The sequence below is a fragment of the Onychomys torridus genome, chromosome 19 (assembly GCF_903995425.1).
Source record: "Onychomys torridus chromosome 19, mOncTor1.1, whole genome shotgun sequence".
In the NCBI taxonomy this organism is placed as follows: Eukaryota; Metazoa; Chordata; class Mammalia; order Rodentia; family Cricetidae; genus Onychomys; species Onychomys torridus.
Genome location: NC_050461.1, coordinates 16,041,368 through 16,185,546, shown reverse-complemented (window position 1 = coordinate 16,185,546; position 144,179 = coordinate 16,041,368). Strand labels below are relative to the sequence as shown.

At 42.7% G+C, this 144,179-nt stretch overlaps 2 protein-coding genes across 6 annotated transcripts; both read right to left on the bottom strand.

Annotated features, from left to right (window-relative positions):
- Window positions 1-10,863: 10,863 nt before the first annotated feature.
- Window positions 10,864-12,633, bottom strand: Calhm6 (calcium homeostasis modulator family member 6). The gene is made up of 2 exons (XM_036169053.1): window positions 11,990-12,633; window positions 10,864-11,366 (listed from the first exon to the last, which is right to left on the bottom strand). The coding sequence occupies exons 1-2, from the start codon at window positions 12,512-12,514 to the stop codon at window positions 10,944-10,946; spliced, it is 948 nt and encodes a 315-aa protein (XP_036024946.1). The 5' UTR covers window positions 12,515-12,633; the 3' UTR covers window positions 10,864-10,943.
- A 24,558-nt stretch (window positions 12,634-37,191) lies between these two features.
- Dse (dermatan sulfate epimerase) lies at window positions 37,192-98,790 on the bottom strand. Of its 5 annotated transcripts, none has more exons than XM_036169367.1 (6): window positions 98,699-98,790; window positions 73,828-74,296; window positions 47,357-47,610; window positions 44,147-44,386; window positions 41,411-41,618; window positions 37,192-39,480 (listed from the first exon to the last, which is right to left on the bottom strand). In XM_036169367.1, the coding sequence occupies exons 2-6, from the start codon at window positions 74,241-74,243 to the stop codon at window positions 37,722-37,724; spliced, it is 2,877 nt and encodes a 958-aa protein (XP_036025260.1). In that variant the 5' UTR covers window positions 74,244-74,296; window positions 98,699-98,790; the 3' UTR covers window positions 37,192-37,721. The 5 variants fall into 5 exon arrangements, with proteins under 5 accessions (XP_036025260.1, XP_036025261.1, XP_036025262.1 ...); XM_036169368.1 differs by lacking the exon at window positions 98,699-98,790 and adding an exon at window positions 97,604-97,768; XM_036169369.1 differs by lacking the exon at window positions 98,699-98,790 and adding an exon at window positions 82,552-82,582.
- Window positions 98,791-144,179: the final 45,389 nt, after the last annotated feature.

Here is a 144,179-nt window from a genome sequence, read left to right as displayed (position 1 = left end):
GGTGCAAAGGAGGGTCCCGGCTGATGCCCTAGAGTTTCCAGGGCAAATCCCTCCTTCTCTGTTACATAGAGGGAAGAAGGGACGGGTTAAGTCTGGAAGATGAAGCACTGGGGCCTGAAGAAGAGCCTGTTGGAGCCTCTGAAAAGGTTTAGTGACAGAATGGAGGAGGGGCTCATGTGGCGAGCCCTGAGCTGCCTCATATAAGGGGCGAGCAAGGAGAGAAAAAGAGAAACTGAGTGTAGTGACCCCCATAAGGTGGAAAGTGACACCTGGTATCAACCTCTGGCCTCCACACTCGTATGCATGAAATTCAAGCACATACATTTCCTCCAGCGTGCAGACTTCACACACATGCACACAAAAGAAACAGCCAACGACCAGTTTTGGTGAGAGAGAATGTAAAGACCAGATCTGGTGAGCCTTTGGTAAGAGTGTAAATGGTGCATCTGCTGGAGTCCATGCTGTGCTGGTCCATTAGCAAGTAAACAATGGAATTACCTGTTATCCATCGTTTTCACTGCTGGTCTTGAAATGACCTTGGTGTGCCCATGTTCATAGCCGCACTGTTGGTTATAGCCAAAATGTGGGATCAGTCCAAGTGTCCATCAATGGATGAATGTTAAAGGTGGCTGTTTTGATATATATGGACATATCTACAAGGAACTTTCGTTCAGCATGAAAGGAAGGACATTCTGACACATGCTAGCACATGGATGGACCCCAATGGTGTTAGAGAAAGATGCACCATGTGAATGAACTTAGAGCTATTGTAATATGTACTTAAAGATGAGCAAAATCATAAATCTCGTGGTATAGAAATTTTACCACAATGTAAATATTTAAAAGCAACATGTTAAGTATCCATAATAAAGAATCGATTAAACAAAAAGACATTTAAGGAATATTCTAAGTTTTTAATATATGGTCTTTATATGAATCACAGTTCAAATGACTGATACTTTCATGATGCAAAAATGCTGTCTGTGTTCTAGAATGTCAGAGAATTACTACTTCTCAGATGTAATGATGGTGGTGTGAGCTTTGGTATCTTTCTCCTTAAACATATACTATGTAAGTACACACACACACACACACACACACACACACACACACACACACACATATTCACAGATGAAATGATGTTGAAGACATGCCTGAAATAACCTAGCAGCAGAGGAAACAGTAGCACACAGATAAGGCAGACAATACACTGATGATTGTTGAAGCTGACATGTGGATACGGGGCTTGATTATACATGGGGTATGGGTTTATTGCTCCCATTATTATTGTTTTTTCCCTTTGTTTATTCTTGAATCTTCCCTTTGAAAGTCCTTGTTTAAAAACACTAAATAGTGTTTAGACATTTTAACAATGGTTAAATCTATGTTTATGGTGGGTTATATTGTTCTATTTTTTCTATGTTTACATAATAGCCACAGAGTTTAAAAGAAAATCCTTCACAAGAATGATCCCTCTACATCTGGCTTATCTGATAGCAGCTTCTCCACTGCTCCTCCATTGTCCACAGGGTGGTATTGGTTCCTTGTGTGACAAATGAAACCTCCCACTCCCTGCCTTTCTCTCTAGTTCTGTACCCAGTGGCACCGCAAGGCTGAGAGAAGTTGATTCCCAGATGCATAGTGCTGGCCTTACCTCCTTGACTTCTCACACGCTGTGAAATGCCCCTCCTTCTGGACAGCGCATAAACAAGCAAGCTTCTAAAAATGTGTTCTGTGCTTATGTTTTCATGCCTTCTATCATCGCCCTTCCCCTAATTCTTAGTCAACGTATGTCTTGCCTTACTTAATCCATGCCATGTGATGCTGCTGCTCCTTGAGGATGAACGGTCTGTGTCTCTGACATCCATTGCATCCATTGCATCACTGGTCTTTCCTGACCCCTAACTCGATGGCCATATAATGAGTACGCAGTCAACATTTTGTCAATACACTAGCTTGTGCTCTAAAGATTTTTGAGTGGCATTGTAAGAAGGAAGAAAATCCAGAACAAGGGGAAATCTAGTAAAGAACAGAATAGGTCTTCATACCTTAAATCCGTAGAGAAAACCACCACAACAACCCAACCCAACCCAACCCCCCCAACCCCCTCCCCGGCCTCCCCAGCTGGCTGGCTATAGAGTCACTAGAATTCAGCACACTGGGAGCTTCTCATCTGGAAGCAAACGGGGAATCTTAAACTGAGGCTAATGTCTGTCCTACAGAGACAACGACCACACCAGAAGGCCTCTGGAAGAACATTGGGCATTGTGGAAGATGTCAAGAAGTGATGGGAGCACTGGTATCCTTCCAGATTCTTCCATGACTTTCAGTGGGTGTTTTACAAATGACCCTGCTTCTTTCTTGTTTATTTACTCTTTAAAATGAATTCATGAAAATAGTTCAAGGACTAAGATAAGACTATAAGACTTCTTTCTCTCCGTTCCTGACCTCCAAGACTCCCACCCCCCTATGATTCCCTGTGTAGTATCAGTCCCTCTCCACTACTGTATCAAGCCAATTCTTCTGCTCTTTACAGTTTCTGAATGCCTGATACTCACATTTGTCTTTTGTTGGGATTTCTGTAGGAGGCACTATTTTGCAACTCCCAAAAGATGAGGTTTTTCTCCCACATAATCCCCACCTCAAACACACACACACACACACACACACACACACACACACACACACACACACACACGGAAAGTTGCTAGTCGTATCTCCTTTATTAGAGGAGGCTTTGAAGACCTTGCCATCTCTTTTACCTTTTCCTCCTCATTTCAATTGAGCTGTTCAGTCCAGCACACTCGTGAAGGAGGACACTGACGTCCACCTCTTTCAGGAGAGAATTTCAAGGACTTTGGAAATGTGTTTTAAAGCCACCACAAATGACCTAAATGAGATCTCCGTGCTTTCCCAACAAACATTGTTCTAACTTTGTTCCCATCTTAGGCAGGCCGGCTGTCTGGGCTGGGTTTATTGATAGAATGGTTTTGCCCTGTAATTCCTTTAAGATGTTTCTTTTCAACTATTATTTGTGGGACTTCCCCCTCTGTCTTCCACGGACCCCTGTGTTTCTTTGCTGCAACTCCTTGTCTTTCTTAGCATACTCTTTTTCTAGAAGACTGTGTACTCTGTTGGTGGCCAGGATGAACAGGAAATAATGCTAGTGAAAATACTATTGCCCACTTCCAGTTGCTTTTTGGAACACAGTGCTGTTCAAATCTTTATCCTCAGTCTGTTCTTTTTAATGGGTAAAACTGAGGACGTGGCCCATTGTTTCAGTGCCTTGAAGTTGTGCCGTGTTACACTTCCATCTGGGTGTGTATCCATCCACTGTGCTGACCATGTCCATACCTCTTCCCATTTGGAGAAAACTTGGGATTGATTTCCTTAATGACATCTTCTCCACCGTATAGGAATCCAGAAATCAAACTCAGATTGCCAGATTTGACAGCAAACACATTTCCTGCTAAGCCACCTAAATAGTCCAGCTATCTACTTATATTGAATAAAATAAGCAGCTTGGTAGATGCTGGAGATTATTTATTTCAACACAGATAAATATGAATCCCATATCATGTCATTTTTATTAAAATCTTTTCCTTTGGTCAGTCAAGTTAGAGAGTCTTCTGATACACTGCATAGAGAATAACGGAATCTAGGGAGGGGCTGGCATTCTAGACGCATGGTGAGGGGAAAACCAAACACGTGAGTGGATACATTTCAACTGAATTTCCATTTGGTTACTGTCTTGTCCCTACTTCCTATTGTCCTGCTGCTCCCCTTGGTTAGAAATCCTTTCTTAACACATCTAGAGATTGAAGTTCCTCCCTCTGCTAGGAAGTGAAGAAGCAGCTGCTCATCTGAGTGGAGTGGTGACAGGTGACAGGTGACAGTTTCTGAGGAAGATTTCAGTTAGAATGGCAGTCCAGCCCCATTGCCAGAGGCCAGGTGCTGTTCATCCTGAGCAGATTCACAGACGCCGTGGTGTAATCATGCAGCTCATGGCCCCACTCTGACTTGGGTTTCAGACTCCTCAGGTCTGCTGGGACAAAAAACACTTACTATGTGCTCTGCAGCATCCTCCAGGCCATGCTTCCTTTTCTTCTTTCATGTTCTCTGGCTATTTCATGCCGCCAGAAAAGCACCTTTTGCTTTTATTTTTGTCATGGCTGAACATATCCTTTCAAGCAACAATTTTATTTGGAAGCTCCTCTTTTGATGGCCTGTCACTGGGAGTGAGCATTTACTCTATTTGATCATTTATTAAGGCAGAGTTACCAGAAAGCCTGAGGTAACTTGTGGCCTGACTCCAAGATGGCAGGGACAGAGTGGGAGAGAGAAAGAACATCAATGTCAGATATCAAATTGGGACAGGCAAACTGAGGCTCTAGAATTTAAGAAAATAAAACTGTTTGAACAGCTTCACCATCAGCAAGGAGAAGGAGGCAACCACTAGCTGGGATGGGTGTGCCAATGAGCCTAGAGAGATTGTGGGAGCCTGCTAGTAAGATCGGCAGCAAGCAGGCAGAAAAGTTAAGAAGAAATGTGACCTCATTCAAGTCTGTCCTCTGAGCTTGCACATATTTAGGGAATAACAGTCGCCCTATCAGGAAGTCCTGGGCAGAGCTGGGAACCCAACAAGAAGTTAGAGTTGTTTTGATTTTTAAGAGGAAACACATATGGATTTGATTTTATGCACTTCCCTCTTTCTGAGTGCATCTGAGTATCTTTGAAGAAGCCTGGACAACACATGGTGACCCAGTAGCTGAGAGATGTCTTCTTCCCCTCTCCATGCTACCCACTCCATACCCTCCTCACCTCCACAAGTATCTGAGTACTCAACAGCTCCCTATCAACTGGCAGCTTTGCTGTGGCCTGAGGTGAGGGCTAGAATACATGCACAGAATACACACATGCATGCCAGAGAAGACTAGTGACTCTGTCCATGCAGCTAGAGGTGTGGCTGGTTTGGGGAGGAGCACCCACATCCCTGTAAATAACCCCTCACCTCTGCTCTGTACGGAAGCCCAATAAATTCATTGGTTCCTTGTGGTGAGCTGTAGTTAGAGTTTTCCTGCCTGGCCCACAGTCAGGACAAATCTCTCTTACCCGCCAGTCCCACAGTCGCTCAGACCCAACCAAGAAAGCACACAGAGACTTAATATTGCTTACAAACTGTATGGCCGTGGCAGGCTTCTTGTTATCTAGTTCTTATATCTTAAATTAACCCATTTCTGTTAATTCTCCTGGCAGCGGCTGGCAGTGTCTCCTCCCAGCCTTCCTGTTCCCAGCCTTCTCCTCTTCCTTGTCCCGCCTACCCTATCCTTCCTGCCTGGCTACTGGCCAATCAGCACTTTATTTATTTTAACCAATCAGAGCAACACATTTGACATACAGAACATCCCACAGCAGTGAGTTTTAGTTTTAGTGTGCCTCAGTTTGTCATTGTAACCTTAGGAAAAGGAGTAGATGTGGCTTACATCTTCGTTCTGGAAAGGAATTTTAGCAACACAGAGGGAGAGGACAGGGGAGGAGGGCAGGGGAATGGGGAAGGGAAGGGACAGGATAGAGAGAGGAGAGGAGGGGAAGAGAGGGGAGGAGAGAAGAGGGGAAGAAAGGAGAGAAGATAGGAGAAGAGAGGAGGGGAGAGGAGGAGAGGAGAAGGGAGGAGCGAGGAAGAGTCAGTCATAGGAGAAGAGAAGCTTTATCAGAATTAAGTTGGCAGCTAGACAAATTCAAAGAACTTCTGAATTCCATCTCATTAGGGGTTAAAATTATAGGCTCAAAATATTTGTGTGAGGCTCCTCTGGAGTCTGTCTGATTTTAGTCTTAGCCAGATGGACACCATAATGTTCACTAATTCTTACAATGGTCAGTTTTTTAATGTATTTTAGAGTTGTCCATAAGTTATCAAGAATGTCAGACATTCCTGGTCCCTAATTTTTATCCATCCATTTTTCAAAATTGCATTTATGGCTCGCAGCCTTGGCTGGATAGAGCAGTGTCTCCTCAGATAGGATGCAGGCTCCTTTCTACTTCCTGTAAAATTATATTACGTCCAGGTCAGTGTTCTCTCCGGCAGCACAACCTATTGTGTGTGCAAGTGTCATCTTAGCCTTGTAAGTTATCACCAAGGAGCTTACGGGTAAGGAGACCCATTGCGAATGTCAACCCTGTGCTGTTGGCTTCTCCAGAGTTGATAACAGCCTCATCAACGGCCCAGAAATGTCATCTCTTCGGCCGGCTTCCACTCTTCTGCAAGAGGCTTGTATATAGCTGTTACTATGACAGAATGCCTGACCGAAGCAAGTTAAGGAAGGGAAAGGTTGGTGTGGCTATCAGTCCAGCATGGTGGGGAACTTAGGCTTCAGGAACCTGAAGAAGCTGGTTACATCATATTCAGTTTTGGAAACTGAGTAGCAGTCTCTTCCTCAAATGGCAGGAGCTCAGCCTCTAGATTTGCTGCTATCAACAATCTGGGTCTCAGTCAAAGTGACAGAAGCAGAGGTGTCTTAGGAAGACTGCCAAGGTAGGCAGCTGATAAAATAAGCATCAGCTGTTGGTGCAGAGTGAAGAGACCTGCCTACCTTAACATTAGTGCAGCCATGACAGGCTGCAGACTAACAATACTGGAACTAGGCCTCATCATTACAATAACCAGGAAAAGCTACAAACTGTATCCTGAGGGAGACCAATCAGAATTAAGACAAACAAGTACTAGATGCTCCAAGGCATAAAGCATAGTTTACATCACTTGTATATAGGTTGCCAATTTCCTGGCAGCAACGTCAGTACCAATCCCTGTTTGACAAGACTTCTGTTACCTCACTCCTGCTCAAACAGGAATTCAACCTCTTCCTGAATCCAGAATTCCCTTACCCCCCATCCTTTACTCCTTAAAATCCCTGCCATAACTGAGCTCAGTGCTCTCCCTGATCCAACCACTGTGTCGGAATGGATGGGAAGCCCAAGCTTAAACTTGCAATAAAGGCTCTTTGCTTTTGCATATGAACTCAGACTCCTGGTGATCTCTGGGGGGCTCATGACTAGGTCATAACACAGAGACTGGCCCAAAGAGGATTTCTCTGTCTTTTGTCTTCTAGAGATTTACCACAAGCCACCTGGTAGATAAAATATAGGATATTTGAAAAAGGTTTTCCCAGATGTTGTTCAGCCAGAGGCACTTGGGACATGGTTGTACCATCAGGTGTTCCCTAGGGACTTGCAATGTTGATATTTTTAGCCATGGTTTGGGATGGAGAGTGACCATGTTTAATCTATGGTTTCTGAACTACATTATCTTGCCCAGCGCTCATCACAATGGAGAATTCTTTTGCAATAATATATATTTGTCTTTCAGCAAGTTTTAACTACACAATCTCTCTCCTTTGTCTCTCTTAAGATTAAAGTTTCAGGACAGCATAAAGCTAGGGTGATAATGAAGGTTCATCTGTTAAGCCAGCAAACACACAGCAAATCAGGACATGGGTCTTGAGTTCATGGTGTGGTCTGTTTGAAGGCAGGCCTTACCAGGAAGGTAAGGAAGGTCTCACCCATGACAAAGACCATGTCCTCACCAGGAAATAATCCTTTTGTGTCTTGGTCACACAATGTTTATTCAAAGTTCTCTTAGCTACCTTAGCTGCTGTGTTTCCGAATGAAATGTGGAGTATTGGCCCTTCCTGAGAAAATCTGGGTCTCTGCTCACAGAAGCACATGGCTAAGATGGGAACTATGAGAATTAGTAATGAAAATGGCCAAGGAGCCGCACTAAGCCACAGACTCCGCTTCTGGTTTTTCCTTCACTGCCCATGTGACCTTACATGTTCATCCTATCTAGCTTTCAAGTCCTCTGTCTTGAAAGTGAATAATGTGTTTTGTGGGTAGCCCACAAACTTGTCAAAAATGAACACTGATTACAGATATAAAACTGCTTTGTTGGTTGCATTTATCAATAACCATGCAGAACTCTGAATCTTTTCTAATTACACAGTTATCCCCAATTCCAAAGATCAAAAGTGCATAAGGATTTTTTCTTTTTCTTTTCTTTTTTTTTTTTTTAATTTTGTTTTCCCAGACAGAATCTCTCTGTGTAGTCCTGACTGTCCTAGAGCTTGCTCAGTAGACCAGGCTGGCCTCTAACTCAGAGATCAGGCTGCCTCTGCCTCCCAGGTGCTGAGATTAAAGGCGTGTGCCACCACCACCCAGCTAAGAAATTTTTTTTTCAATTTTCAACATCAATCTTAACTTCCAAAAGTAACTGAAAGGGTATGTGGCAGCACTGGTGTCTGGCACTGGATACTGCCCTGGTTTGGTCAGCACTGGATATCTCTGCAGAAGAGTCACGAGCCATGGTCACCAGAGTTAGAATGGGCTTTATTAGAGAGAAGAGGGGATGGGGCAGAGAGAGAGAGAGAGAGAGAGAGAGAGAGAGACAGACAGACAGACTGGGAGACGCAGAGAGAGACAGAGACAGAGAGACACAGATATATAGATATAGATATAGATATAGATATATAGAGAGAAACCAAGAGAGACCAAGAGAGTGTGCAGAGAGAGAGCATGGGGGTGCATGTCTGGCTTTTTGGCTGCTATGCTGATGATGCAATAAGGCACCAGATGAGACCCCTTAAAATAACCACATCTGATAATTTAGTGTTTATCGTTATGTATTTTATGAGCATGTGTGTGTTTGCGAATGAGTACATAAAATAAGAGAGCTTACACCAGTAACCCAAAGAATTGTGCAGTGTGGGGAGGTTACATTGTGTACAAGATAGAGATTAACATTTAAAAGGTCACAGTGTGATACTGGTATGAGGCTCCCTCTGTTACAAAGGCACATGTTACAAAGGAATGGGGTTTTATCTCATAGCTTTCTTCCACTACAATGTCTTTATCTTGAATATATTTTTCAAAACTTTCTGGAGTCTAGAAGAAAATGTGGAGCACAAGCCAAAACGATGGAGAATGAAACCCAGGACTGGAAACAGAACTAGACATGGAATGGTCTCAAAAACACGTCTTTTGGCGAGGGAAAAGGCCTGTCCTGCCAAGATGCTTGTTAAACGTGACCCTCCACAGCAGGATATCCACCCCTGTGTCGTGGAAAAAAAGGCGACAGACACGCACACAGAACTTGCCAGGGGCAGTTCATAATCTGATGAACGCTGGATTGTTTTACAGTTCAGAGATTTCACATTTTTAAAACTACAGGAAGCAGCCATGGATTTGGGGGATGGGCAGAAATGATGAGCTAGATCTTATATTTTTGGTTGTGAGCCTAGCCTTTAACGGCTGAGCCATCTCTCCAGCCCAACGACCTAGATCTTAAGAGTTTCAAGGAGCAGGAGTCTGTCTGCAGCTGCTTTCACAGAGTTTTCACTTCCTGCCCACCAACAAGCCAGCCCATCTATGTACAAACTGCACTCTTCCTGTTTTGATCAACTCAATTCAATTTCATTCCTCTCAGTTTCTACTTGGGAGACAGCATGATTTACCTCCACCCCCTCCACTTTGGCTAATAAGCTGTTATATATATATATATATATATATATATATATATATATATATATATATATATATATATATATATATATGCCGAATCTCAGTTCCAAGATGCTGCACAATTTGTCCCCTCCCGATGTCCCCAGGTGTCTTATAGCTCCAGCAGTGCTAACCCTCCCACCTCAGCCCTCTGCACACTGTGCCACCTGACCGAAATAAATGCTCTGCTCACCTGCTACTTTACATGCCAGCTTCTCACAGGTTCTCCCAAACCCCCTAAATCTCCTACTCCAAATCAGATCACAATTGTATGTTTTAATTATTTGGATGACATGGTTGTTATCTTGCTTCCCTGTTCTTTTGAAAATGCATGATGACTAGATGTGGGGGGGTGGGTCATAATACTATCCTGTCTCTCTTTGTAAAGAGCTATATTTTTATTTTATATGTATAGGTCTGTTGCTGCATGCATGTATGTACACCATAGTGGTACAGTGCCCAAAGAGGTCAGAAGGTGGCTTCAGATGCCCTGGAACTGAAGTTACAGATGATCATGAGCCAATAGATAGGTGCTGGGAGCTGAAGCTGAGTCCCTTCCCTACAAGAACTGCAAAAGCTCTTAGGCACTGAGCCACCCCTTCAGCCCTCAGCCTCTTTTTGGTATGTGTACTTTAAATTTACCATAGTGGAGAGTGTTTGAAAGTTTCCTCTGACCTTAAAAATGAATGCAGCACAGACTGGCAAATCTTTTTTGTTTGTTTTATTTTGTTTTGTTTGAGACAAAGACTCAAATCTGGTCTGGAACTTGGAGTGGCCTCAAATTCACAGAGTCCTGCTTGCCTCTGCCTCCTGAGTGCTAGGGTTAGAGGTATGTGCTATCACATTCAGCCTTTGACTTTAAAAACTCAAAGCATCATTGACTACAGTTTTCCTTTTCATGATTAGTTTTTATACAGTAACCATATTAGAGTCATAAATGCCATAGTACTTGAACAATCGCAGAAAGCCTGACTAGAAATAGTGTGCCCTCCAATATAGCACAAAGCAAGCTATAATGCCGTAAGTGTTAGATTCCTAATACTCTGTCTTTGGCAAACAACATCAAAGTCCCAACCTTGAAATGAACATCCGATAACCTAACAAAAATATCTGACATTCAGTTGTTCCTTCACCGATGGTTCTCATTTGACCCAAACCTAGAATAGAGATATAAGACTTTTAATCCAGATTGTCACTTTGACTAAATTATTTTCTCTCAGTTTTGTTTAACACTTAATACAAGAAAAAAATGTGAAACGTAGGTAACAGCTTCAGATCTAAAAGTCTCACAATGTGGAAAAAAGCAAGCAGCCATAAAACATGCTAATGTTTATTTAATTTTTTTTATGAAACAACAATTCAAAATGATCTTTTCTCCCTGTTCATTTGTAAGATCAGACACTATGAGTGTTGACCAACCTAGATTCATCTACAAAGCCAAGGACAGATTCAGGTGCATCTCCTTCGGCAGAGCTAAGACCCCCATCCGGCCCCTTTCTAGCAACGTACTTGTGCAGCATGCTGTAGAACTGGTTCTTGGAATTGAAAGTGTACAGTGCCGAGATGTGCTGCCACGCTTTACTGCTTGGGGTTTTGCATTCCTGCAGTTGACTGCACTCAAAGAAACACCTAACGTTCTCTTTTGCCAACTGGGTCGCATTCTCCGAAGCTTCTTTTTGAAGGATCTGCTTCTCCTTTTCCGTGTATAGTTCCCAGAATTGTAGCTGCAGATAACTAACCGGGGAGAAACATCGAGTGACAGACTTAACAGCCAGAAGTAACAGGATGACCACAGCAATCAGGACCCAGCCCAGCACCTACAGAAAACACAAGAGGACAGCAGCTTAGTGGCCTTTGACTTTAGAGAAAATGTAAAAGCCTGGGATAAAGTCTAAACTATTTACCAGTTTTGACGACGAACAAGTCATGTCTTAAGTCCTTTAGAATAAATAAGAAGTGTTAGTAACATCCCTCCACCCCACCCCCAATACATCAACACAACTAGAGTCTTGAAAAATCAACCAGAGTCCAAGTCATGTCAAGTGCGGAGCTCACACGTCACTCCCTTTGAACTGAAAACGCGTAGTTTCTGCGGATCTGGAGAAAGGAGCATCCATTCTAAAGAGCCTGGGGGCTTCCTAAGTCTGTGGACAGTGTGGGTGGTGGGTTTGGGTCTAGCAAGAGGGATTCTATTGTAAAAATGCTTCTAGTTTCCCCGGGATGTGCAACTTCACCGGGCCTGAGTATTTGCTGCACAGTGGAAGGGAACACTAAAGAATGATGCCTACGGTGCGCTTTTTCTGGCTCCCACAGCGCCAGCTACGGGATGAATGCCTCCTCCTTTCGCTGCTGTTTAAATATTCACTGTCGCTGGTCTAGAGAAAACCCACTGATTCCTTCCTCGCCTCTCTGCGCCTCCCCATCGCGCCGAGAGTCTGACCTGAGACTGAGCCTTGAGCTGACTCAGGATGTCCTGCATCCCCTCCTCCTGCACCTTGCAGGGAACCTGCGGTAGCTTGTCGACGCAGCTGTCGTCTCGGCCCTTGCACAGACGCTTGGCCATGGACGTGCTCCCGCTGACAGCACACTGGTAGAAGGAGCCCCCGAGCAGCGCTACCGCCACCCAGGTGATGGCTGGGACTGTGGCGGCCGCGGTGAGTTGCGCGCACACGAACGCGCTGTGCGACCAGGAGCTGGAACTGGTGCTCTGGCTCCTTGAGCAGCAACCGGTAAGCAGGCGCCAGGTGCGAGCGCTCAGCGCGTAGCCCAGGACGAAGAGCGCCAGCGCTGGCACCAGCAGGAACACCAGGCCATAGGGCAGGTTCCAGGTAGCGCTGCAGGGACACTGGAACACCACCGCCGAGAAGATCTTCTCCCCACCCGCTGTCAGCAGGGTCACCAAGCCATAGCCCAGGGCGCTGCGGTGCTTGCTCTGCAGGTCCAGCACTGCCTTGAACTTCTCCATGGGTTCTGCTCACCCTGGGCACTCCGCTGGGCCCAGAAACTCTGGTTACAGAAGCTCTGCTCTTTATATGTCAGGAGGGTTGAGTGAACCGTGTTTAGGACTTTGCACTCAACTTTGAAGCAACTTTAGAAAAAGGAAGACGGCTTCTCAGCCCTTTCTGGGTTTCACTTTTCTTTTTCAACCAAGCCAGCTCTAACACAGGCCAACAAATAACGCCCCTAAATCCTTGACCTCCCTGGACCCTCTCCACATCTGAAGACTGCAGGGAACAGAGGAAGCCCCCAAGCGAGAGAATATATTTTGATATGCGTAGCCTGTAGAGAACTCCTAGACCAATTAATTGGTCCATGGTAAATTGGCAAAGCCATTACCCATATGGGTCAGGGTCAAAGCTTTCCTTGGGAGTCCGAGTGTTCGTGTTTATTATCAACAGTTGATCAGTGCCTGAAAAGACTAGCAACACAGATTTCTCCTGGAAGTTTACAGGCTGTGAATGCTGGCCCGCAGAGATGGTTTTCCAGCCTAAATGCTCCTCCGTGCTGTACCTAACACACAACCTAAGGTTTGGGAAGAACCCCACCTGATCCCAGCTTCATTGCATGGGTGTCTGTGTGTCTGTCCTTTCTCCATTTCCTCGTGCCCTCTAGCCAGCCTTCCTGGATCCAAACTACAAAGGACAGAGCAGAAGACCGAAGCCCTGGTCACATTGCTCCCTCAATTCTGGAACTCTACCACAAGAGAACTGTTAACTCTGTTCCTTGTGTTCCTCAAACTCAACATGACCTCTTACAATGCAGCCAGCTGATGAAACAAGAAAGCCACTGAATTTCTCTCTAGTGTAGCAATGCAAATTCCTAAGCCAAAACCCAGTTACTAGAAACAGGCCATTTACAGGAAGCAGAAACACACTTTTTCATTTTTTTCTTCATAAGCTAAATCACAGCAAAACTGTGATAGAAGTTATGAAGTCAGGTTCTAGTTCTTCTGTATGGTGCCCCCAACCTCCAGTACGGGGGTGCCGGGTTAGTTCCTAATGACTCCTCTCTCTGTCTCTCTGTCTCTCTGTCTGTCTGTCTGTCTCTCTCTCCTCTCTCTGTTACACACACACACAAACACACACACACACACACACACACACACACACACACACACACACCCCGTCTCCCTCTGATATCTCCAAAGGCTGAATGTATTGTTAATTTACTTGTTAGTATAATGGGTAATTTTCACAGGTATACCATAAATCTGTCTGTGCCTCCAGGGATGTCAAATTATTACTTCGTGATCACAGATCATCAGCACAGAGAAGGGGATATGGCAACTCAGAAAATACCAAGAGGCTGAGCTTGGTGGTGCTAGCCTTTAATCACAGCACTGGGGAGGCAGAGGCAGAGGCTGGTGGACCTCTGTGAGTTCAAAGTCAGCCTGGTATACATCTGGAGTTCCTGGTCTACATCACTGGCTTCACAGTGAGCCTCTGTTTCAAAACAAAACAAGCAACAGCACCGACAAAACAGGAAACAGAACTCTAGTTGAACCCCAGGCTTTCAAGGTGAAACCACATCTCACATGCCCGCTGTCTTCACTCTGACATGACAGTTCTTCTGATATAATCAAAGCTGGAGCACTGAGCCCTACCAATTCACGGCTCCCAGATGAAGTGGAGGATGCTAGAAAGAACACAGCTTTGAACTCGGGTGTTCTGTCTCTGTGTTGCTTCTCTCTAAGACTGAGCACCCTCATTTGTCAGAGAGGAGGAGGAGGAGTGGCCGGCTCACGATACTGTGACAAGCTGAGCATATGAAAACTGCCTTTGGGGCATGCCCCGAAAGAGCAGTCAATCTGACAGGTGACGACTTACACTGCATCTCTAAGAATATCCATCAATTAACTTCACTGTGTCTTATTCAAGGCTTCAGATGTGTGCTCAGTTTGAGACCACAGCATGTGCAGGCACTTAACGACCATGCATGACCCCAAATAATTCATGCTGTCCTTAGTTGACCACAAGGAGGGCGACCACATAGTCTGAGCGGATGGTTCACAATCAGCTAGCTGCTAATTGCTACAAAGGGCATTTTTGAAACGGGTCAAGAAGCATTCTTTCCTTAGTCCACTTGCCTTCCTTAGCTGTACATACCCACTAGCACCAATGACTCTAACCTGGCACAAAAACTCTAGAGTGGTGTGACAAGAAGCCCTTCTCTCCTTGTCTGGTTAGAAGTAAGTCCAGACTGGGATTTTTCCTTTCCTGTGGCCTCACTAAGGCTAGCGACTGAATGTTTGAAGCTAATCGAGTCCTCTGTGACTCCCATATCTGTAGTCCTCTATCTCCTAACACATCTTCCTTCCCATGAGTCTTGGCTAATTTCCTTCTCAATTGCTAGGTGGGTCTTCACCTTTATCCCACTCATGTTTTGTTCCTTACTCACAATTTCTATGTTCCATTAAGAGAGAAACTTGCTGTGTTCACAACCTTCATGAGGATGGCTTTATTCAAGTTTTCCTTCACCAAACCCTAAAGAAAATGCAGTTTTCCAGCCTCTGATTAAGGCTTATTCTTACATTTCTGCCGTCCAAGTACTAACCAAGGCAAACCCAACTGCCGTCTGAAAGCATATTTCTCATGCCAAGAAGGGCCTTTTTCTGGGTACTTCTTATAATGACCAAACCTGAGATTTCCCAACACTCCATAATAGTATACCCTCTCTCAAAGCTCAAAGCCACTCAGAATATCCCCTTTGCTACCTCGACTCTACCCTCTACCATCTGTTTTCATTCTTCTATTTATTCAACTTTAATGGAGGTGGCAGGCAACTTTCTACTCTCTGGTTCTTGTCAATTAAAGATCTGATTTCGATTTTTCTTTTCCCACAGAAACTGTCTGTTTCCTTCTCCAACTAAATTAATTTGTTAACCAGTTCGTTCATTAGTTTGTCTCTGCAGTCAGTCATTCACTAACATGATTAATAAGCTTACAGGCTATGCTGGGCTCCTTCAGGAAACGGCCGATTCTGTTAGATACAACACAATCGAAAGGTCCCAGGCCATCCCTAAGAGTAAAGTGGACAGAACACAGAAAGTGAGGTACAAGTTCCAAAGACTACACGGAGGGAGAAAACGGAATCGCCGGGAGTGTTCCTGCAAATCCCGTGAGGATATATGGCAATTAATAGACAAGCAATGATCCTGGAGCACAAGGGAGCTTGGCTGTAAAGAAGACTAGAGCAAAGATGTTGATGGTGAGAACCAACATGGCGCATCATCAGGACAAAGCTGCAGGTGGAAGGTCAGGGTTAGGGCTTTAGAGACCAGAACATTCTGCCTGGGGACTCACCACAGCCTGAGTCATAACGACTTAGTTAGTGTTGGGTCAGCTTGTGTCTCTAAACACCACCCCCAGCTCCACTTCCACCCCCAGATTTGCTTCCTCTTTCTTCACAAATCACAGTTTCCCAGGCACTGATGATCATGTGAGATCCGCCATGTCTACAGCCTTGGAGGGTTCTGGTTCTGCCTGAAGTTTCTCCTGGAACATCTCTGGCTCAGTGAGTGGTTTTAATTCCAGGCCTTTTGAACGTAATCCATCCCTCTATACCCAGCAGTCTTCTAGAGAGTGTTGGTCAGAAATGAAACTCTCAGTGGAAGCAGACTCACATGAAAGAGCAACATTTAAAAGGACTTTGGAAAAAAATCTATGATGGGAACACATTTCTTCTCAGCAACAAGCCTAAGAGTCTCTTTAGCCAGTGGTTGTGTGTTTGATTTTCTTTGTATTTTGTTTCTCAACTCTTGTGAACAATGGACTGGGTTTCGAATGACCAGAATTTCCAAGAAAAGAAAGCAAGAAAACGTGAAAGAAACCACAGCACTGTGAATCTGAAAGCTGTTTGCAACTGTCTTGCAGGAAGCTGCTTCTCATGGTAGCCCACACCCTCAGGAGAGAGCTCAGCACGCTCCCACCTATGACTTAGAATATGTTTGCTATGAAACCCCTCAGGTTAAAGAGGGTGTCTTTATGCATGTTAAAGAACATGTGTTCATTTAATATATATGAAAATATGGAACAGATTTGAAGATGAAAAGAAACAGCTTTATTGAGATGGGGACATAATTCCTATTACATAGTTCATCTATTTAAAGTGTGTACTCCACCATTTTATGATATTCCCCAAACTTACCATTCCATCACTACCATTGATGTACAGCATTTTCATCACATGAAAGGGAAGTGCAGTGGCACTTCCTATCATTCCTGTTCTTCACATTCCTGAGACCTCTCGACAAGCACTTATCCATTGTCTTTCTCCATTGCCTATTCTGGATATTTTCTATCTTTCTAGCTTTAGTAGTGCATGTTATATTCAGCATCTCTTTATCATCTGCACCTCTGGGGATCACTCTTACTTCTTCTAAGGCATCAACAGCAACACAGGGAACCCTTTCCTGCCTCTATGGCTTTGGAAGTAAACCTTCCTCTGCCTGCTATTTTTCTCCCCACTGCTTCTTTCTCAACCCTTAATCTTTATCTCAAGGGTCACATCCCCAAAAGGAGTCCTTCTGTGTTAGACACATTAGGCTATGCAGTGTAACAACAATGACACCCAATCTTGGTGGCTTTGTGCATCCGTTTTTCATTTCCAAAACTTACACCGTATGATCCCTGACTTCCACACTACCTTGAAATTTAGCGTTTCTATTTCACTCAAAGTCTCCCCCATGCTCTGTATTAGTCAAGGTTCCCCAGTGTCCTGGTTTTCTTTGTTTTGTTTTGTTGGCTTGTTTTTCAGTTTGACACAAGGAAGAGTTAGCTGCGAAGAGGAACCGGAATTGAGCAAATGCCTCCACCAGATTTTCTGTGCCCGAATCTGTTAAGGCTGAGCAAATGCCTCCACCAGATTGCCAGTACAAGAATCTGTAGGGCTGAGCAAGCCACGGGGAGCAAAGGAGCATCACTCCTCCATGGGCTCTGATTCAGTTTCTGCCTTGAGGTTCCTGCCATAAAGTTCCCGATCTGACTTCTGTCAGTGAAAGAGTCTGACCTGAAAATTGTAAGCAGAAATAAGCCTGTCCCTTTCCGAATTGCTTTTGGTCACAGTGTTTCGTCACACAGTAGAAACCCTAAGGCTATCCGCAGAATGTAACCAATAGAATGAATTGTTCTTTAGTGGAGGACTTGGTTTCAAATATATTTTTGCTGCATCAGCTGTCAGCCCCTCCCCACAGCTACATTAATTCATGTGTTAACCAGTTCGATAATAGTGTGTGTGTGTGTGTGTGTGTGTGTGTGTGTGTGTGTCTGTGTGTGTGTGAATATAAGCTTATTAGATTGGCTTGCAGGCTCAGAGGCTGTTGGTTCCATCACAGCCAGCTGCAGAGTGGTGAGTCTACTCAGTTGGGGAAGTCTGAAAGCCTCTGCATAAGAGAGACCAAAAGAGGCAGCCCAGCCTGAGGCCAAAGACCTAAGAGCCCCCATCTCCAAAGAGCTTTGGGTGCGAACCTGGGTCCAAAGCTGAAGCATGTAAAACCTGGTGTTTATAGGCGTTAAGTGTTACAGCTCTCAGAAGAAATTTTTCCCCAATACAAGTGTTGCAGCTCTGAGGAGCGAGGTTTTCCTCTACGTAAGTGCAACATCTCTAAGGGAAAAGGTATTTTGGCAGTCAGGAGTAAAGAATGCCAAAGTCACACCACACAACAAATCTCACACAAGACATTATTGGGACAGACACCAGAGGGTGGTTGCCTCTGCTCAGGGGGAAGCAGCCGGAAACTGAGCAGGAAACTAACTTAAATAGTGTTTCTTGGGGGAGGAGTTTGCAAGGTGATTTCTAGGGTGGGATTAGTGAGATTTCAAGCCAAACCCAGGGGTTGGTGGGTTTTCAGGCTCAGGGATTGGTAGGATTTAGAGCTCAGGGATTGGTGGGTTTTCAGACTCAGGCATGGGTGGGATTTCAGGTTCAGGGATTGGTAGGTTTTCAGGCTCAGGGATTGGTGGGTTTTGGTAAGCTTTCAAACTCAGAAATGAGTTTGGACCTTTATTGAGGCCATCTGAGAGAACAGCTCCCACATTTTACCCCAGAGTACTCTTGAAGAGTGAGGGATAAGAGATTTAGATAGAATAGAGAGGTAGAGAAACAGATAGAAACACAGGATAGCCTCGGGAGGGCCTGGATCCTTATCCACCAGCCCCTTCTGTCTCTTCTAAAAGGGCTCTATATAGGAATGCCAAGGGGCGGAGCAAAAGACCTCCCCCAGCACAGCCAAGTGCAGACCCTTCCAATCACCTAGTAACCATGCACATGGTCAAGCAATCCTCTAATGCAGCCCTGCTGGGTGAAGCAAGCTCAGATCTCACTAGGAAACCTTTGTGGACCTCCACAGACCTTTTATCCTACACAAGCTGTAGCAGCAGCAGCAGTGCACTGCTCCAGAGGCATTGAGGTTACAAACTGACTAGGTTCCCTCTTCTGGCTCTTTTTTTTTTTCCAGGCTCCCAGCTTATTGAATGGATGCTTGGGACAGATATTCCTAATTCAGTTCACTTACCAACTTGCCAGTTTTTTGCCAGAAACACCCTCACAGATGTGCCCCAAAGTACTCCATACTAAGACACCTCTTAACCCAGCCATCTTGACAATTAACTGTGACAATCCCCCATGATTGCCATGGCAGGAAGGGTACTGGATGGTCTCCCGGTAGCCATGGAATGCTTCAGCACAGCCTGTGGTCCAGCTTACTGCAAGAGGACAAGGACATGCAATCCTCTCACTGGCCGGAGAAAAGAAGTGGCTGTGAGTGTTCATCCAGTTTCTGGTTCCTGTTTCACTCATTTCCTCCCCTAGACAACAATATCCAGACCGGTCACAGTGTGGTGCTCACAGCCCAGAATCTTCAGCTAGAGTGTGGTCACCCTGACATTAAATCACATCTTCATGCAGTCTTTCTTGGTTGATAGATCTGTAAATTGATGATAATAATAGATTAATCTGTTCTCTCCAAAAAGTATAGAGTGAGTAGATCTATGACATCCACAGGGAGTAATCCATCCTAAAAGGAGAAAATGGAAGGCGGGTGTAAGCACAGACTAACCTATGCAATTCTGAACTGATGCTTGAGCATACAAACATTTCTTGATTCTATGTATTCCAATTTCTTGAGGATTTTCTCCTCAGCTACACACTACACTTCTGGGCAACTGAGCAATTTTTTGGGTCCCTGTGTTATTTGTGTAAATGCTAAAGAAACTTATGTCCACTTGAGCTTATGATTTCTCAACTTTAAATCCTTCCTAAAATTACTGTCTTATCGCTTTGAATCCAGGCAAGTGTGCTTGCCAATGTTTGCCTTTGTTTTGGGAACGTTGTTTCTTAGATCTATTATATTCTTTTGCTTTCTGGACCCATATCACTCCCACAGCCATAACTGGTATCCTGAGCCTACATGGGTCTGTGATTCTCTGTGAAAAAGGCACACCTAATTTTATCTTTGTCCTGAGTGTTTATCCAATAGAATACTTTAATAATGTCAGTCCAGAAGTGCCTTGTTTATTGAGAGATGTTACCAATAGGTCTCGAGGCCACACCACACTTTTAATTTGACCTTATGTACAGTTATTTTAATGGGCTCTGCCTTTCAATGATGTGTTAATCTTTGTCCATGTTTGGAGTCTATAACACCTATAAGGATTTGTAATTTTGCAAAGCTCCAACTTCTGAAATAGCTCTGTTCCTTTCTTGTTTGTTTACAAATTAGCCAATTTCCTTTGAGCTTTATGTCACCTTGCCAGAACCTAACTGATAACAGCAACTACACTCTAGGAATGTTGTTTTCTTCTCTTTTCCACCAAAAGCCACATTCTCCTTAGTTACATAATCTTTGGTCTCATTTCACAACAAAAGTTAGTTTTGCTAATCACCCTAAAACATGATTATCAACTCTCTAGCCTCTCTGATCAATTTCTAGGATGTCTTATCACTAGCTGCCAAGATCCTGCAAAATATTATAGGGTTTTTATTAGGGAAGTGGCTTGCTCAGACACCAACACTGGTCAGACGCAGTCACAGGGTTCAGCTACCCACAAGGATAAGGGGAGATATGACCCATGTTTGAGACTTCACGGTATGAGTAAGATCAGGGAGTTTCAGCAGCACCTTTTCTGAGTCTCTCACAGACCTTGTCTCTTTTTAGCTCCATCTTTGTTTCCTTGTTATGGTGACAGTTTTGTCGAAGTTAATTTGATGTTTACTATTTTTTGTTAATCTCCCCAACTAGATTATAAACCCCATGAGGACGAAGATCAAGCTTGACTTAATTTGTTCCCTCCAGGGGCATCTAAAATACTGTTGAGGGCTGACAAACATGTGTGGGAACAGTTAGTAGATGATCGACAAAAGGGCAGGTTTAGACTTTCTCTTCTCTTTTTGCCATCAGAACCTGGCCTGTTTTCTTCAGCTCAAGCCCTGTCTGAGCATGCTACTTATCTCAGAGCTAAAGATACCTTGAAATGTCAACTCTGTGACCAACAGTGACAGCCTACCCTCAGAGGGACCGGGCAGCATTCAGAAGACAGAGCCCTGGGAAGGCCCCAGGTGCAGGTGAACAGCTACCTGCACACCCACACCCACTCACCTCCATCAGTCACCAGTGGGGGTTGGTGAAGCTTGAGGCATGGGCAGATCCAGGCATCTCCTACGACTTCCTCCTTCGAGCTTGCCTGCTTCTGTTTTGTTCACTCAGCACAAGCGTCTGCCCACTGGCTCCCCTGTTTTTCTATACTTCCCATAACTCAATCATCTAGAGACAGATATCCATTTTTCCTTGAGTTGTAGAAAGTGGCCAAAGAACAATAATTACTTTTTGTACTTTATTTCTAGATTTTTTTAAAAATAGGTTTTATTTCCTTTCCTGGAAGCAATGAACTGAGAGAGAAGAGGTTTTACTCACAGCTGAACCAGACTGTATGGGACTCTACTTTGGTAGTACCATGCACCTGCAGTACTTTCCTTATTAAGCTAATCCAAATTTGGCTACAGTGACTCTCTTCCTGGCTCCTTGATTATGGACCCAAGTCTCCATCCCGGCTCTCTGCCTCCTCCTACCATTAATGTTGCTACCCACCAAAGTTCAATCTTTACCTGATTAATATGCTGTTGGTTCCATCTCTAGCTATGTCAACTTGGACAAGCAAATGGCTCTCCCTGTGCCTGTATTTTCTCAACCATAAAATGAAAATGCATTTATCTGGCCCATTGGGTGGCACAGAGCAAATGAGTTGGTATAGGTAACATACTTGTAATAGTTCCGGCACATAGAAAATGTTCACATGTACTGCACCTTATCAATGCTCTTTACCATGGCTTAGACTATGTGTTAACATGGCCAAATCTTCTTCCCTACTCCTTCCTCTTCCAAAGTTCTACACTGTCGTTTCCAGTTGCTTAGTAGATATTTCCACTTACACATCCAGCAGTTCCCTCATACTTTCAATAGTATTCATATTACCATAAAACTTACTTCGTTTTCAGAATTTTCATGTCAGTTAAGGCTATTAGGTTTTCAATCTAGAAGACTTAGTTGCTGGTGGGTACCTCTCAGTTTTCTATGTAGTTTAATTCTGTCTCGGGACTACTCTTCAGATTGGATGTCTGCTCTTCAGATTGGATGTCTCCTTTCATTACCAGACTCTCATTACTTCACCCCACTGCAACTCACAATACCTAGTTCTAGCAACATTAACTTGTTGAGAAAATGACTATGAGTCACTGCTGGCAGAGCTGAAAAATGGTGGGAGAGTCTTTGGCAGTTTCTTACAAAACGGGTATACTCTTACCTTATTATCCAGTATTGTGTATGCCCGGCAGAAAAGCTGCACCCAGATGTCTATAGTGGCTACAATCATAATTTCTCAACACTGAAAACAACCAAGCTGTTCTTCAGCAAACAGAAAAATAGTTGTGGTGCATTCAGACAATGGAATATTATTCACTTCTTTCAAAAATGCTGTCAAGCTGGGCAGTGGTGGTGCACGCCTGTAATCCCAGCACTCAGGAGACAGAGGCAGGCGGATCTCTGTGAGTTCGAGGTCAGCCTGGGCTACAGAGTGAGTTCCAGGAAAGGCGCAAAGCTACACAGAGAAACACTATCTCAAAAAAAAAAAAAAAATGCTGTCAAGATATAAAAGACATGAAGAAACTCAATGCACTTAGTATCACTTAAGTGAAAGGAGCCGATTTGAACAGGCTACTCACAACATGGTACAGTTCTGTGACCCTCTGGAAAAGGCAAAACTGTGGAGATAGTAAAGTGATGAAGGGTGGAAGGAGAGTTGAACACGCAGTGTACAGAAAGGGATCTAGAGCTAACATTGATCTGATTCTGACCTAACACTGTAGCTTCTCTGGATGAGAGGGCTGGACCTGGAGCTCAGTGCTAGAGTTGATGTGTAGTGTGCACAAAGTTCCAGGTTCAAGCCTTAGCACAAAAGAGGGAGTGGGAAACAAAACAAAAAGAAGAAATGCAAAAGGAAATGATGAGGAATAAATAACTATTCTGGATGATACGACAAGGGTAAATACAGGGCATGACACGTTTCTCCAAACCTGTGGAACAAATGCATCTTTCTAGAGGGCGCTGTTGAAAATGGAGGCAATGTACCTGTGTGCCTCAGGGAGCACATGGGACATCCCATTACTGTCCTCTGAGTTTTCAGCGAACCTAAAATAGACTCTCTCTCTCTCTTTCTTTTAAACAGGGCATGTATAAGTTAGAGAAGGTTAGTCATATGTGAGCAGGATACAGAGTATGAAAGTGCATGACAGGATTATTTACAACTGTCAAACAAGGCTGCTTAAAATAATAATGGTAATATACATAAGAAGTAGTGAAGCTGGAGAGATGGCTCAGAGGTTAAAAGCACCAACTACTCTTCTGGAGGTCGTGAGTTCAATTCCCAGCAACCACATGGTGGCTCACAACCATCTGTAATGAGATCTGGTGCCCTCTTCTGTATACATAATAAATAAATAAATCTTTAAAAAATAAAAAAAAAATGTAGTGAGAAACTCAATAACAAATATCCAAACAACAGACAAGCTGCAAAGTATATAGTATTCAAACAACTGAGCACTTTACAGCAATGTAAATCAACAAATATTACTGTAGCAACAATTAACAAAGACAAATCTCTAAAATGTGATAATGAATGATAAAATTAAACCTCCAAAATACATTTAGTGTTATTTCATTTATAAACAGTTTTAAAAGTCTAAAAAAATCTATTTTTGAAATTGTGTATATTTTATATTGTATTATGATAAAAAACTATAAAGAAAAACAAAGGCAATGATTAAGAATCAAACCAGCACTCTTCATCCTTGGGGCCTGAATGACCATATGATTTGGAACAGTGCAGGGGTACTGGCATCGTAATATTTATAAACCACTGTGAAGATCACAGGAATGTTGACTTACATCTGTGCCTCATGTTCTAGCCTTAGTATTTGTCACAACTACAAATTTTATTGCTTAATTTGTAGGGCAAGAAAGAGAAAGCAAGCCAGTGGCCTTGTTTTCCAGTCAGAAACCCCCATGCTTTCAGCTGTCGGGGAACAAGCTCCCTATGCCCTACAGTGGCACAGAGGGTCTTCCCAGGCTGACATCTACACTCTACTTCAACCCAGGTACCTGGTTTCCCGCTTTACTCACCCCTTAGACTCCCCATTCTTCAACACCACCTTTTCTGTTTGTTTTCTTGCTGCTGTGGATGGTGTCACACTGTTCTTGGCTTGGCAAACTACCCTTTCCTTTAACACTCAGCCCAGCCCAGCCCATGCCTTCACTCAGGTCATCCTCCTGCTCCAAGACAGCAACACTTTCTTCGCTCTCTTGCCTTTTACTAATGAATAACAGGCCAACAGCTCTCACTGTGAACACTGCAATCCTTTTTCCTTGGTCTGTCTCTGATATTTTCTGGACGCTCCTAGAGCTCAGAACACTTCCCACTGGTCCTCTCCTATGGCAGCAGCAGGGGGGGTCTCTCTGCCCAGAGCCATCCTCTCACATAGGAAGGCTGTGGATGACCTTCATATGCTTATAGAGCCACCTCGGCCCATGCTGTCCATCTTGGTGAGAATTAAAATGAGGTCCTCCAAGGAGTGTAACACATGTTAAAAAACAGAGGGAGTTCGGGTGTTTTGTGCTTTTCATGCTGAGCTAGAGGGTGCTGATGCTAACATTAGATTTCCTCATCTAATCAAGAATCAGAATCAGATGTTTAGTAAGCAAAATATTTAGTAAGCAAACAAACAAACAAACAAAAAGAATGCAACCCTATTCTTTACAGCAACAAAGATAATGCTGGGTATTGTGTGAAACAACTCAGGCCAGGCTCACAAACATAAGCACAGATAGGAGGAAGCTGAAAAGCTGATCTTATGGAAGTTGATGGAAAAAGGGGACATAATGCACGCCAAATTGCAGTTAGCTAGGCAGGGTGAGCTCTGATGTCCTACACCACAGCAGACAGCTCTGATGTATATTCCACTCTATAGTTCTAAATGCTAGAAGAGAGGACCAGGTACTCCCAACACAAAGAAATCATAAATGCCCAAGATGCTGGAAATGCTTCTTGGTTAGACACCATTATCACACAGTGTATACATGCACAGCAATAGCAAATGTACAACTATCCTGTGTCAGTTAAAGAGATAAAACTTAAGAAGGATTAACAAATGGGACCTTTTGAAACTGAGAAGCTTTTGTAGGGCAAAGGACACAGTCAATAAGACATAACGACAGCCTACAGAATGGGAAAAGACCTTCACCAACCCCACATCTGACAGAGGGCTGATCTCCAGGATATATAGAGAACTCAAGAAACTAGACATCAAAATACCTAACAGTCCAATTTTAGGAGAATGAAGGCTAAGGAATCTGAAGAACACTGGACAAATGAGACATCTGAAGAAAAAGGACAAATCATCTAGAAAAAATGTCCCAAGAAAAAGAGTAAAATGGCCTATTGGTATATCATCAATAAAATTTCGTAAGTCTTCCTAAATGTTTGTTTCTGCTCTTCTCTAAAGAAAGTTAACACTATTGGTCTTCTTGTAGTCCCAGTTCAATTAAAATTTAAAGCTGACTTTGGAGTTGGAGAATGGCTCTCTCCTTTAAACTCAAGCATGATGTTAAAAAGAAAATGCAAACTCCCTGTATCATACCAGAAGAAAGAGCCATCTTCTGACATGGGACAGGAGAAAAACCAAATTAATTAAGGGAATGTTCTATTACTAATCTCAATTCTTTGATTCTATTCTGATTCTTTAGACTTTTCTTAAAGTATGAATTTTATATCAAAATTTACAAGATTAATATATATATTTAAACTTTGTTAAGATAGTAATGATTTTATAGAATACTAACTGATTCTAGAAAAAGGGCTTCAATTAGCTGCCTATACATGTCTTTGTGTTTGAGTCTCTTATCAGTTTTATGCAGGAAATCACAGCCAGGCTTAACATCAAATTTGAAGTCTCCAGGAAGAAGATGGGGCCCCAGAACAACAACAACTCCACGTGGACAATAATAAAATCACTAAGCTGACAAACATCAACTACAGATCAGCTTTGGACTACAAAGTGCTCAGAGCAATTCTGAGATGGCTAGCTGAGATGATCCAGTTTCAAAGACTACTTGAACAAGGACTTGAGATAAACCCTGAACTTTGGCATTATGCTCAGACTGGACAACAAAGGATATAGCTACCTTTCCTAGAATTTGACAAATTAACCCAAATTTTTTCTTTTCAGAATAAAGATACCTTTGCCCATATCCAGCAGAAAGCAATTTTAAGAACATGACGCCCACATTCCCAAAGAGGTAGTGTGGGGTTTTTTGGTCTTTTATGGGTTTTGGGTCTGGGATAATTTTCATTGTTTAGGAGGGTTAGTTAAAAGTTGTTGCTAAGAGTTAGGAAAAGGGCTAAGCAAAGGATATTAGATTTAAGGTTCTTGTTTAAAAAAAAGCCATATAGAATGGGGGTAGATTATTAAATCTACTTGGAAAAATAAAGAGAAGATATAGATACAAAATAGATAAAAAGATAGATTATTGAATCTGATTTTAAAAGACAATTACTAGTTTTAAATATTTTACATTGGATTGGATTTTTGTATATTGTATACAAATATATATATTGAGATTGATATTGTTAGAAAATACTATACCAAAATTTAAAATCCTAAATCATGACAGGACACTAGTAGAATTCTGGTGTTTCTGGTACATGGACTGCTCTCACCAAATGTGAGGTCGAACTGTTGGCCTTGTGTACATCCTAGTTCACAAATGAGTCTGTCAGATAGGCTAAGCCTATAGGCTGAAGATGATGCCCCAACACTGCGGAGAAACCTCAGGTGTCCAGGCAGCTGGCTGTTTCTGTCAACTCACATTTTTTTTTTTTGGAAGCTGCTTGCGTGCACTTCCTGTTTTTACTTTTTAGGTAATATTTCCTTCTTGGATCTCTGAGGGAGTTAAAGATTAGTTATAGTTATAGTTGAAGATTAGATAGTTATAGTTAAAGTTTAGATAGTTACAATTTTCCTTGTTAAGAATTTTAGAAAAGAAACTCACTAAAGAGTAAGTGTATAAATTTGACAGACATTATAAGATAGTTCTGTTAGTAATATAAGTTAGGATAGAAAGTGAATCAGGTACATTCTGGACTTACCAAAATAGGATAGATAATGGAATTATTTTCTCTAAATTTGTCAAATGAAAATGGACTAGATATTGTTTAAGTATTTATTGCTTGTATATATTGAATATAGCTATTGTACTTTTTGTATATAGTTTTTCTTATATTAGTTATAACTTTTTCATTTTTTCTTTTTATTAAAGTGGGGGAAATATGGTGATATTTTATTTGTGCTGAAATGTGATTTTATTTGTATGTTAATAAATAAAGTTGCCTGGGGGTCAGAGCTAATAGCAAGCCATAGCAGAAACCAGGCTGTGGTGGCGTACACCTTTAATCCGATCACATGGCAGGCAGAGTCTGTGTGTTCAAGGACATAGCCAGCTTGGAGACACACGCCTTTAATCTCAATACCAACCATAGAGACCTAGAGGTCTGTATAGACAGGCAGTGATGAGGAGGTCATGTGATTGGGTTTACAATCAATGAGAAGGCAGAACAGGAAGTCAATAAAAAGACAAACACATAGGAAGTGGGTCTCTTTCTCAGGGGAAGGAGGGCAGCGGCAGCAAGGGATAAGAAGGAGGTCTTGGTCTCAGCTCTTAGCTACTGCTCTCTGACCTCTGGGGCTTTTAACTCTGCATTTTGGCTCTGTGTTTCTTATTTAATAAAACCGTTCAGAATTACAACTATACTCCAGGATATATAAAGAACTCAAGAAACTAGACATCAAAATACCTAACAGTCCAATTAAAAAACAGGCTATAGAGCTAAACAGAGAATTCTCAACAGAAGAAGCTAAAATAGCTGAAAGACATTTAAGGAATTGCTCAACATCCTTAGTCATCAGGGAAATTTAAATCAAAACGACTCTGGGATTCCATCTTACACCTGTCAGAATGGCTAAGATCAAAAACACTGAAGACAGCTTATGTTGGAGAGGATGTGGAGCAAGGGGAACTCTCCTCCACGCTGGTGGGAATGCAAGCTTGTACAGCCACTTTGGAAATAAATATGGTGGTTTCTCAGAAAATATCATCCTGAGTGAGGTAACCCAGACACAGAAGGACAAACATGGTGTGTACTCACTCATAAGTGGATACTAGATATAAAGCAAAATATAACCAGACGGCAACCCACAGCTCCAGGGAGGCTAGCTAGTAAGGAGGACCCTAGGAAGGGTGCATCGATTGCCCAATGATGGAGAAATGGATGAGATCTACATGAGCTAGCTGGGGGTGTGGGTGGGGGGTAATGGAGGGCAAGGGCCGAGCGATGAGAGCTTAGAGGAGAGGGAGGTTCGAGCTGGAATGGGAACAGAGTGGGAGAGCAAGAAAAGAGATACCATGATAAATGAAGACACCATGGGAATAGGGAGAAGCAGAGTGCTAGAGAGGTTCCCAGGAATTCACAAGAATAACTCCACCATAGACTATTGGCAATGGTCAAGAGGGTGCCTGAGCTGACCTACTCTGGTGATCGGATGGCTGAATACCCTAACTGTCATCATAGAACCCTCATCCAGTGACTGAAGGAAGCAGATGCAGAAATCCACAGCCGGGTCCCAGGTAGAGCTCCAGGAGTCCAATCGATAAGAGAGAGGAGGGATTATATGAGCAAGAGTTATTGAGACCATGACTAGAAAAAATACAGAGACAACTAGTCAAACTAGTGGAAACACATGAACTACGGACCAATAGCTGAGGAACCCTCATGAGACTAGACTAGACCCTCTGGATACGTAAGACAGTTGTTTAGCATGAACTGTTCAGGAGGCTCCCAGGCAGTAGGATCAGGATCTATCCCTGGTGCATGAGCTCGCTTTTTGGAGCACAATGCCCATGGTGGGACACCTTACACAGCCTTGGTGCAGGGGGAGGGGCTTTGACCTGCCTCAACTGAATGTACCAGGCTCTGCTGACTCCCCATGGGAGACCTTGCCTTGAAGGAGGCAGGAAAGGGGGATGGGTTGGGAGGGGAATGTTGGGGGACAGGAGGAGGAAGGACAGGGGAATCTGTGGTTGGTATGTAAAATGAATAGAAAAATCTCTTAATAAAAAAAAAAAAAAAAATTAAGAAAGAATTGGAATTTTATGGGAGGGTGGGAGGGCTTCAACAGCAAAGGATGAATATGAAGGGACAGGCAGATGAATGGGATCGAGATGCATGATATGAAAGCCACAAAGAATAAAGAAAAAGAAAGTTTTTTTAAAAAAGGAACCAGGAAAGATGATGGGAAATTAAAATAAAACACCCAAACTTGCAAGAAGAGGAAAAAATTCAATGAAAACTTTTTTTTTAAATAGCAAATCAAAACAAAATTGTGGCTTCATTTTTCCTCCTGTGTAATCCTATGTTTAACAAAACAAAGTGAGTGACAGACGCTTGGCTGTCTGCACAGTGTACTGTATGTGAAAATAGCTGGCTTATTTGTATCTCTGCACCTTCCATGAAGAGCCCAGCCAAACCTTGTCTTCTTAGAAGCTAAGTAGATGAGTTTCACACATAGTATTAGCCAGTTAAAAGCATTGCATTTTTCACAATGATTCAACTCATGTCAGCCACTAGAAAACCACCAACATTTATGACTTAAGGGCAATAGTTAGAGAATAATAAGTATTAAATTAAGATACGAGACAGATTAGGATATCATTTTATGTTTATGAATGTCAAAGTCTTTTTTTTTTTTTTTGAGTCTGAGTTTATGAGTCTCAGTTTGAATGCAAGATAGAACTAGGGGGAAAAACCAGAAGTCTAATTTATGCTGATGGTACTTATTTCGTTTCTACTTCTAGAATCTGGTGCATAGTAGCAGTAACTTCCCATTGTGGGAATTCCTTTAGAGTATCTTTAATAAAAACATAATCCACTTTGCCTAAAAAGTCGAATGTTGGGATTTACACTATTTAAAAGTTTACAGTGTTGTAGTGATGATTTCATATTTTTCACATAACTATATATAGCTCAATATTTTAAAAAGTTATGTGGTATTTTGTGCACTCCAGATAATTAAAATTCAAGTATTGGCGTTTAGTTGGAGATTCCTACCATAGCCTGCAGTCATTGCTGGCTGTGTGTCTGAGTCTGGCTTCCCGTATGTGACAAGGGGCCGTAGGTCACAGTCTTGAGCCATGCCAGCTCTTAGTAAGTTAGTGTTATTACCATTGTTTCTCAGAGTGCTTAATCATGACACAAATCTGGACTGAGTAGATCTTTTCTGAATTTTAACCTATTTTTATAAAAATAAGCCTAGTATAGGGACTCCTTATAAACTATTTTAAAAAGCAAACTTCCTTTGCAGAATTATCAAATAATCCTTTATTCCCTTATTTCTTACTCTGGCATCTAAATTAATTTTTAAAAATAAGAAACGATTTCTCAGTAGTGAGTTTACAAAGATCCTCTCATCACGTAGAATATAAGGCCCTTAAACCCTGGGGCAACACAGAAATACCATTTAGCTGCAGAGAAAACACACGGGAACTAATGTGCAACACCCTTCTTGCCACAGGCCTTTTCAAGAAATTTGTGAACTCTCCCAGGTGTGGCTGGAAGCCCAGCTGTACAACCAACCCTGGCTGCCACGCGGTTGCCCACTTCTCTACACCCACAGTGCATTGACCTGTGTTCTCCAGGAGTCTGGGGCGCTGGCCGGGCATGCTCTTGGGATTGCACAAGTCTGGAACCCTGGAGGTACTTGCCCAGGCAGTGCCTGATGTTTGGCAGCAGTGGGTGGATTGCCTGAGGTTTCCAACACCCTACACAGATCGAATGTTATTTCAGGTTGTGCTTTGGCATCTGGGCATTCTTGTCCATTCCCACACATGACATCCCTGTAGCATCTGCTTGTGCCCATGGTAACCTCTGTCCTTCACGTGCATGTTGCCAAGGAGATGGCGTTTCAGGGCTTCAGGGCTTGCAGTGTGGCTCAGAGATGATCACGCGTTGAGTCAGCTCCAGGATCTATTTGAACACTTTGTAGGGCCTCTCTGGGGCTAATTAACCATGCTCATTACAAGAAACTCAGCTCTTGGTTGATTCAGCTGGTCTGACAAAAACATGGACTTTAAACAAGAACCATGTCTTCCTGAGTTCTGGAGGCTGCAAAGCTCAAGGCGAAGGACCCGGAAGCTTGGGACCAGTGTGATGGCTCATGAGGGGCTGTCTTTCCATTGTCAACTCTCATGGTGGAAGGGACAAGAGGCCTGTCTGGAGTATCTTGGATAAGATGGCTAATTTCTGCACGAGGACAGACCCACCCTCATGACCTTGTCATCTTCTCAAGGCCCCATTCCCTAACCATCGCACTGAGGATTCAGTTGCAACATGTGAATTTGGGTGTGAGACACAGGTAGTTTATAACAAGTTTGATGCTAAGGTCTTCTGAGACTGTGCTCTTTGATAATCCATGCACTCAGTCCGTCTTTCGGTCCGTCAAGTCATTGGACATTGCTTGAATGGAAAGTGTAGTGCAGGCCAGGCACTGTGTACGAACTACCATCCCTTCTCTGAGGGCCTGCAGTCTCTGTGGAAGAGATACAGAAGAATGGCTACTATTTATCAGCTGATGAGATGGCTCAGCAACTTGAGTCGGATGCCTGGGGGGCCACAGGGTGGAAGAGAAAATTCGCCACCTTCCAGTTGTCTTCCCTCCTCCACACGTGGGTCTTTCATGGTATGTTCATGCACATATATGCATGTACTTAATTATAAAAGAGATCTCTTTGAGTTTCCTACATGTGAGCCACACTAGGGCAGTATTCAGCACTAGCATGAAATTAAGACTCCAACTCTGATTTTAAAATTCTGTAAGAATTCTCAGCCAGGCAGTGGGGCACTCACCTTTAATCCTAGTGCTTGGGAGACAGAGGCAGGAAGATCTGAGTTTGAGGCCAGCCTGGTCTTCAGAATAAGTTGCAGGACAGCCAGGGCAACACAGTAAAACCCTGTCTTGGAAAAAAAAAAAAAAAGAGGAGAGGGAGGAAGGAGGAGGAGGGAGAGGGGGAGAGGGGGAGGAGGAGAGAAGGAGGAGGAGAAGGAGGAGGAGGAGGAGAGAAGGAGGAGGAGGAGGAGGAGAGAAGGAGGAGGAGGAGAAGGAGGAGGAGGAGGAGAGAAGGAGGAAGAGGAGGAGGAGAGGAGGAGGAGGAGAGAAAGAGGAGGAGAAGGAGAGGCAGGAGGAGGAGAAGGAGGAGGAGAAGAAGGAGGAGGAGGAAGAGGAGGAGGAGGAGAAGGAGGAGGAGAAGAAGGAGGAGGAGGAAGAGGAGGAGGAGGAGGAGGAGGAGGAGGAAAAGAAGAAGAAGAAGAAGAAGAAGAAGAAGAAGAAGAAGAAGAAGAAGAAGAAGAAGAAGAAGAAGAAGAAAAGAATTCTCAAAAATCCCAATAAATGACATGAGTTCATGCTTCTGTCAGTAAGTGCCATTTCTTGGAGAGTGAGGTGTTTAAACAGGCAAAATGAAAGTTTTTCCCCCCGGAAGCTCCTAATGCTGAGCCAACAGTGGTGAGCGACAGACAGAATGAGCAGAGACAAGTAAAAACGTTCCCTGTTCACAAAAATGTGCTTCCGATATCCATCCCATCATCTGTCTTCAGAAGAAAAAGAGAGTGCCCAAGCCGTTTCAAACTTTTTGTTCAGAAAATGATTCCTATAAGCCCAAGCTCATTGTTTCATCTGGAATGCATGAGGACCGACTGGAATGTTTTTAGAAGCTCTTGCATCAAGCCAATCTACCTTAATTCAAAACCTCAAGAGCCCATTCCAAATCATTAGCACTCTCTTTGGGCCTTACCACTGAAAGCTCAGCGACCTCCCAGACAGACACCAGCCTCTAAAGGCATGCTAGGGAGTGGTACTCTTGTGGTCTGCTTTTCTTCCCCGACCCTCCCCCCTCCTTTCCTGTGGTTTTTGAAGATAGAATTTCTCAACCTTAGCTGTCCTAGAACTCACTTTGTAGACCAGCTGGCCTCGAACTCACAGAGCACTATGCCTGGCCTCTTTCTGTTAAAAAATATATATATATATTTATTTTTATTTTATGCATTTGGGTTTTGCTTGTTTGTATGCCTGTGTATTGCATATGTACCTGGTGCCCACAGAGGCCAGATGAGGAAGCTGGATCTCTCAGAACTGGTGTTGAAACTCTTGTGAGCATTTCTCTAGCTGCTGGAAACCAAATCTGGGTCCTCTACAAGAGCACCAAGTGCTCTTAACCACTAGCCATCTCTCAGCCCTTTTGGTGTTTCTTCTGAAAACTAACCTGGCCTACCTTTCCAGTATCTTTTCCTCTTCACTCTCCACTACCCACCCCAAACTCCAGCCAGGCCAATCTAAGTTTAATCCCTGGAGAAGGCAGCCTGAAAGAAAAAAAAATGACAGGACAATCCGGACAATTTCCTGGGGTTAAGGGATGGCCAGGTGTGAGGCATGAACACACAAGAAGCCATATTCTTGTATGACAGGCAGGTCTCAGATACATACTTCAAGACTGACTTTGACTCATCCTTTGTCTGGTCAATACTCCCACAAAATACACATGCTTTCAGCCGAACAGTTTGCCTGTGAGTCGTCAAAGAGCTAATTGTTTCCTACTTCGACTATGGAAATAATCGTTAATCCTCCCACTGGGTCCATCCACATTGAAGCCACGAGTGTCTTTCTGTAATGCAAGTCTTGTCATTGAAAGAGAAAATTCCTAAGTGTCTCCCCATTGCTTACAGAGAACTCCAGTTAGAGTGGGACCCTCCCCGAGAGTGTGAGTACTGACTATGGTGTGGTATGGTCTGAATGTCCCCTCCAAAACACTTGTTGAATTGTTATGGCCATCATGATGGCCTTGAGGAGAATGAGCCTCCTCAGGTAGGCTAGTTTATCAAAGATGAAGGGTGGTTCCTTTTCTCAGCTTGCTCCATCTCTTTTCTCCACGTGCCAAGCCCCGGCCATGTCCTCTTAACAACAACCAAGTCCTCATGGTACGTGGCATCAGGATCTCTGATTTCCCAGCTGGCAGACAGCGAGTCAAAGGACATATATTGTTTAGAATTTGCTCCATCTATAGAATTATGTTAAATTCAGCAGAAATCAGACTAAGATGTGGGGGCATATCAACGCCACTTCAAGTCTTTAAAACAGGAGGGTGTGTGAAATCATCCTCCATATACAATTTCCATACCATAGAAATTCCTCGATGCTCTCTCAGTAATGGGTCTATACCATATCCCCCAGTTAGAGACATCAAAAAAGTTAAGAAACCCTCCATACAGAATAAAGTTCAAATTCCTTAGCAATGCTTTAAAGACCAGTATGTCCTCTCTATTCTCTGGTGTTGCAGAATGCTAGCCTCTGAGCATTACAGCTGTCATCTATATTATAACAGCTGGGGCTACTAACAAGAGACTTCTGCCTTAAATCTCATCATCTACATGTTTTCAATCCTTGGGGTGACACTCAGGGATATACCTCATAGCCGCACTCTAAGAGGGCGTGTATCACGTTCCCGTCCATCTCCTTTATCCATTCTGCACCAATCAGGCCTTCTATCTGTAACCTCAGCCATGCCAGTCTTGTTTTTACAATTCTAAGTAAACACACGGATGTACTTCAAAACTTATCATTAGGGTATGTCCATGTATGCCTGTGATACATGCTCATCATAAGCATTTTGAGGCCACCAGTTGACATCAGGCATTTTGTTCTATTGCCTTCCACTGGAGTTTTGATACAGGATCTCTTTACTGGACCTGTAGTTCACCCTTTTGGTTAGACTAGGGGTGGCTGGCAAATGCCAGGGATTCACCCATTCCTCCCTCCTCTGTGTGGGAGTTACAGTTGCACAGGTCACTGTGCATAGCTTTTAAGAGTGCTTGGGATTCTAACTCAGGTCCTTATGTGAACAGCAAGCACTTTATTCACCTGGTTCTCTCTAGCCTGTCAACTCTTTTTTTCTTGAGACAGTTTTTTTTTTTTTTTTTTTTTTTTTTTTTTAAGTAAAAACCTGGCTGTTCTGGAACTCACCATATAGACTAGACTAGCCTCAAACTCAGAGATCCACTTGCCCCTGCCTCCAGAGTGCTGGGATTAAAGGCGTGCGCCAGTCACATCCAGTGACTTTAACAATTATATCCAAAGAATGTTTTTACGGCATCATCATGGATTGCTTAAAAGCTAATCAGCTACAACCACAGTAATAAATGTTGCATTCACCACACAGGCTAACTCTGTGCTAATGATGCTCATATATTTTTGGAGGCTGGCACCCAAAGTCCTGCTTGGTCCTGAACAACAGTTCATAGATTAGCCACACACTTGAACCCTTCCTTTCATTGTGAGCAGCACTGAGACAGAGTCCATATTGACTGCTCAGTTTCAAGTGGGCTCTAGCACTGCCTGGTTGAATTGAAGATACAAAGAGTTTCTTAGTTTGACCCAAATATACACTGTCCCTGATATAAAACATCTCATTATGAAGAGATCTCATTCATTTTTAGCACAATCTTTTACTTGGTCACTTAAGAAATCATCCAAGAAATTCCTTTTAAAATGAAATGCCCAAGAATGCCACCATTCATCAGAAGAGGGAAACCCCAGAAGATGCAACATTAACATATTTTTAAAAGTTACTTCAAAAGTGAGGGCATGTTCTCGTTAAACAGGGTCACACAATGGGGACGGATACATTGTCTAGCCCAAACCTAACTTATTATTAAGTTAAAAGGAAAGCTAGGTTTGGCTTTCACTTGGACTTTCCATCTTTGTTACAAACCGTGCCTGTGCTTTGGAGCCGAGGTCAGGTTTTCTTGGTAGCCTCAAAGAGCAACCCCCTCCCCCCCCCATTAAATTCCCTTTTTATCATTCCAGACCATCCATCTTTTTGAATGAGAAAGAGCAGAAGAGAGGAATGTGGAATGAGGCTAAGAAAACGGAGAATCTGTCACATAAAGCAAGTATAAATCCCAGTAAGAGCAACCATGAGGGACAAGCGGAAAGCATTATTCTTTGAACAGCGTGTAAGGACATCCTCCCTAGAGACATCCCCCGAGAGGGACAAACTGCTCCCTCAGAAGTTAGCTTCTAGGCTTTGAGTATAAGAAGGGTAGCAATGGTAAAAGGCAAATTTAAGTTTTCCCTGTGTAAAATATTAAATTAGAGCCACAAAAATGTGCTCACAGGAGTTCCTCAGGGTTTGTCTCTGAAGCCCACTGATGTTTCTATGAACATAAAGGCCTAGGCAGAGACAGAACTGATATTACGCTCAGCTCCATGAATCAATGAGCATGTCCTCATTCTAAGATGTATGCCTCTTACGTTCCCCAGTTTCAAGGGAGAAATATATTAGACTCAAATATACTATATGTAAGATGATTTATGCTTTTGGTCCATTGTAACATTTTCATCTGCTCAAGCAGAAACTGTGGACTACATAACCAGCATTCTATGTGCCTGTTAGCTCCTGAGGATTTGAGGACACATAATTACAGAAACTTTGTTTTACTTAGGTAACCAGAACTCAGATTCTGTGTTAAATGTTTAAAATACTAAGTAGGAAAAATATAAAAAGTGAAATTATGGTTTTCAAAAATCAAGGAAGTTTAATAAATGCATATCCAAATGAAGAAATCTCTTGGAAGATTCTGGAAAATGTAAATGCCACTTTGAATTTAGTGGAACACAGAAGAAGCACACCAGAGGGGGGAAATCATAATTATGATTGGTTTATTTAGCAAAATAAACTCAAAGAAAGCTTTCTAATAAAAACATTAAGAATCGCACCAAAACTTTAGCCCCATGTTCTTTGGTATTGAGATTCAGGATATAAAATAGTTTATTTTGAAAACTTTAGCTATTGGATCTACAAACATTTTACATAGAAAGGAAAAATAATATGAAATTACCTGTTATTATGTCATTTATCAAAAAGCCAATGAATACATAAAGTCACAAAAATTACATGCCTGAATTGACCAACATCAAAGAAATGTTCATTTGTACATGTTTTCCATGAAAAAAAAAAAAAAAAAACCCTTTCAGTTCCTTTATGATTTTATGTCATCATTTTATCATGTTATTTGAACAGCTTCCAGGTCCTATTTTACTAGTTCCCATCATTCATATTTTAAAAACCTGTATTGCTTGAAATTATGTGTCTCAGTATGCTCCATAATACAGTTTCTGGAAGCTTCTAACAGCATTAAATTAATGATAATAAAACCCAATTCTGTATAAATCATTTTTGTTTATATTTAAGATAAATATGACATAAAGAACAGGTGTTTTTGTTTCTGATAATAGGAACTGGTCATTCAGCAAAGCCCAACACTCCCAGAAATACTAGGGAGCAGCCAATGCTATTCTTACATCTTAGATACATCCTTTGTGGGTCCAATGCAAAGTTCTGCTTTTTTGTGTGACAACATCTTCCCTTGAATTTGTCCAAATAAATCTGGGGGAGAAACTATAACAAAGCAGGGGGAAAATTTTTTTTAATGAACTCTCATGATCATAAAATGCTCATGGCTTCGGGGTTAGCATTGCGATTGAGAACAGGAGGAATACAACCACAATAAGACACAGCTATCTATTAGGAGGACTGCATAAAGACACCTCTGGCCATGGAGGCTCTGAGCCCTCTGGAAATAAGTCAGTTGCATCGCCAACATGACAAAGAAGATGGCAATGTTCAGAATCAAGAAGAGTCTGGTGTACGAGGCCGACAGCGACGGGGCTCTGTTGTGACTGGTCACCGTCCGCATGTGTCCAAAGCCACCGTGCACCGGACCCCCATTTTTATGTTTTTCATATGTGACATCGGCAAAATCCAAAAGGTCTTTCATCTCCTCATCTTCATCTATGGGCAGTTCTTTCTGTGCCAAAATCTGAGCCTTCTGTCGAACCTTCTTCTCATTGACTTCAATCTGTGCAAAAATATCAGGGACGGCATCCACAAACTTGTACCGCTTGCCCGCCCTCCGGCTTTTCTTCGACTTGCCTTGCTGCTGCCGCTGTTGTTGGGATATGGCGAAAATCCTGTCAATGGCCTCCTCCGTCTGTCTCTTATCCGAGAACCTCAGCAGGCGCTCAGCAGTCTTCCTAAAGCTGGCTGTGTTCTGGACTCGCGACAGGATCTGCTTCTCGAGCAGCTGGAACACTGGCTTAAAATGCTGCAAACTGTGTTCCACGATAGCAGCGTAATCTTTCACTTCGGGGACAGTGGTGCTCTTGATGGCCGAACTCCGGTCAAACAGAATTTTCTGATGGTCTGCAATGACCTGGGCAAAGGCAGGCTGCCCGGTGTTCTCCCCTGTCCACAGGTAAGTTGCATAGGCATGTTCATTGGTAGCTACAAAAACATCTAGCCGCTGAGCGTCTCCATGGATACTGAAGCTCTGGACATCCACAGACGGCCCTATGAAGAGGTAAGCTGCCCGGGTGATGGGACTTCGCAGGTGCATGGTGACATTCACGTAATTTGTCCCATTATAGGGATAGCCCCGAGGGTATGTCACGGAGGCAAAGGTTGCTTTTTCACTGTAACCAGTATCATCCATCCAGTACATTTTATAGAGACCATCCCGCTGCCGGATGAAAGCTCCATGGACCCCATCGACAACGGTTGCCTCAAAAGGCACATCCACATTGTGGAAGAAACTTGCTGCTGTCTCCAGAGGGCTCTCCTCTCCCAGGTGTATCTGGTCGACAAGGAGCAGAAGCTGTGGATGTAGGAGGATCAGATTCCGCTGAATGTTCTTCAAGTTGAGCAGGGGGTTGTAAGCTCCTATGCCTTCTCCCCGGATGAAAACAACCCCATTTTTCTCCTCTGCTGCGATGACTCTCCCCTGACAGCTGGCTGCCAGGTCATGCTTGTATTTTGACCATTTTGATGAACAGTCTTCTGTGACCTGACCCTCCCAGGGAGAAAAGCAGCTCTTGGACACAGCTGGAGAAAACATCAGAACGTTGTTGAAGAAGGTGTACTTTGGGCCATAGAGGGCCTCGGTAATGAAAGGCACCCCATTGGGGGCGAACGTGAAAGAGTTTTGGTCAGGATGTTCATGTCCCGCATTAAAATTTCTCCACCCTTTGATCCAATCTTTATATTTGTTTCGGTGGACAATGTCATATATTGCACGCCCCCCAAGTTTTCCTGACTTGAAGGAGAGGAAAGATCTATTAATTTCGGCAGGTAGTGCGCTTCCGTAAGTCACAACACCCCAGTCTTCAAAATAATGCAATGTTGGGGTGCCAAAATCCGGAGGTGGAACTGATTTCAAGCTGGCATCATACCTGAGGGGATTAAGTTTTTAAAAATTAAGTTGTTTTCTGATGGAAGTAAAAAGAACTCACTAGAATTATGATGCCACATGGTAATGTGGTTGCAAATACATAATCTACAGATGCCACCCAGAGAAGGGCAGCATATCAGAGACATGTCACAAAACACTCACAGATCAGCACACACAAGGTGAGCACTGGGGACTTCAAGGGAACAGCACGCTGGGTAACTGGTGATCCTGGACATGGACACAATTTCTGCCACTACCTCAACTTGGATCTTCTTCACTTGGCAATTTCAGAGTTGCCACCCCAAGTGCTAGGGCTCACAGATTTTAAAATTTCATCAGAATTCTGGTCACAAGGCTCCTATTCTAGAGAACGGCTCATTAGGCTGTGGATCGTAACATCCAGCTGGACCTGTACCAAAGAGCGGCTCTATTGGAGCCTATGTTCTGTCTGGAATCTGTGTCTCCTATGGACTATTTTCTTCTAAAACTTACTGGGAATACCATTCCAAAAAGTATAAATTGGTCAAATTACAAGAAATTAATATTGGCACATTTAAAACTGTGGCTACCACTGAGCCCAGAACCAAAGGTGTTGCTTTGTTTTAATTTGAAGATGATGCTATACTTCTGAGATAAGAAATGCCTTATTTTTATTTATGCTTAATGATCATTAATGGAATATGATACTTAATACAAAATGCTACAGTTGCTAAGCACATAGATGATTATTTTTGATGAGCTAGGACAACAGCCTTAATAAGATCACATGATCTGCTGCTCAAGGATGAGGAGGTGAACTCATTACTAGCTCATATATACTTTTGCCCAGTGAACAAGTCACCTGTGGTTGAGTTGGACTTACTTGTGTTTGGTTTTCTCCATTTCTGGAGGCTTGGTGTCAGGACATCAGAAATCCTCTCTGTGCTGAGGTCTAGTACAATAGTTGCTTAATTAAGGTAACTTAACAAATACACATAAAGCGGAATGACCATCTTCTCAGCTCTTGGTAGGTTTGAATAGTCTTATACGAAGGTAGATTTAAACTTTAGATGTAGCATCAATCTAACTCCTACAGCAAGTTCCTACAACTCTCTTGGTTGCCTTTTATGGGTAAGTGAAAATACAACCATATAATTACTGCATAACCCTGAAAGGAGCAAAGGAATATTGGCGTGTAATATCTTTAATTCATCTCTGAAAGGAGTTTCACAATGTCAGTCAAATGACAGGTAGTAACCGCTTTAATAATGTTTCTCCTTGTTTAAACATTACAGGGGAAAAAGAGTAACATCAAGAAAATCCTACAGAAAGCTGATTTGGGGGCTAACTGCACATTCCAATAGCTTTGGAAAAGTCAATCATTAACAGTCATCTTGATTTTAACTTATTTGATGCCAGCATACTTGGCAACACTTAAAAAAAGAATGAGGTCCAAGCTTCTTCTAGGCTTAAAAGATTACTGCAAAAAGAATTACCTGGTCTTTTTATTATCAAAGTGAAGCTGTCAAACCTAGGGAACTCTTTTGAATAGCTGTGAAAATTGGGAACAGCCATGCCATTAGAGGAGTATGATGCTCGATTTACCAAAACAAAACAAACCATTTTACTACTTTTTGCGGGGAGTGTGATCATCAGATTAATCTGGTCAAATGCATTTTTTTAAAAATGCATGACATAAAATCTAAGCAAAGCAGGTTCATCTATGAAATGTCCAAGCTTAAGACATTCTAGTTTACAAAAACCAAGAATGCAAATTGTAATTAGATCATCAACGTGAAGAACTGTTGTTTAGACATTGGTAAGAGTTGAATTAAAGGTATATCTACTTATTTGAAGTGGTATTTGTTTATTTGTTTATTTTATAGAAAAACATAACACATAACATGAGCCTGTGTACCATTTCATTGGAAAGCCACCTCAACATGACATACCAGAGAAATTCTGTGTGTAGAGTGCACCAGCGCTGCCCTTTGGATGGTGTTCCTGGACCTTCTACCACACGGTTCTTTCTGATTTGGTCAGCTAGCCAGTTTCCACTGCCATTACGCATGACAAATTTATCCAGGAACACCAATTGACTTTCTGGACCATAAAACCAGTTGTAGTTTGAGTCTGCAATGGCCACAGTTCTTTGAAACCCTGCAGAAAGAAGTTTGGAAAGATTCAGTTCAAAACTGTATATCCCTATAAAGGTCCAGACAGTGATCAGCAAACCTGTTTTAAAATTATAGTTAATAGTTTGTCTTAGATAAAAGTAAACAAAACTGGGATGCTTGTATCCTATGCCATACCTATTTAACATGACTGCCCTGAAAGTCTTCTACTGTGTGCAAGCTTGGATCTGTTATGCAACAAGCTGTTGTTGGTAACAGATGCGGCACACCTCTTCATATGTGCACACTGCCCCTTCTGCACTCTCCACTGTCCAAGCTATGAATGATGGCTTGCATCTAGGACAGACACCACCTTCTGTAGGTGTGGTCCTGACGCTGGAATGGCACTAGACTTTTCTGCAGCTCAGCTTGCATTCTAGGCCAAAACAAGAAAGTAGGGTACTTCAATTTAATAGGCTTTAAAGTCACACTTATTTTGCCTGTAATGGTGATGACAAAAACTGAAACCCCAATAAAGCTTCTGCTAATACACACCACTGGAATTTAAAGGAGAAAGCCAAACAATGCAAGGATTATGAAGACGGGTATCATTACTGGAGTTAGGGAAGAAAATCAAAAGCAAATTCAGATATCATTAAGCAGAAAGGAAGAAAACCTTGTGCCAGACAAGATAATATTATAGTATTATCATTACTATAATATCAATAATAGCAGAAAGACAGAAACAGAGTCAGAGACAGAGACAGAGAGAGAGAGAATGGAGTTGAAGATAGACTGAAAGAATAAAATAAAAACAGAATCTCTTCTTAAATGCTACCATGAATGTATTTATAGCTAATAATTTGATTTCCAATAGCCTTATAAGCAATTTTCTAATATAATTATATTATAAAATATCGTATGTCAAAACTCATACTACAAGTTCCTTAAACTCAGAGGACATATTCCTCTTTAAATCTCAAATCTCCTATTATAATGCCTGGCTTAGAGATGTTTGCTAAATTTGTCACATTAAGAAGCACAAATAGCTACGTCTCCTCTTAAATGAGTTCTTACTGTCTTTTCCAGCTTAGGAAATGACCACACACATGCTTGCAGCAGCCCCAAGCCCTAAGGTGGGCTTGCTGTTAGATCTCAGCTTAAATTACACACACTGGGACCTCCTCAAGGTCCCCTACCCTAGACAATCCTTGATTATCACGAAGAAGTACAAAATACACTTCTTTTCTAAGTCTTAAAAGAAGCAATAGAGTTCTCAGAGTACCTCTAAAACAAATCTTTAAATGGTTATTTGCTATGCAGCTGCATCTTTTGTCTTCATGTGTGTGCATATGCAGCTTTATAGGCTGGCCCAGTTTCCTGCTCTCTCTCTGGTTCCTGTATGCAGGCACAATGCGATCAGCCAGAGTCCCCTCCCACTTCCATGCCTCCCAATCCTGTTTCAAAGTTTTTTCTGCCACTGATCCCTCTGGGACGACTATAAGCCCAAATAATTATTATTTATAATTATGAATTATCAGCCCAAATCATCTTCTTTTGTAAGCTGCATTTTGTCAGGGTTTTGGGTTGTTTGTTTATTGGATTTGTTTGTTTGTTTGTTTGTTTTTTGTTTTTGGCATACAACAGAAAAGAAACCAGGGGTTGGGGATTTAGCTCAGTGGTAGAGCGCTTGCCTAGCAAGCCCAAGGCCCTGGGTTCGGTTCTCAGCTCTGGAAAAAAAAAAAAGAAAGAAAGAAAAAGAAAAGAAACCATAAGAATCACCAAAAATTGCATTTCTCATGGGGAAAAATCCACTCTGATGAAAAATTTATCTCCTAAATTTTCTGATCTTAGTCCTGTTTTAGAAATCAAGAGAATTATAAAGATGTCTTGGAAATGAATAAGAATGTTAAACCAATGGCATAGCAGTATGTAACTAAAGTTTTATAGCATTTTTTGGTTTTGTTCTTTATATTCTATGCCATTTATTTCAATACAATATTTAATCAGATATGTACACCATGGTATCTCACTGTGGTTTTATTACTTTTTTCTTTAGAGGTGTTAGGGATTGATTAAAACCTGGGTCTTATGTTTGTGTAGCTAGCATTCTACCACTGGACTACACCTTAGCTCAGTAAAACACTCAAAGAAAATACAAAATACATATATGATCTACTATTCATAATATGTATAATTTGAATGAAAAAAACTTAAAACCAAAATCTACAATAGCCTTAAGCATGGATCGCAGAAAAAGAACTTAAGTACAATCATTAATTAATGTTTGTTTCTTGCTCAGATTCATGAAAATGAGTTAGTGGCTATCGAGTTTAAATACTGTGGATCAAATTACATTTGATCCATTATGTTCCAACCTTCAGAATACTGAAACTGCGAATCTTTATGCTGGCTCCCAAAATGTTTAATTTGTTTGCAGCACTTAAATTTTTCTTGGATGAAAAAGAAACTTGCCTCTCAGTGGACAATGCCTCCCTGCCAGCTCATTTCTTTGCCTATGCTAGCTCATAGTCACAGTCAAAAATGGTGTCATGGTTTCCCTCTTCATCATACCTGGCAAGATGGTTCTATACATAAAGGCAAAGTGTTGCTTAAGCCATGGATGGCCAAAGTGGTTGATGTCAAAGTGCCTCTGAACCAGGAACATGTACTGGAACAGTGACCTAGTGGTATAGCTGCCATAAGCAACTCCTTCGTAGAGGGAGCCATCTGTCACCTCACGCAGCAAGACCAGAGACTTCTCCATGATGGTCAGAACTTGCTTGGTCCACAGGTAGGCCTCTTGAAGGTACCCTGAAGGATGAAAATAAAGACTAGGGGCTGAAACAGAACATGGATAAAAACACGGCCCAACTCTGCAAGCTATTCGAGCAGTTTCCATGATTACAAATCACATTTTGTAATGTTCTCAATTTGTCAACATTAGAACAGAATGCAGTTTATTATGTCTGTAGTAAGTCCGTGATACAGGCTAAGACATTTTTGAATACAGGCCACTTACTAACTTACTAATCAAGTAAACATAAATTCTTAAGTGAGGATCAAATAATCTTCCAATGTTTATCAAACTAAAGTCAAACACACACACACACACACACACACACACACACACACATAAAGCGACAACTTACATTTAACACTGGCATAAGTTTCCCTAAAAACTTCTTGAAATGTTTTTTTGGAAGTTCATCACTTTCCAAAACTTTCAACATTTGTAATAACCTGAAAAAAAATACTATAAATGCTAAAGGCACTTTTCTGAATCTGTCCCATCACAGAAGACGACTCCCGTCCTTCTGCACTTTCCGATTCCACAAAACGATCAGGTGAAATCTAATAGTGAAAGGAGTCATCTGGGAATCCCGAGTGGTCACGGGCAAGCTGCACGATCGTGTTCAAGGATTCTTTCCCACGACCACATTGTTTGAGTTTTCCATTGAAAAACTTTTCCACACAATCTTTGGATGGAGAAACGTGGGAATTCTTGCACTTAGGTCACAGTAACTCCTCATGTTACAATCTACACAGCACTGAACAGAACCTCACTTAATCTTTTCAACAATCCAGTTATCCCTTATTGTCCCCAAACCACAGAAAAGTTGGCTTATTTGAGACTTTGGGTACATGACCCCTGTGATGGTATTGTGTTCCCCGAAATATTGTGTGTTCCCTGAAATAAACTTATCTAGGGTCAGAGAGCAGGACGGCCACAATATTAAACATGAGAATAGGCAGTGGTGGCACACGCCTTTAATCCTAGCATTCCAGAGACAGAAATACTTCTGGATCTCTGAGTTCAAGGCCACAGTAGAAACAGCCAGGCTTGGTGACACACGCCTTTAATCCCAGGGAGTGACAGCAGAAAGTAGAAAGGTATGTAAGGCGTGAAGACCAGAAACTAGAAGCTTTTGGCTGGTTCAGCATTTGGCTGGTTAAGCTTTTAGGCTTTGGAGCAGCACAGTTCAGCTGAGATCCATTCTGGATGAGGACTCAGAGGCTTCCAGTCTGAGGAAACAAGACCAGCTGAGGAACTGGCAGGGTGAGGTAGTTGTGGTTTGTTCTGTCTCTCTGATCTTCCAGCATTCACCCCAATAGCTGGCCTCAGGTTTGATTTTATTAATAAGTACTTTTAAGATTCATGCTATAGACCCCAAATGAACAGAACTCTGGTCTGAACCTAGGGCTTGAAGCCTTGAAGCTTGAAGCCTTGCTTGTTTTGGTGGCTCATTTTAAAAAAACACACAATGACAGGGGAAGGCTTCCTCTTCCCTGGGTCCTTGTTCTCCATCTCCGGCCAGATAGCAACATGGCTGGTAAACCATTAGAGAAGTCCGGCTATCCTTTTATAGCTGTCACAGAACCTGGCTTGTTCTACTTGTTCTTTCTATAGCTGCATCTCCAGACAGTGTCTACCAAAATTCTCTGCAGACTGGGAAGCAGCCAGTCTGCACAAGATTCGAGCTGTCAGTGGGAGCTCTTCCTGAGACTTAATTAAAAGCGATGGTTGGCTGACAAATTAGAGAACGCTGGGTATGGCAAATTCTTCTTGGATAATATAATAATGATAATTAATTAATTCTTTCTCTCTTCTTTCCCCCCTTCCTTCTCCTTTTCTTTTTGGGACTAAACCTAGAGGCTTGCACATGCTAGGAAGACCCTACCACTAAGCTACATTACCAGCCATGTGAAATGCTACCAATAGGCAATATAAATCAGCCTTAAGTTATTCTAGATTTCCAAGCTCCATTGAGATTTTCAGTATTCTAATAATTTACTACGATCATAGAGCTGCCTTCCTTAAATAAAGGCTTAGTCACTGATTTCCACTAAATTAGAGTTATAAGAACAACATAGGCCATTATGTTATGGATTAATGCAAAGTAACTATGCAGACCAAGAAAACTGATTCCAACTCTGACCTGAATGATCAAGATTAGGTGTTCTGACAGGTTCTTTGTGTGTGTGTGTGTGTGTGTGTGTGTGTGTGTGTGTTTGTGTGTAAGGGGTGGGGGTGTGACAGTTGTATCTGGTTCATGCTTGTACATGCTAGGAGTATGCATTTCAAATTTAAAACTTGCCAGGCTTTGAAAACTTCCGTTTAGTCTATGTTGACAATCTTTTACTGTCAGAAGTCCCTAAAAGAATGAATGTTCATCACTAATCCTGTGTTGCAGGGGTGTGGTCTGGGACAGTTATTGACCAGCAGTAGAAAAACTGCAGGCTGGGGCTGGAGAGATGGCTCAGAGCTCTTAACTTAAGAGCACTGGCTGCTCTTCCAGAGGTCCTGAGTTCAATTCCCAGCAACCACATGGTGGCTCACAAGTATCGATAATGAGATCTGGTGCCCTCTTCTGGCGTGCTGGTGTATATGCAGACAGAACACTTATGCATAATAAATAAATCTTAAAAATAAAATAAAAGAAAAAGAAAAAAGAAAAAGAAAACCTGTAGGCTAATATATTACTAGCTGATTTTTTTTTTTTTTGCCAGAGCTGAGGACTGAACCCAGGGCTTTGCGCTTGCTAGGTAAGTGCTCTACCACTGAGCTAAATCCCCAAGCCCCACTAGCTGAAATTTTAAAAGTTATAAGTCCTTAGTTACCCAAGAGATGCCCTGGATACTTCTTCATCTGAGGGATTAATTAGGATCCAAGTATAGACATGTACCTAAGAAGAGTCAGAAAGACACTCATGCTTCCATCATGGGGCTCTGACTGACAGGGGCTTGGGCAATGCCCTGGCTGTGTTAGAATCACGCACACACCTTGGTTCATCAGAACGAGGCTCCCAGTGAGTAAGGCCATGCAGTTGGTGGGCTGATGGTTGTGGAGGTACTGGAACCCCCATCCTCTCCTGTATGAAGTTTCATACATATAGCCCGAGGCATTGGCAATCACTTCCAGAAACGTCTCCTGCTGTGTCTTGCTCAGGTAGTTGTATAAGAAGTCATAAGCAGTGGCAAAACCTACCAGGGAGTGGGCAAGTGGGACTTCATCCCAAGGAGCATCTTTTACTAACCTGTAAAGAAAAACAATCCACAGCTGAGTGCGGGCCTTACCATTTCCATTGTTCTTCACAAAGTGTACAAATGAAAAGATAAACCAAGAAGTCTGAGGACACATAATGGACCTGAGACTCAGCACAAAGCCCATCTCATGTGAGGATGACGGAGTTAACATTTCTCTCTCCTCCCAGGCTTCTGGCTACACCAAGACTCTTAAGTTGTTGTTGTTGTTGTTTTTACTTTAGATTTTTCCATTCTTGATGAGAGGTGGAAGGCAAAAAATTCCGGCATGTAAAGAACAGAGAATGTAAAGGCAAGCAAGTTCAGTGCTCACCCCTCCTTTCTACATGCTGTTTTTAAGGTTGCTTTGTGAACATAGCTGAATACAATCATGTCCCTCTGCTGGTCAGTGTGAAGTATGGTGGCCTACAACATCGTGGTCTGGACAGAACTGCAAGGTCAACACCAGGAAGGGAGGATTGGATGAAACACTCGAGGCTGACTTGGAGATGAGAAGTCGTGATCTTAGTGAGGCCTTACCTGTCAGAATTTCAATGCTCCTCCGTCATGAAGTTCTACCCTCCTTGATTTTCTGATTACTCTGTATGTGCGTGTGTGTGTGTGTGTGTCCGTCTGTCCATCCGATAGTAGAATTTTAGGTCTTAAAGGTGTATTTTCTCTATTCCATTCACAATTGGATCCCAAACACAGAATAGTGTGTGGCACACAGACAGCTCTCAATAAATAGTTTTGGAAAGAAAGGAATTGATGTATAAAATCAGGTCACACTGCTTACAATAATTATATGGTCTTTATGAAACCAGGCATTTGGCAGGATCTCTAGCATTTATAATAATCTCATCATTCCAATTAGTGGTTTTGGTACCACAGCCTGGTACTGAAAAGACAAAGATTGATGAGTTTCTTATTCATTTGGTCACATTAAAAAAATGATGCCCTTCTGTGGCAATTCAGCTTGCCGGCATCACCATGCTTGTAAACAGATCCCTGCTTCTAGGAACAAAACAAAACGTAAGGCTGTGCTATTGTCCTGGAGCTGGGAACAAGTGCCTGGCAAGGCTGACAGGCCCCATTGTTTGCTGCTCAGCTCTGTGACACTGCCCCATGTAACGATGCCTCTGTAAATAGCAGTGCACACACCTAGCCACAACGGTGCTGATGTCAGTTGCTTGCTATCAACAGTCAAGCCCTTACACACCTGTGTAAACTATGATTTTATTGTTACAAATAGAGCATGGGATATAGTTCCTAACCTTTGTAAAATATTGCAGTGCTAATTTCTTTCATATTTTCTAGGTCCTGGACATTCAGTTTGCTCCTTTCAAACAGTTTCCAACTCTGCATAGCGTGTCAATAGATAGTTTATGCACCTTCTGGCTTACCTGGCATCATTTTCAAAGCTGGACCATAATGGCTGCAGAAGTTTATCTAAATCCTTCCCTAACAATCTTAGTCAGCCTCAGCTACAGAGAACAGTAATAAAACTATACTTTTACGGCCATAGAAACTAAAAGAAATTTGTTCTCGGCCCGTGGATGAAGCAAGGAAAAAAAAACTCTTATTCAATATGATCTGGGCAGTGGTTAATCAATTTACTGAAATATCTAGTTAAGTGGGGAATCATGAAGAAAATAAGCAGACATTTATAATTTTTCTTTCACCTTAGAACAGTGGTTCTCAACCTTACTAATGCTGTGACCCTTTAATATAGTTCCTCATGTTGTGGTGACCCCCCCCAACCAGAAATTATTGCTACTTCCATAACTGTAATTTTGCTACTTTAATAAATTGTAAATAATATCTGATACAGGACCTCTAAAGGGGTCGTGACCCACAGGTTGAGAACCACTGCCTTAAAATTTTATATATATGTGTGTGTGTGTGTGTGTGTGTGTGTGTGTGTGTGTGTGTGTGTACCCACTCACCAATCTTCTGAGGTGAGTTAAAGCCTATTATTTGAATATGAATGTTCAGACAGAGTTGACTGCTCCTTCCGGCAAAGCACACACAGGGAGAAATTAAAGGCTTTGTGAAGGAGTGCAGACTCCTTCCCGATTTCAAAGTTTTCCCGTGTCACTTACAACCCTCACCTACACTAAATAACGACAGCAAGGCTTTTAGAGTGAGTGTTCCCAGTTGGTTTTAGAAACATTAACTCTTTCTTTAAACTCACATTTCAGCTATTGTCAAATGTTTAATACTATCGAAACGTCGTTAGGGGTAGTGGTGACATTCCAGTAGCCAGCTACAAAAAGCAGCCAGTCGGTGCTGGCTCGGCGCACCAAACACTCTCCTGACAAAATCAGGAAGAACACAGCAGATTCATTTTTATATTGCACAGCTAAACATTTCAGGCTGTAAACAAACACCAACAAAGACCCCAAGTAACAACAGCCTGATACTACACCACAACTCACGGACAAAAAGCTCTTTAGCATGGTCTGTGGATTTCACACTGCCACTAAGGTTTACACAACCAACATAGAACGAAGTGTAGAGACGAAGATGAGGACCCATAAACATCTGAAGAGATTACTCAAATACTTTTCAAGCACACGTTGGTGAAGCGTCATTTTCCTCATGCATGTCGTCTTAGAAAACAGACATGCAAGGTTTGTAGGAGTATAAAACCATCACCTCCCTTTTCACAAAGTAATTATTGTTTTTATTTATTTATTTTTCCCTAAAAAACCCTTTATTAATGCCACTGGAGCTCAATGGTGGAATGCTTTCCTGGCATGTGTGAACCCTGGGTTCAAGAAAAGGAAAGGAAGAAAAGAGGTACAAGTATCTTTCCAAAATTTTATAGCCTAACAAGACCAAACTTTTATTATAACAATTCTATATGTGTAGACCGCTACACTATGCTGTGGATATCACTCTGTACAAATAAAATGCTGTTTGGCCAGTGGCCAGGCAGGAAGTATAGGCGGGACAAGAGAGAAGAGAATTCTGGGAAGTGGAAGGCTGGGAAGAGACACCGCCAGCCGCCACCATGAGAAGCAACATGTAAAGACACTGGTAAGCCACAAGCCATGTGGCAAAGTATAGACTAACAGAAATGGGTTAATTTAAGATAGAAGAAGTAGATAACAAGAAGCTTGCCGCGGCCATACAGTTTGTAAGTAATGTAAGTTTCTGTGTGCTTTCTTGGTTGGGTCTGAGCGTTTATGGGACTGGCGGGTGAGAGATTTGTCCTGACTGGGCCAGGCAGGAAAACTCTAACTACAACACTATCATAAATGCTTTCTGAACTACATATCATGTACATTAGACAGCAGCGGACAATCCACGAAGTTTGCATTGCTTCAAATTTGACAAATTATTTGATTAAACACCAATAAAAATAAGTCTGACAATAAGCCTGGTGTGTATATTTTCTAGATCTGATTTTAAAATGTCAAAACTATTCCAATTTTAATTTTTCATTTAGTTGTCATAGATGTAGATAGTAGACAGAATATAGTTATCTGGAAAATACCATGACTTAGTATTTGAAGGCTCACAGAACATATACTGTTTAGATTTTCCTAGTGTGGTCTTAGCTTGAGCTTCTGTGACAAAATGGCTTAAATAGTAGAAATGCCACGTCTCACAGTTCTGCAGTGCAAAGTCTGAGGTCAGCGAGATGGCATGATGAGGTGTTCCTGGGAGTCCTCTCCCTGCTGTGTGGATACTAGACCCCTCTCTGTCTGTGTTCTCACATGGCTTTTTCCCGGCTTCTGAATATATGCATCCGGTCAAGAGAGAATGCTCAAAGTGCCTCTTCTCATAAGGGCACTAATCCCATTATGAGGGGCCCACACCCATAACTCATCTACACCTAACTGCCTTCAAAAAAGCCACCTCTTCAAAACTGTCCACATTAGGGGCTGATCTTCAGCATGAAATTTGGGGGTGAGGCAACAATTCAAATCATAGCAACTGTTTATTTCATTTAATATAACTACTATTAACACAAATGCTTGGAAAAAGAAATTTAGGTATTTCAATTATTATTTAGTATATATATAAAATGTATAATATATAATATATATATAATATATAATAATGTATAATGTATAATGTATAATATATATAATATTGTCAGTCAACTATATATAAGAGATAAATATGGGTTTCCCTTTCCCCACACCTGTGCCAACATTTGCTGTTATTAGGTTTCTTTTCTAAGATTTATTTGGGCTGGAGAGATGGCTTAGCAGTTAAAAGTACCAGAGGCCCTATCACTACACTATACCTTCATGGCAAAAGTAATTTTACAGATGTGCTTAAGGACTGTGTGATGAAGTTAGTAAAGACTGTCATGTGCATTAGTCCTTAAAGGCAAAAAAACCCCTGGCTGTGGGCAGGAGATGGAGCTATGGGGCAGAAGCAGAGACATGATACCATCACACTGGCAGTGGAGAAAGAGAACCATGAGCAAGGGGAGCAAATGCTACAGAAAGACAAGGAAAAAATTCTGTCCTACCACCTGTGGAAGAACATGACCCTATTAACACCATCTGAGTTGTATAAAATTGGAAAATAGTACATAGAACAGTTCAGTTGCCAGTAGCTTTTGTCATGTTAAAAAGTACACGTCTAGGCCACTGAGTTCCCAATTAGTCACAATCTGGCTCCAGTGTGTAAGTCCATTATGCATATCTTGTGCATAACTGTTCTACGGGATATTATTTTGCGTATTATGTGTCTGTAGTGTATACTGAAATATTATGTAAAAAGTAAGATCTACATATGGATGATGCAACCAACTACCTAAGCGACATGCCAACGAAAACACCAAGTAAACAATGAACAGAAAAAAAAATGCAGACACAAAATTAAACTCACTAAAACTGTAATATACCTACAAAATATGAGCTATATTGCAATTAAAAAGATATAAGAAGTATTTTTAAGACAACACAGCTGTGTAAGAATGTGAGGGAAGATGTGTTTATTGTCTTACGATTTTCTGTAACCACCTGACAGAGAATGACATGAGATACTTTCTCCCTCAGAGCCTACTGAAGGACGCAATCATCAACACACCTTGTCCTCAGGGTTCCATTTCCCAAACTGAGAGAATACGTTCCTGTTATTTTAAGCAATTTATCTGATCTTAGTTACAGCAGCAACGAACATGACCTAAAGAGGCCAGCGTTGCAGCTCTCCAGAGGCTGCTCCATTCTCTCTTCCTGTTGCTTCCTCACATTTGGTTATCACCCTATTTACTTCAACATGTGATCCACTAACACAGAAATTTTTTTTAAAAAAGCACAATCTGAGACAACAAAGCTCAATTCTGATTATAGCCAAAAAAATTATAATCAACTGGATATACCTTTTTCTTCTTAGGGCCAAATTTCTGTATTGGTTATATTTGTATTGCTGTGATAAAATACCCATCAGAAAGCAACTTAGGGTAGAAAGGGATTATTTGAGCACACAATTCCAGGTTATAGTCCACCCCTGTGGGGAAGTCAAGGCAGGATCGTGAAGAAGCGAGTCACATCACATCCACAGCCAAGAGCAGAGAGAAATAAATGCACACATACTCCCTTGTACTTAGCGCCATTTCCACACTTACATAGCTGAAAACTCAGATCTAGGGAATGGTGCCACCCACAAGGGAGGGATGGGTTTTCTCAGCTCAATTAAAGTAATCAAGACAATCCCAAGGATATGCCCACAGGCCAATGCAATTTAGACAATCTCTTATTGTGACTCCCTTCCTAGGTGGTTACAGGTTGTGTCACTGACATTCAAAACTAACCATCACAAATACTGGGAACAAAGTAAAGTATCCCTTATAGTACAAGGATGCAGAGAATAGAATCTTACCCTCCCCAGGACACTCTCTCAGTAACAACATAGTTGTCTGGTTCTCCTACTTTAGACGGATTTATCAAAATTCTTCTCTTATTATATGATTTTTTTGATGTTATTGCTAAAGTGGTATGCAAAACTTCATGAAATCTAGGTACCTTTTAAAAACAATGAGTAGACTGTGGCTGATTTTATTCTGACCATCAATAGAAAATAATATGCTGAACTATATTCCATTCAGTTCTGGAAACCTGAAATGTACTTATTAATCACAGATGTGTACTGCTTCTTAATGAAAAAGAAAAAAAGATGCTTTTCAGTATATTTTGGGAAGAAGCATTCTAACCACTAGAATTATAGAGTAAAGAGACCACTCAGACATGGTGCTGGAGCAGTAGCTAAGAGCTTACATTTGATCCACAAGCAGGAGGCAGAGAGAGAATGGGCCTCGTGTAGGCTTTTTAAACCTCAAAGCCCTCCCCCACTAGTACATCTTCTCCAGTCAGGTCATACCTGATCCTTCTTCCTAAAACAGTTCCACCAACTAGGGACCCAGTATCCAAACACATGAGCCTATGGGGCCATGCTCATGCAAACCACCACATTCTACTCCCTGTCCCCCATAGGCTTGTAGCCATAATCATAACACAAATACATTTAGTCTAACTCCAAAAGTCTCTGCTATAGCCAACTGAATGAGCACATGGGGCCATTCTCAACCACCACAATTATTTAAATTTGAGGGCCATTTTCTCTCTCTCTCTACACACACACACACACACACACACACACGCACACACGCACACATACACATACACACACACACACACACATTTTTCATGAAAGATTATATATATGTGTGTGGGTGTGTTGGGTTATGATGCAAATTAAGTCATATTTTAAGAGGTCTGAAGGTCACTCTCTTCAAGGAGAAGTTGTTATCCTATAAGTAGCTATGTCCTTCAGGCACAGTTTCCCAGCAGAACCTACTGGGCTGAAGCTGATGTTGCCTTAGCACTCCAGCAGAGGGCTTGGAGGGTACTGTGGGCCCACCATGAGATCATTAGGAAGGAGCCCAAGAAACCAGAGAAGTTCAGAATGTCCAGAGCAGAGTATGTAAGGTGCTCAGCAGTGATACAGATACGCACAAAGATACAATTTATCACAACTTAAGAAAGAAAGATACAATTTATCACTTGTGCCAAAAACAAGGAGGCCATCTCCTGTCTCCAAACAATTTTTTTTGGCTTAGAAGCATTATTGGTGAAATTATTAAGGCCACTCCACGTAGTTAAAAGGGAGGTTTATTTTGTGGGGTAACTTACAAATGAAGGGATAGGTTGCAGGGTCTGGGAAAAAGGTATGGCACAGTCTACCTCCAGAGTCCAGGGTCCTGGAACCAAGAGAGGCCTCTCCTCTCTATACTGAGTCTCCAGCCTCCTCCCTCAGCCCCGCCTTGTGGGCGTGACCATTACCGAAGCCTCAATGGGGATTGGAACTTCCAGGCCAAGGCTGGGATGGCTATCCACTACAAAGCATTTTACATTCAAAATAAACTATGAAATTATGCTTGTAGCAGCACTGTATTCCAATAATGTCTATTTTAGTTTATGGCCTGGATCATAATTTCAAAGACTACATCTATCTATCTATCTACCTACCTACCTACCTATCTATCTATCTATTTATCTATCTATCTATCTATCTATCTATCCATCCATCCATCCAGAAGTGTAACTAGCTAGAATTTTCCTTTGTGAATCATTTAAAAATGTTTTGGATTATGTTATTTCATGGTGTGACAAAGCAGAATAAACTTAAAAAATCATGAGAAACTATGAGCCAAATTTGTGAGCCATCTTCAAAACTTGGGGAAAAAAAAAAAAAAAACTTCCCCAAGTTTTAAATCAAAAGATACCCAAGACTTATATCCAGTCATATTGTAAAAGTTGGCCTCTTTGTTGAATGAAATCACATTCTCTCATCCACTCTGATGACCTTGTGGCATGACATAAAACTAGTTTTAGTCTTAGTTTAAAATCTCCATATCAACAGTCAGCTAAGGTAAAGTACTTCACATCGTTTTTAAAGATCTGACCAATACAAGGCTGGGCTCAGTCTCTGGAAATGAAAACAAACAAAATTGCTTTATAAGGGATGGAGTTAATATGTGATCGCAGTTACACGTGTGGGTTTTGTTTATTCTCCTCTTTCCCTTTCTCTGGACTTTTTTCTTGTAATAGTGGATGCACTGCCCGGGAATCCTGAATGAACTAACTAATGCTCACTGCACTGCTCCAAGCTCAAATCACTCTGCATTCATCAAGGACCTCTTCCTTTTCCATTTGATAGACTCCCCTGTCCTCCCACTCCAGGACCCCTCCAGGTGGAGACAGCATGGTGTTTCCAGTTGCCTTTAGCTCCAGAGAAGGATCTGAGGGTGCACAGCTCCTCATCCCCCAGCTGTCACTCGCCAGTGACCAAGGCAGGAGAACTGCTTTAATTGTTTTTCTTTTTTCTTTCAGAGCTGAGGACCAAACCCAGGACCTTGCGCTTTCTAGGCAAGCGCTCTACCACTGAGCTAAATTCCCAACCCTAGAGCCACTTTACACCTGACCTTTGAACTTCCCTTCTAAACATTCTTCACCATCCACAAAAACACACATATATTTAAAGGCATAGTTCCTATTTCATAATGTTTCCCGGTGATAACTATATGTATGCATGCTGAAATACCTACACACACACACACACACACACACACACACACACACACACACACACCTACATACACACACACCCCTACACACACCCCTACACACACCCCTACACACACACACCTACATACACACACACCTACACACACACACACCCACACACACACCCCTACATACACACAAACATACACAACCTACATAAACACAAACACACACACCCCTACACACACCTATATACACACCCCTACACACATACATACACACACACCCCCTACACACACATACCCCTACACACACACATACACACACACCTACACACAAACATACACATACACACCCCTACACACACACACACACACACACACACACACACACACACACAATTGCAATGTACACACTGGCAAATAGAAGTAGTGAAAGTCAAGCCTGAGAGAGGTGAACAGGACAATGTCTCCAGAGTCCACAGGGATTTTTAAAGCTTAGTATCTCCAAAGCCTATTCTCAGAATATTCCAACAGCTCTAAGTAAGTATTATAAGCTCAGTGATGAGCTCTATTATTCCTCCAACAACTGAAAAATAAATTTAAAAAATCTGAAAAATAAATTCTTTGCTCCCCGTGGGTCCCAAACACAACTATCCATTCTCATCAACGTTAACTCCTTATCGTGGGAACTGTCATTCCTTCCCTACACCAGGCTCTCATCTGAATAAACCTACAAAGACCGAACGCTGTCCAGCTTGACCTCGGTCACCTTCTCCTCTATGTGAGCAGAGACTCTACCTAAAACACAAATTGCTACGTGAGAAAACACCAGCTAATTCTGTCTTGGAATGATACATTGGCCATGCATTTGAAAGATTAGAACTGAACTGGGTCAAGCCACAGCAGCCAGCGGAGTTACCCACTCACTGAACGAGATGAAACGAGAAAACAGTGAAACGTCTCGCCCCACCCCCACCCCCACAAAGCAAAGAATGCCTGAAAAAACTCACCCTTGCTAAACTAGACAGAAGCAGGGAAAGATGACCGTATAAGTCTCTCTCTCTCCCCCCAACCCCGCTCTGATAGAAGGGTTGTGACGGGGATCCCCAATTCTTGCCTTGTATTGTGGCCACACACATTGTCCATTTGTTCTTTTATTTTACAGTAGAAAGGTCGCATGCACACATTGGATCACGACACCGCTCTGTTACACCCTTCAAGGTCCTCAAAGTGCTCTTAAGAAAAAAGCCCAAGCTCCTTCACATGGTACAGTGTGTCTTCCAGCAGCTGCCTCCAGACTCAAACCCTCACAGCTGACCTCTCCTTCCTATAGTAAATTTTCAGTTCCATAAAAGCACTCATTGAGCTTTCTTGTATTGCCAGGCTGCTATGCATTAGGGCTTTTGCCTGGGACAGTCAAACACAGTTCTCGCCCTTCCATCACTTGGTTGATTCATATTTTTTGTTCTTGTCCCAGCTAGAAAATCTTCCCCTGTGTTTCAGGCCTCGACCAAGCACTTCTCAGGTCCTTCCTGTCATGCCTGACCTTGGCTGATGACATTCTCATCTGTGTTAATACTGTCTGTAGCTGGAGAGCTTCTCTCCAGGTGCCACTAAGGCCCCACATATAAAATAGTCACTCAGACGTTTATATTACTTATAAACTGTATGGCTGTGGCAGGCTCCTTGTTATCTACTTCTTCTATCTTAAATTAACCCATTTCTATTAATCTATAACTTGCCACGTGGCTTGTGGCTTACCTGTACCTTACGTCTCGCTTGTCATGGCGGCAGCTGGCAGCTCTCTCTCTCCACCTTCCTGTTCCCAGAATTCTTTTCTCTGCTTGTCCCGCCTATACTTCCTGTCTGGCTACTGGCCAATCAGCATTTTATTTATACAGAGCAATATCCACAGCAACTGTCCATTAGTTTCTCTCTCCTATTAAAACCAAAGAACCCTATGCAAGACAGGTGTAAAACTTGTGCTTATGTATATGTTCAATACTTAGCAAAATGCTTAAAACTGAGTATGTTGATGATTAACTTACATCAAATATATTAAATATATTTGATGTAAGGATTCTGTCCTTAATTGCATCATCAGCCTTCAACGACAGTGTCCCAGCCTAAAAAGCAGGCAGGCCCTCTGTGCATTCCCTTTTCTTCTTTCTGCTCTCCTTCCGTACCGCCCCCCTCCTCGCGGTCCTTCTCTCCTTCTCTTTTTCCCTCTCTCCCTCTCTCCTAAGCCAAAAGGTAACTATGGCTCGTGATTCTTCCGTCCAGCACTCTCCTCCGTTGGCAGTGGCCAGCCTCGAGCGCCGCTGCTTAACCAACATTTATTACAAATGGAATTCTCTGTTAGCATTAATCTTGTAAAAGGGTAGACTTAAAGCAGGGTAACAGAGATCACAGTAACATACAGAGTCATGTCACACAGTTGTTATGTGAGTTTTCCTGGGGAGAACCAACATGTCATGTCTACTCATCCCAGAAAGGAAGTCTACAACCAAGGAATGAATGCACCTATTTCCAAATTGGTGAACCAGTGAGTTTTTGTTGGGGCTAACAACAGGAGCACAGATGAGGAGTAGGGATGACTCAGAAGCAGCTGATGCAACACCAGGAATCTGTCCCTAACATGGGTGATGTGGTGACTCCCTGGAACGCTATCTGCAGCTCCATAGTCCCACACAGACCCACAGACCCTGGAGTTCTCCACACAGACCCACAGACCCTGGAGCTCTCCACATAGACCCACAGTTCCTGGAGCTCTCCACACAGACCCACAGACCCTGGAGCTCTCCACACAGACCCTGGAGTTCTCCACACAGACCCACAGACCCTGAAGCTCTCCACACAGACCCACAGTCCCTGGAGTTCTCCACACAAAGCCACAGACCCTGGAGCTCTCCATACAGATCCACAGACCCTGGAGCTCTCCACACAGACCCTGGAGTTCTCTACACAGACCCACAGACCCTGGAGCTCTCCACACAGACCCACAGTCCCTGGAGCTCTCCACACAGACCCACAGACCCTGGAGCTCTCCACACAGACCCTGGAGTTCTCCACACAGACCCACAGACCCTGAAGCTCTCCACACAGACCCACAGTTCCGGGAGCTCTCCACACAGACCCACAGACCCTGGAGCTCTCCACACAGACCCTGGAGTTCTCCACACAGACCCACAGACCCTGGAGCTCTCCACACAGACCCACAGTCCCTGGAGCTCTCCACACAGACCCACAGACCCTGGAGCTCTCCACACAGACCCTGGAGTTCTCCACACAGACCCACAGACCCTGAAGCTCTCCACACAGACCCACAGTTCCTGGAGCTCTCCACACAGACCCACAGACCCTGGAGTTCTCCACACAGACCCACAGACCCTGGAGCTCTCCACACAGACCCCACAGTCCCTGGAGCTCTCCACACAGACCCACAGACCCTGGAGCTCTCCACACAGACCCTGGAGTTCTCCACCCAGACCCACAGACCCTGAAGCTCTCCACACAGACCCACAGTCCCCTGGAGTTCCTCCACACAAAGCCACAGACCCTGGAGCTCTCCATACAGATCCACAGACCCTGGAGCTCTCCACACAGACCCTGGAGTTCTCTACACAGACCCACAGACCCTGGAGCTCTCCACACAGACCCACAGTCCCTGGAGCTCTCCACACAGACCCACAGACCCTGGAGCTCTCCCACACAGACCCTGGAGTTCTCCACACAGACCCACAGATCCTGAAGCTCTCCCACACAGACCCACAGTTCCTGGAGCTCTCCACACAGACCCACAGACCCTGGAGCTCTCCACACAGACCCTGGAGTTCTCCACACAGACCCACAGACCCTGAAGCTCTCCACACAGACCCACAGTCCCTGGAGTTCTCCACACAAAGCCACAGACCCTGGAGCTCTCCATACAGATCCACAGACCCTGGAGCTCTCCACACAGACCCTGGAGTTCTCTACACAGACCCACAGACCCTGGAGCTCTCCACACAGACCCACAGTCCCTGGAGCTCTCCACACAGACCCACAGACCCTGGAGCTCTCCACACAGACCCTGGAGTTCTCCACACAGACCCACAGACCCTGAAGCTCTCCACACAGACCCACAGTTCCGGGAGCTCTCCACACAGACCCACAGACCCTGGAGCTCTCCACACAGACCCTGGAGTTCTCCACACAGACCCACAGACCCTGGAGCTCTCCACACAGACCCACAGTCCCTGGAGCTCTCCACACAGACCCACAGACCCTGGAGCTCTCCACACAGACCCTGGAGTTCTCCACACAGACCCACAGACCCTGAAGCTCTCCACACAGACCCACAGTTCCTGGAGCTCTCCACACAGACCCACAGACCCTGGAGTTCTCCACACAGACCCACAGACCCTGGAGCTCTCCACACAGACCCACAGTCCCTGGAGCTCTCCACACAGACCCACAGACCCTGGAGCTCTCCACACAGACCCTGGAGTTCTCCACACAGACCCACAGACCCTGAAGCTCTCCACACAGACCCACAGTCCCTGGAGTTCTCCACACAAAGCCACAGACCCTGGAGCTCTCCATACAGATCCACAGACCCTGGAGCTCTCCACACAGACCCTGGAGTTCTCTACACAGACCCACAGACCCTGGAGCTCTCCACACAGACCCACAGTCCCTGGAGCTCTCCACACAGACCCACAGACCCTGGAGCTCTCCACACAGACCCTGGAGTTCTCCACACAGACCCACAGATCCTGAAGCTCTCCACACAGACCCCACAGTTCCTGGAGCTCTCCACACAGACCCACAGACCCTGGAGCTCTCCACACAGACCCTGGAGTTCTCCACACAGACCCACAGACCCTGAAGCTCTCCACACAGACCCACAGTCCCTGGAGTTCTCCACACAAAGCCACAGACCCTGGAGCTCTCCATACAGATCCACAGACCCTGGAGCTCTCCACACAGACCCTGGAGTTCTCTACACAGACCCACAGACCCTGGAGCTCTCCACACAGACCCACAGTCCCTGGAGCTCTCCACACAGACCCACAGACCCTGGAGCTCTCCACACAGACCCTGGAGTTCTCCACACAGACCCACAGATCCTGAAGCTCTCCACACAGACCCACAGTTCCTGGAGCTCTCCACACAGACCCACAGACCCTGGAGCTCTCCACACAGACCCTGGAGTTCTCCACACAGACCCACAGACCCTGAAGCTCTCCACATAGACCCACAGACCCTGAAGCTCTCCACACAGACCCTGGAGTTCTCCACATAGACCCACAGACCCTGGAGCTCTCTACACAGACCCACAGACCCTGGAGTTCTCCACACAGGCCCACAGACCCTGGAGCTCTCCACACAGACCCACAGACCCTGGAGCTCTCCACACAGACCCACAGACCCTGGAGCTCTCCACACAGACCCACAGTCCCTGGAGCTCTCCACACAGACCCACAGACCCTGGAGCTCTCCACATAGTCCCTGAAATTCTTTATGCAGCTCCAGTGTGAACACCTCTTTCCACAACTGAGCCTGTCGGCCTCCACCCACAGCAACTGTTGACTCTCCTTTACGCTGCCTGCTGGGTAGGAACCTCAAAACTCTTCCAAGTTTTTGTTCTCCAGCACATGTGACCTTTTTAAACCCCCTTGCAGCCTTGGAGCCTTCTGCAATGTTCCAGTTTGGTCAGTTATTGCAACTGGGAAGAACATACTTGTAACAACAGTGTTTCATTAACTCATTGAATTCTCTAAATTACAATGTGATACAAACATAATATTTATCTCCAATTCATAGAACAGGAACTGATCTAGAGAAGCCAAGTAATATGCTCAAGGTCCCAGAGCTGAGACACAAGATTAGAACATAAGCCATCTGGTTCTGTAGTCCTGGGCCTTCACCGCAATGATGTACAACTTCCTACCGTCAAACAACACTAACCATCCCCTTCAAAGATAAAAGGCGGTTTTAAAAGGAAAACACCGAAGATTTGCAATGGGAACACATAGATAAGATGATGGACTCCAAGGTCAAGAGTTCTGGGAGAGAGAATACTGGGTAGGACACCTAGCACTGCAAAGAGCAGGTGACCCGAGACCCTGGGGAGAAGGAAGAGATGCAAATCCTGACAGTCTTACTGTCTCTGGGACCTCCCCACTCAGCGTCTGCTGCTCACAGATTGCTTCTCCTGCCCTGCTAGCTCGCCCTTGTTCTCCCTCTTCTGGGAATACAGGCTGATGGACTAGACGAAAGACTGATGACAGGTAAAAGTGTCACACACACACACACACACACACACACACACACACACACTCACTCACGCATGAGCAGCCACAGAGTGCAAGTCACCAAATTACATTCACAGCTGCACGAAGACTTGGGATTTCTGCTCTTGACAAACCCAGTCACTAATTCATAGTAAAAATCAATTTTTCCTTCAGTGTTACTTGGTGTCTGTGACAAGTAGACTATTATATTAGGTCTTCTAGGTCTTCAGTAAGTGGACAGGCCAATGAGGAAGCCTGACACCCTACAGAGCATCTGAAGGCACTGTCAGGAGAGAGGGAGAGTCCAGAGGTTTCTGAAAAGAAGTTTCTTTGGGACATGCACTCATGATCAAACAACCAGATGTGTGCTCTAGTTCCGAGCACAAACCAATATGCTGAGTTAAAAAACAAAACAAGGGGTTGTGGATTTGGCTCAGTGGTAGAGCACTTGCCTAGCAAGCGCAAGGCCCTGGTTTCGGGCCTCAGCCCTGAAAAAAAAAGAAAGAAAGAAAACCAAAACAAACAAACAAACAAAAAATAAAACAAAGCAAAACAAGAAACCAGCCAAGAGAACTGCAGGAGATGCAGGACTAGAGACCCAACATGGAGGAAGCAGTTAATTCTAGTCATGGAGTCTGACAGGCTTGGAAGAAAAGATATGGGTGAGTCTGGTTGCCTGGAAGTAGACAGCTTATTATTGCTCAGGCCCAGGGTGTACTTGAAGATGCCAGCACAAGCTGTCTTAGGGGAGACAACATGTCAGTCACCGAGACAATAAAATCACAAAATGCTTAAATGTCAAATGAGGACAGAGAAGCTGTTCTTTCGGGATAAACATGTTTTGTGGTGAAGGTGGCAATTCACCTTCATTCAGTCACCACAGAACCGACTTTAACAGACTGCGTTCAAGAGAGTAGAGAAGGAACAGGGGGAGGAAAAGGGAAAAGAAGGGTGGGCTAGAACAACAGGAGAGCAGAGTGGAAGGAGGTGAATTTGTGAGCAGCGGAAGCTGAGTGAGGAGGTCCTAAAAACAGTAGACACCAAGCTATTCACCAAGGATTTAACTGTCTGTCAGCTTCTCATAGCGTAATCAAATACCTGACAAAATCACCTCATGAAAAGGAAATAATTAGCTCTCAGAGTTTCGGTTTGGTGACAGCCCTATTGTTTTGACCTGTGGTGAGGACAACATTATGGTTGAAACTATATGGTAGAGTGTCATGTTCATGCCATGGCAACTGGAAACAGACAGGGAGGAAGGGGCTGGAGTTCCAGGATAGGCTCCCAGGGCACGCCCCACGTGATTTCCTCAAACTGGTTAGGCTCTACTTCCTAAAGTTGTCACCACCGCCCACAGTACCACTGGTTGAGGGCCTCCACCATGTGAACCTTAGGGTTAGTTCAGATCCAATCTACAACATCCACAAGCAGGAGCGTCCACAGCCACCTGCCTACATGGTGACCCATGCAAGTGAGACAGACCAAGTGGACAGAAGAAACAGATAATGTCACAAAAAAAGCCATGTAAGCAAGTGAAGTGTCGTCTCTCTCCCCCCAGCTGACTTCCCCTCCTACATGCCCTAGCTCACCCAGGTACCGGCTACCCAGGCCCATCCTTCACAAGCTTCTCCGTTACCATATACGTCAGTGGCCCTCAGAATCACATGGATGATTAGAGGTACAGGTTCTTGGGGCTACTACACAAGTTGGGAGTCAGCAGCAGGGAGAAGAGCTGGGACCCGTCTTCTGAAGGATGACCCAATTGCTGAAAGAATCAAACTCCATTGCATCCTTTCCCCAACCTTGGAATCTTAATCATTTCCCTCCTTTAAAGATCTCTGTGAAGCGTCAATGCAGATACACTCAGTAACCACCAACCAATTAACGTTATCCCTCAAGATAGGACACAAGGAATATACAAAATCCAAATATCAGGCTTGCCAAGTTTTTGTTAGAAAATGTTTAAAGACATACTTTAAATGTTTATATGTAAAGACGACACAGAATTCTATACACACGTTACCTGTGCTGTATATACAAAGTGAGACTCCACTACGAAAGGAAGGTGACTTCTTCTGGTCTGAAACACAACTCCCTGGGTCAATTCAGAAAGCCCACATTGCATTTAAACAGGCAACAAAGGGCACTGAGGGTAATTTAACACGAAACAACAAACAGATCCTACAAAGAAAATGAACTTTGCATTTCTTTCCACACTAGTGTGATTGCAGCTGCTGTCAAAGATCTTAAACTGGTGTGGAAAGAGGCATTACTGAAACAGTTTTATCCCCACCTGCATTTGAAATAGACGGAGGACAGTTCAGAGTGCAAGGTAGCTGAGCAGCAAGAACTTAGGTGAGCTGAGCATCCGACAGAGCAGGTGACATCACACAACGTCAGCTGTACTCCAAGGATGCTCAGCTCGCCTTCACCTGCCAACCTTACAGGGCTTCCTCAGCAGCTGGTGGGTCCCCTCGCATCCACAGAGCCATGTGTAATGATGATGCTGGTTGGCAGCAACCTGCTCATTACACGACAGTCAAGAAGGGACTTCCCAATGATCAAGGTCCTATTGCTTGAGATTCTGTAAATTTTAAAAAAACTAACCAATGTAAAAAAAGTAAACATAATTTAAAAAAAGACTCAGAGCCATCTGTGATGTTTCCCCTTCTATTTCCAAAGATCTAAACCTACACAAAATGAGAAAACTGTCACAGAATGTAAGAAATAGGAAAAAAGGAGCCGTAGGAAGAGCGAGGGGGAAGGGCAAGAGAGAAGAAAAAGATGAATGAGAAAAAGCCAGAACCGGAGGCCGTGTTTTTGACAGCCGGGCATTTGTTTCCACTGACCACTGTAATGGATTCCAGGTGTCTGCTGGGCAAACCTCCCTGCCTTTCTCACTGGCAGGTCATGAGAGGAAAACCTGATCTTTTCACTCCCAGGGCTGTGGCTCCGTGTCGGGGCCCAGCTACTTCCTCCTCCCCTTTAGATTCTCAGTCTTAAGTCTGCAGTTCAGAAAAGCAAAAGGCCGAGAAGCAGCTAGAAGGAATTCCATTTGAACCCCGAAGGCAGGGGCTGAGACGCGCCCCACAGTTCAGCCTGGTTCACTTCAGTGCGACAGAGATTTCTCTTTTTGTTCATCTATTTTGCTGCTTTATATTATTTGACAAATACACCCTAAGATGTCAGAAGTTTGCCATCCGTAAGCAAGGGTTTAATAATCTGTTGTAGAAAAAAAAAGGACAATTACTTCTCTGTCCAAAAGCTCAACTTTTTTTTTTTTTGTCTCTCATCAGTTCTCCCCCATCCCTGTAGCCAACTGGCTCCAACACAAGAGTGAAGTCATTTCTTTCCTCTGTGATTGATTTTCTGTCTCATGATAAGCAAGAAAAATACTGTAAGGCAAGAGAGAGTGATTCACAACAAATACTTCTCGAAAACACAACTCCGGAGAGCCAGAGTAGTTAAAACAGAGTACTGGGCACCCAAGACTTGACTGTCCTGCATCTTCACATCTCTTCCTGTATAACAAACATAATAAATTTCTAGTAAAGCCCCGTGCTGAGTACATCATCTTAAGAAGAGCCTTCTTGGGTTGGGGATTTAGCTCAGTGGTAGAGCGCTTGCCTAGCAAGCGCAAGGTCCTGGGTTCAATCCTCAGCTCAAAAAAAAAAAAAAAAAAAAAGAGCCTCCTGGGTATCACTTTCTTCTATCTCTAGAACTATAGTGGATGCAAAGAATCATCCACATTTTCAGGTGAAAAAGCCTGTTTACAGCAGCTATGAACTCTGCCAGAGGACACATGGCTAATTACAAATGGCAGAGCCAGGACAAAAGACACAGATCTCCTCTGAGATGAATGTGTCAGGTCCGTGTTCCCTGGGTTTACAACTGAAGAGGAAAGTCCCCCGGACCTGCTACTGGATACTTCCCTGTTATCAACTTCTACTTGAGTAAATCTCCTCTGTGAAACAATTGTATCTTAAATCTCTTTTTTCTTTTTCTTTCTTTTCTTTTTTTCTTTTTTTCTTGAGACAGGGTTTCTCTGTGCAGCTTTGTGCCTTTCCTGGAACTCATTTCCAGGTAGGCCTTGAACTCACAGAGATCCACCTGCCTCTGCCTGCTGAGTGCTGGAATTAATGGCGTGTGCCACCACCGCCTGGCTTAAATCTCTTTTCAATGTATCCATCTCCGCGTATGATTAAGTGGAACATGGCAAACTTACACTTTTCTAAAGTAACTAGACCATGGTGGGCTCCAATAACTGAGTGAGGCTTTGTCTTAGTTGCATTAAGTTCTAGACCCCCAAATACACAGAACTGAGTAGATCAAGCTCAGAGCAATCCATCTACCAAAAGCTTGGACGAGACACATGATATGAAGCATGCTGCCTGACAGATGCTGTCCTTTCATTTTCTAATGTAAGCAAAAAGCCTACTAAAAAATTCAGCTAACTTAGGGAAGAAAACATGGCTGGCTAAATCAATGCATCTGCTCCATCCCTGCTTCTTCTTCCCTGCAGGTTTTAATGAAATTTTCTCAGGGTAGGCTCCATTAAGGGGATCTAGGCAGACACCAAACAACGTAGCTCCCATCCTCCACCCGGTGCTGCGGGACAAGCGTCACACGCTGAAGGATGTTTACAACAGTACTGTCTTTGTGAAAAATCCAGAAGGTTCCTTGTGATCTTTGGGTCAAGAGTAATTGTTCTTTTACAGAGCAACTGAGCTGATTCTTATTCTCACGGACACTCTACACTTCAAAACTAAGGAAGCTTATCATCCTGTTGCTAAATAAATAAATACAACACATCAACCTCAGGGTCTACCTGCGAGCTACTCATGGTTATGGTGTGCAATGCACTTTTGTGACTTCTTCTTCCTCTCCCAGCCGGTCCCAACTCCTCACTGGCATCTTTCTCAGCTACTTTCAATTTGAATCTTGAATGTGTTTCTTTAATTTGGGTGAGGTTTTATAGAGGTAAGGGCAAGCGCAAGTAAGCAAATTCAAACGCACACACAGAAAGAAAAATAGAATAATGTGTGCTGACACTGCGAAGTACATTTGAACTGATCTTCATGGAAATCCATTTAAATTCTCTGCAAAACATTTTCTAAACTATTATGTTCCGGGCTTGAATTTTAAACTCTTGTTGAAAAGAAATTATTTTGTTTATGTACAGTACTTCTGTGGTTTTTAAATTACATTTTATTTATTTGTGTGTGTGCCACGGCATACATGTGGAGGTCAAAGGACAGCTTGTGAGAATCAGTTCTCTCCTTACACCATGTGGGGTTCAGAGTTCAGGTCATTAGTCTTGGTGGAAGAATATTTACCTTGAGCCATGTCAAAAACTTGAGATAACATATTTTAATTAACCGAGTTTACGAAGTAAGTTACACAGAACCTTAACATTAACAAAAACAAGAAGACAGGAGAGACTTCCTGGAAAGGAGGTGGTTGCCTGCACACAGGCAGATAAAACACACAGGCAAGTGCATCTTCCTGTGATACCCAGTTGTTTAGAGACCCATAGGATTATACACATTTCTCAGACAATCTTTCGGATTCCCTCTCTACTGCACAGTATATTTGGTAAGAACAGCACAGTTACATCACATCTTCAATTTCACTTTTCTTTCACAGTGGCTGAAATTCTTTTCTTTTCTTTCTTTCTTTTTTTTTTTTTTTTTTTTTTTTAAAGATAGGGTTTCTCTGTGTAGCCTGGGCTGCCAGATTGGCCCCAGACTCGAGATCTGCCTGAACCTGCCTTCAGAGTACTAGGACTAACAGTGTGTGCCACCATGGCTGAAATTCTTGTTACTCTATGGACGTGAAACTTTAAATCTCTTTATTTGCTAACATTCAATGGATTCAATAAATGTGATGGTTCACGTTGTCACCTTAACAGGATCAGGGAGCTGAGCCTCTGGACCTGGTATGAGGGATTCTCTTGATTAGGTCACCTGACATGGGAAGACCTACTTTTAAAAGTAGTGGCACCTTTCTGGATGTAGGTCCGAGACTGCATACAAAAGGAAAGGCTAGCTGACCATGGGAATCCATCATTTCTGGATGCACCGTGGCATGACCAGACACTGTTTTCCTGACTTCTTCATCACGATGACCTGCACCCTTCAACTCTGAGTCAAAGTAAACCCTTCCTTCCTTCAAGCTGCTGCTTCTCGGGTGTTTCGTCACAGCGATGGGAAGAGTAATACAGCTTTAACACCAAACAGAAGACGTGCCATTATTCCTCTCCCCCAAGCCTGCCTTCGTGGCCTTACCTCTAGATTCTTCCTCACATAAAGCATCCTGGAGGGTAAATGCTACAAGCTTTAAAGGAGCCTTGTCAAAGGCAAATTCTACGAGTGTTATGGAAATGTTGTAGCTCTGAGAACAATTTGAATAATTAAAAAAAAAATCTCTGAACGAAAAAAAATCCCTTCTTAAAAACCCACAAATAACTATTATAGACCAATCAGGGCCTATGTCCTAGGTAAAAATAGCAGAGGCCATAGTGAGCATCAGCTGCCTTTATTCATTATTAAAACCTTACTACATGACAAGAACTTTCAGAGTACTATGCACTGGGTTATCTCACTTAATCCTCCTAATGACCCTGTGTGGTAGACACTCTGCTGCTTTGATGTCATGCTAAGGCTCAAACTGAGACATATCTGAAGGGATACAGGGTTCAGAATGACTCTGGAGTCGGCCCCTTTGCACTGCTGTTCCAGTAAGTCACGAATGAAGACCCTTCTTACGTTATCTTCATGCTCAGCTCTGAGCAGAAGCAGCACTGTGAGACTGCTCATCCCAGGTACCAATTATACAACTGCTGGGCCAATTCTTCAAGCCCAAATCCACATCACTAGCAAAGTAGATGCTCAAAATGTTAGTTGATTGGGTGAAAAATACAGTTTAGTTTTTAGAAGAGTAGAAATGTTCTTCAAGGAAAATCACAAATCCATTCCATATACAAAGCCATTGTAGGGATGGTTCTTTTAATTCTACAGTATTTGTTATTGTTTTATAAATACAGCTGGTCTTTTTTTTTTCTGAAATGGTTATGTGCACACTATATCCTAAGACAATGACAACACTCATAGTATACTTTTTGTATGTAATGAAGAACAGGATTAAACTGAGCAATTTAAGCCCAGGTAACTGGAAAATAAAAATATTTAGTACTGTTTTAAGTTGCATAAAATTATGACCAACCACATACCTAAACGAATGTTTAAGAATCTGGGTTTGAATGTGGCTATTTAAAAGTAGCTAACATTTCTATCAGAGCATTAAAAACCACAACAGAAAAATTATGTAAAACTAAAACCCAGATATCAAGGGTCACTTTCAATTCCTAAGCCAGTTTAGCCTGATCAAAAGAAAAGAGCCCTGCTAAGTTCAATGCAGCAGACGAAGTGACAGACTGGCCTTTGGCCACTGAGCAACAGCACAGTTAGTTAGGCACCCTCTTCCCACCTCCACCGATTGGTAAATCTGTACTTGTTGAGACTATGTGACTGTTAAAATTTGTACTTGAAATTATTTATTTTCCTGCTTTTATTAGAGAAGGTATTTAATCCTAGTGACGGTATTCACTCATTAAATACATACACTCAGATATGTATACTAATAAAATTATACTGGTCTTGTACAATTTTACTAACATTGTTATATTTGTGCTGTAAAAAAATCCCAATACAAAGGCATTTTTTTTAGTCTCTCAGTCTTTTGTGTGATGAAACAGGCTTTTTTTTTTTTTGCAGCAACTGTTTTGTTGTAGAATATTGTTTTAGGGTGTGTTACTTTTGTCCATGCTCTGGAACATTTGTTTAATGATGCAAAGATGTGTTTGGCTAAATAAAATTCACCTGAGGAGGCTGAGTCAGCAACTAGCTGACAGGAAGTAGTAGGGAGGAGCCAGGTGGATAAGGATTTGTAAGGAGGGGCGAAGAGACCCATCAGAGCCTTTTTTGGGAAGACTCCAGCAGGTGGGCTGCTTGCTATTCAGCCTCTTGGAGGAGCAGAATTCCACCTTAACCTTTGAATCTTGAGTTCTTTAGAGGAACAGAGGTTTTGTAGCTTTGCAAGAGCTGGCGCCTGAGGAAAGAGATTTCCCTCGGGCTAAGGCCCCTGCAGCAGAGCTGAAGTTGCTGATTAGGGCCTCCATAGCTTAAAAGGCAGCAACAATGAAATTTAAAAAACAAACAAACAAAAAACAAACAAAAACAAAAACAAACAAACAAACAAACAAAACCACTGTTTCTCTGGTACACTTCATGAGCACCATCATCTACCAAAATCCACTTACCCATGTAAAACCAAAAGGATATAAAAAAGCAAACATGGGGGAAAAAGGATTGTTTTTTTTTTCTACTTAGTATAGTATTAAGTTACTGTAACTTACTGCTCAAATACTGTTAAAGATGATAAGCGGCGCTGTTTAGGAAAGGTCATGAGCCATGACAAAACCCAGTATCACAGCTTTATTGGTGTGTGGTGGGGGGTGGACACAAAAGAACCAGGCCTGGGGAGAAGCACATGCAGAGAGCAGACAGAGAGACGGAGAAGAAAGAGGAGAGAACAGAGAAGGGGAGGGAAGCGGGGAGTGTCTGGGTCCAGCTTTTTAAGGGTTCCCGTGAACATGCGCAGACGGGCTTATGGAGCTACACCACGAATGCACTAATCGTGTGACCACGCCATGAGCACGTAATCACCAGCGTACACTGGTGACGTAAGGTGCAAGACCCCCTTGCTTAGCTCCTGAACTGCGCATGTGCAGTCACACCGCTGGCGTGGCGGCGGAATCCCAACAAAGGCTAGGTGTTGTCTTCATACAGATTTCATTTTCCTTCTAGGTGTCAGAACTAGAATGCCATCTGATGAACGTGAGTCTAGGCTAGAAAACACGACACACACAGCTAAGCTTCATGTTAGGGTCAAACCACAACAAAAGGCTTTTTTTCAGCCTAAAATATAAACTTCAGAATAACCACATGTGTTTAACTATAATCTTACAAATCCAGCTCTGATAATGTTTGAATGCCAGTTCTTCCATAATTCTGTCCATTTAGGGGTCATCAGACAGTTATTGCAGGGCTGCAAGTCGCTACTCTTGACCTTTGGCACACTAAGATGTACTTCATGTAAGATACACCCATCCACAGAACTGCTACAGATGTCCCTAAGCATGTAAAACTAGTCCTCTCCAGGCCAATGTCACGTGGGAACTCACGTGGTCTTAGGACCATGTTTCTTACAATTTGTAAGTGTTTTTTAGCAACCAAGCTGTGAATGTGTATTAAGCTAGAGTTTAGAGAAAAATACTTACAAAATACCGAGTTTTGTCAGTTCAAATCTTGTCTTTTAGAAAGCAGACAGATAGGAACATGAATTATAAACAAATTTTGGCCAACCAAAAGGAGACAGGAAGTGTGCTCTTGAATCTTAAACTCCTGAAAAGTACACTATGACATAATCAGAATTCTTCACACATGTGTACTGTAGCATGAGTTTTCAGACAGGGTTGGGCCCTCTGCTGCTTACTAAATACAATCTTGTTTATAAATGGCCAGTCAATCCCACCACAATGACTTTTATCTCCTTAGGATCACAAAGTGCATGTAAATACTAATTGGCTGAAATGCCTTATAGGCAAAAACATTTCAGTTTGGCAAAAAGGGTATCAATCAAAGCCTACCACCAAACAATAAGAAACAGTCATGTATCATGTAATGGTGTTCTGCTCCAAGAAAGAACATATACAGGATTACAATCAAGTTGGAAAGTCCTAGTGCCTGGTAACACTGTAGTCACCCTACGAACATCAGCACAATGAGCTCTTTGCTCTCATGGTCATAGGGGTGCTGGTGTAAAGAAGCTTACTACACTACCAATAATATAAGGTTAGCACATATAACTGTCTACAGGACACAACATCTGATAAGCAACTATGTTATTGATTTGTCGGTTTATGCAATACACTTCAATGTTATTTTAGAGCATACTTCTTCCACTTACACAAAATTAACCATGAACATGCATACTGTGTTGTGCAGATAGCAGCCCTTTATATGCCCTGTTTAACACATGTCTTATGCTTGATTTCATTTTACACTGCATAGGGGGCTGGAGAGATGGCTCAGTGGTTTGGAGCACTCGTTGCTCTTTGAGAGGACCTGGGTTAGATGCCGACCACCCACATCATTTTACACTGCTTGTTCATCCTGGCCCTAGGAGCAAAAGGCTACATCCTATATAAATGACACCTAGGTATGTGTAAATATATTCCATGATAGTTACAAAGGACAAAAAAATCACTTACTGATTGATGCATTCCTCAGAATGTGACTCTACCTACAACTGTAAATATATGTTAAACAATGCAGAAAGAGCCGTCAGTTATTAACATGATGCTGTTTGCTCAATTCTACAATTTTCCCCACTTTGGTTAAGCAGCCTCTCAACAAGCTCCTTCTAAGTTGAAACATATTAGGTCTTTTAAAACTGTTAGATGAGAGGACCCAGCAAATGCCATAACAGGCTGCTCGGTCTTCTCTCAGAGATCAGGCCTCAATTTCAGTTTCCTGAGACTGAATATGCAGTTTCTAAAAGAGCCACCAACAAAGGGCAATTAATCACTCATACCCCTGATAACAGGGACAAGGGAGATAAAACACACCAAGCCTGGGCCACTGAGCCAGCCCCCACAGTCAGTATGTGCTAGGCCAGCCAGCTTCCACAGCAGCTCAAGGACAAAGTCTGGGACTTGTCCAGGCCTGCCACAAAATGGAAAACAGTAGCCCTGACCAGCCCTGACTAGCCCTGGCCAATTAAAATGTAATAATGTGATTACCACTTGCTTAAGCCAATCATATCTAAAGTGACCTCACTGCTTTAGGATCTCCCCTTAGCTGTGCTTAAAAGGAGCCCACACATCCTTCTTGGGGTCTTTGCCATCTTGCCTTTATTTGGGATGGCAGGACCCAACATGCTGGAAACTTTCTTGAAATAATAAACAGTCTTACTGATTGCATCCATGGATGGTGGACTTTTGTGGGACTTCTCCATGACCCTAACATTAGACTTTTTCTTTCTTCCTTCCTTCCTTCTTTTTTTCCTTTTCTTCTTTCTTTTTTAAAGCCAAGACAAGAGCTTAAGTATCAAAAGGCTAGCCTCACACACACTGTAGCTGAAGATGACCTTGAACTACCCACCCCTCTATCTCTATCTCTTGTGTTGGATTAAGAGTATGTAATACCACCCCTGGCTTATCTGGTGGTAGGGCCAAGCCCAGGGCTTCATACACATGCACGCTAGTCAATCATTCTACCCACTGAGATTGCTAGCCCTTGGATCATTTCTTTAGGTGACAAGGTTAATACATTAAGAAGGAAAAGACAAAAATCTACCAACTAGGCTGCGCTGCCATCCTTTCCATGTAGTCTTTGGCCATGTCTCGGGCTTCAATGTTCTCAGGATACAGCACACAGAACATTGCCAAGGCACCCAGGTTGTTTCCATAGATCTCATTCCAGCGGGCACTGTAGTCCTTGTGATCCCAGGGAGGGAGGTACTCCAAGGGGTTAGACAGCATGGTGTGCACAGCCTCCGTGAGCCGAGCGGCAATGTGCTCATGGGAGCTGGCGGCCCTTAGCTGGAGCTCTGCCACCTCTGTCCTGGAGAAGTACAACATCGGGTGGCTGTCATAGTTGGCATTCGTGAAAGGAATCATGACTTCTGGGTTCTCGTCAGTAATGTAGGCTGACACAAAGCAAAGCAAATATATGAAAAACACACTGGGAGCACCCCGTGTGTGAGTCCTCATCGTGGCATCAGATCTCCAGATCTCCAAGGCAACCAAACCATCTTCGAACGATCCTGCAAGGGGTACAGAAGACAGTGTATGTCAGTCACGCCTAGTGGAAAAACACAATAGATATCACTTTCCTATAAGGGCTAAACATTGAAAAAGCAAGCTTATGAATTTCTTAATATGCAGCAGAAAGTTGAATTAGGGAGAAACCTGCTAAAACCAAGTAAGGTATGACTTTATAGACCTAAACAACTCTAGGGTTCATCACAAAAACACAACTTGGGACTTACAGAGAAGGGGAAAAAATGATGTTTTTCTCATAAATTATCAGGCAGAAAAGTTGAGATTTTTATGATATTTTAGACATTAATACATAAACCACAATAACCAAAAGGCTGTGGTAAACTGTCTGTCTTCTGGGAATCTGAGAAGGCATTATGAGAAATGGAGAAAATCCTGCATTTCTTAATCCAGCCTCCTTCACCACAATGATGTCCCTCTTCCTCACATTCTGCACTGTGAATCAAGCTTTTGGATCAGCACATCTGCGGGGTCTATGCGGACAAAACAGTATGAGTAAGGTTAACTATCCTCCTTGTGGGAGCAGAAGGTGGGCTAGAGAAGACAAAAGAATCTGCCAACAGCTCCCTGGACTGAAGTCAGCTCTCCAGGAAGTCCAGACTCAGGGCTCTGGGACTGGGAAGTTGGCATGCCTTCATTCAGTAAAGAAAATCCCAATGTGGAAAGACTGGATGACTAGTGGATGTGCTCTCCTTTTGTGACTTGAAACCTCTGTATGATTTTTCGATTTGCATATAGGACTTTGGTGTCAATTCAGTAAGTTAGACATTTAAAGCAGGCTCACGTTATCTTATCTAGTTGTTTTTCTTTATAGTTCTTTTTTTCAGTGGTGTACTGTGCACTAGCTAAAAGAACAACCTTCAAACAGAAGCATGCATGCGTGTACACACACACACACACACACACACACACACACACACACACACACACACCCTCAGCGTTGTCCATGTCCCACATCTGGGATAAAGCAGGCATAAAATCCTCAGAGAAAAGTCAGAGAATTCCTAAAATTCTTATGAGGGGAAAGGTTATAGAAAGCAGACCAGGGGAAAAAAAGTTTTATGTAAATAATGAACAGTGGTTTTCAATTATTAAAAGGAAAAGCTGATGGTGAAACCAAGTGATTTTTTTCCAAGGAAAAATGGCCTCATCCCAGACAGATGAGAGAAAAATAAAAATCTGACACCAAATTCAATCCACATTCTCAACTTGCTCCATTTCCCAAGGAGCAGAGCGTGGCATCACTGCGGCTACTCTTACTCTGGTAGTTTTTAATTCTTCAATGTCCTTTGATTATAAATACATATATGAGAAAATGTAATGGCGGTAGTTTGAGAACACATTTTAGGTTCAAGAATAGAATTTCTGATGAATAAAAAATGTGAACACAGTCATACTAAATCAGATATATAAAAGAGAAATAACTCCTGGACTCTGCCAGTATTATGTCTAGCACCCAACGCTTCAAGGCAGCTGGCTAGATCCTTCAAGGTCAGAGACTCAGCCAAAAGAAATAGTCTTCTGTGGTTACACAGAGAAGGGTGTGGTCTCTGGCAACCCAGAAGTGGCTGGTGTGAAAGAACAATCAGTCCCCCGAGGGGATTGCCTTTTGCTTCTCTCAAGAGAACAGTACAGCTGGCCTTTCTCTGAAAAGCGTGTATGTGTATGAACCTTCAAAGTCTAAAGACATGTCATCAGTGCAATTAGCACTGCGGAGAAGCAGGCACCCCGGGTGAGGACAGGTTGGACGTTCTTTAATTGGCCCCACACGCACACAATTCCACTTCTCTCAAAGGCTGGGTTTTTCTTGTGGTGGTTGGTACTGCAGGAATAGGGCGACTCAGGCTACTGGGGAGAGGTTACGAAGACAATGTGGAAACCAGAATTTTTCCATCTCAAGCTTTTGTACGAACTTTCTCCCGAATGATGCAGCCTGGTAGGTTTTATTTGCTCTTTCTTCTCCCCTGCTGCATACCACATCCCACCTTCCTACCCAGCCAGCTCGCTGAGATAGCAGAGGCTAGTCTAGAGTCCTGAAAGGCTGTGGGGTGGACATGGCCAACTTGACCAAACTCATCCTGTGACCCCGGCTACTTCTGCCATGATGCCTCCAGTTACTCAGGACTTGCCTGCATACGCCTAAAGAACAAAAGAGGTTCCAGAAATAGAAAGAACCCAATCAAGGCTGCCGTCTCTGTCTGCCAACTATTTTGGAAGGTTCCTCAGTTACTGCTTTGCGTTCATGAGAGGGCGTAAGAGCAGAAAGCCTGGCGTTTGCCACACTTTAAAACCTGCTGGAAAAATCACTCAGGCCAATGCAGAACCCACAGACATTCTGCAGAAAATGCATGAAGAGAGATGGTCTAAGGTATTCACCAGCCACAAATTACACGCTGCCTTCCTCACGTCTCAGTCAATGGGCCAGGTTCCCACCATCCTCCCAGCGAGCAAGACCTTCCTTTACCTACCCACAGTTACTCCTGGGCCTGGCACAAATGAACACATTAGCTGGGTTCAGCTATCTACACATCAAGCCTTCCAGACACCGGCAGCTTGAGCGTTGGTAAAGTCTCACCATTAAAATGAGCAAGAAGCAATCCTGTTCTTCCTTATATGAAGCCACAGCAAGTTTAAGGCTTTCCAGAAAAAAAAGAAAAGAAAAAGAAAAATCTCTGCCAGGAAAGTAATAGAAAACACGCAGAAAGTCTAGAAACTTCAGTAACCTAAATGTGATGTTTTAAAATAAAATGGAACAGAAGTCTACCTCAAACTTGCCTTAACCTACAGAGACACCTGGTTCCCATTCATTAATTGTAAATGTCTAGCAAATTCTACCCGACAAAATTCCATTTCCAGCCTTTGGCTTTTTCCATCAGTACCCCACCCTAGCCACCCTGTGTGAAAACTTTTAAAAAACAGGCACGTTTTTTTTTTTTTTCAAGATAATTTAAAGTGGGGACCAAAGCAGGCATGTTGTAGAGTAATTTCATGTACTTATCTCAGTATACCTTAGGAAAAGCTGTACTAACTACCATAGCACATCTGGGATATATATTCAAGTCTCAAAGTTTGAAAAAGCAAACAGTAAAACCAAGATGAACACAGCAAAGATGTCGATTGTGGTATGTGTTAGTTGTGGTACCTTCATGAGCAGTTTGGGAGACACTGAGAATGCTCAGTGAGACAATGGCTTGTGAAAGGCGTTCAGAAACTTCACCCTCCCTCCCCTCCCCCATCCTCCAATGCACAGAAACGAGTCTGGACTTGGAGACTTCTAGAAATGATCTCAAGAAATCCCTACCCCAGCTCACTGTTGCGAAGACAGCAGAGCTCTGCCAGCTCACTGTAGTCTCTGCTCTAGTTCAAGAACACATGACTAGACACACTTAGCAACTCAGCCTGTTAATACAGTGCTTACCCAGAATTCCATCCTCAGAGTGTTTCTGAAGAATCCTATGAGCCCCATTTCTCCTGATTTTCTTTCCTCTTCTCCATGGAATACAGTAACTTGTAGAATTCAGCTTGCTTTCTCATTCTCTCCTTCCCACAGAACACACATCACTAAAACATTCCTATGCCTTTGCCCAATCAGTAGATACAGCGTAGTAATTTAAGAAGCACTGTTGCTACCAGAGACTTTAGATAGTCCTGGAATGCCAGCCACCAGCTGCAGCCCAGTTCAGTATCATACCCAAGCCAAGCCAGTTATAATTATCTTAAGTAGATCTTCACAACACCGCACAGCCCCAAATTATTCTGCTTAATTCCAGTTCCAATAATGCACCACAGCTGTTATGACTGCTAATCCAGAACTGTGGTGCTGGATCTAAATGCCTCACACATATCCGATCTTTAACATTACAATAACAATGTGGCAAAGAAGCATTGTTTGCCCCGAAACTGAATCCATTCCAGAAGCAGAGCTAGAATTTAAATCCTAAACCAAGGTTGTTTTCCTTAAACCAAACAGATTTATTTTAAAGCATTTTAAATTGGAAGTTTCACTTTTGCTAACTGTACATAGAACATAGAAGGAATGTCTGGAGGAACTAAGAACCAAAGCAGTGTGGACCTGGGACCACATATAGAATGAAGCGTATGGTACCACAAAAGGCCTTCCAACTCCTCGTGCTTTGGAAAATGTGGAGTCTAGCAGACAGAACAGAAAAATGGCCCTGAAGAACGTAAAACATGGCCCAAATGAAGATAAATTAAAAAACCCTCTTAGGTGCCAAATCTTAGGAGCACAACATAATGACTACCTGTGCAGAGTGCAGACTTGCCTAGACACCAGGGTGCTGTCTGCTGGTTTTGATCAACTGACTTTCATTCTCAAAGCCTCCATTCTCTCCTTTACAGGATGGTACCTATTTCATGGATGGAGAGGCTCAATAAATACGTATTTTTAATAAAAGATGAAAAGTCTCACTCATTTAAGACTATATTAACCTATCGACAAGACATACGAAAGAAACTACATCTTCATATTTCACAGGCAAAAAAACGAGAATCAAAGTTGCCAACCGGCCAGGGCAAGATCATCAGGCCAGCCAGCTACTTAACTAAAATGTAGCACAATGCTCCCAAGTCATCTGTGCATCATTTATGGTAAGCACATCACTCACGGGGAAGGAAAACACTTTTGTCTCCAAAAACAGAATTAACAGGTAAATAGACTGTAGTCTGAGTTAGCTTACTTTCCAGTGAATCCTAGTGTGCAAACGGTAAATGTATTTTACTGTATTCTTTCAGGAGAAAGGCTCCATGACACAACCGTGCCTGGGACAACAGTGGCTGGGAGGCAAATTCCAGTAACACTGATATTGTAGATGGGGTAATGAACACAGGGTGACATTTACCGTCAATGCCACAGCCAATGACAGTCCTCTGTGTAGGATCAAGCCCTGACTCAGTCAATATTGCATGCATCTCAGCTGGTAATTCTGGGAAATGAGATATTATCTAAATGTTTTATCATACCCCCACATATGTCTTTAAGTAAATGAATGTGCTAACCTTCTGGACTTTACCTAGCAGATTAGGAAATGCTTCTGGCTTCATAGAAAATGGACAAGAAGTAGAATGCCTAGCAAGTAGAATTAAACAGTACAAAAAAAACAGGAAGGGCCTAGGGTCTGGGCCACCTTGACCAGTCAAGATCTCTATCTTTACTACACTTGGAAGGAGTCTACACTGACAGTGTCTGTCACAGATGCCTTCCCGGTCATCAAGAAAACATTTTAAAAATGAAATGAGCAACGTGGACATCCCCCTCACAGCTCCCACTATCCATACCCACTACTCTCCGCCCACGGCAGCTGCTCTGCTTTGCCCAAACAAATGGGTGGGTCCAAAAACTAGCTTATGATTGAAACACATCAAGGCATCCCCCGCTGCTCTGTCCATTTCTACAGGAGACAAAGATTAGCCAGACCACTGGTCTGAAGGTCTTGACTGTTACGTCCTCTTCCCAAGAAACTGTGAGCACTGAGGAGTTCAGTGCTGAGCCCCTGTCTTGATCACATTACCATCTACTCAAGTTCCTCACTTGATATATCTCCAATAAGCTTCTAGGCCAACCATGATGGACCAGACAGAGAGCCCTAACACATGCCAAGCAGAGGTGCACACACATTCTTCTGCCTTCCATTTTGGGTGTGATCCTTGGAGAAACTTCCTCCATGTGCCTGGGGTCAGGGGAGACATCTTGCTATCATCTCTTATGTACTTCTTTATGCTTATTTTAATTAAGGGAATGTACATACTTTTAAAGTTCTTACTGCTTTTTTAAAAAAATCAGCCTTAATAAATGGATAATTAAAATAATTTCTGAAAAACAAATCCTCAGCATCACATAAACCCTTAAATGTCTTGTAAATTTTTGTAGTGAAATATATCTACGCTTCCTCTTAACTATGTCAAATCCTAAGAAAACATGGTTTGGGTACTATATAATCATTCCGGCAATTATACTCCCCAGTGTGTGAAGCCCCCAGAGAAAAAGAAAAACCATGAGCTCTTAGTCAGACTTGAAAGCTCCTTTCATGGAGCAGACTTACTATTTCCTTATTTAAGGGTAAAGTGAAATATACCTCCCCTCAAAGCCACTTTCTCACAAAAATCCACAATATGAAATGACAGAATATGGAGCCCTCTAGAATTTGCACATGGTTCTAAAGGAGTAATTATAACCCTGGGCCCACACAGTAAAACCACACTGAAGGTAATAATGGTGTTCGACATCATCACATAACAGAGATGCTTTAGTTTGGGTTTTAAGAGTAGCCTTTTGCAATCAAAACGCATTCCTATCCCTGCCCCCTGGTAGGTTCTCAGGCAGGTACCATGGGTTTTCACAATAGAACTTGAAGTCTACCCTCTATCAATTTTCTTATGTGAGACTAGTAATTCTTCTAAATTATGTTTAAAGATGATTTCCTAATGTAAATCTGAAGCCTCCGTCACCCATTTATTTACCAGAGACCAACTGAGTAGGTGCTTCAGTAGCTACCAAGCCATATGTAAGCTTTAGTTGTAGAAGGCTGTCTGATACATGCGACTGTAAAGCTGAGAACCATTAAAACCCAGATCTGGGAGCTGGGAAGATGGTTCAGTGAGTAAAAGTGTTTGCTCCGCACACATGAAGTGAGCTTGAGTCCCCATTCCCTGGTGCTGTATGTACCTGTAACTCCAGCACTAACAGGAAGTAGACCCGGAGACGCCAAGGCTCATTAGCCAGATGGTCTAACCAAAATGGGGTGCTCCAGGTTCAGTGAGAGGCTCTGAGTCAACATGTAAACAAGCAAACAAACAAATGAATAAACAAAAATGGAGAGAGAGAAAAACGCCTATGGGAAACTCCAGCTTCTACCTGTGCACACACAGACATGCACACTCATATTTGTGCTCGCCCATGTGTACATACATACCCATTAATTAACTAATATTACTCATTACATAAAATTAAAGACAGCCTTTGAAAGAGTGCTTACCACTTGAAATGTGAAAAGCAAGCAAAATCTTGTTATCATGTCCGTGGTGGCAAAGCGATCAAGGCTGAGGTAGGAGAACACAGTCAGCTGTGACGCTGCCGTGGCACTGAATTTTACTTAGAAAATGGGTGAAATTATAGGGATTATACTGTCCAAGGAACACGAGAAGTAAACTCTAGTTTATTTAGCAGTCTACCATGATCTTCTGACTGGTACATTTTACAGTTTTAACTGCCTTTCTTAGTAATGGTCTTACAACAGAAGACCCAGAGGTATTTTTATAATTTTAGTTATGATATTACAAACAGAGTAAATGGAAACTGTGTAGAATTAAGTGTATGCTTATATCCTGAATTTTTTAGGGGGTGGGGGTGTTTAGAGACAGGGTTTCTCTGTGTTGTTTTGGTGCCTGTCCTGGATCTCACTCTGTAGACCAGGCTGGCCTCGAACTCACAGAGATCTGCCTAGCTCTGCCTCCAGAGTGCTGGGATAAGGCATGTGCCACCACCACCAGGCTTGTTTATATCCTGAATTTTTAAAATGTCACAATTGATGGATATTATACATTTCAACACACTGTTACCCAGAACTAAGAAATCAACTCCCTATCCATGATGGGAATAAGAATGTTATATAAGTCAGTTCATTCTGCTACATACCAAGCAACTCCTAATCTCAGAACTACATGCCAGGCATTGAGCACACAAGTGAACAAGAAAATATACCTATTGTGATAGTTAACCTCACTTGCCTAGATTTTGAATAACCATAGAAAAAGCATTCCTGGGTGCATCTATAAGGTACTTCAGAAAGGTTTAAATGAGGAGGTAAGAACCCAGCCTGAATGACCTCAGCATCTTCCATGGGTCCTAGACTGAAGAAAAAGGAGAATAGAAGAGAGAGCGAGCTGAACACCACCAGTATCCATCTCTCTCTGCTTCCCAAATGTGCACATAAATGTGACGAGCTGGCTCACACTCCTCCAACTGCAGCCAGAGCTGTTCTCTGGCCCCCGTGTCTCCCCCGCATGACGGACTGACCTCACTTCCAAACCATGAACCAAAATATACCCTGCCTTCACTAAGTGGCCTTGGCAGGCACTGAACACTAATTAATACGCCCTATCCCAAACAACTATAGGATAGGAAGCATCTGTGGGGTTCTGTAAACCACAGTACATGCATTACTGTCTGGCAAGCAAGATGAATAGGTGTTCTCCTCAATCCAAAGCAACTTGTGTAGCCTACCGTTCCTAGTCACAGAAGAAAATTCACAATCTTCTTTTTCAAAGTTCTGTCAATGACAGCCAAAGATTTTGTAGAAGAATCCAAAGGGACAGCCCAGGATTTCTCAGCCATGGCTGCATCTATGCCAGTCTTAGGGCATTGAGGATCAAAACTAAAGGTCAGAAAAAGACAGTAATAATGAAGCCAAGGGCTAAATTTTAATCTTACAGTTTCGAATAACAGTTTAATTAAGCCATGAAATGCTCAAGGAAACTACAGGAGAAAAGTCCTCTCTCCCACAGATCTACGGAGGCAGAGAAAAGGCCAAGAGAGCATTCGTGGGGGTCAACACGGCTTGTTTCAGACAAACTCTCTCGACCTACTCAATTAAAAATGTGCTAAAAATGCTATCTTGACCCCTCAACTTGTTGATGTGAAATTAAATGGACTAGTACCTACAAAATGCTAGTCCTGTGGTGTTTTAGCATAAGCAAGTCAGTGTGGCTGAGGGTGCAAGTTAGAGAGACTTCTGGGTTTGACTCCTGACATCACCTTAGCTCTGCTCCTGGTTAAAATAACGGCATTTGCCCACAGGGTTTCTGTGAAGCTTTACTTGGCTAATGTATTTGAAGCTTTAAGAGGATGTGCAGGATTCAGCAAGTACTCAGTGAGTGCTAGCTAGCAGCCACCATTATCTTCTTGAGGAGAATATCAAAGTCAGCGCAACTGGAGGAAGTACACCATGACCCCGCGAGGAAATGAGCATTCGCAGAACTCAGAGAACTGTACTCCGAAAATAGGTACAGTGCATTGTTTATTAAAAAATATCTTCAGTTTCCTCAGGGCCCTGACAACCAAATATAAAGCATTGGATTCCAAGACAGTGTTTCCTGTTCAACTACATGTTGACAGCTTTGGGGCTACATATTTCAAACACTAAATATATCTAGGGGGGAAAGAAGTTTTCAAATCTAATGCTATTTCATCAAACATAACTTATAGAAAAAGATTGCTGCAATATACGTGCCTATACAGAACAAGACCTTATGTGAGGAAACAGCAGTCCCAGTCAGATGTAGAGACAGGAGGGTCTCTGTCTCAAAGAGAGGGTGTGTGTGTGTGTGTGTGGGTGTGTGTGTGTGTGTGTGTGTGTGTGTAAAATTTGTTTTTTTAAGAGATGTGATATTTAATGAAAATACATTTTCCATTTCCTGTCAATGAGAACACACATTAGCTAAAACTAAGTTCATCCTCCATTCAAAACAAACTCATTTACCACACTTTCTCACTCTAGTTACTTGAAATCTCCTTCAATTCATTCCTTTCTTGGGTCTTCACATGAAGACCCAAGTTTTACATTCACCAATGTTCCACTTTGTCAACACAGATTCTTGCTGAAGACTAGAGTCCCATCTTCTGACCTCTAGGTCACTGTTTTCTTCTAGACTAGAATTTGTAAAATTCTATGGATGAGTCATAGTCTATTGCAGATTTTCAGGGGAAATGTTGTGAAACACATCTAACCTCTCTTGTATAATCTCTGGTTCACTCATGAATTTTGCTACATATGTCTTGGGGGATGTATGTCTGTATCTCTTCTAGGGTTGGAGTCAGCCAGTTTATCCTCTACAAAAGAAATGGCCTAAGAGACTCTTCTGGAAAGATTAACACTCCAGGCCTGAGCTGCTCAAACCTCACACAATCAGGAGGGAAGCCAGACTTCAGGCCATGGGAGCAGCCCATGGGAGACAGCCCTGTGACCCTGGATTAGTTTCCCTGGTAAGGTCTGTTTTTGTATAGGGTTAGTGGTCTAATGATACCTGTTTAATCAGTTATCTGTGCTGCAAGGGTGGGTGGGGTGGGGGGTGAAGTTTGAGTAGCTGGTGTCAGCATACAGGTGTTGCATGCTTGGATGCCTTGATTGACTCCAGTAAGAAACCTAGGCAAGAAGACTCAGGTGCCAACAACACTGCACATTGTTGCACAGTGGAGAGGACACCCAGAAGCTTCTCTGGGAATTTGCCCCATTACCTCTACCTATTGGTTATGTTCAACCAAACTGATGATAATAAATTCACTATCCATCTAAAGAGTCAGTGAACTGAATGGTGCCATAGAGCCTTCCAAATTCACATCATGTTCTTTTTTACCCCTTTGGTGAACTCATTTACATTCACACTAGAATTATGAGCATCTTGCCTCAATACTTGGTTGTTGGAAAATTTAAAGTTTATTTTGGTTTTATAGTTTATTGAGACACTACCCAATGTTAGGTCGGGGAATTCGATTCCTCCTTCCACTGAGTCCCAGATTGTCAGGTTTGGAAGCAGCACCTTGCCTCTCAATCAAAAAGCCCTGTTTTGTTTTTCTTTTATTCCGTCTCAAATAGTTATCAATAATAAATTTGCCTCTTCTACTGCTTTTTTACATTCTTAAATATCTTTACATGTACTTTTATTCTTTATTTTCAGTTTTTTCTTCAGTATTTTCATTCCCAGATGATTATCATTCTCTGACCTCAAATTTCCCTGGGCACTTTGCAAACATGCTCCTATGAATCACAATCAAACTCAAAATACCACAGACTCAGTTTGTAAAGCAATGGTACATCCAAGTAATTAACCCAAAGATACAGAACTGCCTGCTCAGACACACCCCACCTCACCCACCTCCATCTCCTATTCCAACCTGTCCTACTGGGAATCAGGTCAAACTCTTTCTCCCAGTTCAAAGCTTTCTTTTTGTAACTAAACTGTCAGCAAATGTTGGCTCTTTCTACCCACTTTGAACACTGCTTAATAGCCCGGCCCGTACCATGCTTTACCTGCAACGGCTTTAAAAACAGTCACCCAGGCTTTAATTCTTTTCTCCCATGGCTGTTCTCAACATTGATGCTGGAGTGATCCTGGCCAATCACAATTCAGATCACGCCCTGCACTACTGGAAACCCTCCCAGGGCATCTTCACATGTTATTAGAATATCATGGGGGAGGGGGGGGCATGTCAGAGACAACAAGGAGGCCAGCATGGCTGGAATTGGTGGGGGGGGGGGGGGGGGGAAGAGTGTTTAATACTTAGGAAGCACTCAGCAAGGATTTACAGAATGGACAAATTTAATTGATGTGTCGAGATGTAAGCCTTTAAATACTTAGCGATAACTATTTATATAACTCTGCAGCTACTTAAATAGAACTCTAGAGGAAGCAGCAATAAAAATCTTTCTTCAACTATCAAAACAAACCATTTGGGGGTAAAATGTACCACAATGCTGGAATCTCCAGGCTGCTCAGCATCATCACCAGACTTCACTAGAATTGCATTCATGCGGAGTCTTACCAAGAGTCCCACTAAGGCAGGTCCCAGGCTGCCTTGTGACTGACTAGCTTTACCATAAGAGTCTCCACACCACCACACACCACCAAGTCTGGTGTGCTCACGATCACAGAACACTTCCAGAATGCCCCCGTTTCCCCACATCCTACAGAGGGTTTCACGAGTCTCCTTGGGTCTTTTTAAAAAACCAGTAAAACACTTGGCCCGTTCCATAGCTCTAGCACAGCCCCCTGCCTCCCAATGGGCTCTTGCTTTTCTTTACATCATTCTATTTTGAAATTTAAAGCCGGTCTCTTTCCAGTGATAATTACCATTTTTTTTTACCTGCTTGGTATAGAGGCTTTATTGGTATTTCTATTTTTAAGGTTTAAATTAAGGAAGCTTTCTCACCTAGAAAATTCATACTCTCTACCATGTCTTCTGTCTTGCCATTAGATTGTGCAAAGAAAGCTATTGTGATATTTACAGCTAAGTTACTATCGGGAAACACGTTTTTGAGGCGACAAAGGAATGTAGAAGAAGGGATGAATGAATAACCTAGATGTACAGGATAAAAACGTGCTCCTACAGACATAGTCCAACTTAGTTCCGTGTCTGTAAGGCAGGGATAAACGCGTACATGCCACAGGGATGTAAGCAAGATGTGTGATAATATGAGCAAGGTTCCCAGAGCTATGACTGCATAGAGCAGGTAGTTACCAACAAGTTCTGACTAGAAGAAGGAAGTAGAGGAAGAAGGGAAGAGGAAGAAGGGAAGAGGAAGAAGGGAAGAGGAGGAGGAGGAGCTGTCCAACTCAGAGCTGGAACAGCCGCATGCTGAATATTTCTGTCTGTGGCTGTGCACAAGGTCAGGAATGCTGGATTTGGTGCCTGTCCCCATCTCGATGAGCCAGCTGTCCTCAGTGATGTCGTTAGCATCCTGTCCTGACCCTAATGTTAGCACCATTATGTATCCCTCCTGACCCTAATCTCTTCTGTAAACTTTTCTACCTAAACTTCCTTATCATTGAGATGCCATTTCTACTCACAGCCAGCTTCCCCCCCCCCTACTTTTTTGGATCAAACCTGATGAGATTCTCTTGGCCTGTGTTGGAGAAGACTCCTTTTCAAGTTTTCTTCTCCTGTCTTGTCTCAAGTGTAGACGGAGGCTAGATAACTGCCTCCGTTCAATGGTGAGAGGGAAGTGGACAAATGACCATCAGGCTCCTTTCAAGTGGACACTTTTTTCAGGTGCCCGACTTCTCCGGTGATGCCCATTCCCTATCCTATTCTCGCAGGAATGATAAATGTCACATTCTCCCAATCCACAAGCAAGCTGGAACTGGCCACTTCCATCCATGAGGACACTTTGGTTTTCTAAGTGACTCTGGGAGCATCCCTGCACTTTCATCATTTGAAATTGCCATCTGTCTATGTAGTCTCAATGATCTTCACTAGTCATTTGTATTGTTTGAGGGATATTTCCAGCTCCCTCAATGGTTTAAGGAGCCGCAATCCTTAACCATAAGCTAGGAGGCAGCAATTTCTCTCACTGCACAGCTGCAGACCTACCTGCTCATTCATGTCCTACCGGCCCCTTAGTCAACCCTTACCCCTGACACTTCACATTTTACCCCTTTCCAAAAGCATTCATTGCTCCCTTTGTCACCTATAAAGTGGACAGTGAGGTATCAGAGTATCCAGCGCATGTGTAATAGCTATAAATTGATCTTATTACCTGTGCGGGCTAGTTCTACGTCAACTTGACACAGCTATTTATTTTTTTAGAAAAGGAAACTCAATTAAGAGAATGTTCTACCGGGTTGACCTGTGGACAAGCATGCAGTCCACTTTCTTGACTGATGATTGATGGGGGAGAGCCCAGTTCACTGTGGGCAATGCCACCCTTGGGTTGGTAGTCCTGGGTGCTCTAAGAAAGCAGGCTGAGCAAGCCATGAGGAGCAAGCCAGTAAGCAGCACTCTTCCATGGTCTCTGCATCAGCTCCTGCCTCCTGGTCCCTGCCCTGACTTCCCTGGATGACAGACTACAAGCTGCAAGAGAAAATAAACCCTCTCCTCCCCGAGTTGCTTTTGGGTCGTGGTGTTTTTGTCACAGCAGTGGAAGCCCTAGCTAAGACGCCATCATTATCTCCAACCTCAGATAGAAAGAGGACACAGAGTGTGCCACAGTGGAAAGAAGACACAAGATCCTTGCAGGAAATGAGGCTCACCCCTCTACCCCAAGGCCCTTTGTGGCATGGCTGTCCATGGCTGTGTGGAGAATGGTGCAGGTCCAGGCAAGCAGGAGACAGATACTGGCACTCTGTGGCGGTGAGGAAGGACGGACACACTGAGGAAATGCTATCTGACTGGGCCTTAAAAGGGGGTAGGTCAGAATGCACACAGATTTAACCGTCTCCGCCGTACATTTATGACTAATTATATGCATATTGAGTATTTTCACATCTGTAATTATCTCTCCTTCTCACAGTGTACCTCGGTCCCCTGTGGATCCCAAAGGAATGTGAGGTGCCGGCCTTTCAAAAGGACGTGTGGCGGGACTAGGAAAATGGCTCAATGGTCTTGCTGCACAAGCTGGAGGTCCTGAGTCTGTAGCACATACAAAGCCAGGCATGTAGGGGACATCTACATCCCCAGGGTTCCTACGGCAAGACGGGAGTGGGAGCCGGGAAAATTCCAGGCAGACACAGTAGCAAGCAGCAAAGAAGAGACGTGCTTTCAAACAAAGTGTAAGGGAAGGACCACACCTGAAGCTGTATGTATTCTGACCTCCATATGCACACTATGGGGCACACATGTACACACATACACATATCACACACACTCACACACATACATATCACACACACATATCACACACACATCACACACACACACACCACACACTCACACACACATATATCACACACACATATCACACACACATCACACACACACACACATCACACACACATCACACACATATCACACACACACACATCACACACACACATCACACACACATTACACACACACTCACACACACTCACACACACATATCACACACACATCACACACATCACACACACATCACACACACATCACACACACTCACACACACATCACACACACACACACATATCACACACACTCACACACACACATCACAAACACACACACACACATCACACACACTCACACACACTCACACACACTCACACACACATCACACATATACACACATATCACACACACTCACACACACACATCACACACACACACACACACACACACACACACACACACACACACACACACGTATGCATGGAAACAGCTGCAACTCAGCCACTCTGTTTCCGCTCCCTCTTCTTCCGGTACCTTTGCTCCTCAGCCTACCCGCCTGCAGTGGTGTCCTACCCCCTCCCTTTATGGCGTAAAACCCTTCCGGGCCCAAGGCCTGACCCCTTCACAGCTGTTCTCCCTCTGCCCTGTCATCTTCTCTGTCTCTCCCTTCCTGTGGTCCCGGGGTTCAGCGCAGTGTTTAGTTGATCTCATGAAGCTTCAGAGTCCATCTCTGCTGAGCAGATTTGAAATTCCCCAAGGCCAAAAGCCACATCGTATCTATTTTTCAGGCCTCCCCTGTTCCTGCCACCCTGACATGCCCTCCAACAGGAAAGTACCTGGCAAATACTTGCTTAAGAACTAAGTCCCTCCGAACTGATTCTCCAAGTTCAAAAGTGCACTGGGCAAAGTTAGACATCAAAGTGTTCTTTCCCAAATAACACAGATCCCCCATCTCTTTTAAAATGTGCAGTCACGGAACCAACAGTGAGTGGCTTTACCAATTACAGAAAGTTTTAAAAAATGTAGGCACACAAAGAAGGACTGCTTTATAACCTCCTTCCAACACTGCTGGCCCAGCTGCACTGCAGGCTACAGCCCAGGGGCTTGTCACTCCAGGGCAATTCAGAAACGTAAATACTTACTGGCATACACGCTTTTCCCAACAAAGAGATATTGGAAGAGGTCCAATGATCTCAAACTTCAAAAATGAAATTTAACATGTTGAAATGAAACTGTACTTTTAAAACTCCCAGAACAGACACTCGGCTACTTTTCATTGCATCTAGATAATAATTCTATGCAAATCACATTAAATCCACAAATTTCCATGATGAAAAGCTTTAGGATCTAAACATAACAAATGCATCAGAATGTGGCCCCAATAATACTAATTTCCCTGGGTCGGGGAGGCAGATCTTGGCATTTCAAACTAGTGTATAAGAAATAATAATTGGATGGCTGAATAAAATCAACAGGTCAGTTCTTCGTCGGTCTGGAATCTCTTGGGAACACACTTTAAATTCTGGAAGACATCAGGTAAACAGAGAAAGACAAAAAGAAATAAAGCTAGAGAAGCCAAAAGAAGATACTCTGAAGTAAGATAACTGAGGGTCTTGGGTGATTCCACGAATCCGTTTCCCTGGAGAAGAGAAACGTGGAAGCAGAGGTTCTCACAGCGTGGGAGCACACAGCTGTCTAAGACACCGACCTTCTCTACCCACGGGCATATTTTTCACTTTTTGTAGGAGACACACACACACACACACACACACACACACACACACTCATAAAAATCACATATTAACTGAAGTACCACCCAGAAGCCATGATATCAATATTTTTGAAATTATCTTCTTAAACAAGATGAAAAAAAAATCACATTGTTCCTAAAAAGTGTTATTATTGGGTTTTTGTTTATTTATTTTTAACCATAAAGCCTGCTGTAATAACCTTTCTATGGGCTCTGGAGAGATGGCTCTGGGGTAAGAGCACTGGCTGCTTTTCCAGAGGACCTGGGATTCCCAAAAGCACATAGCAGCTCACAACCATCTGTACCTGTAACTCCCGTTTTAGAGGATCTAACCCCCTCTTCCAGCCTTAAAAGAACATTCCTGTGTGAAATTTCCAGAGCTCTTTCTGGCATTGGCAACCTCCCTATTGTGACCACGAGAATATTGAAGGCCCCACATGGTTGTGTGACCACTGAGATTCCTTCCCTCTGCTGGTCTGAGCCTACCACAGCAAAGGTGTGGATAAACCAGGCGTGGCGGGCAGCATGTGCCTATAACCCTGGCACTTCGGAGCTGGAGCAAGAGGCTCAGAAGTTCCAGGTCATTCTTTGCTACACAAGTTCCAGGCCAGCTTGGGCAACATGAGATCCTACCTATCAAAACTCAACAACCATCAAAGACAAAAGAAAACAAAACCCCCCACATAGAAATGGAGTGGAGGAAAGTACAAGCCATAAGCAAAAGTCCAGTGGAACAGTGAAGTCTGATGCTAAGACTTCCTAAAATGACTGAAAAAAAAAAAATTAAAGGCAGCTGAGGTATAATATGGTAAGGATGGAGAAGCTGGACAATTTAACTGTTGAAGTAATTATCCAATGTGTCTACAAAGTTGATGTTTGTCAATAAAATGTTACTTTAACTTCTTTTAAGTAGGAAGAAAATGTTGGCTCTTTGAGGGAGATAATAAAGCAAAGAGCCTGTAGTAGCTGCCTCAATGAAGGTTCGAGAACCCTTACATAATCAGAATTAATTTAACCAGCCAATTACCAGTGGGCTCTAGTAAAAATACTAGGGAAACACTGCAGGGGCAACTTTCACTTAAAATTGTAAAACTGACCGCTTCTTTTACATTCCTATAAACAAATTATTTTTATTTTCTATGACTTCCAAGTTCAGACGAGCAGAAGTCACAGCCCCAGAGCACCACAGCACACATCTTTTGAGGATGTGAACCTTTCCAGAGAACTCAAAGGCCTCCAGAAATCATCCCAAAGGATAAAAACACCAAGAAAGCCTTGCTGTGGTCAGCAGAGACCCCTCTTGCTCGCCTCGGGTCGTGGCTGGAGTATTTCCCCTTCTCTTTCCTAGGGGTAAATAGAGAACAGCTGCTCACTTTTCCCTTTCCGACTCCATTTGCCTTGCCGCCTGGCCCATCCCATTGCTTAAGAGAAGAAACAGAGCAGGTGATTCCAGCTGGCCCTGCCTGATTCTCCCTGGGGCTGGAGAAAAGGAACCCCCTTTCCACCTCCTGCGATGATGTCACTACTAACCTGCTGAAAGGAAGGTTCTCCCAAGAATATGTGGAATTCTAGAGATCTGCTCCTATCAGTCTAGCAGATACAGTCCGACAATAAAGGCAGCCTACACAGTCAGCACTGGGCCGAGGGTCAGCACGCACTGGCATCTGATTTCACTGCAGGCCAGTGTGTGTCGGTTTGGGGTGAAGCTTGGCACAGACTGTTTTTGACCTACATCAGTGACATATACTCTTGGGTTTCTTGTCCCTGGCGACCTCTGGATATAAGTAGTCCTAGAAATGCAGCATCCCTCTCTATGCCCCAATCTGGATGCGGACTCGGCCAAGTCACTCGGTTATTCCGACATTGCTGTGTTTACACGCAAACGCCCTCGTGTAGACGGATTTCTAAATGGTCTTATTAAATAAAAAAACATGGAGCAGCCATCACCTGCAACTTTATCAGGGAAATATTACAGATATACAAACTGGTGAGCACAATTCCTTCACAAAAATCCTTTTGGGGGTTGATAAAACGCTGGTTCAGCTTTCTACAGTCTCTCCTGTATGGGCTGCTGTGCTTCCTGACCATTAGTATCTTCTGCATTAAACACCTATTGTTCCTGCACATGAAAAAAATGTAAACACCTGACTTGATCAACAAACACAACTTTACAACCTTATGGCATGTGTGTATGATGTGGCTATCTCAAGCAGAAAGATTCAAATGATAGCTGTCTAAACTGCCCATTCAATTTTTTTTTTTAAAGTCTTTTATCTTTGTGTTTAGTTTTGACTTCTGAGATAGGGTCTTGCTATGTAGCCCTGGCAGACTTTGAGCTCACTATATGCTAAGGCCAAGAACTCAAGGCAATTCTTCAGCCTCAGCATCACTACCCTGCCAAAAGTTTTCAATCTTTTGCTAAAAGAGTGTGACCGCTAGTTAATTAAAATGCTGGGGATTTTAATATGACTAGCTAGTACACTCCACACAATAACTGAGGAGGATCGTAACTATGAATTCTACAAATAAGACCCCAAAAGGTTTGTTTGGGCATGCAGATATATTAATTAGTGACAATCTCCTTCTGACTCTGTCTAGGACAAAGCTGATGCCAATAGGCCACAGCAGACATGTCATGTGTGTAATTAAAGCTGGTGAGGGGCCTGGGGAAACAGCTCAGTTAGTACAATGTCCAAACAAGCAGAAGGACCCTGAGTTCAGATCCCCAGCACCCATGTAAACAGCTAGTAACACGTTTGTTACATTTTTATAATAAGATTTTCACTCGCCTAATAATGACTCACTTAACAAATATTCTCAAGTACAAAACGCCGAACCATATCGAGCTCATTATCAGGGCCTGTAGGAACTACAGAACATAGAAATTCTGTTTCTTTAAGAACAGCTACCCATTTCTACCAAGATTATGGTGCCAAATGAATCCAAGAGGACTGAAATGCACAGAAGGAAACCCAGGGATAACCTTAACACACATTAAAATTCAGTGTTATTCTTGACTTAAGAACTGAACAAATGACTCCATTCAAGAAATAAACAGATGGCCTCAGCATCTTTTCTTCTCTGTCCAAACTAAAATCAGCCTCTTTCTTCTCTGACCCTACCGGACTCTGAGGATCTGCCTTCTCCGACAGGTTTGTACGGCTGTGGGCATCTGAAAACGAATTCTGGAGTTCAACCCTGCAACAGGCTGCAGCCTGTCTCCATATGGCAATTAGCAACACATCTGGTAACACAGCAAGGCCAGTTAGAGAGCAAAGCCAGTTCATGAGAATGGAGAAAGCAGCCTGGGGGTCTGCAGGCATGAGGAGAGGTCTCCAAGTGAGGTCCTCACCAAGCTGAGATGGGGGTGGAGGTGGGGAGAGATGGGAGAGGAGGGCTTCGGAAGCCTGGGAAGTACGAGAGCATTCAGGGAGCCGACAGTTCACGGGCAGTAACTACAAGGTATTATTCCACAGCTAACTGAAACTCTACAGATAACTGAATATGCAATTCTATAGATAACTGAAATGTGAGCCTTCAGTCATGTGAATTTGGAGTTGCAGAGGACAATGTAGCATTATGTGTGCAATTTATGTTTGTCTCTTTCAAGTTAAGGTATGTCACAGACCACCTATACAATGATAGATTGAGTCTCCGACCTTCAGCTTTTTCTTGCTACTAAAATGAAGACAAAACACACACCCTACCTCACGCTCCATCTCCACTAGGCAAAAATGTAAATTAGGATGTTTGAGCAAAATGCAAGAGTCCTAAGCCATTTGAAAACGTTAAGTATGCAGGTAGCTGCCTGATCTATCAAGAACATTGCCTGTCCTTCAGCTGACTAAATGCTTATGAATTTGTAGATGAGTTTAAAGTAATGACCCAATTTTACCTAATTGCCCAATACTTTCTAGTTTTCTTCTGTTTCTGAAATATTTCACCATCAGCTAATCAAAACACCCTTCTACACAACACTGAGCTCTGAAACACTAAGGACATCAAGAAATGGCTTGTGTGCTACATTTATTTATCGTACACACAGAAATATTTGTTTTTGAAAAACAAGTCTAATTTGTAAAAGAGAATTTCCATTTAGAATGGGACAGTAGAGAAGGATTTTGGAAACATCCATTTCCAATTCTTGCTACCTAGAGCAAACAACTGCATACAATGTCTCAGGAGTCTGGGACTCTGACCCCTACTTCCCACTCTGACACTAATTCATCATATGGATTTTATGGGAAGATAATTTCCCTTGTGAGTACCCTGGGTTTAGACACTGGCTCCATTCCCATGTCCACCCCTGACTACAGGTACACAGACTTGGGTTGTGCAGTCCAAACATCTGGTAGTCATTTAGTGACCTCAAGAGGGCTTTTAGTCTACAAATCACAATAGGAAGAGATAATGTAATTCCAATATGAGACAATCTCAAGGTACCAAATAAAGAAATAGGAAGAGTCCTGCCCTGTATCAGACATTCTTTCAATAGGGCTGTTGATCAGAGAAACTCTCCAGGTGCCTTCCCCTGCTTTAGAATGGCAAACACCCAGCCCCTCTCAAGAATGGAATGAAGCTTCCATTGATGAGGTTCCCAACATCATAGCCCCTGGTTCTCCCCCAAAGGCCAGCCACAAACACCACTGAGGACCATGGACCGCTAAGGCATGTTAAAATATTTACTATATTTAGGACTGAGGTATCCTAATGGCTGAAAAACAATATTTAAATTAGGCTGTGATCAGTCTTCCGCTGATTTCTTTGACTATTTTGAAAACAAAGATTACCAATGCATTAACCCAAATTATTCTTTCCTTTTCCTTCACTTGTTAAAATCATAATATTAAGAATTATGTGATTTCTCTCATGCAACACAGAGGAACCAAGAAGAAATAAATAGCAAAATATTCTACCACAAATAATATAAAGAAATGGGGGGGGCTTTATTTCATTCCAGAATGCATTTTCACAGGCCTTAAACTGTCTCATAGACTTAAATAATTTTCTATAATGAGGCAGTAAGAAAGTTCTGTGAAACTAAGAACTTCGTCCCAGGGATGACCCAGGTGTGCTCCAGGACATCACTTCAACCTTCTGTCCCAGACACACCACTTACCTCATTAAACTGAGCCGCACTAGCCTACTTGTGAACTACTGCTAAATACTAAAGCAGACGCATACTCAAATATTGCTCCCTAAGACTTAAATTTCACCAGCTGACCTCTTATTCTGTGTTCTCTCTCTCTCCATCAGGCCCCAACCTCAAGGGAGAAGTGTGAAACAATCACCACCCAGCAGGACCAGGAACAGAGCCTAAAAACCCCACCACTCCTTCAATCCCAGCACTCAGGAGGCAGAGGTAGGCAGATCTCTGTGAGTTCGAGGCCAGCCTGGGCTACCAAGTGAGTTCCAGGAAAGGCGCAAAGCTACACAGAGAAACCCTGTCTCGGGGAAGAAAAAAAAAAAAACACCTTCTGCCAATTCCTTGTCAGGGTAATTTGTTGTGTTTTTTTGTTTTTAATTTTTTTTCTTTTACTGGGTAATTTCACTGTTTCTTTTTAGTCTTTATATTAAAATGTACCCTGTAGACCAGTGTTTTCACCTAATTATTGAACCCGAAACTGCTAACAGATCCCAGGCAGGGAGTAACGTCGCTCTACTAACTAGCACTGTGCTTTTGGCTAGGCCCCTCCTGAGGCATCACTAAGATCACATAGTAAAGCCAACTTTTTCTCCCTTTTTCACTAAGATAGATTGTACTGCACTTAAAAAATTAAGGAGGGTTTTGGGGTGGTGGAAGGGTCTGTACAGGGCCTTTAAAGGAAAACAGTAATGCATAGGCATTCACTCAGATGATCCTGTTTTATTTTTTCCATGCACATTACACTTTGTAGTCCTCGTTAGTGGAATAGTGTGAAATCTTCTACCAAATACTTAACCCCAAATTTTCATCTCATAAGGGGTTGAGAGACAGATGGCTCCGTGGCCAAGAACTGGTACTGCTCTTGTATCAGACCAGAGTTCAGTTCCTAGCACCCATTATTAGGAAGCTCATGACTGCCTGTAACTCCAGTTCCAGCAGATCTGATGTCCTCCTGTGACCTCTGCAGTCACCCGTACTCACGTGCACATACTTCCCAGACAGACCCCTAATTTAAAAATGATAATAATATTTTTAATTTCACCTCATGAATACTATCGCTTATTAAGAAAATGTAAAAACTAAAGAAAACAAAGTTATTAAGAGTGAAAACTCTGTAACGTGAAAGAAAATGAAAATATTTCTAGGGTGAGGTCTTCCCTTCCTTAATACATCGTTGACGAAGCAGCAATAAACACCAAATGTTTTCAAGAATCTGCCAGAAAGTCCCTAGAAACCAACGTGTCAATTCCTGACCTAAAGAATTCCAGGTAAATGAGGCTGGCTTCTTGCATTGGAAGCAAGGGATTGGGTTTCAATATGAACGCCAGCTGGCCTAAGCGGACGCCGCTGCCTCAAAGCAGAGATGAGAAACTTCTCGGGTCACAACTTAGCTCAGATCCAGCCCCGACAGATTCTGAGCCCATGTGGCATCGCTTACAACGCTCCCCAGCCCAAGTCAAGCACACACACACAGACGCAACAGGCACACACACACACACACACACACACACACACACACATCGGGGCCGGCCCAAGCTGAGGTTACGCAGCCACCCCGGGGTGTTGATGGAGGAGTGTAGGGTGGCTCAGTACCGGCTTTCCAGGCTTCTGGGTCCCGAGGTCGCACAGGCAGAGCCAGCAAGGGCGCACACGACCACCACCATCCCTAGATCTTTGGTGTAGAGAAGGAAGGGGGACACGCGGCTGTGCCACCCAATCCCGCGGGAACCCCGGAGCCTGGGGCGGGGGGGGGGGCCGTCCGGTCCCCGCTATTCGCTGCTGATCCCCTTGCTGCTGTGGAGCCGGGCTCGGTGCTGTGCACTGGGGTGGGAGACCGTGGAGGCAGCCTAGCCGGCCCGGGTGCACAGTCCACGGGCATGGGCGCGCAGCGGGGGACGTGGCTCTAGCTGCCTGGCTGGGACAGCCCCGCACAAGAGGGAAGCTTCTCCGCGCGTGGCCCAGAACGGCGCCCACCCCGCGCCCCGATCCCCTGCTTCCCTCCTCTCCCGATCCGGGCTCACCGCTCCGTCCTCCGGGGCGTCCTCTCGCCGCGTCCCCGCGGGGCGCCCAGACTCCGGACCCCGGGAGTCCGGCCCTCAGCGCGCGCGCCGAGCCATCCGAAGCCCAGGGCGTTGCGCCCGGGATGCGCCGCTGCAGCCTCCGCCGGCCGGGCGGACGGGGCGGGGACCGTCGGCGGAGGGCGGGCCGCGGCAGGGCTCGGCCTGGGGCGGAGGAAGCCGCAACGTCAGCAGAGCCCGGGAGGCGACGATGGCGAGGGGGAGAGCAGGACCCCCGGCCGGCCCGATCTCGCCCTCCGCCCAAGCTCTCTCCCCTGCGATCCCGAAACGCCGCTCAGCCTTCCCGCCCTACACACCCTGCCCTGGCCGGCCGCTTTGGCTCCCTCTGCTCTGGTTTCTCGTGACCTGTGAGCTCCAGGTTCCACTCTGGACTCGCACCCAAAGAAAAGATAACTTCTGGAGGCCCAGGGGGAGGGGCCGATGCGTCTGTAAAGTGCTGGAAGAGGAAAGCTGAGAATTTAAAGAATCCCACTCCCGACGCTAGTGCCCAATCCCCCTCTCCAGGCTCCAAAATAGTCACACTCCAGTTACCTCCCTCCCCCTTGCCTCCCTCCCCCTCTTTTCCTGAATTCAGTTTTACTCTCAAAGAGAAGTGGGGTGAGGGGTGGGGAGAGAATCACCTAATCCGAAGCAGTTGTCGCCTAGAGTGGAGCAGCAAAGTAAAGGAAATCCTACCGCACCGAATCCCGCGAGCTGAACTGATTTTAATCAGCAGTGATAAAGGGTTGGGGGTAGACCTTTTGGAGCTCGCAGCTCACAAGGGGAAACTTTATCTTATCTCGTGTGTGTGTGTGTGTGTGTGTGTGTGTGTGTGAGAGAGAGAGAGAGAGAGAGAGAGAGAGAGAGAGAGAGAGAGAGAGCGAGGAGCGGCTCATGCACCCAAGTTCTGTTTATTCTTTCAGTGAAAAGTAGCCATCAAACTCGGCTATCTAAGCAGCTAAGCAGTCCAGGGCTGGACCTCCTCCCTCAGAGTCAAAGTAGTTAACCTACTAGAGCTAGATTCTATGAATTGGCATGGCAGGTGTGGGGGTTACTTACCCGGTCATCAGAATGGGCTGTTTGACTCAGCCCTTAGGCTCTCTCCATCTTTGCTAGGAAGTGCTTTGAGTCCTGAGAAACCACCACCACACGGCTAGGAAAGATTACGGATTTTGCAATCAAGAGAGCTTCCTCACCACAGATTTAAAAAGAAAAGAGAGAAGTGCTACTGTTAGGCTTTTAAACGCTAACTCAGATAAATCGCCGATTTGCATAAACTTCCTGGTATTTTAGATGTGGCCTGTGGGGAGGAGAAGGAGCAGGCTAATTTGCTATTAGCTGTAAATTAATATGCAAATCTTTATTCTGTGGTTTACCAGGGGCCTTGGAAATCTAAGCCACCATCTTCCGTGTATGTCTCTCATCTGTAGAATAAAGTTATTATAAATACGTCCATAGATGCAATAAAATGGCTAATATTTGTTGAAAGTTTGCTCCATTTCAGGTACTGAGCTAAGGAATTTATTTTAGTGGGATGAACCGTGTCCGTGCCTAACTGTAGTATATAATTCTGAGTTAATTTCCGATCGTCCTCTCAAACTGGAAAATGACTTTAGAAAAAGCATCTCATTTAACTTGTAGTCATCTTGTAGTCACTGATTCTCCCAGCTAATATCTTAGTATCATTAAAGAATGTTAATAATTCTTTCTAATGGAACCCCATACCTGGTTGATGAATCAGATCAGTGATCATATATATGTGCAAACAAGACAAAAAGTTCTTCAAAGGAAGAACTGTGGGATGTCTTTCTGTATGCTGTGGATATGTGTTGCTATGGTTGGTTAATAAAGAAGCTTCTCTGGCCCATGGCGAGTCAGGATATAGCCACGCAGGAGATCCAAGAGACAGACAGGAAGAGGAAGGGCTGAGTCAGGAGTCACCAGCCAGACACAGAGGAAACAAGATGACAAGGCAGAACTCAGAAAAGGTACCAAGCCATGTGGCTAAACATAAATAAGAATTATGGGTTAATTTAAGTGTAAGAGCTAGTCAGTAATAAGCCTGAGCTAATGGCCGAACAGTTATGGTTAATATAAGCTTCTGAGTGATTATTTTGTAAGTGGGCTCTGGGGCTGCAGGGGTTTGACAGGACTGAAGAAACTTTCTGACTTCAGCCCATTGCCATGTGCTTGATTGATCTTTATCTTTGATTGATGTGATAACTATGGAAACCTAGCTAAGGGTGACACTGACTTGCAAAGAACCCTATGGTACCTCTCATTACATTTACACTTCTGCTTTCTGGAGTCCATAGGAAACATTAAAAACAATATTTATTTGTATTTTTAAGTACATAGAGGTTTTTCTTCCCGTATGTACATGCATGTGACCGCAGGTGGTCACAGGAGCCAGAAGAGGGCACTAAATCACCTGGAGTTGGATATAGAGTGGTTATGAACTGCTCAGCATGGGTGCTAGGAGCTGAACCTGGGTCTTCTGCAAGAGCAGTGTGCACTCTTAGCCACACTCTCCAGCCCTAACATGTTTATCCTTGACTCTTCAGGAGAATGCTTCAATGTGTCTGAGTACATACCCATCTCTGTTACCTTTCCCTTGTCCGATGTATGTCCTTCTTAGAACCTGATCCCTAGAACTGTATCCAAATTTTCATTTAAAAGTCAGAGTAGAAAGTTGTATAATGGCTTTGTTCTGAAGTATATTCTTGGAGCACTGACTTCTTTATTACCATTCACTGAAGTTTGGTTTTGGTTTTGGGGTTTTGGTTTTTTTTCTATAGCTGATGGTACCACAGGCTTTCTCCAGCCTACATTCACTGCAGTTTGTGTCCAACATGCCCATATTATTCTATTGAGTTCTACTGTGTTAAATTTGGCCTATTCTTTAACCTTGTTGCATGCTCAGTACTACTAACATAATGGTTAATCACCACCCAACTGTAATGAAGGTCTGTATTCTACATCATTATGTAAGTTCTCTGTCATCTTCCATCTCCAACTGACACTGAATTTGAATGTTCTTGTTGAGTATTTTCATCAGTGAAGACCCACATTATCGGCACATATTTTCTTCTCTTGTTGAAAGGCATCAGGCATGGGCCATTGGCACGGCATCCTTTTAGATTCAGAAAAGGACCCTCCCAGTCGAGAAATTAGGGGAAAGTGACCTGTCCTCTCGGGTGCAGCTGCAGAAGACAGCGTGTGGTTTCTTCGTCAGAAGTCTGCTCTACTGTTGGTATAGCAAAAGGAAATGAGTACTTAGTGAATTCTTGTTAATTCTACTAAGTTTCCTATGTACCAAGCTTTTTCTTGTGGGCCACCAATCTGATCCCCAGTCATGATACTGAGACTTAATATTAATTATGAAGGTTCAGCCTTAGCTTAGGCTTGTTTCTTGCTGGCTCTTATAATTTAACCTGTTTCTCTTCATCTATGTTTTGCCTCAGGGCTTTTTGCCTTCCTTCCTTCCTTCCTACCTTCCTTCCTTCCTTCCTTCCTTCCTTCCTTCGTTTCTTTCTTCCTCTCTTTCTTTCCTTATCTTTTTCTCCCTTGTTCTCTTCTCCTTCTCTTTCTCTTCTTTCTCATCCGATTTATTCTCTCTGCCCACCAGTCCCACCTATCCTTCTCCTGACTAGCTATTGGCCATTTAGCTCTTTATAGGACCAATCAGGTGCTTTAGGCAGGCAAGGTGAAACAAATGTAACACATCTCTACATAGTTAAAATAATATTCCACAACATGCCTCTTCCTTTTCTAAGTGCCCAGATGTTACTTTAGTAGGAGGTATCAGTAACAGCTCTGCAGTACTGGGGTCTGTATTTACAGTAGGAAAATAACAACCATGTTATCTGTAACAGCCCTGAAGTGCTGGGGTATGTATACACAGTTAGGAAAATAATAACCATGTTATCTATAATCAGTCTGCAGTGCTGGGGTATGTATACACAGTTAGGAAAATAATAACTATGTTATCTGTAATCGGTCTGCAGTGCTGGGGTCTGTTGGGCCAGAAACAAGAACAAGGAAAACAAAATGAAGAAACAGAGATTCAGAAAATGGAAGTGAACCTTCTAAAAACATAAATAGCTCAGAACACCAGCGATTAGGGTTTGCTGATTTCAAATCCAGCTTCGACCCACTAAGCCACTTGGTATTTATCAACTTCTCATATAGCTAAAACTCTGTCTGCGGGTTAGTGTTGGACTCAGTGGAAATAAACTCTCCATTCATTCACAGTTCACTCTTCAAATGGATGATTTTCTACCACCTATGGTTTATTCTAAGGCACTGAAGATATTCTGACAAAAATCATCATTGGTATTTGCTGAGCAAATGTGTGAAATTAGCTGCATCATTTCCTTTGCACTTAGTGAGACCGAAAGAACTATTTCATATTTTTCTTGAACATGATTTTTTGGAAACTACAAAGTATTATGGACATCAGTAAGGAATTTAGAAAATGAATGCTGATTGAAGCCAAGGTTTCTGTTAGTCATTATTTATAAAGCCACATGGATAGTATTGAGTCCTCATAATATCTACAAACTTCCTGAATGACGGGAGGCTTACATGCAGAAGGTTCTCAGGCCAGGTCCATCCATGCTCAGGCTGCTGGCTGCCCAAAGTCAGGTGCTGTTACAGTCTATTCACAAAACAGCCCAACTTCTATCTTCGCTACCCGACTCTGACACCTACTGAATTTATTCTCAGGCTTGTTTTGATGATCCTTTTGTTTTCATGGCACCTTCAGGGAATGGAATTTACTACATATTTTTCTAAATGAGTACTGCAACACCAGATATGCAAGGCCAGAAGAGACCTGTTTATTAGAAATTTAAGTACCTGTACCTCCAAGAACGTGGTTGCAAGGGCATCTAAGCCTGCCTTGCAGGGTGCCAGTGCAACTGTGATTTCCTAGATGAGCCGTGCTTCCTACTTTTTGTGCTTTCCCCTTATTTGCTTTACTAAATTATAATCCCTTCTCTGCTGGAGACTGCCTTTCTCATTCTGTGTCCTTCCCCATCCTTCCTAGCATGCTGCCTGTTTATTAAATCAGAATACAGTCTCAGGTAAGTAGTGACAAGCCCCACACTCGATGCAGTGATGAAAACTTAATGCATATATCAGTTAAGTTCTGGCTACATAGTGGAATCACCTGAAGGTGGCAAAATCATGCCAATGTTCAGTCTTGCCCTTTGAAATTCTGCGTGAAGTCTTTTAAGAATGAAACTTGGTAACCAACATGATTTGAAGGCCCCAGATGGTTCTTTCTTATGTGTGGCCAAAGTTAGAGCCCATGTTCCATAACAGTAACCCTCCAACTTTGCCAAACTTAAGCCATGTTGGAGATCATTTAGACCCTCTGATGCCCAGGCTGTAGCTGGTGCCAATCAAATTATACTGTGTGAGGTACCCAAGCCCTCATGGTCCCAAAGGCCAGAAAGTTTAGGTAGTACCCTTCTGTAGGACTGCTGTGAACAGGCTCTGGAACTAAACCAAAAACATAACTAGACTGTGCTCATTTGCCACTTTTGTTCTGAGCTAATAGTTATACATTGTAAAGGGTTTTCATTTTCTGATATATTTCTTTCTAAGTATTTTTACTAGACATGAAATTTGGGGGAAAGACTACTTGGTTTCAGTTCAGGCTGAAGTAGTAATTTGAATTCACCCTGCAGTTAGTGTTCCATTTTGTGTTTTGCTGTCCAAATAGGATCAATAACGAACTCTAGCAAAATATTTAACATCCAGGCAATTTGGATCTTTTCTCTTTTCCTGTTGAGCTTGCATCAAGCTTAGAACATTTTGGCTGTCCTGTGTTGACATCATCTTATAGAAGTGGACTACTTGGCAGTTGTCAGCTTTGAGTATGTGACCCACTGATGTGTCCCATGCCCTTTTCTCACCCAATTCCAAAGAGTACACAATGATTTTCCTTTTTTTTTTTTCTCTCTCTCTCTCTTTTTTTCAGAGCTGAGGACCAAACCCAGGGCCTTGTGCTTGCTAGGCAAGCGTTCTACCACTGAACTAAATCCCCAACCCCTGATTTTCCTTTTTGTTATCTTTTATTTTTGTGATTTAAAAAAAAACAAAAAAAGTGTCATTTTTTTGTGGTGTCCATGGTTACTCAGTATAGCCATATGGAAATGGAAAATACTACCATTTCTTTAAAATATGCTAGAATATACTTTCAATGCTCACTTACAACCTTCTAGCAAAACAGTATTCCTTAGGAGCACTTCAGAACTCAGTGAGACTCACCAAGGGAACTAGAATTAGTTTAGTCAGTATTTTTGTTTTATAAAGAAGTGAGGTTAACCTCTGTGGGCAAAGGACAGTCAGTGCTGGCTTCTGGTCACTGTAGAAGTGGGGAGAGAAATCAAGCCACATGTCACTTAGCAAAGCTTTCTTTTCCCCCCGGACTTCCACATCCTCTGTTACTGGCCAAGAAAGTGCATATAATGTTTCCTTTTAAGGTTCTCTGATTTCCTTGACAATTTAGTAAAAACAAACAAGCAAAAGTGAAGATGCATTTCCCCTTGAACAGAGTGGCTGTAATGATTTACGGATGGGTGGTACCTTGGCAGGTTGGAACCAATGAGCTCCATAAAGTCGTACCATGCAACAGATCCCATGTGAGAGGTTTATCGGGTGTTGTGGGTGCAGAGACAGCCTCTGAGTATAGCCAGAATATTTCCTGTGCCCTGGCCTGTTGGTGGTTGGGACAAATCTCTCCCACTCATATCCTCCAAATAAACACAGAGGCTTATATTAATTAAAATTGCTCAGCCATTAGCCCAGACTAACTACCAACTAGCTCTTACACTTAAACTTAGTCCATTTATGTTAACCTATATGTCACCACATGTTCCGTGGCTTTACCTGTATGCCACTACATGCTGTTCCATGGATGACATCTCCCAACTCAGCCTTCTAGCCTTCCCATAATTCTCCTTGTTTGTTTATCCCACCTATACTTCCTGCCTGGCTACTGGCCAATCCGCATTTTATTTATCAACGAATCAGAGCAACACATTCACAGCATTCAGAGGACATCACCTATCATTTTCCCTTTTCTTTCTGTTTAAAAGGAAGGTTTTAACTTCAACATAGTAAGATTGCATACAACAAAACAGTCATCAAACAAGAATTACAGTTATAATGTCTAGTCTATTTGTATTGACAAAATTAAAGCAAATGTTCTATTTATCCTATATTTGAGAGTCTAAAGTTTCATATCTAATTTATCTTTTGTCATAACCAAGGAAAATTATAACTACCTAGTCTTTAACTTCATCAAAGACCCTAGAAAGATATAATATTATATTATCTAAGTAAACAGCAAGTGCATTGTAAGCAACTTCCAAAAATCTAGAATGACAGAGACAGCTGGCTATAGATCTGGTTGTCTGATGCTGCCAAGCTGACAAAGTTATAGCTAGCCTAGCCATCCATACTATCAGAGATCTGAGAAGGATAAATTATATCTGAGTGTAGACCAAGCAGTTTCCAATTCTATAAATGACAGGGACCAGTCCATACCCCGGTCTCCATAGTGTTGGAGGCACAAGTACAGGAACAGCATCTTCTTCGGCCATCAGGCCCATAAGGCAGAGTTTTTTCCCTGTGGAATAGGGACACGGAAGACTGACCTTACTTTGTCCCATTCTTCTTGGCTTGTGGGTGGCTTCATCTCTTTTATTAAATGCCAGTCTACCATTGAGAGGTTAGACTCCATCAGCCTTGTTATTCTACAAGAATAACTGTTTCAGCTACTGTTCTGCTGCACATCAGAAGCCATCCATCTATTGCCAGTTCAGCTGCCTTTGAAGAAAGGGGAACTGTACCTTTTCCAGATTGCAAAGGCCACTTCAGGGATGGTGCCATATTGTCCTGGCCTCAGAGAACACCTGTTGCTAAAGTGGCAACCACACTGGTCTTGGCAAGAATTGGTAGTCCCTTGTTTCATGTCCTGTCTGTCCTGTTTGTCAGCAGTTGATTCGAGGATACTTTGTTGTCCAGTAGCTAACTTTGGCCACAATGAAGTTAACTCCATATGTCCATATTTTCTCTGAAGTAGATTGGTGCTGCCAGGAGCCAACATGTCTCGTAGTCAAAAAAAGAAAAAAGAAAAAATTCTAAGTTATTAAAATATTTTAAATGCCACATTCTAGAGATCTCTGAAGGGTTTGAAGATGACCTATCTATCTAAAATACATCTCTGCTTAACCTTGAAAACACCTAATGTGACTACAAGTTCGATTGTAATGGCTAACTACTAACTTTCATTTCTTTATATCCTAATAGTTGGTAATAATAGCATTCAAGGATTAGCAAATTACATTACATTGTTAAATGAACTGTATAAGTATGATATCCTGAACAAGATTAGAAGTATATGTACAGCATTTTCTAACAATATCAATCTCAATGTATATAATTTGTATACAATATATAAAAATCCAATCCAGTGTAAAGTATTTAAAACTAGTGGTTGTCTTTTAAAAGTAGATTCAATAATATACTTTTTATCTATATCATATCTATATCCTCTCTTTTTTTTTCTTTTCAGAGTGAATTCAATAATCTACCCCTTATCATTTCTATCTCTCTCTCTCTTTTTTCCTTTTTTTTATGACTATGAGACATGTCAGCTCCTGGCAGCACCAATCTACTTCAGAGAAGATATGGGCATTGAAGAAAACTGCATATGGTGTTAACTTTCACTGTGGCAAAAGTTAGCCACTGGAAAACAAAATGCCCTCGTATCGACTGCTGACAGTATGCTATCCAAAATGTACAAACAGGACACAAAACAAGGGACTACCGATTCTTGCCAAGACCAGTGTGGTTGCAGCTTTAGCAACAGGGCTCCTCTGAGGCCAGGAAAATATGGCACCATCGCTGAAGTGGCTTTGCAATCTGGAAAAGGTACAGTGCCCCTTTCTTTGAAGGCAGCTGAACTGGCAATGGACCGATGGCTTCTGGTGTGCAGTGGAACAGGAGCTGAAACAGTTATTCTTAAAAGAGTAACAAGGCTGATGGAGTCTAACCTCTCAATGGTAGACTGGCATTTCATAAAGGAGATGAAGCCACCCACAAGCCAAGAAGAATAGACAGTGGAATTCCAAAAACATCAGCAATTTCCAGAATTAAAATCCTGAATCATGACAGGACACTGAAGGAATTCAGGTTTATCTGGTACATGGACTACTCACACCAAATGTGAGGTCAAATGCTGTGGATATCGCTCTGTATAAATAAAATGCTGTTTGGCCAGTGTCCAGGCAGGAAGTATAGGCGGGACAAGAGAGAAGAGAATTCTGGGAAGTGGAAGGCTGGGGCGGAGAGACACCGCCAGCCACCACAACAAGAAAGATGTAAGGTACTGGTAAGCCACGAGCCACATGGCAAAGTATAGATTAATAGAAATGGGCTAAATATAAGAGTAAGAGCTAGACAATGATAGGCCTGAGCTAATGGCCAAGCAGTTTAAATAATATAAGTGTCTGTGTGTTTATTTTATAAATGGGCTACCGCACTACTGGGGCTTAGTGGGACCAGGAGAGAAGGTCTCCAACTACAGTCAACCTGTAGGCTTTGTATATATCCTACTTCACAAATGAGTGTCAGATACGCTAAGCCTATAGGCTGAAGATGATGTCCTAACATTGTGGAGAAACCTCAGGTGACTGTCCAGGCAGCTGGCCATTTCTGTCAACTCACATTTTTTTGGAAGTTGCTAGTTTGCACTTCCTGCTTTGTTTTTTCCTTCCTGGGTCTCTGAGAGAGTTGGAGATTAGATAGTTGTAGTAACAGTTTTCCTTGTTAAGAAATTTCAGAAAAGTAATTAAGGAAGTGTAAAGTGTGTAAGTTTGAAAGACATCATAAGATAGTTTTCTGTTGGTAATACAAGTTAGGATAGAAAGTAAATTAGGTACATTTTGGACTCACCAAAATAGAGTAAACAATGGAATACTTTCTCTGAATTTGTCAAATGCAAATGGACTAGACGTTGCTGATGTATTTATTGCTTGTATATATTGTATATAGTTGTACTTTTGTGTATAGTTTTTCTTATATTAGTTATTTTTATTCTTTTTTATTTTTATTAGACAAAAAAGGGGAAATGTGGTGATATTTTATTTGTGCTGAAATGTGGTGATACTTTATTTGTATGTTAATAAATAAAGTTTTCCGGGAGATCAGAGGACATAGATAGCCAGCCATAAACAGAAATCAGGCAGTGGTAGCACATGCCCTTAATCTGATCACATGGCAGGCAGAGTCTCTGTGTGTTCAAGGACACACTAGGAAAAAGCCAAGTGTGGTGAAGCACACCTTTAATCCCAGTCCCAACCATAGAGACCTGGAGGTCTGTACAGACAGGCAGTGATGAGGAAGTGAGGTGGCTGGGCTAAGAGCCAATGAGAGGGCAGAACAGCAAGGCAATAAAAGCCTGGATAGACAGGAAATAGCTTTCTTTCTTGGGAAGCTATGGCGGTGTGGTGAGTTAAGGTTAGCTGGTGGTTCTCACTGTTTCCCTGATCTCTAAGGCTTTCATCCCTATGTTTGACTCTGTGTTCCTTATTTAATAAGGCTGTTTAGAAATTTGTCTCCATCTGAGTGAGAGCAGAAGAAAAGAGAGAGTGGGGAGGGAAGGCACTTGCTTTCCATAAGGGGATGTAAGGCATGTGCAAAGGGAGCGTTGTGACTGCAGTAGGCAGTGTCACATCTTGGCAGCTAGTGATGACTTGTTCTGCTGTCACTTGGTCCCTGAGGGCAGGCTGGTGGACATGCCTGAATGCTAGCAGTGGCAATGTATAAGGAGGAGTAACCTAGATTTTGGAAGAAAAATCAAACCCTTACTCATGATATATGGTATAGCCACCTTCATTTAGCGTTGCTGAACTTAATGTGTCATGTCCCCGCTGAGAGTTGGACACCAGTGACCGCACACTTAAGACTACTGTCTTCCATAGACTCTGACCCATCTCATCCATCCACTCTCCATACCTGACATTTAAAAACTTTATCAAATGTTCAGTTTTGTTGTATGCATCAATGCTCAACATTTCCTACCACTAGACCAGAAGACTAATGTTAGAGAGCAGACTTCCTATGGATTATGAGGAGATTAATATCATGGTGTGGTTAGTCAATGATTTGTTATGTATGACATATAGAGAGAGTATGTACAATGTGAACTGTTTTCTGTTTGGTCAGTAAGTATATAACAGCTGTTATGAAGTAGAAATAGAATGTAGGCTAATCTTAAAGTGTGCTATACAGGGAAACCCCTTCACGTCTTTCCATGACGGGAGGAAAGCGAAGTCCTTGACACCTGTTTTTTGTTGTTGGTTTTTGGTTTGTTTTTTGCCTCTGAAAGGTCTTCCTCTCCTAATCTAGGGTTGGTCAGTTTGGAGAAAGACACAATAGTTGATTGGCAACAACCGCTGAGTAAACATGTCCTGATGAAGGTCTTTGAGCCACTTCAGTGGCAGGGGCCAACTGACAGGAGGAAAAGCCCTCCAGGCCTCAGTTCTAAGCTGCCAGGCTTTTGTCACAGGTCATGAGTGTGAGAACTGAGCCAGCCATCTTGGAAGTTGATTTTTTGTTGTTTTTGGGGTTTTTAATTGTTTAGTCATGGTCCCTCTCCATGTCTGCCCGGCTAGCAGAGAAGCTGTTTCACACCTAATCACTCAGTTGAAGAAAATAAAACAAATTTTCAGAGCTATGGCTACCATTCTGGAGACTGGGAAGTCTAAAGTCAAGATTCTAACCAATTCTGTTTCTGAGGAAGACTTTTTGTCTGTCACAGGCAGACAGTGGGCTTCTGTCATGACCTATGCTTGGAAGATTCTCTTTCATTCTCAGTGCATCTCCGAAGGCATCACTTTTAGGACTTTATAACCACATTGAGTGTTCAAGATCACATTTGAATTTTAGGGAATCCTATTCAATTCATGGTACTTGTACCTTTGAAATTGCCCCAGATCCAACACTGCATCTACTGAATTATTCTCTAAAGGGTAGGGCCACGAATTTCTGTCTTTACAAATGCTACATATGCATTCAATGTTCAGCTTACCTTAAGGATCACTAGCCTAGTCCACTGGTCCTCACATTATCTGCACATTGGAATCACCCAGGGAATTTTTAAACAAGTGATGTAGGATATCTCTGAGAGTATCTGTACTCAAAAATGGTACAACATTTTTAGCTCTACATCATATTCACACACACACACACACACACACACGTATATATACTTGTTGTCCATACCTTTATATTTGTGTGTGTGTGTGTGTGTGTGTGTGTGTGTGTGTGTGTGTGTGTGTGTATTTCTTTATTCTCCAATAAAAATCAAAGATTCAAAGCCAGGTGCAGTAGCAGACACCCTTAATCCTAGCATTCAAGAGGCAGAGGCAGGCAGATCTCTGTAAATTCAAGGCTAGCCTGGTCTACAAAGCAAGTTCCAGGACAGCCAGGGCTACAGAGAGCAACTTTGTCTTAAAAAACAAAACAAAATAAAGCAAAGCAAAAAATTAAAGATTTGTTTGGTGGTCAGTGTCTTTCCTTGGGAATAAGACAAAGTTAAGAACTTGGAAGAAGCCAGAATCTTATGAGATATTTTCAAAGAATCTTTAAAATTTAGAGTTTATTATTGAACCATATAAACAAAGGGATTGTGGGTCTTCTTTAATAGTAAAACTCTTATTCAGTTACGTAGTTATCAAATAGCTTTTGAATTTAGAAGGTAAATGACTCTATTGTATAATTCCTTCCACAATTTACAACATGAGTTTTAAACAAACGATATTTAAGATTATTTCAAATTACCACAGCTCTGACCAGGGAATTTAACTATGTTATTATCATGAAAATGTTAGAGATAAAACCGGGAAACAAGCCTGTCTGATTTGTGTTTATTTTTTGTCTCCAAGGTGTATAAACATTTTTAAAAATACCATTTTAAAAAACTTCAAACGTGGCCAGGTGGTGGTGGTGCACACCTTTAACCCCAGCTCTGGAAAAGCAGAGGCAGGCAGATCTCTGAGTGAGGCTAGCCTGATCTACAGAGTGAGTTCCAGGATAGCCAGGACTACATAGAGAAACCCTGTCTCGAAAAACAAGCAAGCAAACAAACAAACAAAAAATAAAATCTGAAAACAAACAAACTTCAAACTCATCTTAGAGTAATAACTGTTGAATTAAAACAAAAAGTACTTGAAATCTTGATGTTAGAAGAGTGTTATGAAGAATGGTATTGAGGACTGGAGAGTTGGCTCAGTGGTTAACAGTACTTACTTGTTCTTGCAAAGGACCTGGGTTCAATTCCCAGCACCCACATAGAAGCTTACCACTTCCTTAATGACTGGGCATGCAAATGATGCACAGATATACATGCAGGCAAAAAACTCACACACAACATAAAGAAATAAATAGCCAAATTTTAAAAATAGACAAGAATGGTATTGTGTATGTGGCTTAGTGATAATTCTGTATTTGTGAGAGCTAACATTAAATTGAACCATCCACTCAAAACTTGAAGCATTATTGAAAAGGGTATAATGATGCCACCTTTGTTTATAATTCCTTTAAAGGCCAGCCTTCAAGCATTTCCACAAAACGCTATCAGAATTCATGCTAAGATACGACGTTCTTCCCATATGTAGGTACAAGGCAATGTTTCTTCTCTTGAAGCAAATTTGTAAGCCGCACATCATTTTGTTGAGAATCATCCAAAAGCATTCTCGTCATGGGGTCTTAATCTCTTCTGTGCTGATAGAGCAAAATATCTGGGACTGGACACTGCATCATAAAGAAAGGAAGGTTCTTTAGAGTACCAATCTATGCATTCAAGAGTGCAGCGTCAGCATCCACTGAACTCTGTAGAGGCCACCAGGAACATCTGCAAAAGAGGAAGGACACACAACAAGACAGGAATCAAGAGACTCAGGAAGACCTAGGCTCACTGCATGTGCAAGAACCCATTTCCTCAGGAACTAACTTTTGCAAGACTCAGTCTACAAGCTGGCACCTTCCTCATCGAAGTATGTTCTATTAGGCCCCATTTCTTTCTTTCTCATTTGTTTTTTTTATTTTTTGTTTTTGTTTTGTTTTCATGACAGTTTCTCTGTGTAGCCCCGGCTCTCTTGGAACTCACTCTGTAGCCCAGGCTGGCCCCAAACTCAGAGATCTGCCTGCCTCTGCCTCTCTGGTACTAGGATTAAAGGAGTGTGCCACCACTACAAGACTGAGGCCACATTTCCTAAGAACCCACCACCTCAACACAGCTGTACTAGGCACCAAGCATCCAGAATGTGAACCTCTGGGATGGGATCTAACTATGTCCAACCTGTAACAGCAGGAGTTGTATTGTCATTGGATGCTACTGAGGATGACTTAATGTTTTGGCCTAAGAGAGCTTTCTCACGTGCCAACAGACATTACTCTAAAGGTAAAATGAACAACATCAACACCAGCACGTAGAAGCGTATGTTGCTGAGAACAACATATATTTGCAGAGAAAGGAAGGTATCATGGAGTCGTGGTTGGTGTCAATGTTGGAGAGCTCTCATCTGTTTGCCTACCTGTGCCACCGGCCTATGTGCTGTGTTGAAATCAAAGCTCTGGACTATACTCTGGGTGCCAAAGAACAGGACTAACTATTGGGTGACTGTGATCTGTCAGCTGCAGCTATAAGCAGTGTAAAACTAGGCAAAAAAGCTTCTGAACTTCACTCATAGTAAAAGTGCTAACTGTATACAGGAAACACAAGCTCTATCATTGTAACTGCTAAAATAAAATTCAAAGTAAGAGGGAGGTTATACTTATTACATGTGTATGTATTCTTATGTATACACACACATACACAACACACACACACACACACACACACACACACACACACACACGCATGCATGCGTGCATGGGTGTGTGCATTGGATGCATGTGTGTGTGTGTGTGTGTGTGTGTGTGTGTGTGTGTGTGTGTGTGTGTAGACCAACAGTTAATGACAGGTGCCTTCATCATTGGCCACCTTACTTTTTTTAGAATGATATCTTAATGAACCTGGAACACATGGATTGGCTAGACTGGCTGGTCATCAAGCCCCAGGGTCCTTCCTGTCTCTGCCTTCCCAGTGTTGGGATTAATGACATATGCCCCCACACCCAGCTTTCTTAAGTGGGTCCTGGGAATATGAACTCAGTTCCTTATCCTTATGTGGCAAACAGTCTTCTCATTGCTCCATCTCCTCAGCCCTAATATTCAGATTTTATTGTGATGACTGGCAACACATTGTAAAATCCATAAGATTTCATATCACTATGATATAGTCTTTTCATAGTCTTTAGAACACAGTTCAAAGAAAAACTAGGCCACACAATCTCAGAAAGAAACAACCTACATGTTCTCCCCTTTGTGGAGATCCTAAGCTATAATGTCTATATTTATGTATCAATATACATATGTAAACAAGTGCACATATGGGGACAGTATAACACATAGCAAGGAGAACAAACATGAGTAAACATAGATGAGGAAAGATTGATGCAAGTTATGGATGCTTGAGTTATAAAAGAATGTAAAGCAAATTATTTTTCTAGTTTTAATTGTAATGGATTTGGGGAGTTGTTTTTGCTTGTTGGGGGTGTTTTTTGTAGTGGATAAGTACATAAATAATATTTGATAGTGAGATTGTAAAATCTAATGTGAAGCTCCACAGCTTTAGAACAGCTGTTCTAACTGCCCAAAACTTCATTGAGATATATAGACTTCGGGTCTGGCTAACCAATGTGCAATATTTTTATTTGCAAGTTGTTTAGAACAAAGTTTTATCAAATACATTAAAAATTAAAATTAAAACAAAGCAGCTGGGTGGTGGTGGCACATGCCTTTGATCCCAGTTCTCAGGAGACAAAGGCAGGCAGATCTCTGTGAGTTCAAGGCCAGCCTGACTTACAAAGTTCAGGACAGCCAGGGCTACATAAAGTGACCCTGCCTCAAAACAAAACAAATGATTAAAACAAGCAAACCACCAAACTAATATGTAAGCTGTGAGAAGAGGAAGTTCTATACAAATGCCTGCATATAAAGTCTTTTCAGGCTACCACAAAACCAAAGAACTATTTTACTATCTAATAACCTAGTTCATTTCTGATATTCCTTTATGGCAGATGTCCTTCAGACCTCTATTAAGCTATAAACTAATATGGCTAAGTAGATCATACATACATCACACACACACAAACACACACACACACACACACACACACACACACAACTTTAACAAAGTTTATGTTTATATTTTCTACAGTAGTCTATTTCATTAAAAAGAAAGATTAGGATCAACTACATCAATTTCAAAACCCACCAATCAATTGCACCTTGACAGAGATGCATTTTGCTATTGCTATTATGTATGTTGAGGGAGTCTGTGTTGAATTTTAAAGTTCAAAAGTGTAGACCTCTGAGAAGCATGAGGGGATGCCTTGATGTTTTCGCCAAACTAGAGGCCAAAGTAGAGATAACTGTGCTTAAACTCAAACTCTGGAACCTTTGGAGGCGTACTAAGACTTGCAGAAAGAAATAGAGAGTAGATATAACTTAAAACCTAGGGTGCTGGAGAGATGGCTCAGTGGTAAAGAGCACTGGCTGCTCTTCTAGAAAACCCGGGTTCAGTTTCCAGCACCGACATGATAGTTTACATGACATCAGTTCATCTGTAGTCTCCTAGTCTTCTGGCCACCTAGAGCACCAGGCAAGCATGTGGTATGTAGACATACATGCAGGCACAGCATCCATATACATAAAATGTTTTAAAAATTGTAAAACCTAGATAAGATGTGTTGTACTTTCCCCAGGCCACACAGATAAGATAGATAGATATTCTATCACAAAGATCATGTGTTCACAAGACAGACTAGAAGTTTTACAGTTGTCGATACGGTCAACCACAGGGCATTCACCACAGGCTAGAAGGCAACAACTCGTAAATAAGAAGGCCTATCTGAGCCAGGGGAGTGGGGGTTGGCACACACCTTTAATCCCAGCACTCAGGAGGCAGAGGCAGGGAGATCTGTGAGTTCGAGGTCAGCCTGGGCTACAGAATGAGATCCAGGACAGCCAGAGCTATACAACAGTCAAACCCTGTCTTGAAAAACAAAGACCTGTCTAACTGGTGGGAAATCAGCATCTCTGGGATTTAGTCATCTGCCATGACACAATGGCTTGAGTGCACACATGTATGGTATATATGCACACATACATGAGTGGATGGGTGGATGCATGGAGGGATGAATGATAGTGAATGAAAAGACACTATCTCCTGCATCTAGGAAGGAAAGCATGTCCCCTAAACTAATTTTCCAGGCCATACCCACTGTATTTTATTACCAGGTCATCTTGGATTTTTAATGATGAAAGAAGAACTTTTCTCTCCTTTTATAAGACAAAAACAAAACAAAACAAGAGCAATCCCCCCCCCCAAAAAAAAAAAAACGCACTGTGGTGTGCTTGGCAACTTGAGATGTAGGCTACTCTTTAATCTTTATTTTTATTAATTTCTTTTGAAAGAGTGAATATCATCACCCTGGAGACCGATGGTTAAAAACAATCAACAGAAGGAAACAATACCCACACGTGGTGTGGGAAAGAAAGCCATGCAGAGAACTTTTTGCTGCACTGGATACAGGGCTGTGAGGCCAGGCAAGGATGCTTGTGTTCCAGTGAAGGCTGGACAAGACAGCACGTGATGGGAACTGGAAAAGGACTCTTATCCTACGAAATTTTGATAACAGATTTGTTCGTTTGTTTTTATCTGCCTCGGAGCCTGGTGGCTTATCAGTAACTTGAAGTAACTTAATTACTCTCCGTAAATTCTTTTGACAGCTCAGCCTTACCCTGAGGAATGCAGAAGAAAATGTATCAAATGTAGGAAAGCAGTCAGCAATGAATTTCTCTCCATCAGCACTGGCTCCTTCCCCTCTCTCCTTCATCTCTTCCTCCCTCTCTTGCTTGTACTCTCTCTCTCTCTCTCTCTCTCTCTCTCTCTCTCACACACACACACACACACACACACACACACACACACACACACACACACAAATGGGGGATTTGATTGTAATGAACCTTTAGACACGCATGCGTATGGCTCTGAACAAGCTTTGACCGATTATAAAAAGTGGGTTCCTGGGATGCACTACTAAGTAGAGTTGAGAGAAGTGTCTTTTGGGTGTCACCAACAGCACCACTTTCTTTAAAGTCTCAATTGTTGGACTGGAGAGATGGCTCTGTCAGTAGAGTGTGTAGCACAAGGACCTAAGGTTTTATTCCCAGAATCCATGTAAAAAAGCTAGGCATGGTGGTGCATGAAACACCAGCACTGGGGAGGCAGACAGGAGGTTCCCTGGGGGTAGAGGTGGGGAGGTGGGGAGCATGGGGAGTGTGCTAGCCTTCTAGCCATCCAATCCAGCTTACTTAGTGAGTTCCAGGTTAATGAGAGACCCCATTTCAAAAAGGAGGTAAATTCAAAGTTGTTGTCTGGTTTCCATACATATATGTGTACACACACACACACACACACACACACACACACACACACACACGACAAACAAACAGAAAACACTCAGTTGTTTTATTAAAGGATGATGGAGACGTAAACTTTTTTTTTTTTTTTTTGCTAAAGGCTTAAAAAATGATCTGAAATAAGCAAGACTGTTTTGATGACATTCAAGAAAAATAAGCAAATAAAACAAAACAAAATAATGTCTTGTTTTCATGGCTGCAGAAGCCAGGGGGTTTGATCTTTTTGGAGGACAGAGGAGAAAGAGGAGCAGGAACATTGCTCTTCGGGTGCCAGAGCAAACAGGCCAGTAGTAAACAGGAGAGAATGAGTGGCCTTCCTAAGTTCACACTGTTCAATTAAGTAGAATTATTTGAAAATCTTGCTTTGGAAAGACATTCCTTGTGGAGTCAAAACTAGTAATTAGTGTGAGGTGGTGAAAGAGGGAGGCATCAGCCAAGGCTCTAGAACACGGCTGTTGGGTGAAGAATTTGGAAGCCCTGGCTGTGCAATCAGAATCCGGTGAGCTGAGACTTGCATAGCAACTGTGGGCAATGAGTCTTTCATGCCCAGGGCTGTGGCAACCCTGAACACAGTGTGGCTACTACAGCCAACCATGGGCCTCGTAGAAGGGAGAAGCTCGCTCAGGGCAGGATCCAAGGCTATTCAGGGACATTCTTGCAGCATTCTGTCAACTCCAATGACTTGAATTAATTCATTTCACCGACATGCAATTTTTCAACTGTTTTATGGCTACATCAAAAGAAACCAGACACATATTTTTAAGGTTTCTATAAAACGACTAGTTAATCCAATATGTGCAAAATGCTATTTCAACATGAATTTTTAAAATTTTGAATAGCTGTATATTCCCGTGCTGGACAGCCACACATCGATAATGGCTAGTGGTTGCCATATTGGATAGTGCAGATTGAACAGATTTATACATTTCATGAGATGGGAACAGGAATGACATTTCTCTTTGATCATCAGAGAACAATTATTCCAAAGACTAGTCATCAAAAACACTATAGGGACTTAAAAATGGTATTATGATCTCTCATTTATGTATTAGTCATATCCTACAAAAAAATCTTTCCAAGAAAATAGATGTGTAACCTGTCCATGTCCTGGGGATGTTTGAAAAACTTTTCCACACCAGTACATGGGAGGCAAGCAAATTTCTGTGAGTTCCAGGATAGCCTAGTCCACATGGTAAGTTCCAGGACAGCTAGGATTATATAAAGCGACCCTGTCTCAAACAAACAAAAACACCTCTTTACTGAGATGACCACACACACTTTCAGGTCACTGTGGAGACAGGAAGGGAAGCATGGATGAGTCCTGTGGTTGCTAACCTTCCCAGGGTTCTTCAGATAGCAGGAGACAGTTCTTTGTCTATGTGGTAGGAGCTTTCAATACTGTGCCTATGACATCACAGAGTACTTTCAGTAATTTAGCTTTTTTTTTGAGACAAGTTTTCTCTGTGTAGCCCTGGCTATCCTTTAACTCACTCTGTAGACCAGGCTGGCCTCAAATTCAGAGAACCTTCTGCCTCTGCCTCCTAGGTGCTGGAATAAAAGGTGTGCCCAACCCCCACCCCCCAACCAAGTTAATGTCTATTCAAGAGTATAATAGTCAGTTCGAAAGAAATTTAATTTCTCTTTGCTGGAAACATCTACCTGGCAACTTGAAGAGCTGCAGCTGGTGTTATGCATCCATTTTTTAAATATTTGCATGTAGATTGGCTGTTCTCTATCTTCCTAGGGCTGATTCTCACATGAAGCATTTCAGTTTAACTGCCAACTAAGTCTTTTGGATTGTCAATGTGAGGAGTCTCAAATACTTTTATTTCATGAACATGGAAGAAATATCTATATCATGTGTATCAAAATTCTCCTTTCTTGAGTTCCATAACCATTTACTCTTTATCACAAAGGATAGCAGAAGAGTCTAGGGGGAAAAAAGATAAACTGAATTGAGTTGTTTGAATGAGTTCACTCCAAAACTGTTCCAAAGGCAATGAGTCTCAAATGGAGTGAAGGGGATCTAACTGGACCGGAAGGTTTACAGGGTCAGCTAAGTAGGAATGAGTAGATGAACAAGTCATCGTCCAAGTCTACACCCGGGTAACACCTAGAGCTCTCAGACAAGTGTGAATGCTAGAGGAGGGTACAGGGAAGTAGCCGCTCTCATAAAGTGTTGGTGGAAGTGTGATTTGGAACAATCCTGTAAGAAAGTAAATATGTAACAAACCTATAGCAGGCCTGTGTGATTGCATACAGCAATTCTACTCCCTGGAACATGTGTACAGTGTGTTAAACTCTGTGCATACAGGAATATTCAACATGGTCTTGTTTACATTAGTGAACTACTAGAGACAACCCAAATGTCCAATAATAGAAAAGTAGTTAAATGAATTATGGTTCATATATTTATGTATGTACATAAATAAATGTGTTCATGAAATTAGACACTAACAGTATCAAATATGGGATAGATCCATGAAAAGTATATTAAACTAATTAGCCAATTACAAAACACAAAAATATAATTTGCATATAGGTGTTGTGAAAAGACAAGCAATTTTAACTTCATTTATACATTTATGAATAAAGGATTTCCTGTGTCTACTCAGTGATATCTGCTTTCAGATTGGACCCACTCTTAAAGAAGTTCTTCAGTGGGCGGTGGTGGCACACACCTTTGGTCCCAGCACTCAGGAGGCAGAGGCAGGAGGATCTCTGAGTTTGAGGCCACCTGGTCTACAGAGTGAGTTCCAGAAGAGCCAGGGCTACACAGAGAAACCCTGTCTCAAAAAACAAACAAACAAACAAAAGTTTTTCTTGTCTAAAGTGAGAAGAATACTATTTATTGTGGGGTGGCTACCCACCAACCCCACAGTTCCCCAGAGTTTTCTTGAGTGTGAGCAGCAGGAAATACTAGATAGAAGGATTTATAGTGTGAAGATAAACAGATAGAAAATACAGGATAACCTCGAGAGGGCCTGGAACCTATTCCAATGAGCCCTGACTGTCTCTGCCCTAAGATATTTATAGAAATGCCAAGGGGTAGAGCAAAAGACCTCCCCGCAGCATAGCCAAGTGCAGACCATCTCAGACACCTGTACTCAGGCCCGTGGTCCAATCATTCCCTCTATGCAGACCTTCTGGGTAAAGCCAGTAGGAACCTGAAAATGGGCTCCCACAATCCATCCTTGAGATGGGAGAGGAAGTTCTGAGGCCTCTTTCTCATTCTGAGAGTTCTAAATGAATTTTTGGAAGGTCATTTGTTTGGCAAGTCCATGAGCTTCCTAGCAGGGACAAGTGTAGGAAGAACTCAATCCTGAGTAGCCTGCACTAAGTGTTGTCTTTCTTACTTAAGAAGAAGGCTGCATTTCAGGAAATACTGCATCCCAGTATCCTTAACACTATATATATAGGTGTGTATTCAATTCTTGAAAATGATGTTATATCACTCAGAAGAAGAAAGCCATTATAATACAATATCTGAAGTCCATTCACATCTGCTCGACAGATGTGTGAATGAGGCTATTCTATGGATCTCAGTTCATGCCATAGGAACAGATTTAGAGTGTGGCTTGTACTTCCTAAAATTTAAAACAATTACCAAATTATTTTGCCCCAGCCATTAAAGTTCCCACACAGCTCTCAGTCTCTACAGACAAGCTCTTATCAAAAGAGAACCATTACAAAATAGACCTCATATACCCAGGTTCCTTCACATAGCAATGATAAGTGCCATTGGTTGGAGCCTGTTTTAATGACTTCTCTAGTTCTTTGCTAAGACTCCACAACTAAGGCAATTTATAGACTAAAGAGTTTGTTTGGGTTTACAGTTTCAAAAGATGAGTCAATGACCATCATGATAGAGAGTGTAGCAGCAGGCAGGCAGACATGGCCCTGTAGCAGTAGATGAAAGCATACATCCTGATCTACAGGCACCAGGCAGAGAGAGAGAAAGCTAATTGGGAATGGCATGGGCTTTTGAGACTCCAACACCTACTCCTAACAACACACCTCCTTCAACAAGGCCACACCTCCTAATCCTTCCCAAACAGTTCCACCAACTGGGAACCAAGCATTCGAACATATGAGCCTATGGGGTCATTCTCATTCAAATCACCATAATACCAGTTAGAGCTATGTTCAAAATACTTGTGCAGCATATTATTAGCCCAGGCAAGGTGTTTAGCCTCCCTTGTTTCAGCTTTCTGAGGATATTAATACCCAACTTTTATGATTATGTATATGGGAGATGAAGAGTATAACGTGTCAGGCACAATGCCAAGCAGAATAAATGCCCAAGTTGTAGCTGTTACAATTAAAATGAAGTTTATTTAAATACCTTGACCGGAAAACATTTATAACATTTTCTGAAAGTCAAGTGTGTCCTCATGATGATGTTTATTCCAAGGAACTCTCCATGACACAAACAGATTTATTTGGAAGACTACAAAGGAAAATATCCCTGAATTTTCCACCCACTGTTACCTAACACTCCACCACCCTGAGCAATCCTCTCATTTCTCCCGAGAGAAAGCAGAACATAAAGTTCCTCCTGAACCGCAACTCCAAGGTCAGCATCAGTTCATGGGGAAAAAATCTCCATCATTGTTTATACACACAGACAGCACAGACAGACCCACTCGTATATACCTGACCACATACACATTTACACACAAAACACAAGGGCACACACGTACAGATGTGTATTTGAACTATACATTAGTAAAAACCTTAATTTTAGCATTTCGATAACATAAATGAATGACGTAGTGGAGAAACAACCATTTATGAGGACCGTAAGACTCATTCTTCCTGTTAATGCTTAACTTCAGTTCCCGATAGACTTGTCTGACAGACATGTCATACTGTATAGAACTCACACACACACACACACACACACACACACACACACACACACACACGGTGGCGGGGGGGGGGGGGGGGGGGGGGGGATTAAATGTGAGCAGCCATGAGTGATGTATGTCTGCAAAACATGGGCTGGCAAGCTGAGTCAGTTTGGTGAAGTCAATTTTTGTCTGCCCAGCACTCACCCAGACTTCCCTTAAGGGGAATGATTTCTCTGCCAGGCATATTATTGGAGCGAGTGGAGTCCCAGGCCTGACTAATATTTTCTTCTTGGCCCTTTTACTTCTTTAGCACAAACATCTGAGGTTATGGTGGTTTTGAGCAAGCTCCTTAAAGCATCCTAAAATTCCTGGTTGTTCTAGTTGTTTATTTATTTAATTGTCTTTTATTTCTCAATGCTTCATGTTTACTACCCAGCTAAGTGCTGCTGCCCACTGCCCCATTTAGCAGTAAAGGTGGATTTTAAACCATGAGGCCTTTTATAACCACTGTTCAAGTACTGATGCCTTCATGCAGAACATGGAAATTAGGGCCAATGACCCACACAAGTCAGAACCGCACTGAGAGAGTCTTCTGAGGCAAGCTTTCATCCCTGCAGCCAGCCTGTGTTCAAGAGAGGATGCCCAGGAGTCATTTCAGATGCATGGGCCCTTAGAAGCAGGACAAGTTAAAGCCTGAAAGATTGTGCTGCATGTAGATAGATCATAGCTGGCTACAGGAAATATCATTTGGTCCCATACTTTATTGATCCTGCCTACATGGATACACAAAGAACTAAAATTAGGAAATATTTCCAGGTGTAGGTACACAACTGTAATTTCAGAACTCACAATACTAAGGCAGGAGGGTTGTAGGTTCAAAAGAACTCTCTCTCTCTCTCTCTCTCTCTCTCTCTCTCTCTCACTCACACACACACACACACACACACACACACACACACACACACACACCTCATCTCAGGAAGAAGGGAGGGAGGGGAAAAGAGAAAGATGGGGGAGGGGAGAAGGAAGGAGGAGGAGGGGAGGAAGAGAGAGATTATCAAGCATGAAGATTTCATCTTTTCTGCAGTGATCTGCAGAGGCTGAAATGAACTTTGGAGGCTGATAGAAACTTGGAGTGATGAGGAGATTATACACATCGGTAAACACCTGATGATGGGACTTGATGTTCCCATAACTACAGAGTACCAGCGTGGAGCAGGAGCCCTACATGAGTGTGATACAAGGCAATGACAACCCCCCAGGTTCAAGCAGGGTCGAGATGATTGTTCCACAAGACCTCATTACCATTCATAGCTGATGAGGGAGCATTACGATTACAATAAATGACGAACCCTTAATCCATCCATGATGGAATGTTAAAGAGCCCAATTTCCAGTAGGTCTTATGTAGTTATCCATAGCTACTAGAGTGTTCATAATTGCAATGACTGTGTCATATCCAGAAGCTAGTAATTCATAGCCTTCCCCTCACCCTCTGGCTCTTACATCCTCTCCAATGCCTCTTTTACAATGTTCTCGGACCTGGAGAGTGTGATACAGATACCTCATTTAGGGCTGCACACTCAACAGCATTTTGACCAGATAAGAGTCTCTGCATTAACGACCATCCACAGGAAAAAGAAGCTCCTGAGCAAGGTTGACAGAGGCAGTTGGCTATGAACATGAGTTATGTAGAAGGCCATTTGCCTATACATCCATTTAGCAAAGCATTAGTAGATTTCTGCCCCTGAGTGATAGCTGTTTTTCTTTAATGTTTCTCCTTCTTTGTTGAACACTACTAAACATTTCAGAATGCATCTTGCTGTTCTAGAATGAGATAAAAGAAAGGAAATGATTAATAAATTAGAAATTAACCTAATGCAGCACAATGTCATTGTGATGTGTTTTGTGGCTAAAATACATTATAAACGGTTACAAAAATAGTTCTTAAGAGTTTAAATGCAAGGTGACCGGATTATTATCACATTTTGTAAATAAAGAACAAGAGTTTGAGGGTGTGAGGGTGACACAGCAGGCCTGTTTTCACTTCTAACACACTGAAAACAGATCCCTTGTTTCTTTGCTCTTGGGTACCGCAAGGGTTAATCCGCTGCAGCCAAGAGAGCTGGGTGTGGGCCAGCCACACCAGGTCAGATGACTTCTGCTAAAGAGCTCTGGGCTTCAGAGGGAGGAAAGCTTTTTGCAGTTCTCTTATAGGAAGTTCTGAACAGTGCTGACTTATGTGGAGGAAAAGAGAGACAGGAAACAAAGCCCTGGTAAAGCAAAGTGTTCTTCTAACCACTAGGTAGATGTAGTATTGACATAAATCCATGCAGGTAGCTGTTCACAGATGAGCATTCTTTTCTGGTTTACACATTCTACCTAAAACAACACAATTCAGAACAGAGACTGGAATGTTTCCTAACACAGACTCAGCCCCCCACCAAAACCAGATGATAAGCTAGGGATATCATCCTGTCTAAAGTCATGGAAAAGACTTAAGAGCTATTTTTTTAATAGTTTTTGTACCCATGGTTGTCCAGGAACTCACTCTGAACCAGGGTGACCCTAAACTTGTGGTGATACCGTTGACTCTCCTTCCTGAGTATGAGGATTGTAGGCACGGGCTACTGTGGTTTATTTTTTGTTTGTTTGTTTCTTTTCTTTTTTTTTTTTTTTTTTTTTTTTTTTTTTTTTTTGTGGAGCTGAGGATCGAACCCAGGGCCTTGCACTTGCTAGGTAAGCGCTTTACCACTGAGCTAAATCTCCAACCCCTTGTTTGTTTCTTGAAGGAAAGATGTACAGCAGTGTTTACATTAATGACCACATATATGTAGGGTATAGCTTATTTTGAGAATAAGCAATGAAAACTTGAGATTTAGAGGGTCATATCCTCTACTGTTTAAGGAACTATGTAAATGGAGTTTTCTTTCCTGAACACCAGTCCCAAGTAACGACCCAGAGCAGAAACTTCTGCCTACAGAACTATACTGAACATCATATTCACCCAGTGTTTGACTCTTGGGTTCTTGGTTCATTCAGTAAATAGATACTGTATCAGTGAGTCTTTGCATTATTAACAGGTGAATACTTGCTACTTATTACATTTTTGGAGAATATTTTGGCAGGACATCATGATCCTGCAAATTCTAAATTTGATTTTTCAGGTTGATTTATACAGAGTTTTCTCAAGTCAGCATTTGTAATATAAAAAGAAGGGCCGGGCGGTGGTGGAGCACGCCTGTAATTCCAGCACTTGGGAGGCAGAAGCAGGTGGATCTCTGTGAGTTCAAGGCCAGCCTGGTCTATAGAGCTAGTCCAGGACAGGCTCCAAAGCTACAGAGAAACCCTGTCTCAAAAAACCAAAAAAAAAAAAAAAAAAAAAAAAGGAGGAGGAGGAGGAGGAGAATGACTTTGCACATGGTGCTTATTTATAAGGAGTTTACACCCAAAGAAATACACAGATTCCAGAAAATGCAGACCATATTACAACAGCCTTTATATTATTCTTCATCACATCTTATTTTTATTTTTAAAAGGAATACACAGTGCCTCATCAGTTCTCAATCGTCTTACTATTGGATTCTCTTAAAACAGAAATCACATTATGAAATAGAGAAAATGAAAAATAAAATTTGAGAATTAAATCTTGATCTGGGATAATTACTCTCTTTTTAAAAATTGAAAGCAGATTCTTTTTCTAATTTAGTATATTCTGATATTGGTTCCCTCTGCCTTCTGCACTGCCTGGTTTTGTCTGTCAACTTGACACAAGCTAGAATCATCAGAGGAAGGAGCCTCGGTTGAGGAAATGTCTCCTTGAGACGCAGCTGTAAGGCATTTTCTCATTTACTGGTCAATGGAGGAGGACCCAGCACATGGTGAGTGGTGCCATCCCTGGGTTGCTGGTCCTGGGTTCTTTAAGAAGGTGGGTTGAGCCGGGTGGTGGTGGCTCACGCCTTTAATCCCAGCACTTGAGAGGCAGAGCCAGGCAGATCTCTGTGAGTTCAAGGCCAGCCTGGGATACAGAGTGAGTTCCAGGAAAGGTGCAAAGCCACACAGAGAAACCCTGTCTTGAAAAACCAAAAAAGAAAGAAAGGAAAAATAAGGTGGGTTGAGCAAACCAGGAGAAGCAAGCTGCCCTCCTCTCATAGCCTCTGCATTAGTCTGTGCCTGTGGGATCCTGCCCTCTTTGAGTTCCTGTTCGGACTTCTTCAGTGATGAACAGCAGCGTTGAAGTATAAGCTGAATAAACCATTTCCTCCCCAACTTGCTCCATTGGAACCTCCAGCTCACTCCTGCATGATCCAGAAATCCCCATTCTTGTCTCTCTCTCCAAACCCCACCCACTCAGAGAGTCTTCGAACATAGGAAAGGTGCCAAAAAGCCCAGATCTGAATTCATGGACTACTGCAGATCCTCCCCTGAAGTTGCTGACCACCCAAGTTCCCACCTAAAGTGCTCAGTTTTTACCGTACTTGAGCACAAACCCAGCTTGTGGCAGACACATCATCACCCCTTGCCTACAGCCTATAAAGTCTCCCTGCTTTCCTTTGTGGGCCTAGCTTCTCTGGCCTCAATCTCTGAGACTAAAGAACCTGCCCAAGAGTTGCTTTGCTCAAATAAATCTGTAATTATTCTTTTTCAATTTGGCTAGATCTGGCTTACTGCATCAGTGGAGAAACCTATTATGGGGGGCAGAAAACCTATTACAGAGAAGTGGGGTATTGGTATGACAGATCTGACCATGTTTTGGGGAGGATTATGGAAGGACTTTGGAACTTTGGGCTAGAAAAGCTGTTGAGTATTGAGACCTCAGTGTGATGGTCTATAGGAACTTGGAAGATAAAAATATTGAGAAAAGTACAGAGGATAGAGGCCTGGCTTGCAAAGTTTCTTTAGGAAGTTTAAAGACTCTTAAACTTGAAGTTTTCTAGTTAAGGGTTTTGTTATATGTAATTTTACTATGTTGAAGTTAAAACCTTCCTTTTATATTTAAAGAAAAGGGGAAATGATGGGTGATGTTACTCTGTGTGTTGTGAATGTGTTGCTCTGATTGGTTGATAAATAAAATGCTGATTGGCAGGTAGCCAGGCAGGAAGTATAGGTGGGATAAGCAGACAAGGAGAATTCTGGGAAAAGGAAGGCTGAGTGAGGAGACACCAGACTGTACAGGGAGCAGCATGTAGTGGCACATAGATAAAGCCACAGAAAATGTGTTGACATATAGATTAACAAAAATGGGCTGAGTTTAAGTGTTAAGAGCTAGTCAGTGGTAGGTCTGAACTAATGGCCAAGCAGTTTTAATTAATATAAAGCTTATTATATAAAAATATAAATATAATATAAAACTGAGTGATTATTTTTTAAGCAGCTGTGGGGTCTGTGGGGCTGGGCAGGACTGGAGAAACTTCAGCTACAGACTCCATCAGGCCATTTGTTATTTTTAACCAAGATGGTTAGCTGGGGCTGAAGAATCAGTTGTGATTAACAAGATACCAGAACTACGAAAGCAAAATTTTGCTGTTGTGGGCTACTTGATGCTGGTCGGCTGGAGCTAAGAAATTAGTGGTGATTAAGAAGAGACCAGCATCACTGAGGTGAAATCTTCTGGGAAGTGTTTCCTAAGAGCACAGAGAACTGTGTTCCAGAGGTGGTCAAGGTTGTACCTTGTGCCGGCAGCCAGACTTGGTAATGTATAAGCATCACCCAGGTGATACTGGTTTTGAAGGCACGAAGGGATCACAGAGAGCAGCTGAGGCTTGGCACTGGGGGAGGGAAAGGCCATTGGTGAAGGTGCAGCCTCAGTGGCAGTTGAGGGCCCAGGACTGGAGGGGTCATACAAAGAAGCTGAGGCTTGGGACCATGAAGAAAGCCTATGAGAGGCTGTTGGTGAAAGTGTAGCCCAGTTGCAGTGAGGGATCCCAGCATTTTAAGATGCCAGTGCCATGGGAAGACCACCAAGAACAGTAGTAGTAGTGGAGTGGAGCCTGCTGGAGCCAAGAAGATAAACTGTGTGCTGCAGAGGGCAGAGCTGGAGAAGTGACCCAGGCCCTTTGTAGGAGTCCAGAAGGTCATGAGTGAATCCCAAATAATTCACATTGAGTTATTTATACTGTTGGAGTTTGGTTTTGCTTGGTTCAGATTCTGACTGTGCCCTGGTTCTTCCCTCTTGAAGAAGGTATTTAATTTTGATTTTTAAAGGAGCTCACGGATGAAAGAATTGAACTTTTAAAAGAGTTTGGTATTTTAAAGAGACTGAAATTGTAATGTGTTGGTAAAGACTGTGGGACTTATAAAATTATGATTTTAATGTGGGGTCTTGGAGATAAATAAGAAAGAAGGGGATGTGGCTTAATAGTGATGTGTTTGTGTATCAATTTGACAAGGCGTCTATTGTACTGGCTGGTTTTGTCTGTCAACTTGACACAAGCTGGAGTCATCAGAGGAAGGAGCCTCGGTTGAGGAAATGCCTTGATGAGATCCAGCTGTAAGGCATTTTCTCATTTAGTGACCAGTGCAGGAGGGCTCAGCCCATGGTGGGTGGTGCCATCCTTGGGCTGCTGGTCCTGAGTTCTATAAGAAAGTGGGTTGAGCAAGTCATGGGAAGCAAGCCAGTAAACAGCACCCCTCCATGGCCTCTGCTTTAATCCATTCCTCCGGAATCCTGCCCTGTTTGAGTTTCTGTATGACTTCCTTCAGTGACGAACAGCAATGCTGACATGTAAGCCTAATAAACCCTTTCCTCCCCAACTTGTTTTTTGGTCATGGTGTTTCATCGTAGATATATATATATATTGAAACCTTAACTAAGATACCCCCAACTCCTCCTAGATTCTCCCCACCTCCCCACCCTCCCAAGTCCACATCCTTTCTTATTTGCTCTCAAACAAACAGGCTTATACAATCCCTCAACTGGACTCCCGGAGCTCAGCCCAATGCTTGACTGTGGATCTCTGCATCTGCTTCCACCAGTTGCTGGATCAAGGTTCTAAGATGACAATTAAGGTAGTATCCTGATTACAGGAGAAGGCCAGCTTAGGCACCCTCTCCACTATTACTAGGAGTCTTAGCTGGGGTCATCCTCGTGGATTCACGGGAGTTTCCCTGGCACCAGGTTTCGCCCTAACCCCACAACGACCCCCCAATCCAGATATCTCTTTTATTGCCCTCCCTCTCCATCCCTCCCCAACTCAACCATCCCAATTCCTCATGTTCCCCCCCCCCATCCCCTCCCCTCTATCCCACTCCACCCCCAGTTTACCCAGGAGATCTCATCTATTCCCCATTCCCAGGGCAATCCATAGGTCCCTCTTAGGACATGTTAGCTAGCTTCTCTGGAGCTGTGGATTGTAGTCTGGTTATCCTTTGCTTTATATTTACTATCCACTTAGAAGTAAATACATACTGTATTTGTCTTTCTGGGTCTGGGTTACCTCACCCAGGATGAATTTTTTCCAGTTCCATCTATTATTTGCCTGCAAATGTCATGATATCATTGTTTTTTTACTGCTGAATAATACTCCATTGTGTAATTGTACTACATTTTCTTTATTCTTCAGTTGAGGGACATCTAGGTTGTCTATAGGTTCTGGCTATTACTAATAACACTGCTATGAACATAGTTGAGCAAGTGTCCTTGTGGTATGATTGAGCATCCTTTGGGTATATGCCTGAGTGGTATTGCTGGATCTTGAGGCAGATTGATTCCAAATTTTCTGAGAAGTCACCATACTGATTTCCAAAGTAGCTGTACAAATTTGCATTACCCACCAGCAGTGGAAGAGTCTCTTATATTAGCAAGAGGAGTCAAAATCATAAAGGGGACACCCACAGAGTCCGATGACCAGAACTAAGGGGAACTCACAGACTCTAGACTGATAGCCAGGAGCCTGCATGGGACTGAACTAGGCCCCTTGAATGTGGGTGACACTTGTGTAGCTTGGTCTGGTTTGGGGGCCCTTAGCAGTGTAACCAGGATCTGTCCCTGGCTCATGAGCTGGCGGCTATTTAGAACCTATTCCCTATGGTGAGATGCCTCTCTCACCTTTGATGCAGGGGGGAAAGCTTGATATGCCATGCTTTGTTGATTCCCTTGGGAGGCCTTACCCCTTCTGAGGAGTGGATGTGCGTGGTGGGGTGGGGTGGGGACTGTGGTTGGTATGTAAAATAAATTTTAAAAAAATTTTTTTTAAAAACCCAGCCATCTAAAGAAGGAGGAGGAGGAAGGAGAAGGAGAAGAAAGTATAGATAAAATAAAATAAAACAAAAACAAACTTTAATAGGACAAAACAAATGAACAGAAAAAAGGGGTCAAAGAAAAAATAAAAGAAACACATGTAGACATAAAGACACACTGACACACACAGAAATCCCCTAAAAGCATAAAATAAGAAATCATAATATATAAGCAAAAGGCCTGTAGGGTAAGAAAAAAAAAGTCCAAATAAAGTGTTATGAGACAACAAAAGTGTATTTACTTCTTGCCCCCCTTCCCAACTGTGGTACTAGGATTTAACCCTGACTCTCATGCACACAAGGCAAGCACCATCAACAGAACCATATCCTTAGCCCCATTATGGTAATCTTTTAAAAGTATATGATATGCCTAACACGGTTGGGGAGATGGCTAGGTAGGCAAAGGGCTTGCTGTACAAGCGTGAGGACTGAGTTCAGACCCTGAGAACCATGTGAAAGCTGCAGGGTGTCTGTAACACCAGTGCTGGGAAGTATGGGGCAGAGACAGGCACATCCCAGGGGCTCACAGGACAGTCTAGCTGATATGGTGAGTCCCAGGTTCAATGACATCCCCATGCCCCAAAACAAAATGACAGAGTGATAAAGACACCTGAACTCTGGCCTCCACAAACCCACATATGGTCAATTGTACCCCCTAACATGTGGGTACACATACACTACAGAATCATAGAAAATTTTAAAAAAATCTTTAAATAGGATACATAGAATCATGATGCATATTTAATGTAAATTTCATTCTGTATGAAATAATAGGTAAGCATGGAGCTTTTGTTCATGTCCAAATGAAGATGAGAAATTGTCTTTAAATAGGACATTTAATGCTGACTAAAACTGACCAGAGACATTTTTGCACTGGGAAAAGAAATGATATGCAGCAACCTCAGAAGTATTTAGGTTGGAAAAACTGCTGGACTTATTAAACATAGTAAGAATCTATGACGTTCTGGCCAAAAGCTTCTCTCTCAGTCCTCTTCCTACCTCAGTAAGGCAGAGGTTTGCAGAGGCAGAGCAAGCTAGGGCCGGCAGCCTCTCTGTGTTAACAGTGTGAGAGACTACGACTTCCCGTCCTGCAGCATCCTTGATGGAAGTGATCCTTTCTGAGGTGGTGAGCAGAGAAGACAGCCAGAAGGGACCGGAGAACCCAAGAGCTGTGTGCCGTGGGGCTGAAACACATCGGAGGAGAAATACGGACTTGGAGCTACCTCTCTGACTAACAAAGCACATGGAAGCTTCATTTGTGCAATTACTCAGCCATGAACTCATGGGTAGGTGGATCCATGGGAAGAGTCTCTCCCTGAACCCAGAGCTGACTGATTGGCTAAACTGCCCAGTGAGCACTAGCTCACTGCTCCAGGGTTACAGATGTTCAACTCCAGGCCTGGCTCTTTAAATGCCAGGGATTTAACTCTAGCCACCATGCTGTGCAGTGGCAGGCACTTCACTACGGGAGCCAACTTCCCAGCATTGTTTAATATCAAAATGACTATGATATCTGATAGGAATTCCAACCACAACCCATGGTCGTGCGTGACACTTAGTCATTTCTGCCTAGTCATTTTGGGGTCATATGTCCTATGTAACCCATGCCCCTTGGCTGTGTGGTCTTGTAATCTCCAGGCTGGTCACACGATCTGTGTACATGCATGGAGTAGCCACGAGGGCCTGTGTGCACAGGTGCAAACCGGCCCTTAAAAGACAGGCCCCATGTCGTGTCTCCCCGCCTCCCTGTGCCTCCCCCCCCCTCACCTTCACACACATGTCCTTCCTCAGGCCTGATCACGTCTATCCCTTTCTCCTTGTCTTAATAAAACTCTTGTTAGTGGATTCTGTCATGTTCGCTACTTTTCCTCACAGGGTAAGAGTGCCGCTAAAACCCACCAATATCAACAAAGAAATAAGACTATTCAGTCCATATTGGATGGGAAGGGGACTGAATAGAAACAATCTCTATTTGCCCGCAAATCTTGGATTTTGCAGATAAAAATATATAAAGGGTATATTTAAAAACTTATTTAAAGAACTAAAAAAATAACGATGTTTGAAGTACATTAACTGTGACACTAAGTATCAAACAATAGAAATCCTCAGTAAGCACCCCACCGGGATTCAAAGGACAGTCTAGCTGATATGGTGAGTCCTAGGAGGGGGTAGGGAGAGTCCTGAGGTGCGTGGTGGTGGCGGTGGCGGCGGCGGCAGGGGGAACTGTTTGCACATAATTGAATTTTAAAACAAATGAAAAACTCACCAGAAGGGCTCACTAACAGATTGAAGATGACAGAAAAGATAGCTGAGGAACTCACATTAGGAATTGCCTAAATTAAAGAACAGAGAGACCTGTGGGACAGTGAGTATGCTGATTTTATATATATATACATACATCATAGGAGTTCAAGGGGATATATATGCATCATGGGAGTTCAAGGGGATATATATATATACATCATGGGAGTTCAAGGGGTATATATATACATCATGGAGTTCAAGGGGATATATATATATACATCATGGGAGTTCAAGGGGATATATACACATCATGGGAGTTCAAGGGGATATATATACATCATGGGAGTTCAAGGGGATATATATACACATCATGGGAGTTCAAGGGGATATATATATATACATCATGGGAGTTCAAGGGGATATATATATATCATGGGAGTTCAAGGGGATATATATATACACATCATGGGAGTTCAAGGGGATATATATATATACATCATGGGAGTTCAAGGGGATATATATATATACATCATGGGAGTTCAAGGGGATATATATACATCATGGGAGTTCAAGGGGATATATATATACACATCATGGGAGTTCAAGGGGATATATATATATACACATCATGGGAGTTCAAGGGGATATATATATATATATACATACATCATGGGAGTTCAAGGGGATATATATATATATATATATGCATCATGGGAGTTCAAGGGGATATATATGCATCATGGGAGTTCAAGGGGAGTCGAGAGAGAAGAAAGCAGAAAAATAGTATAAGAAATATAATGGAAACTTTAGCAGCTTTGATTTGAAACATGAATTTGCACATCTAAGAAACTCAAAGAGCAGTAGGTAGCTAACTAAACCTCCTGAGAAATCTCCCGGGCATTTTGTGAATGTGTCTCTCATTGGTCCCTTCACCTCTTTGGCTAGTCTGTGATTTCCTTCCTCAAAGGGAGGAAAAATTTTTTCTTGGTGTGTTTTCAAATACCATGTAACGCAAATCTTCCTATGTGCCACAGTCTCGGGTGGAAAGTTAACGCACTTTCATAATCCACCAGTAATGGGGCTCACAATTCATAGCTTGGCTTCTGCTCTCCCACTACCCGGTTAATGGCTGTGGATGTTTTCCTGGCATGCTCAGCATCGAATAGCAGTTCTTCCATTGCTCCATCAGTCAGTAAGAGTATTAGAACGAAACCAAGGATGAGCCACAGCAGATCCAACCTCAGTGGCTTGACATTTTCTGTCCCTTGGCTTCCCTCTGCAGTGGGCCTGCCAATTCTACAGGCCAGTGTCTGCCTCTTATTCATTTCTGGGATTTCATCTGATGGGTCTGAGAGCTCTTGTGATCTCCTTCTTTTAATCCATTCATAACAGTTATTTTTCAATTTTTTATTAATTAAATGAATTCTTTTTTTTTTTTTTACATCCCCACCGAAGTTGCCCCTCCCTCCTCTCCTCCCAATCCCTCCTACCACCTCCCCTTTGCCCGACTCCATCCACCACCCCTCTGTTTCTGTTCAGAAGGGGGCAGGCCTCCCATAGGTGTCAACAAAGCATGGCCTATCAAGTTGCCTTAGGACTAAGCTCCTCCCCTTGTATTATGGCTGGGCAAAGAGATCCAGTATGAGGAATAGGTTTCCAAAAGTCAGCCAAAGCACCATAACACAGTTTTAACACTCTTCAGCACAGTGCTGATCATTTCACCGTTAAAACATTAACAACAAAAAAATATTTCATAGCTTTGTATGGCTAATAAAAATAAAACCTGAATTTCTTAGGAAAAGATTCCTCCCCCAACTGTATTTACCACGTTCCTTCACTTAGCACAGATTTCAACTGTGAAAGAAATCTGGAGACTTTTTTTCAATCCAACTGAAACCACCAGGTATAGAAGAAAGAAGAAAAAGAAAGAAAGAAAGAAAGAAAAAGAAATGGCCAAGGAGAGGCTTTTTCTTGTGGGTGGATACATGTCCCCTAACAACTTGTAAGTGTTCTGAGAATTAACATTATGTAAGTTTTTGGAAGCTAGAGTGGCCACATCAGCTCCAGGGGATGAAGAGTTCAGGACACGTGGCCATGGAATATGGTCAGCAGATGGAGGAGTGGCTGCCACCCTGGACTGTTTCAGCAGAGCAAGGCTAGAAGATGAATTGATGTCTCTTCCGAACAGGAGCCTGTTACCCATAAACGGATACAGATGAGCAGAGCTTCTAGTTCACTTCAGGAGGCAAGCAGAGGTTGAGGCAGGAGTACAGGCATGCTCCGTTTACTCTGAAGCCACGGAAGAGCTGGCGGTTCCCCAGGCAAGGTTGTCTGGGCGATCCCTCAGAGGTCCGGAGACCCCTGACAACAGGAATCCAGAGAATCCTGACAGCCCGGCGGGTGGTGGCTTTGTTTGTAGACACACCTGCCCTTGCCTGTCCAGAGCTTTGCTGGTTCATGGGAAGCCATCCAACATTCTACAGCTTTGCTAAAGGAATAAGCTCTGTGGAACCTGCAAATTAGGTAATAAGAACTCTGCTTCTGGTTGGGGGTGGGTCCAACTGGGCAGCTTAGCCTTCCCTTCTGAGTGTGTCGTTCAGTCTGTGAATTGTAATGAGTTTCGGATATCTAGCACTCAAATTCATGAAGGAAGGATGCCCTAAAGATAGAGGCCAGGAACAGGAACCAATCAGGACAGGAAATAGAGATGGGAAAGCAAAAACCTCTAGTTACGGCAAAGAACTCGCCAAGTTCCTTACATCTTATCATTTCCTGTACCAGTTAGAATCAGAGCAACTGAAATGTCTGTCCCCTTTACTAAAGACATAATCTAATTATACCAAATGTCACATTACTTCCCCCTCCCCCAAACCTGCCAAGGGCGTTATTACATGCACAAATGAAAAGTCTAGGTAAATCAGAACAAACTGGATTTATCCTCAGTGTCCTCAAGCCGGTGCAAAAAAACAACAAATCTCACGAGTATTTTTTTTATAAGCGTTCTGTTGGGAGCTCCACCTCAGCCTCCCTCCTCCCTCTCCAAACTCTGCCCCTCAGAAAGCCCACGGAGCGGCAGCTCCTCCCCCAGAGCTGCTCAGGACTACAGAGTATTTAAACTCCGGCCCATAGACCTGCTCTGTGATTTCTCCTCCTCCCCGCTTCCCCCCCCCCCCCCCCAAAATCACCTGGGGGTGCTTTGCTCAGATCAAACCTGGTCCTTGACTTTTAATTTGGCTCGATTTGGCTTACTGCATCGGAGGAGAAGAAATCTAGTACCAGGGATTCAAAATACTTATCAGTAAGAAGCACATGAAATAATTTTATTTACTCTATCTGCAATCTAGTTTTCTAAGTCATTAGCTTTTATTTTACCTTTAAGACTCTGTATTCATCAGTAATACCATTGCTTTTCCCTGGACTGATTCTGTAATTAAAGGGTTCTAAATTGTAAAGGAGATTAATAGCATTCTAGCAAAATTCCCAATGAAAGTTCTGCACAAATGTCTTATGTGCGTTCCTCGTACATAGAAGATTCTGGAACCTGGCGGTGAGGAACTGAGTTCTTACATTTATGTGTCTGCATTCGTCAGTTATGACACTGAACAAATACTACTCTGTGGACCTCAGGGGTTTCTGTTTGTTTGCTTTGTTTTTTATCTGCAATGCAGTACTCATAATTAGAGCTCATCGGGCGTTTCAAAAGATACACACACACCAGCATTGTCGGGAAGTCACAAGCACTTGCTGACCTCAATTTCACTCTTTTTATTTCTTTGTGCCTTTAGTCATGAGGGATGATCTTATCTACATTCCTAACTTAACAAAATTATTGCCTAATGTGACTGTTGGGAATAGACTATGGAAAGTGTTGTAAATCAGGTGCTCTGCTAACCCGTCTTATAGTGACTCCACAGCAGCAGCTTACATCATCCCTGGTCACTACCAGTTGTGCAGTAACATGTGCACCCTTTAAAAGGTTCCTCTGCCAGGCAGTGGTGGCACATCCTTTACTCTCAGCACCCGGGAGGCAGAAGCAGGTGGATCTCTGTAATTTAGAGGCCAGCCTGGTCTACAGAGTGAGTTCCAGGACAGCCAGGACTACACAAAGAAACCCTGTCTCAAAAAAAAAAAAAAAAAAAAACCCACAAACCCAATAAATAATTAAGTAAAAGGTTCCTCTGAGTATCACGGCTGTCTCCTTCATTCTTTCTCTGTCTTGTTCATTCTCTGTGTCTCCAGGTGTCTCTGTCTCTCCCTCTCTCTCATGTCCGCACCCTGAGATGGCCTTTCTCTCTCCTCCCTCCCCCAATAAACCTCGTGTTTTAGGTCTGTTGCATTTCTTAGCAGCTCACCTTGGCCCCCAACCCATCAAAGGTACTTTTTTACGGTTTTATCCTAACAGTAAGATTAATATCTTTGCAAGAAAGGACATGAACTTAATCAAAATAAAAAGTCAGATGTTTGAACACAATGTAACTACATGGACTGAATTTGATGTTTTTTCTTTAAACTGTGTCAGTAAAGTATATGTATTGCTCAAGTGTAGTAATATAATAACACTAGTTTTCAAATAATGCTTATTTGTCTAATAACATTTAGAAATTATGACTATTACGTTTAGATAAGCAAGACTTGCAAAAATTCATTCTATCTTACTGTTTAACCCCGTGGTTTGTGTGTCATTCTCTCACCCAACTCTAGACTCTCTAGGTCAGAGAAAGCCTTTTCAAGAGAAATGTTTTCTGTTAACATATTACAAGATGTATATTTTTAAACTTCCTTTCTAAAACAGTTTTATTTTACAATGTGGTTAAATATAACCAGAATAAAAATCTTCCCGGATTCTGAAGCAATTGATATCTGATTTTAAGTAGGTAATAAGGACCCTAAATGGGACACACAACTCTAAGAGGGACACTTACAACTAGAGATTGTTAAAGTTTGCAGGAGGCATTATTTTAGATTGGCCCTGTGTTAGGTCCAGCAGACCAGACTAAACCCAAATAGCCATCCATGGTAAATGCCTTAAGGACCACACTGGAAATTTAAGGAACCAAGTAGATCCTCAAACAGTTGGGATTTACCCAAAAACACATTCACAGCAAACGACCAGAAAGAGCTCAGTCTCCTACAGGTACACATTAAAGACCCCCCCCCCCCCCGGGTGCTATGACCTTCATGACTTGGGGAGCCTGATTCTAGACAATTTGCTTTTTAAAGATATTATTATGATGATTCCATGTCCCCCACCCACACCCCCGCCACACACACACACACACACACACACACACACACACACACACAACCAAGCATTCTGTCGTGCCCACTGAACACCTTTCCATTTTAAAGAGTGCTGTAGTGGCCCCTTTCTAGAGTCACAAAAAACCTGGTTAAACTAAACGTGTCAGAAATGGTCACTTCTGACAGTATGAGAAAGCAGAAGGAAACAGAGTAATTGCTTCCCCCAAGAGCAACGTCTTCTTGTGGTATCTGGACAGTGCTTGCATTAAGAGAGTAATAGGAATAACTTCAGATGGAAAAAACAAAGCCCAGCTGTAGGGGTCTGGGACGGGTTTGTTTTCTCTGTCCATTAAAGAGTTAAATGGCAGGAAGGAAATTTTGGGGTATCCCAGGAGAGCCATTGTGTGATTCCTCAGACACTGGGGTCTCCTCTTTGGGGTTCTTGATCCCATTAATAAAAGACTTTAAGAACGGACGTAAGCTGAAGCTTGAGGGCAATTTATTAGAGTTAAAAGGAAAACCTCAAGGCAGGCCAGCTGTAAATGCCAGGAAGGGAAGGGGAGAAGACAGGAACAAAGGTTCTGAGGAAGAGAGAATTCTGCAAGGAGGTCATCCCCCTGTGGTAGGCAGTCACTGAGCAGAGAGGAATTCAGAGTTTTAGAGAGAGAGTAAGGCCCCTAATGCATTAGCCAGGAAGTTTAAAAGCGTAGCTACTCTGCGGCCGGCACTCAAAGAAAAGGACGGCCAAGGGAAATAGTGGTAGCTGTGGCTTTCTGAGTCAGGCCTCAGAAGGGTAGGCAGACAGAGCTCTGAAGGACTGCAGTAGGAGGCAGGATTCCGAGAAGGCAAAGTACATTATCTTAAGGTGAACCTGCCTTCTAGGGTGGTGCCCTAGCCAGTTTCCAGACATCTGCCTCCCCCAACCCTTCCCCAGATTAAGCCTTAAGGGAGGAAGACAGGGGCCTGGCTCTACTCAGAGGTAGCTAACATTCTTTATAAATTGGCTTTAATGTACTGGAAAGTAGCAGCAAGAGATTTGACACTTTCTCTCCATGGGTTGATGTGAGAACCTGCAAACTCCACATCAGTATGGTAAGGTTGGAAAAATGTAGTTATTCATCCAGCCCACAAGCTTGTGTGAGGCTGAAGATACAAAGCCACCAAGTGAAGAAGTTTGTTCTCAAGCACATTCGCACCTGCTAGTGGGGGCAAATGTGCAAACAGATTACAATGATGACAAAGTAAAGAGAATACATTAAAACAAGGCAGCTGAGACACAGACACAGTAAAGAGGGTGGGAGTATTTTGCAAATGGCTTCCTCTTAAGAGGCAAGGAGTCAAGTAATGCAATTCCAGTGATATTTACCTGCTACAGGCCACAAGAATAGGAAGCAGGAGCTCAGCTAACTATAGCCAAAGCTAATACCTGGAAGAAGCGGGGCTCTTCCAGAGGAAAAAGTCAAGGGTCTTGATGATATTAGTTTTTAAACATATGTTAGCCGTTTCCTGCAATGATTTTCTTGTGTACTATGGCAACTTTCCCAATTAATTCTTCTTCTAAGAACTTCTAACAGTGTATTTTATCTGAGTTACTTCTCAAACATCCAAAGACAATGACAGACAGAATAAGCACTCCAGGCCACCTGCTCCTCTCCTGAATTAAGGTGAATATCCATGTGGAGACACCACCTATGCCAGGCAGACAAGGCAGATGTTAGGTACATAGTTTTGTTTCTTATGCAAATAAAGCTCAGATCCTCCTTTCTTCCTTAGGCCAAAGGGCACCTCCAGAGTTCCCCTCTAACAATTAGCTAACAACAGAAGGGCTTTTTTCTTACCAGGTACATTCAAGCAGACTCACCCTATCAGACTAGAAAGAAGCAGGGCATCGTCTTGCCGCTTGTATGAGTGTTGAGATGGTCAGGGGAAGAGGAGAGGAAGGGACAAAGATGAAGAAGAGAACGAGATGGAAAGAACCTAGATAGAACTATGGGAGGACAGGAGGAGAAGGGACAGAGGAGCCGAGTATGAGAACAGAAGTGAAGCTGTGTAGACAGAATTTTGTCTTCGAAGAACAAAGTAAGTAGATTCATTTGATATCCCTCGGGTTAGTATTCCTGCCACTTGTAGCGTCTTCCCCAGGACTCTGGAGAAATCTCCTCAGGGCAGGCACCTGAGGGGGTTCTGATGTTTAAAAACATATAGAAAGATAAATTTATAAACTAAAATAAGGTGTATCTTTAAAGAATACAATTTTATAAATTGGATGAGAATGAGTAGAACCTGCCTTAGCTGGGTTTCCTGCTTTAGCAGACCCTGGAATTATTAGAGATTTTCGCTTTCAAGAGCCTCCCTTTCCTCATTTGTGAACTAGAAATTCACTAAGAGCCACTAGAGCAGAAGCAATAGCTGCAAAGGGAAACAAATATCTTAAGTGAAGGAATTCCCTGCGGAAGCGACAGGAAGCAGAAGGCAGCCCGCAAAGGTCTCCATAGCAACCAGGGACACACACCCTAATTCAGGGGAGACGGACCTGCAGACCTAACTGTGAACTTCTAGCGACTTTTGAGAGGCACAGGGCTCTTTTCCCTTCCCCCAGGTTTGACATCTCTTCCCTGATTGGTCTTGTTTTTCACCTTATTTGCATAGACTTAGACTTTGTTCAGTGGTCACCCCATCCTCTGCGTTGATTCAGTTTCCTCAGCTAAGGAGCCAGGACTGCTGAGGACCAATAGAGGCAGCAGGAAAGGAAGGCTTCAAGGCCCACAGCCCAGCCACAGAAGCTCCTTCTGCTCTCCTTGAATGGAACTTAGCTGGAACAGCTATCTCACCTAGACTAAAAACCGCCAAAGCACTTCCCAAAGCCAAATTTAAACCAAAAAAGTAGCAGTGGTCTGCTACCAGTCCTGTCCACTACAGTTTTCTTTTTTCTTTTTGGTTTTTCAAGACAGGGTTTCTCTGTGTAGCCTTGGCTGTCCTGGAATTCGCTCTGTAGACCAGGCTGGCCTTGAATTCCACTACAGTTTTCTGAAGACCTGTCAAAGCATCAAATCTGAGTAGACTGCTCAGCGAATGGATGGAATGCACTGAAAATTGCAGCTCTTAAAGCAAGTTAACACAAGGGCTCAATCCAGAACGATGTCCAATTTAGCAGAAACAACACTTAAATAATTACATTAACCGAGTTGTCAAGTTTTGCCTCAACTACCACATACTGTTTACCAGCCATCTCCAGTTTCTTCAAACATCTTGTCAACTTTTTAGAGAAAACACTTCCACACCTTCAGGATGCAGAACCGGCTGGTCAAGAGATCTTAAAATCTCAGAGGATTGATTCCTACACTATTGTAATAAACAAGCATTTCTCACTGGCAAAAACGTATTGATTATAATTGTTCCTAGTTTAGTTAATAAAGATGTGTTTTGGCATCATTATGATGATTTAAAACCCACAATCCAATACTGAAATTCCTCTTGCACTACCCTAATATTAACTGTAGTTTTATTTTTGTTGTTTTTGTTTTTTCCAGAGCTGAGGACCGAACCCAGGGCCTTGCACTTGCTAGGCAAGCGCTCCACCACTGAGCTAAATCCCCAACCCCTTAACTGTAGTTTTAATTTGCATTTCCTTGATTAAAAAAACAAAACAGACATTTTCAAAAATTTTATTTTTTGACAGTTGGGTATTACTGCATGCATACGTGTGTGTGTGTGTGTGTGTGTGTGTGTGTGTGTGTGTATACTTGTGTGTGTATGTATACATGTGTGTGTATACATGTGTGTGTGTATGTGTGCCTCCTCTGTCTCTTGCCTATTTTTCAATGAGTTGTTTTGTACACATATTATTTTATGTATATATTAATGTGTGTATGTACTAGATACAGTACCTACATAATATAGTCTTTTATTCTATAGCTTGATTTATCTTTGTTAAAAAGACATTTTGGCAAACAGAAGTTCTGAATTCTAACTACTGTGACTACTAGTCTGTGACTTTGCTCTGGGTCCTGTCTGTGTTTTGCTTCTTGTGAACATGATCCAGCTCTAAGTCCATCTTTTCATGAATTCCGGTTGCTTTGACCATTTTCTCTATTCTTGCCCCAAGGCTACAGTTTAATTGCCATTAACAACTAACACAGGAAATTCTTTTTAATGTTTACTTCCTATTTAAGAGTACATTGTTTATATCACCCACCCCCCCACCCCCGCCTCCATACACACACACACCACGTAAACACTCACACGTATAATACAACTGGAATTTGAACTTCATTTGAATTGTATTAGTTCTTAAAGCTTATATTCAGGAAAGTAATGTTTTCTGTTTCTTTCACAACTTGAATGCACCCATTCCTCAGTTTTAAATATTTTTCTTTCTAGTATAATTTACCACTTTATTTTGTATCACCATAGAAATTAAAATTTTTAAAATCCACAGATAGTAGCTGGAGAAATGACTTAGTGGTTAAAAGTGCTCTCTGGCTTTCTAGAAGACCCAAGTTCAGTTCCTAACACCCACATCAGGTGACTCACACATAATCACCTGTAACTCCAGTTCTTTGGGCTCTGACATCTCCTTCTGTCTTTCAAGGACTTTTCCCTACATATGCCAGACATGTATACAGACATACACACAAAGAAAATGTGGGAGAAAAAAATCCACAGACAGATATTAGAATTAAGTGAGTTAATAAACAAGGTTACTGGAAACAAGCTTACTAAATCAGTTCAAATGCTTACGTATAGAACTTCTGATATTTTCTATATGCATTGCCATATCAGGTTTTTATTTATTTGTTATTTATTTATTTATTTATTTATTTATTTATTTATTTATTTTCTTGCTGCACTAACTAGGAGCTCAAATGAAAGTTCCCTAAGAGTGCTGATAGCTATCCTGTTTCTCTTATTTCTGATCACAGACAGAAAGCGGTTTCTTCTGTCTGTTTCTACTGTTTGCTGTTGGTGTTTTGTAACTACCTTTCATTAGGTTGACGAAGATGGTTCAGCTAGTAAGGCCACTTGCTGCCAAGCCTGAGGACCTAAGCTCAATCCCTGGGACCCACATGAAGGACGGAGAGAACCAACTTCTGCAAGTTGTCCTCAGAGCTCTACACGTGGGCCATGAAACATGCTAAATCATTAAATGCAAAAAGAGATGGTATTTTCTATTCTTAGCTTTCCCAAATATAATGTTTCAATCAGAGATACCTTGAACTAATTGCTTCTCTGCATTTAGTGAGATAATAGCATGATTTTCTTTCTTATTTTGGTAGGGCAATAAGCAACTCAGCTTGCTTGTGGCATGCTGTCATTTGCCAATATTGTTTGTCTTGGCACTTGCTCATGGCTTAAGCTGCCCTGATGTGTTTTGATATCATTGTTAGGCTGGCTTCATAAATCAAGGTGGAAATTTTTCTATATTATTCTGTTTCTAGGAAGATGTAAAATTAGGGCATTTACAAAAGTGGATAATGGTGGAAGAAACATAAAACAATATCAGGCTGAGTTAATTGATATGGGCCAGCTGAGGGGAGATTGTAGGTTTAATATAGAATATTAAACAATTAAACACAGTGTTAAAAGTTTGTTAATTGGTTGGCTGAAGCATTTGTCAAAAGATAACCTACTTAAAGGAACTGGAGATGTCCAATATTCCTTGGCTTAATGTGGCTGAAGTGGTGGCCAACATCTCTGATCCCAGGCAGAGGCAGGTGGATCTCTGAGTTCAAGGCAAGTCTGGTCTACAGAGAGAGTGGCAGACAGCCAGGGCTACTCAGAGAAAGTCCCCACCCCCACCCCCAAGAAAGAAAGAAAAAAATGGGACCAGTCAGAGAACAGATGTCAAACATAGAGAGGAAGAGAAAGAAACCCAAGCCTAGGAAAACATGGCAAAGATTTGAAATCAGCTCCACAGGTCTCTGCCTCTCCAGTGACAAGAACAACCACCCAACTTGTTGAAGAGCCCTGCCTCTCCTAGACCAAATGTTGTTCAACTAGGAGTTTGGGGTTTTATTTAGCTAGGGGCCTTCAGTTTGTTTCTTAGTGGGTTCTTTGCTCTCAGGGTTTTAGCCTGCTGGCTTTCAGAAAGCTCTGTTTTGGGGAAGGAGGGACATATACCCCTAATGGAATCATGATTTTAAAAAAAATTCATTTACATATTTTACTTGAAAGTGGAAAAAAGTTGAGGTTTATTACATTTTTGTAATTTTGGGGAAAGGGAGAAAAATACTCTGCATGGGTACACTGTGATCAATAATCCTATTATGGTTTCTGGTTTTGTTAACTCCTACAGATTAGTTGATGGATTGGTCAAATTGAATTTTACATACTCATGGGAATCTATATAGTCAGCATATTATTTCCCACTCATAAAGAATTTTTGTTTATTTTAATTTTCAAGTTTTTTACATGAAGAGATAGAAAACCTTTAAAAGAAGTTTACTAGAGAGTCACAGCAATCCCAGTTAACAACAAATGCCACAAATTACAATAGTGTCCAGTACTTTGTGTCTTTAGGGTCAGTTCTACCAGTTTTTAAATATTTCTGCTGTTGAAAATTTTTTACTGAAATAATGTTTTTGAGTTAGGGTTTTTATTGCTGTGCAGAGACACCATGACCACAGCAACTCTTATAGAAAACACTTTAATTGAGGTGGTTTATTTACAGTTTCAGAGGTTCAGTCCTTTATCATCACGGCAGGGAACATGACAGCATGCAGGCAGATGTGCTGGAGGAGTAGCTGAGATTCCTACATCTTGCAGGTAACAAGAAGTCGACTGAGACACTGGGTAGTATCCTGGGCATAGGAAACCTCAAAGATTTTTCCCACGGTAACACACTTCTTCCAACAAGGCCATACCGATTCCAACAAAGCCACACCTCCTGATAGTGCCACTCCCTATGAGATTATGGGGCCTAATTACATTCAAACTATCATGTAATGTCACCAAAATTCCATTATAAATTTCTGTAGTATCTGGTAAAATTCTCTGGAGTTTGCAACAGCTGTGAGTTACTTAAGTTCACTCCAGGCTCTGTTCACATCTGCAATCCCTGTGCCTCCCTATAAGCCCATGTTTAAATATAGACTCAGAATAAACAATTACGGTGTTGTGATTGTCAAAATGAAATGACTTAATTGTTTATTCTTGAAATAAACAAGTGTATCGGGATTAAACTTTATTTCCATATAGAACGTAATATTTATTATAGAATGAGCACTAATTTTCAAAAGGGGTGGTTGCCAGGCAGTGGTAGTGCAGCCTGGCAGTGGTGGCGTATGCCTTTAATCCCAGCACTCGGGAGGCAGAGGCAGGTGGATCTTTGTGAGTTTGAGGCCAGCCTGGTCT

Excerpts from the sequence above, each read along its gene's own strand:
- Calhm6 (XM_036169053.1), bottom strand. The coding sequence starts at position 12,514 with ATGGAGAAGTTCAAGGCAGTGCTGGACCTGCAGAGCAAGCACCGCAGC. Across the intron at positions 11,367-11,989 it reads AGCTCAAGGCTCAGTCTCAG|GTGCTGGGCTGGGTCCTGAT; the intron begins GTCAGACTCTCG and ends TGTTTTCTGTAG.
- Dse (XM_036169367.1), bottom strand. The coding sequence starts at position 74,243 with ATGAGGACTCACACACGGGGTGCTCCCAGTGTGTTTTTCATATATTTG. Across the intron at positions 44,387-47,356 it reads CCTCGTTCTGATGAACCAAG|GGTACCTTCAAGAGGCCTAC; the intron begins GTGTGTGCGTGA and ends TTCATCCTTCAG. Across the intron at positions 39,481-41,410 it reads CTACACACAGAATTTCTCTG|GTATGATGCCAGCTTGAAAT; the intron begins GTATGTCATGTT and ends TAATCCCCTCAG.